We start from the raw sequence: 144,179 nt of genomic DNA on the forward strand, positions 1-144,179 counted from the left end.
AAGCCCAGCGCGCTGTACAATGAGGCACATTCCCCCGTACATTATCAGAAGCCCAGCGCGCTGTATGATGAGGCACGTTCCCCCATAGATTATCAGAAGCCCAGCGCGCTGTACAATGAGGCACGTTTCCCAAGCACATTATCAGAAGCCCAACGCGCTGTAAGACGTGGCACGTTCCCCCCCGTACATTATCAGAAGCCCAGCGCGCTGTACAATGAAGCACGTTCCCCCCGTACATTATCAGAAGCCCAGCACTCTATACGATGAAGCACGTTCCCCCGTACATTATCAGAAGCCCAGCGCGCTGTATGATGAGGCACGTTCCCCCATAGATTATCAGAAGCCCAGCGCGCTGTACGATGAGGCCACTGTTCATTGTCAGATGTGCCATGTTTTAGCGATTCCCATTACATCCGCAGCCCTGGTACTTTATGGACTGTGGCCTGTAACCTCCGGCACTGGGTAATGACTATTATAGTGCAAGTTGTGAATGGTAACCAATTGTTCAATTCCTGGAGGCTTTTCAGATGGTCAACCTGTTTACTGCGAGGTAATAAGATTATAAGGTAGTATAAAGCTCAAGGCATCCACAAATCGTGGGGCGGGATGATGTGCAAGGTATTCATTGGCAAACGAAAATATGAATTAAAAAAATATAATTTATTTGTACAGCAGAGGTGGTGTAATGTCTGGAGCAGTCCAAGGACCGGTGTTCAGCTGTACAGCAGAGGTGGTGTAATGTCTGGAGCAGTCCAAGGACCGGTGTTCAGCTGTACAGCAGAGGTGGTGTAATGTCTGGAGCAGTCCCAGGACCGGCGCTCATCTGTACAGCAGAGGTGGTGTAATGTCTGGAGCAGTCCCAGGACCGGCGCTCATCTGTACAGCAGAGGTGGTGTAATGTCTGGAGCAGTCCCAGGACCGGCGCTCATCTGTACAGCAGAGGTGATGTAATGTCTGCAGCAGTCCCAGGACCGGCGCTCATCTGTACAGCAGAGGTGGTGTAATGTCTGGAGCAGTCCAAGGACCGGTGTTCAGCTGTACAGCAGAGGTGGTGTAATGTCTGGAGCAGTCCAAGGACCAGTGTTCATCTGTACAGCAGAGGTGATGTAATGTCTGCAGCAGTCCCAGGACCGGCGCTCATCTGTACAGCAGAGGTGGTGTAATGTCTGGAGCAGTCCAAGGACCGGTGTTCAGCTGTACAGCAGAGGTGGTGTAATGTCTGGAGCAGTCCAAGGACCGGTGTTCAGCTGTACAGCAGAGGTGGTGTAATGTCTGGAGCAGTCCCAGGACCGGCGCTCATCTGTACAGCAGAGGTGGTGTAATGTCTGGAGCAGTCCCAGCACCGGTGTTCAGCTGTAAAGCAGAGGTGATGTAATGTCTGCAGCAGTCCCAGGACCGGCGCTCATCTGTACAGCAGAGGTGGTGTAATGTCTGGAGCAGTCCAAGGACCGGTGTTCAGCTGTACAGCAGAGGTGGTGTAATGTCTGGAGCAGTCCAAGGACCGGTGTTCAGCTGTACAGCAGAGGTGGTGTAATGTCTGGAGCAGTCCCAGGACCGGCGCTCATCTGTACAGCAGAGGTGGTGTAATGTCTGGAGCAGTCCAAGGACCGGTGTTCAGCTGTACAGCAGAGGAGGTGTAATGTCTGCAGCAGTCCCAGGACCGGTGTTCAGCTGTACAGCAGAGGTGGTGAAATGTCTGGAGCATTCCCAGGACCGGCGCTCAGCTGTACAGCAGAGGAGGTGTAATGTCTGGAGCAGTCCCAGGACCGGTGCTCATCTGTACAGCAGAGGTGGTGTAATGTCTGGAGCAGTCCCAGCACCGGTGTTCAGCTGTAAAGCAGAGGTGGTGTAATGTCTGGAGCAGTCCCAGGACCGGTGCTCATCTGTACAGCAGAGGAGGTGTAATGTCTGGAGCAGTCCCAGGACCGGTGTTCAGCTGTAAAGCAGAGGTGGTGTAATGTCTGGAGCAGTCCCAGGACCGGTGTTCATCTGTACAGCAGAGAAGGTGTAATGTCTGGAGCAGTCCCAGGACCGGTGTTCAGCTTTAAAGCAGAGGTGGTGTGATGTCTGGAGCAGTCCCAGGACCGGTGCTCATCTGTACAGCAGAGGAGGTTTAATGTCTGCAGCAGTCCCAGGACCGGTGTTCATCTGTACAGCAGAGGTGGTGTAATGTCTGGAGCAGTCCCAGGACCGGTGTTCAGCTGTACAGCAGAGGAGGTGTAATGTCTGGAGCAGTCCCAGGACCGGTGTTCATCTGTACAGCATAGGTGATGTAATGTCTGGAGCAGTCCCAGGACCGGTGTTCAGCTGTAAAGCAGAGGTGGTGTGATGTCTGGAGCAGTCCCAGGACCGGTGCTCATCTGTACAGCAGAGGAGGTGTAATGTCTGCAGCAGTCCCAGGACCGGTGTTCATCTGTACAGCAGAGGTGGTGTAATGTCTGGAGCAGTCCCAGGACCGGTGTTCAGCTGTACAGCAGAGGTGGTGTAAAGTCTGCAGCAGTCCCAGGACCGTTGTTCATCTTTACAGCAGAGGTGGTGTGATGTCTGGAGCAGTCCCAGGACCGGTGTTCATCTTTACAGCAGAGGTGGTGTGATGTCTGGAGCAGTCCCAGGACCGGTGCTCATCTGTACAGCAGAGGAGGTGTAATGTCTGGAGCAGTCCCAGGACCGGTGTTCAGCTGTACAGCAGAGGTGGTGTAAAGTCTGCAGCAGTCCCAGGACCGGTGTTCATCTGTACAGCAGAGGTGATGTGATGTCTGGACCAACCCTGGGACAGGCCTTCAGCTGTACAGCAGAGGTGGTGTAAAGTCTGGGCCAACCCTGGGACCGGTGTTCATCTGTACAGCAGAGGTGGTGAAATGTCTCGAGCAGTCCCAGGACCGGTGTTCAGCTGTAGAGCAGAGGTGGTGTAATGTCTGGACCAACCCCAGGACAGGTGTTCAGCTGTAGAGCAGAGGTGGTGTAATGTCTCGAGCAGTCCCAGGACCGGTGTTCAGCTGTACAGCAGAGGTGGTGTAATATCTGGACCAACCCCAGGACAGGTGTTCAGCTGTAGAGCAGAGGTGGTGTGATGTCTGGCGCAGTCCTAGGACCGGCGCTCTTCTGTACAGCAGAGATGGTGTGATGTCTGGCGCAGTCCTAGGACCGGCGCTCTTCTGTACAGCAGAGGTGGTGAAATGTCTCGAGCAGTCCCAGGACCGGTGTTCAGCTGTACAGCAGAGGTGGTGTGATGTCTGGCGCAGTCCTAGGACCGGCGCTCTTCTGTACAGCAGAGGTGGTGTCTGGAGAAACCCTGGGACTGGCGCTCATCTCTTCTTGTATAGACATGGCTTCAGCTGTAGACCTGGATGTTTTGTCGCATCTCGCGCTCGTCCTGTCTTACTGAATTCAAAGAGGTAGAAATGCGAATTCTCTGTGTTCTGGGGACAAGAAATAAATAGCAATTGCCAAATTATTACTCCACCCAAAACGGATACCCGGCCGCCTGCCGGTAATGGGAATCACTATCCCCCAGTAATAAATAGTGCCGCAGTATCTAAGGAACATGCTATTTATTAGCAATTACTGCCCATATGGCGGCACCTTTATAGCAGGCAAAGTAAGTATTCAACACATCTATAATTTTCGAAGTAAATCTATTTGTAAAGCTGCTCATCATGAAATTCTCCCCAGATATCAGCGACATTCCACCCAGGAAAAAAATCCCCATAGATGTCCATAAGTTATGTGTAATAATGAGAGATGCTGCAGGGTAAAGTATTGAACACGTTACTGACATGTAATTAATTCTTCATATTAAAGCCTTTGTGGGTGATGAAGATTCCAGACTCGTTCTGTATGGAGAAACTAGTCACAGGCATTGCTCAGGTGGGATTTTGGCCCATTCTTCCACACATACACTCGTCACATCCTGAAGCTTCCGCGGTTTCTTCTCCGATCTCAGAGCTTTAGTTCCTTCCATACATTTTCTGTAGGATTCTGGTCCGGTGATCGGCTCGGCCATTCTAGCAGATTTATTTACTGTCTCTGACTCCAATTGAGAGTTTCCTCGGCCGTGTGTTTGGGATCATTGTCTGGGAGCAATGTCCACCGTTGTTTCATCTCCATCATCCTGGTAGATGGCAGCAGATTGTTATCAGGAATGTCTGGGTACATTGGTCCATTCAACCTTCCTTCTTATATGAAGTTTGCCAGTGGCGCAGGATGAAAAAAATCCCCACATCATGATGTTCCCACTTCACTGCTGGTATGGTATTTTTGGAGTGATATGAGGTGTCTTTTGGCCTCCAAACATGGTGCGTGGTGAGCGTGAACACAGGCCATGGAGGCTGCGTGGTGAACGTACATAGACCATGGAGGCTGCGTGGTGAGTGTACACACCGACCATGGAGGTTGTGTGGTGAGCGTGCACACAGGCCATGGAGGCTGCATGGTGAGCGTGCACACAGGCCATGGAGGTTGCTTGTATTAATTATAGTTTTCTGTGAAACAAATGTACCTGCTGATTCCAGGTGTTTCTGTAACTCTCCCTCCTCTGTGTGAAATCTTACGGGGAGCAGTTGGTCATGGACAGTTTATGGTAAAATCTTGCGGTGAGCACCTGGTCGGTTTATGGTGACATCTTGTAGGGAGCACCAGGTCGTGGTCAGTTTATGGTGAAATCTTGCAGGGAGCACCAGGTCATGGCCGGTTTATGCTGAAATCTCGAGAGGAGCACCAGGTCGTGGTCAGTTTATGGTGAAATCTTGTGAGGATCCCCAGGTCGTGGCCGGTTTATGGTGAAATCTCGAGGGGAGCACCAGGTCGTGGTCAGTTTATGGTGAAATCTTGTGAGAAGCACCAGGGCGTGGCCGGTTTATGGTGAAATATTGCAGGGAGCACCAGGTCGTGGTCGGTTTATGGTGAACTCTTGTGGGGAGCACCTGGTTGTAGCCGGTTTATGGTGAAATCTTGTGGGGAGCACCTGGTTATAGCCGGTTTATGGTGAAATCTTATGGGGAGCACCTGGTCGTGGCCGGTTTATGGTGAAATTATCATTCCACCTCCAGACTATGACCCCTGCAGCGCTCACTGGAGCCTTTAAGTAGTTTAGAAATTCTCCTGTAACCAATGACATCCGGATGTTTTACAATAATAAGGTTGTGAAGGTCTTGAGACAGAATCTGTTTTTCCCCATCATGAGATGTGTCTTGTGTGGCCACTTGGTAATGAGACGCCTCTTTATAGGCATCAGGTGAACCTGCTGATATTATTGGTTACTAAGTGGCAAGTTTGGTTTCCAACTACTGATAGATCTCAGCCGGTGTCAGGACTTTCCAGGACTTTTTGCTCCTCTCTATCTTCTTGTGTTCAGTACTTTTCCTGGTGTCATTCCTCATTATTACACATAATTTATGGACATCTCTGGTGATTTCTTTCCTATGTGGATTGGACAGGAAGTTACCGACATCGGAGGAGAATTCCATGACAATAGCAGCTTTACCATAGATTTACTGAGAACACTGGTGACGCGTCCAATCCTTATGTCACCGATGTATGGATTCTATATCCTGATACATAATCTCCATCGCCCACCATGTCGAGGATTGCCCAGACATCTGATGATCTGTAGATTGCGGGTTATAAATCACAAAAACTGATCAGACTCCACCGATGTCTCACAGGGGGAGAAAGTTACCTTATTGACACTTCTGAAGCCCAACTGTGCCATCGCACCAAGGAACTGACGGACATCATCGAACCGACTGCTCACCTCCGCAACAAGTAACACCCCACTGTAAAAAGAGAGCAGATGAGAGACTGCGGAAACAACCAACACCCCACTGTAAAAAGAGAGATGAGAGACTGCGGCGACAAGTAACACCCCTACAACTCCTCATCTCTGTCTACCACCGACCCGTCCTCATCAGTGCTGCACTTACAGTATGTAAGTACCTGGATAAGAATACAGTATTTTACCAGAGCCAACATGGGTTTGTAGCAAACAAGTAATCCAGACTCATCTAATTTACTTCTATCATGGAATCACTGACCGGGTGGATCAGGGAAATGCTGTAGATATAGTATATATCAACTTCAGCAAAGCACTTGATAAAGTATCTCAATCTATCCTTAATGAAAAAATGACCAAGTATGGGATTGACAAGGCTACGGTTAGGTGGATTCATCTGGCTCAGTGATCGTACTCACAGTGGTAATAAATGATTGCATATTCAAACGAAAGAGTGTTACAAGTGGGGTCCACAAGGCCCTGCCCTGGCCCCAGTGTTACAAGTGGGGTCCACAAGGCTGTCCTGGCCCCAGTGTTGTTCAACATTTTTATAAATGATCTAGATAAGGGAACTGAAGGTAAACTGACCAAACTTGCAGACTATGCAATGCTAGGAGGGATAGCTAACATTAGAGAAGACAGAGAATGGATTCAGAAGGATCTAGAGAAGCTTGGAAGAATAGGCAGCGACTAAGAGGGAGAAATGCAAGATTCTACATCTGGGTGAGAAAAACAAAAATTTCATCTATAGAATGGGAGGAATACAACTAAACAACAGCACGTGTGAAAAAGACTTGGGTATACTAATAGATCACAGACTGCACGAGTCAGCATCTACCCTACATCTCCTCCTCATCTGTCTACCACCTACCTGTCCTCTCCACAGTGCTGCACCACCCTACATCTCCTCCTCATCTCTGTCCACCACCTACCTGTCCTCTCCACAGTGCTGCACCACCCTACATCTCCTCCTCATCTGTCTACCACCTACCTGTCTTCTCCACAGTGCTGCACCACTCTAGATTTCCTCTGTCTACCTCTGTCACTAGTGCCACATTCTCAACCAAAGAGGATGCGGGGTCAAACAACAAATTTGAGAGACAACAATGGTTGGGGGAATGGACTATGATGAGAATGCGGAATAATATCTCACATGACCAATGTTTTACCAGACAGAAGGAGGCAAGTAACACCCCAAACGCTAGGTGGAAGAAAGTCCTGACACGGGGCTTACCTGTGTAGCCCCCCCTCCTGACAAGGGGCTTACCTGTGTAGCCCCCCCCCCCCTCCTGACACGGGGCTTACCTGTGAAGCCCCCCTCCTGACACAGGGCTTACCTGTGTAGCCCCCCTCCTGACACAGGGCTTACCTGTGTAGTCCCCCCTCCTGACACGGGGCTTACCTGTGTAGCCCCCCTCCTGACACAGGGCTTACCTGTGTAGTCCCCCCTCCTGACACGGGGCTTACCTGTGTAGCCCCCCTCCTGACACAGGGCTTACCTGTGTAGTCCCCCCTCCTGACACGGGGTTTACCTGTGTGTGTAGCCCCCCCCCCTCCTGACACGGGGCTTACCTGTGTAGCCCCCCTCCTGACACGGGGTTTACCTGTGTGTGTAGCCCCCCCCCCTCCTGACACGGGGCTTACCTGTGAAGCCCCCCTCCTGACAAACATGGCAGCAGTGACCCTGCCATATACACAGCCACATGGTGATGACATCACGAGTCTGACATCACAGTTACTCACTCCGGCTTCAAGACGCGATTCGCCTCCTGCAGGAAATCAGAGAGATTCTTCCCCATCAGCGAGAGACAAAAGACAGCGACATCCACCGAACCGTCCTTAAGCGGCACCTAAGGAAAGAGACGGTCAGAGACAGGCAGGCGGCAGAGACAGCCTCACCCCGTGTGCAGAGTCCCATCTCTGGATATTACACTGGACTCTGGAGTCAACACTTAACCGTTTAGTACCCGCTCCCTGAGCCTAACCTGTTCTGTGGCAGTGAGGTATTCTGGGAGGTCCCTTACCTTAGCCATGTTGCACACAGTCACGTGCTCATTCAGGGCCACCAGATCAAAGGAATGTACTCTGTTCTTCACACTGCGAGCCAGGAGGGCGTCTCCACAGCCGAAATCAGCGACCACCAGGGAGGATGGCCTAGAAGAGAGCAGAGCATCAGCAGGACGGCCTGGCGACAGAGGGGGCGGCCTGGCGACAGAGGGGGCGGCCTGGCGACAGAGGGGGCGGCCTGGCGATAGTTGTGACACTTGACAGATGCTAAATTGACCAGAGGTGGACACCTCACATAGAAGTACACTTCTCCTAATACAAAATCCTCAGCTTTAGCGGCAGCTGACTGGCATTGTGCAGCGTCAGTATATGAACAATGGGTGTTGCCGATAGGAAAGACTCACCGCAGATACACCAATCACTATCAGCAGTCCCATCAGATGTTTTAGGCCCATGTCACTAGGTCAGGGAGCCAAGGGACCTCCCGCCACAAAAGCTACATTTAGAGGGGTCAGCATATTGGTGGCACTGACCTGTGCTTGATGTACTTGATGATCTCAGTGATGGGGTTGACCGGCCAGCGCTGGACTTGCTGGGAGAAGCCACTGTGGTAGATGGTGAAGGCCTCGGGGTCCTGCTTGAAGAGGATGACAGCGTCCTGACTGTCCGACTCGTACAGCTGTTGGTTGATGTAGCGGAAGCGAGCAGAATTTAGTCTCTGCTCCATACGAGAGCGCAGCTCTGCTGATCGGTCCCTTATGGCCGCACTATTATCAATTTCTGGCTGCTCGCCTTTACTCTTGGCTCCATGGGGGTCCTCCTCACTGGGGGTCTCTATGTTCTCACGCTGCATTATCTTCTTCAGCTTTTGCAGTCGGGCTCGATCTTGAGGGGTCACTTGCTGCTTGGTGACAGTGGGATGACTTGGTGTCAGAGCATTTCCGGTGGTCCTCCACTCACCAGCTGTCAGAAGTTGTGACTTAGGCACCCGATTCTTCACAGAGCTCCTCCCAGGGCACAAAGTCTCCTCCTCATCTCCTTTCCCAGACATAAGTCCTTGACCCTTCCCGAGGAACTGCTGGGATTTGGGTTTCTTGCTTCCCTGACTTTGGGAACTCTCGTCTTGAGATACTGAGGCCTCTGCTCTCCCATTTCCACCAGAGCTCCCCTCCTGGTCCTCTTCTCCTCCTGTCACTGACACGACCTTGAACTTGTTTCGATTCTTCCTCTTATTCTTTATCTTGTTCCTCCACTGTTGGCGGCTCAGTCGCTCTTCAGATACTGGGGGACGCTCAGACCTGGGGACATCTTCAGAGAGTGACGTGCCTGCAGAGAATTGAAAATTGTCACTTCACCTCCCCTAAAACACGACCGGCGTCTTCACTTCCCCTCCCGCCAAGACAGTACCGGCCGCAGCACCACCCTCCCACTCCAGCCTGGACCTGCTGCCGCACACCCCCCACATGTGAGACAGGATTGGCCATTTCCCCCCCTCAACCTCTTCCGGCCCACAAGAAGGGAGCGGCCGCTTCACCTCCCCCATACAGCAGCATGGTCCCATACAGGCCCCCAGAGCAGTAATACTGGCCCTCCCGGTGACATTGCTTCACCGATCAGACCTGGCGCAGGAGTCTTCCGTTTCTTTGGAGTTGTGGCCTCTGGGGCACTCGGAAGGTCAGGGTGCAGAGAACTGGGGGCGCTGAGGGTGCGGAGAACCTCCAGGAGCCGGTGATTTCTCTTCAGACGCTTCTTTCTGCTGGTATTCACCTGGTGACACGGGAAGGAGAACGATATACCTATTACCCGACAGTCATAGTCCTTACCGACAGCGCAGGGCCACCAAGGACGACTGCTATCACAGTGCAATGCAGCAGAAATTTTTAGGATATTTACGAGATCCCAAACAACTTCCTGCCCACGTGATAGGATTAGAATTCTCCTGGACTTTTCCAAAGAGACTTTAAGTCTAAGAAAATCCTTTACTGACATAACCACAAACCTTAGGAGGAAAAATCTCCCACACAGATGGGGTTTACCAGGGAAACACTTGATCCTCTTCATTGGGAAAACTTATTGAATAATAGCTCCCAAGGAAGGTTGGACCTCTCCGGAGAAGAAGACCAGGAAGGTGACGGGTAAATTTGTGGCATATTCCAGATTTGTGTCTTTAGAATGGGGATTATTCTCGTACTTCCTAGAGACCAGGCTTCTCCTGCAGCTCATTGGCCAGCGTTCTTCCCCCTAATTTGGGTTCGGTCTTTGAGAATTTTACCCCAACCTCAATCAGTGAATGTGAGACGTGTGTGAATGTTTTTCTTGGTTTGTAGAAGTTATTGTGTATAACCTGTATTGGTATAACACGGCGATTCTAAAAAAATACTGCAACAATTTGTGCTGTTAATGTTCTGCTGGTCACCAAAGTCATTGTTTATTATGTCCTTAATTTCCATCCCTAAATGTCAAAGTTCTTCATAGTCCACCATAGTCACCACCTGCGAGGAAGCTATGGGGTCACAGGGAGATGTTATAGCCAAGAAACAAAATTTGTAGAAAAAAACCCGCCAAAGTACAATCAGAAATCTTTCCCATATACTTTTAGATCTTCCTCCTCCACCTAAAAGTTGTAGTATTCACAGCTGAGAGACGACATTTCATAAAAAGTTAATGATCCCAACGGGAGATTCAAAAACTGATCTGTGAACTGGAATCTTCTATATACAAAGAATAAGAATAATTTTATTATCAACAACATCTGCCCCTAATCGGGGACAAATTACCTTTTTAAACAAATTAATGAAAAAAAGTTACCAAATTCCAGAGAGGACCGCTTATTATTTTGGGAAACTTTAATGTTATCCCTAACAGAAGCCGAGACCCTACAGCCTCATCCCAAGGTTATACATTATGATCGCTCAATAACTGGATAATGAGGGAACGACTTTATGAGGTTTCTTGCAGTCTATCGTAAATTCTACCTGTAGGGAATTCACCTTTACTCCAATCTTCATAGATATTCCTCTAGGATCCACTGGATCCTTATGAACAGATCATCCAAACATTTTGAGAAGCAACAATTGGAAACATTACAAGGTATGACCATGACACGATCTATATTATCCTCTTTATAAGCCGTCCTCGGGAATGGAGGGGCAAGTCTCGTAAATGGTCCTCCCTATAAGTCGTCCTCTGGAATGGAGGGGCAAGTGTCGTAAATGGTCCTCCCTATAAGCCGTCCTCGGGAATGGAGGGGCAACTCTCGTGAATGGTCCTCCCTCCTCAGGAATGGAGGGGCAAGTGTCGTAAATTGTCCTCCCTATAAGAAGTTCTCGGGAATGGAGGGGCAAGTGTCGAAAATTGTCCTCCCTATAAGCAGTCCTCGGGAATGGAGGGGCAAGTCTCGTAAATTGTCCTCCCCATAAGCCGTCCTTGGGAATAGAGGGGAAAGTCTTGTAAATGGTCCTCCCTATAAGCGTCCTCGAGAATGGAGGGACAAGTCTTGTAAATGGTCCTCCCTATAAGCCGTGCTCGGGAATGGAGGAGCAAGTGTCGTAAATGGTCCTCCCTATAAGCCGTCCTCGGGAATGGAGGGGCAAGTGTCGTAAATGGTCCTCCCTATAAGCATCCTCATGAATGGAGGGACAAGTCTCAAACTGTCCTCCCTATAAGCCGTCCTCGGGAATGGAGGGGCAAGTGTTGTAAATTGTCCTCCCTATAAGCCGTCCTCAGGAATGGAGGGACAAGTGTCGTAAATTGTCCTCCCTATAAGCTGTCCTTGCTAATTGAGGGGCAAGTGTCAAACTGTCCTCCCTGTAAGCAGTCCTCGGGAATGGAGGGGCAAGTGTCGTAAATTGTCCTCCCTATAAGAAGTCGTCATGAACGGAGGGGTAAGTCTCGAAAATTGTCCTCCCTATAAGACGTCCTCAGGAATGGAGGAGCAAATCTCGTAAATGGTCCTCCCTATAAGCCATCCTCGGGAATGGAGGGGCAAGTCTCGTAAATGGTCCTCCCTATAAGCCATCCTCGGGAATGGAGGGACAAGTGTCGTAAATTGTCCTCCTTATAAGCTGTCCTTGGGAATGGAGGGGTAGGTGTCAAACTGTCCTCCCTGTAAGCAGTCCTCGGGAATGGAGGGGCAAGTGTTGTAAATGGTCCTCCCTATAAGCCGTCCTCGGGAATGGAGGAGCAAGTGTCGTAAATGGTCCTCCCTATAAGCCGTCCTCGGGAATGGAGGGGCAAGTCTCGTAAATGGTCCTCCCTATAAGCCGTCCTCGGGAATGGAGGGGCAAGTCTCGTAAATTGTCCTCCCTATAAGATGTCCTCAGGAAAGGAGGAGCAAATCTCAGAAATTGTCCTCCCTATAAGCCATCCTCGGGAATGGAGGGGCAAGTCTTGTAAATTGTCCTGCCTATTAGCCGTCCTCGGGAATGGAGGGGCAAGTGTCATAAATTGTCCTCCCTAAGAAGCCATCCTCGGGAATGGAGGGACAAGTGTCGTAAATTGTCCTCCCTATAAGCTGTCCTTGCTAATTGAGGGGCAAGTGTCAAACTGTCCTCCCTGTAAGCAGTCCTCGGGAATGGAGGGGCAAGTGTCGTAAATTGTCCTCCCTATAAGAAGTCGTCATGAACGGAGGGGTAAGTCTCGAAAATTGTCCTCCCTATAAGACGTCCTCAGGAATGGAGGAGCAAATCTCGTAAATGGTCCTCCCTATAAGCCATCCTCGGGAATGGAGGGGCAAGTCTCGTAAATGGTCCTCCCTATAAGCCATCCTCGGGAATGGAGGGACAAGTGTCGTAAATTGTCCTCCTTATAAGCTGTCCTTGGGAATGGAGGGGTAGGTGTCAAACTGTCCTCCCTGTAAGCAGTCCTCGGGAATGGAGGGGCAAGTGTTGTAAATGGTCCTCCCTATAAGCCGTCCTCGGGAATGGAGGAGCAAGTGTCGTAAATGGTCCTCCCTATAAGCCGTCCTCGGGAATGGAGGGGCAAGTCTCGTAAATGGTCCTCCCTATAAGCCGTCCTCGGGAATGGAGGGGCAAGTCTCGTAAATTGTCCTCCCTATAAGATGTCCTCAGGAAAGGAGGAGCAAATCTCAGAAATTGTCCTCCCTATAAGCCATCCTCGGGAATGGAGGGGCAAGTCTTGTAAATTGTCCTGCCTATTAGCCGTCCTCGGGAATGGAGGGGCAAATCTCAGAAATTGTACTCCCTATAAAGACTAACAGAAGACACTATTGATCAATACTGTAAATAAAGCTCTATACTTAATATCTGCATCTTCCGCTTGTGCGTTGCCACAAAGTCAGAATCAAGGGGAAACTCATCCATATTAATACTATAAACCAAAAGGAAACATCCTAAAAAATACAATAAAATACAGAAGAAAAAACAACAACGTAACCGTCATCGCAATTGACAAGATCACAATTTAAATCCCTTTTCTTAAGGATCATGATAAAATGATCAAGATTTCAAGAGAAACATTATCCTTATAATAAAAAGTTCACATTAACAGATAATGAATAAAAGACCCCCACTTAAAATCCGGAGCGAAAGCCATAAATTCGGGTAAGTCTTCTATATACCTCCCACAAGATATTACAAACCCATTTAGTACAGATGGGGATCCTAGTTAATGATAAACTTACCTGGAGCAGCCAGTGCCAGGCAGCAGCTGCCAAGGCAAACAGGATCATGGGGTGCATTAAAAGAGGTCTGGATACACATGATGAGAGCATTATACTGCCTCTGTACAAATCCCTAGTTAGACCGCACATGGAGTACTGTGTCCAGTTTTGGGCACCGGTGCTCAGGAAGGATATAATGGAACTAGAGAGAGTACAACGGAGGGCAACAAAATTAATAAAGGGGATGGGGGAACTACAATACCCAGAGAGTTGAGCGAAACTAGGATTATTTACTCTAGAAAAAAGACGACTGAGGGGCGACCTAATAACCATGTATAAGTATATAAGGGGACAATACAAATATCTCGCTGAGGATCTGTTTATACCAAGGAAGGTGACGGGCACAAGGGGGCATTCTTTGTGTCTGGAGGAGAGAAGGTTTTTCCACCAACATAGAAGAGGATTCTTTACTGTTAGGGCAGTGAGAATCTGGAATTGCTTGCCTGAGGAGGTGGTGATGGCGAACTCAGTCGAGGGGTTCAAGAGAGGCCTGGATGTCTTCCTGGAGCAGAACAATATTGTATCATACAATTATTAGGTTCTGTAGAAGGACGTAGATCTGGGGATTTATTATGATGGAATATAGGCTGAACTGGATGGACAAATGTCTTTTTTCGACCTTACTAACTATGTTACTATGTTACAGTGACGCCACCCGACATAACGTGATAGGCGACCCGATCAGTCCGCAACCGAGAATTGAGATGATGACATTTCTTTCTCGGGTTATTCTTCCCCAACTTCATACAAATCAAACGACTTTTTAAATCTTCCTTTCAATAAAGACGAGATATTCACATTCTGAGAATTGAAGGCCGATAATCCCCGGCTGGCGATAACGAGTATCATCACAATTTAATGTCAGCCCTATCGTCATGTGAAACTGCCGCCAATGCTTGTTCTTTCCCAGAGGAATCCCTACGTGCCCACATCATGGCCGTCCCTAAGCCAGACGGTAACCCAGAGTTCACACTATATCATCGCCCTCTCTGCTAAACACAGAGGGTAACATTGAGAGATTTAAAGGCATTGTAGCCACATTTACACCCTCCCATCTAATAGGACTTGTGGACAAACCTCCGTCGGCGTTGAAGCTTCATCAGCCCAATATTGATCACTAACGAAAACAAGCGGCCTCCATTCTTCGTCGTCATTAGTCGCTAAAAAGCTTTTCATAGAATTGAATTTATAGGAAGCAATATAAGTTCCGATTTGAAGGATACATTGTAAATTGTGAACCCACAGCCAAAGTCCTAGGACATGACCATTACTCTTAAACATTTCCATCGGCACCGGCCACCAAGGTCCACGTCTCCAACCCCATCCATGACATCCATGGAGCCTTGTGTAAACCTCCTCAGATCTAACCCGTCATTAGAGGCCTCCCCTGAGACGTCTTAATACCTAGAACAGACCTTCGCTCTGGGAGATTTGTACAATAAATTCTTTTCTTTGGTTTCATATAACAAAATTAACGAGAAGACGTAAAAAATGCAAAGTTTTAATTTAGGCCCTTATTAAAATATTCTATGAAAGGTGAATTCCCTTAGTAATGGGAGGATCCTAAAATCTGAGGGATCTACATTACTAATCCTGTAAGTTGGAGTGTGGAAGAAGATATGTTCGGACTTAAAGAAATGCAAAAAATACTCGACCAACACAAGAAAATCCCACCATCATGGACGGGTAGAAGAGCAGCCGATAACATGAGGACCGTTTGGAGATTCTATGTTTTTACATCTGGGCCCCTCTATCTACACTCATCTCTAGGATTCAGAAACTTCACAACCGACGATCCAGATACAAATAGGAAAAGAAACCTCCGAGAAGTGGAAAACCGATGGAGATAGAGGGCACAGACCCAACGTTCAGGTGTACCCATAGACGTGCGAGGCTGCACCCCCTGGACGCGGCCCTCCACCACAAAGACACAGGAGGCTGCACCCCTAGACGTGGACCTCCACCCCTAGACGTGCGGGCCCTAGATGTGTGCGTCTCCACCCCCTACCCGGGAGGCTGCACCCCTAGACGTGGCTCTCCACCCCCTAGATGTGCGGCCATAGACCGAGCCCTCCACCCCTTAGACGCGGGCTGCCTTCCCACAGAAACCGAATAATTGTCAAATTACTGATTGGAGCCAAATGGAAAAGAGCCCTAACCCCAGTATCCGTGATATCACGATACGTCACAGGTTATTACCAGCATCAGCTCGGACCACTCTGTCCCCCAATATGAGCTGCGTCCTTCACGGAGCGGCCGGCTCCACCGCGTCTGATGTCTTCACTGTCGCCCAGCAGAGAATGGAAACTTCCAACTGGGATGTCACTTTGTATCTTGGCCGCTGACTATTGTCCCCTCCTCCATCCTCTGACCATGGCTGGGCTTCCCTAAAGGTACCGTCACATTTAGCGACGCTGCAGCGATCCAGACAACGATCCCGATCGCTGCAGCGTCGCTGTTTGGTCGCTGGAGAGCTGTCACACAGACAGCTCTCCAGTGACCAACTGTGCGAAGTCCCCTGGTAACCAGGGTAAACATCGGGTTACTAAGCGCAGGGCCGCGCTTAGTAACCCGATGTTTACCCTGGTTACCAGCGTAAACGTAAAAAAACAAACATTACATACTTACATTCCGGTGTCTGTACCCCGGCGCTGTGCTTCTCTGCACTAACTGTGAGCGCCGGCCGGAAAGCAGAGCGGTGACGTCACCGCTGTGCTCTGCTTTACGGCCGGCCAGCGCTGACAGTGCAGAGAAGCAGAGCGCCGGAGGACAGACAGCGGAAGGTAAGTATGTAGTGTTTGTTTTTTTTATGTTTACGCTGGTAACCAGGGTAAACAACGGGTTACTAAGCGCGGCCCTGCGCTTAGTAACCCGATGTTTACCCTGGTTACCAGTGAAGACATCGCTGAATCGGCGTCACACACGCCGATTCAGCGATGTCTGCGGGAGTCCAGCGATGAAATAAAGTTCTGGACTTTCTGCGCCGACCAACGATGTCACAGCAGGATCCTGATCGCTGCTGCGTGTCAAACACAACGATATCGCTAGCCAGGACGCTGCAACGTCACGGATCGCTAGCGATATCGTTCAGTGTGAAGGTACCTTTAGCCTTTACCTATTGCTTCTATAGATAATCCCCGTCACCTTTTCTATCCTATTTCTTTTCCTTTCCTCCTTGCAGACGGTTTGGAGACTTTGTGTAATCTCTTTATTCTACTCTATCCATTATATATATTGTACCAGACATTGGCAGCAGAATAGTGAGAGCAGCTCTGGAGGTGACTGGAGGATACGACATGATGTAACAGCAGAATAGTGAGCGCAGCTCTGGAGGTGACTGAAGGATAAGACATGATGTAACAGCAGAATAGTGAGCGCAGCTCTGGAGGTGACTGAAGGATAAGACACAATGTAACAGCAGAATAGTGAGCGCAGCTCTGGAGGTGGTCTGTAGACGCACTGCGGTCTCTGCAGGTAGGAGTAACCAACCAGACTGTGACCCCCGACTGAGATCGAACCGACCATTACGGTGGACGTCGCACCTTCTCCCGGGAGCTGGAGGATGATTTCCTCTCTGTTATTTCTGGGCTCGGGGTCCGGACATCACCCCCCTCGTTCCACTCACACGTGTCAAACATCGCGGCGTCTCTGGGGTCACCGGAGAAGACAGAAGGACCTGCGGGAGATGAACATCAATCAGTCATAAGCTGCCGGGACCTGGGGGACGGGGAGACAGCACCCAGAACCCTCCAGGGGAGGGTGGACAGCACCCTGAACCCTCCCCCCCAAGAGAGAGGACGGCATCCAAACCCCCCCCCCAGGTGAGGATGGCACCCAGAACCCCCATGGGAGGAGGAAGGCACCTAAGACCCCCCCCGGGGGGGGGAGGGGAGGGTGGAGGAGGACGGCAGCCAGGACCCCCATGGGAGGAGAAAGGCACCTATGACCCCCCTGGGGGGGGAAGGAGGAGGAGGACGGCAGCCAGGATCCCAGCCAGGACCCCGTGGCAGAACTTCAGACCAGTGGGAATGGATCGCTGCTCAACCGCTGAGCCACTCATTGTCTGCAGCGCTCCCAGGATCCCACCCTGCGCCAATCGGCGAGTTATCACTCTCCTATAGATAAAGAGACAAAAATTTTTTTCCACTGGAAAACCCCTTTAAAGGCGGAAAGCGAGGCTCAGATCAGACTAAGGCCAGGTCGCATTTGTGAGTTCAACGTGAGAAACTGGCGAGAGTCTCTCGCCTCAATACCCGACACTCGGAGCGGAACGATCAGCTGTGTGTCTGTCTTTGCTCCGAGTGCCGGGTATTGATGCACGAGTGTGACCCCGGCCTTATGGAGGCTGCAAGAATGAAACCAACCAGAATCCGGGCAAATAACGGAGGACATAGAATCTATGGGGTCAACATCACTGAAGGGGGCTTAACTGTCTCCTCTCCAAATCGCACCTCACCACCTGCGCGCTCGACCCCATCCCATCCCACCTCCTCCCCAACCTCACCACCACCCCCCATCCCTAACCCACCTCTTCAACCTATCACTAACTTCTGGCACCTTCCCTTCTGCTTTCAAACATGCCACAATCCTGCCTATCCTTAAAAGCCAACCCTCGATCCAACTGCTATGTCCAGCTATCGCCCAATATCGCTGCTCCCATTCGCTTCCAAGCTCCTGGAGCAGCACGTCCACTCTGAACTTTCCTCCCACCTCTCATCTAACTTGCTCTTTGACAATCTACAATCCGATTTCCACCCCCATCACTCAACTGAGACTGTCCTGACCAAAATCACTAATGACCCACTTACCACCAAAGCTAACGGACAATACTCTGTACTCCTCCTTCTAGACCTGTCCTCTGCTTTCGACGCGGTTGACCACTGCCTCCTACTACAGATCCTCTCTTCCTTTGGCATCAAAGACCTCGCCCTATCCTGGATCTCCTCGTACCTTTCCAACCGCACATTCAGCATCTCCCACTCCCACACTACCTCCTCATCCCACCCTCTCTGTGTTGGAGTCCCCAAGGCTCTGTTCTAGGACCCCTACTCTTCTCAATCTATACACTTGGCTTGGGACAGCTCATAAACTCCCATGGATTCCAGTACCACCTTTATGCTGATGACACTCAGATCTACCTCTCTGGTCCAGACGTCACCGCTCTGCTCTCCAGAATTCCGGAGTGTCTATCAGCCATATCCTCCTTCTTCTCCTCTCGCTTCCTCAAACTCAATGTGGACAAATCTGAACTCATCATCTTTCCTCCATCCCACAGATCTTCCTTACCTGACATCACTACTAAAGACATCACACTTTCCCCCGTACCGGAAGTCCGCTGCCTCAGAGTAACCGTGGACTCTGCCCTGTCCTTCAAACCGCACATCCAAGCTCTTTCCACCTCCAGCTCAAAAATATCTCCAGGATCCGTCCTTTCCTCAACCCCCAATCTACTAAAATCCTTGTGCATGCTCTCATCATCTCCCGCCTTGACTACTGCAACATCCTCCTCTGTGGCCTCTCTACCAACACCCTTGCACCTCTCCAGTCCATCCTTAACTCTGCTGCCCGACTAATCCATCTCTCTCCTCGCTACTCCTCTTCTTCCCCCCTCTGCAAATCTCTTCACTGGCTCCCATTCCCTCAGCGTATCAAGTTCAAATTGCTAATACTGACCTACAAAGCCATCCACAACCTGTCTGCTCCATATATCTCTGAAGTCATCTCCCGATATCTTCCCTCACGTGATCTCCGGTCCTCCCAAGACCTCTTCTCTCCTCCACACTTATTCGCTCCTCATCCAATCGCCTCCAAGACTTCTCCCGAATATCCCACATCCTCTGGAATTCTCTGCCCCAACACGTCCGACTATCAACCACATTCGGATCCTTCAGATGGAACCTGAAAACCCATCTCTTCACGAAAGCCTACAGCCTGCACTGACCCCGCTGCCTCCTCACCACTACCGGAGCTACCGCCTCACCGACACCGGAGCTACCGCCCTGTACACTGTATATAGTATATATAGAGATATTTCACCGCCCTGTACACTGTATACAGTATATATGGGGTATTACACCGCCCCGTACCCTGTATACAGTATATATAGAGATATTACACCACCCTGTACACTGTATACAGTATATATAGAGATATTACACCGCCCCGTACCCTGTATACAGTATATATGGGGTATTACACCGTCCTGTACCCTGAATACAGTATATATAGAGATATTACACCGCCCTGTACACTGTATACAGTATATATAGAGATATTACACCGCCCCGTACCCTGTATACAGTATATATAGAGGTATTACACCGCCCTGTACACTGTATACAGTATATATAGAGGTATTACACCACCCTGTACACTGTATATAGTATATATAGAGGTATTACACCGTCCCGTACCCTGTATACAGTATATATAGAGATATTACACCGCCCCGTACCCTGTATACAGTATATATAGAGATATTACACCGCCCTGTACCCTGTATACAGTATATATAGAGGTATTACACCGCCCTGTACACTGTATACAGTATATATAGAGGTATTACACCACCCTGTACACTGTATATAGTATATATAGAGGTATTACACCACCCTGTACCCTGTATACAGTATATATAGAGGTATTACACCGCCCTGTACACTGTATACAGTATATATAGAGGTATTACACCACCCTGTACACTGTATATAGTATATATAGAGGTATTACACCGTCCCGTACCCTGTATACAGTATATATAGAGATATTACACCGCCCCGTACCCTGTATACAGTATATATAGAGATATTACACCGCCCTGTACCCTGTATACAGTATATATAGAGGTATTACACCGCCCTGTACACTGTATACAGTATATATAGAGGTATTACACCACCCTGTACACTGTATATAGTATATATAGAGGTATTACACCGCCCTGTACACTGTATACAGTATATATAGAGGTATTACACCACCCTGTACCCTGTATACAGTATATATGGGGTATTACACCGCCCTGTACTCTGTATACAGTATATATAGAGGTATTACACCGCCCCGTACCCTGTATACAGTATATATAGAGATATTACACCGTCCTGTACACTGTATACAGTATATATAGAGGTATTACACCGTCCTGTACCCTGTATACAGTATATATAGAGGTATTACACCGCCCCGTACCCTGTATACAGTATATATAGAGATATTACACCGTCCTGTACCCTGTATACATAGAGGTATTACACCGTCCTGTACCCTGTATATAGTATATATAGAGGTATTACACCGCCCCGTACCCTGTATATAGTATATATAGAGGTATTACACCGTCCTGTACCCTGTATATAGTATATATAGAGGTATTACACCGTCCTGTACCCTGTATACAGTATATATAGAGGTATTACACCACCCTGTACACTGTATATAGTATATATAGAGGTATTACACCGTCCCGTACCCTGTATACAGTATATATAGAGATATTACACCGCCCTGTACACTGTATACAGTATATATAGAGATATTTCACCGCCCTGTACACTGTATACAGTATATATGGGGTATTACACCGCCCTGTACCCTGTATACAGTATATATGGGGTATTACTCTGTCCTGTACCCTGTATACAGTATATATAGAGATATTACACCGCCCTGTACACTGTATATAGTATATATAGAGGTATTACACCGCCCCGTACCCTGTATACAGTATATATAGAGGTATTACACCACCCTGTACACTGTATACAGTATATATAGATATTACACCGCCCTGTACCCTGTATACAGTATATATAGAGATATTACACCGCCCTGTACCCTGTATACAGTATATATAGAGGTATTACACCGTCCTGTACCCTGTATACAGTATATATGGGGTATTACACCGCCCTGTACCCTGTATACAGTATATATAGAGGTATTACACCGCCCTGTACCCTGTATACAGTATATATAGAGGTATTACACCACCCTGTACACTGTATATAGTATATATAGAGGTATTACACCACCCCGTACCCTGTATACTGTATATATGGGGTATTACACCGCCCTGTACCCTGTATACAGTATATATAGAGGTATTACACCGCCCTGTACCCTGTATACAGTATATATAGAGGTATTACACCGTCCTGTACCCTGTATACAGTATATATGGGGTATTACACCGCCCTGTACCCTGTATACAGTATATATAGAGGTATTACACCGCCCTGTACCCTGTATACAGTGTATATATAGAGATATTACACCGTCCTGTACACTGTATACAGTATATATAGAGATATTACACCGCCCCGTACCCTGTATACAGTATATATAGAGGTATTACATCGCCCTGTACACTGTATACAGTATATACGGGGGTATTACACCGCCCTGTACCCTGTATACAGTATATATAGAGGTATTACACCGTCCTGTACCCTGTATACAGTATATATAGAGATATTACACCGCCCTGTACACTGTATACAGTATATATAGAGGTATTACACCGTCCTGTACCCTGTATATAGTATATATAGAGGTATTACACCGCCCCGTACCCTGTATACAGTATATATAGAGGTATTACACCGTCCTGTACCCTGTATACAGTATATATGGGGTATTACACCGCCCCGTACCCTGTATACAGTATATATAGAGATATTACACCGCCCTGTACACTGTATACAGTATATATAGAGGTATTACACCGTCCTGTACCCTGTATATAGTATATATAGAGGTATTACACCGCCCCGTACCCTGTATACAGTATATATAGAGGTATTACACCGTCCTGTACCCTGTATACAGTATATATGGGGTATTACACCGTCCTGTACCCTGTATACAGTATAGAGATATTACACCGCCCTGTACACTGTATACAGTATATATAGAGGTATTACACCGTCCTGTACCCTGTATACAGTATATATAGAGGTATTACACCGTCCTGTACCCTGTATACAGTATATATAGAGGTATTACACCGTCCTGTACACTGTATACAGTATATATAGAGGTATTACACCACCCTGTACCCTGTATACAGTATATATAGAGGTATTACACCACCCTGTACCCTGTATACAGTATATATAGAGGTATTACACCACCCTGTACACTGTATACAGTATATATAGAGATATTACACCACCCTGTACCCTGTATACAGTATATATAGAGATATTACACCACCCTGTACCCTGTATACAGTATATATAGAGATATTACACCGCCCCGTACCCTGTATACAGTATATATAGAGATATTACACCGCCCTGTACCCTGTATACAGTATATATAGAGGTATTACACCACCCTGTACACTGTATACAGTATATATAGAGATATTACACCACCCTGTACCCTGTATACAGTATATATAGAGATATTACACCACCCTGTACCCTGTATACAGTATATATAGAGATATTACACCGCCCCGTACCCTGTATACAGTATATATAGAGGTATTACACCGCCCCGTACCCTGTATACAGTATATATAGAGATATTACACCGTCCTGTACCCTGTATACAGTATATATAGAGATATTACACCGGACCGTACCCTGTATACAGTATATATAGAGGTATTACACCACCCTGTACACTGTATACAGTATATATAGAGATATTACACCACCCTGTACCCTGTATACAGTATATATAGAGATATTACACCACCCTGTACCCTGTATACAGTATATATAGAGATATTACACCGCCCCGTACCCTGTATACAGTATATATAGAGGTATTACACCGTCCTGTACCCTGTATACAGTATATATAGAGGTATTACACCGCCCCGTACCCTGTATACAGTATATATAGAGCTATTACACCGCCCCGTACCCTGTATACAGTATATATAGAGGTATTACACCACCCTGTACCCTGTATATAGTATATATAGAGGTATTACACCGCCCTGTACCCTGTATACAGTATATATGGGGTATTACACCGCCCCGTACCCTGTATACAGTATATATAGAGGTATTACACCGCCCCGTACCCTGTATACCGTATATACACGTGCTCGGCCATCACTCACGGTTCAGCGCTGCTTCCTGCTGCTCTCAGGATCCTCCATGTGTGATGACCATAGAGAGGCCGGGCAGACAGAGCGGCTGCACATTATAATCATAGAGCTCCAGGTATATAGAGCAGCTCTGTGCCGGGCGGCTCCCCCTGCTGGTGGAGGACCGCACTGATTTATTCACAGGAGATGCTGGGATGTTGGCGCTGCAGGGTGGGTGACGTCACTCGGTCACGTGGCTGCTCATAGCGATCTGGTCACTTCTCACTCATTGATAAGAAAAAGAGCAAAGAGATCAAATCCCCCATAACTGAGTCACCACAGATCCCCCATAACTGAGTCACCACAGATCCCCCATAACGGAGTCACCACAGATCCCCCATAACAGAGTCACCACAGATCCCCATAACAGAGTCACCACAGATCCCCATAACAGAGTCACCACAGATCCCCCATAACAGAGTCACCACAGATCCCCCATAACAGAGTCACCACAGATCCCCATAACAGAGTCACCACAGATCCCCCATAACAGAGTCACCACAGATCCCCCATAACAGAGTCACCACAGATCCCCCATAACAGTGTCACCACAGATCCCCATAACAGAGTCACCACAGATCCCCCATAACAGAGTCACCACAGATCCCCCATAACAGAGTCACCACAGATCCCCCATAACAGAGTCACCACAGATCCCCCATAACAGTGTCACCACAGATCCCCATAACAGAGTCACCACAGATCCCCCATAACAGTGTCACCACAGATCCCCCATAACAGTGTCACCACAGATCCCCATAACAGAGTCACCACAGATCCCCCATAACAGAGTCACCACAGATCCCCCATAACAGAGTCACCACAGATCCCCCATAACAGTGTCACCACAGATCCCCCATAACAGAGTCACCACAGATCCCCATAACTGAGTCACCACAGATCCCCCATAACGGAGTCACCACAGATCCCCCATAACAGAGTCACCACAGATCCCCCATAACAGAGTCACCACAGATCCCCCATAACAGTGTCACCACAGATCCCCCATAACAGTGTCACCACAGATCCCCCATAACTGAGTCACCACAGATCCCCCATAACGGAGTCACCACAGATCCCCATAACAGTGTCACCACAGATCCCCATAACAGTGTCACCACAGATCCCCCATAACAGTGTCACCACAGATCCCCATAACAGAGTCACCACAGATCCCCCATAACAGAGTCACCACAGATCCCCCATAACAGAGTCACCACAGATCCCCCATAACAGTGTCACCACAGATCCCCCATAACAGAGTCACCACAGATCCCCATAACTGAGTCACCACAGATCCCCCATAACGGAGTCACCACAGATCCCCCATAACAGAGTCACCACAGATCCCCCATAACAGAGTCACCACAGATCCCCCATAACAGTGTCACCACAGATCCCCCATAACAGTGTCACCACAGATCCCCCATAACTGAGTCACCACAGATCCCCCATAACAGAGTCACCACAGATCCCCATAACAGAGTCACCACAGATCCCCCATAACAGTGTCACCACAGATCCCCATAACAGAGTCACCACAGATCCCCATAACAGAGTCACCACAGATCCCCATAACGGAGTCACCACAGATCCCCCATAACAGTGTCACCACAGATCCCCCATAACAGTGTCACCACAGATCCCCATAACAGTGTCACCACAGATCCCCATAACAGAGTCACCACAGATCCCCCATAACAGTGTCACCACAGATCCCCATAACAGAGTCACCACAGATCCCCATAACAGAGTCACCACAGATCCCCATAACGGAGTCACCACAGATCCCCCATAACAGTGTCACCACAGATCCCCCATAACAGAGTCACCACAGATCCCCCATAACAGTGTCACCACAGATCCCCATAACAGAGTCACCACAGATCCCCATAACAGAGTCACCACAGATCCCCATAACGGAGTCACCACAGATCCCCCATAACAGTGTCACCACAGATCCCCATAACAGAGTCACCACAGATCCCCCATAACAGAGTCACCACAGATCCCCCATAACAGAGTCACCACAGATCCCCCATAACAGTGTCACCACAGATCCCCCATAACAGAGTCACCACAGATCCCCATAACTGAGTCACCACAGATCCCCCATAACGGAGTCACCACAGATCCCCCATAACAGAGTCACCACAGATCCCCCATAACAGAGTCACCACAGATCCCCCATAACAGTGTCACCACAGATCCCCCATAACAGTGTCACCACAGATCCCCCATAACTGAGTCACCACAGATCCCCCATAACGGAGTCACCACAGATCCCCATAACAGAGTCACCACAGATCCCCATAACGGAGTCACCACAGATCCCCATAACAGAGTCACCACAGATCCCCATAACAGAGTCACCACAGATCCCCATAACAGAGTCACCACAGATCCCCCATAACAGTGTCACCACAGATCCCCATAACGGAGTCACCACAGATCCCCCATAACAGTGTCACCACAGATCCCCATAACAGAGTCACCACAGATCCCCATAACAGAGTCACCACAGATCCCCATAACAGTGTCACCACAGATCCCCCATAACAGTGTCACCACAGATCCCCATAACAGAGTCACCACAGATCCCCATAACAGTGTCACCACAGATCCCCATAACAGTGTCACCACAGATCCCCATAACAGTGTCACCACAGATCCCCATAACAGAGTCACCACAGATCCCCCATAACAGTGTCACCACAGATCCCCATAACGGAGTCACCACAGATCCCCATAACAGTGTCACCACAGATCCCCATAACAGAGTCACCACAGATCCCCATAACAGAGTCACCACAGATCCCCCATAACAGAGTTACCACAGATCCCCATAACAGAGTCACCACAGATCCCCATAACAATCTCACCACAGATCCCCCATAACAGAGTCACCACAGATCCCCCATAACAGTGTCACCACAGATCCCCATAACAGTGTCACCACAGATCCCCATAACAGTGTCACCACAGATCCCCATAACAGTGTCACCACAGATCCCCCATAACGGAGTCACCACAGATCCCCATAACAGTGTCACCACAGATCCCCATAACAGTGTCACCACAGATCCCCCATAACGGAGTCACCACAGATCCCCATAACAGTGTCACCACAGATCCCCATAACAGTGTCACCACAGATCCCCCATAACAGAGTCACCACAGATCCCCATAACTGAGTCACCACAGATCCCCCATAACGGAGTCACCACAGATCCCCATAACAGTGTCACCACAGATCCCCCATAACAGAGTCACCACAGATCCCCCATAACTGAGTCACCACAGATCCCCCATAACGGAGTCACCACAGATCCCCATAACAGTGTCACCACAGATCCCCATAACAGTGTCACCACAGATCCCCATAACAGAGTCACCACAGATCCCCCATAACAGTGTCACCACAGATCCCCATAACAGAGTCACCACAGATCCCCATAACAGTGTCACCACAGATCCCCATAACAGAGTCACCACAGATCACCATAACAGAGTCACCACAGATCCCCATAACAGAGTCACCACAGATCCCCCATAACAGTGTCACCACAGATCCCCATAACGGAGTCACCACAGATCCCCCATAACAGTGTCACCACAGACCCCATAACAGAGTCACCACAGATCCCCCATAACAGTGTCACCACAGATCCCCATAACAGAGTCACCACAGATCCCCATAACAGTGTCACCACAGATCCCCATAACAGTGTCACCACAGATCCCCATAACAGTGTCACCACAGATCCCCATAACAGAGTCACCACAGATCCCCCATAACAGTGTCACCACAGATCCCCATAACGGAGTCACCACAGATCCCCATAACAGTGTCACCACAGATCCCCATAACAGAGTCACCACAGATCCCCATAACAGAGTCACCACAGATCCCCCATAACAGAGTCACCACAGATCCCCCATAACAGTGTCACCACAGATCCCCCATAACAGAGTCACCACAGATCCCCCATAACGGAGTCACCACAGATCCCCATAACAGTGTCACCACAGATCCCCCATAACAGTGTCACCACAGATCCCCCATAACAGTGTCACCACAGATCCCCCATAACAGAGTCACCACAGATCCCCCATAACAGAGTCACCACAGATCCCCCATAACAGTGTCACCACAGATCCCCCATAACAGAGTCACCACAGATCCCCCATAACAGAGTCACCACAGATCCCCATAACAGTGTCACCACAGATCCCCCATAACAGAGTCACCACAGATCCCCCATAACAGAGTCACCACAGATCCCCATAACAGTGTCACCACAGATCCCCCATAACAGAGTCACCACAGATCCCCCATAACGGAGTCACCACAGATCCCCATAACAGTGTCACCACAGATCCCCCATAACAGAGTCACCACAGATCCCCCATAACAGAGTCACCACAGATCCCCATAACAGAGTCACCACAGATCCCCATAACAGTGTCACCACAGATCCCCCATAACAGTGTCACCACAGATCCCCCATAACAGAGTCACCACAGATCCCCCATAACAGAGTCACCACAGATCCCCCATAACTGAGTCACCACAGATCCCCCATAACAGTGTCACCACAGATCCCCATAACAGAGTCACCACAGATCCCCATAACAGAGTCACCACAGATCCCCCATAACAGAGTCACCACAGATCCCCCATAACAGTGTCACCACAGATCCCCCATAACAGAGTCACCACAGATCCCCCATAACAGAGTCACCACAGATCCCCATAACAGTGTCACCACAGATCCCCCATAACAGAGTCACCACAGATCCCCCATAACGGAGTCACCACAGATCCCCATAACAGTGTCACCACAGATCCCCCATAACAGAGTCACCACAGATCCCCCATAACAGAGTCACCACAGATCCCCATAACAGTGTCACCACAGATCCCCATAACAATCTCACCACAGATCCCCCATAACAGAGTCACCACAGATCCCCCATAACAGTGTCACCACAGATCCCCCATAACAGAGTCACCACAGATCCCCCATAACAGAGTCACCACAGATCCCCCATAACAGAGTCACCACAGATCCCCATAACAGTGTCACCACAGATCCCCCATAACAGAGTCACCACAGATCCCCCATAACAGTGTCACCACAGATCCCCATAACAGAGTCACCACAGATCCCCATAACAGTGTCACCACAGATCCCCCATAACAGAGTCACCACAGATCCCCCATAACAGTGTCACCACAGATCCCCCATAACAGTGTCACCACAGATCCCCATAACAGAGTCACCACAGATCCCCCATAACAGAGTCACCACAGATCCCCCATAACTGAGTCACCACAGATCCCCCATAACAGTGTCACCACAGATCCCCATAACAGAGTCACCACAGATCCCCATAACAGAGTCACCACAGATCCCCCATAACAGAGTCACCACAGATCCCCATAACAGTGTCACCACAGATCCCCATAACAGAGTCACCACAGATCCCCCATAACAGTGTCACCACAGATCCCCCATAACAGAGTCACCACAGATCCCCCATAACAGAGTCACCACAGATCCCCCATAACGGAGTCACCACAGATCCCCACAGATCCCCCATAACAGAGTCACCACAGATCCCCCATAACAGAGTCACCACAGATCCCCCATAACGGAGTCACCACAGATCCCCATAACAGAGTCACCACAGATCCCCATAACAGTGTCACCACAGATCCCCATAACAGTGTCACCACAGATCCCCCATAACAGAGTCACCACAGATCCCCATAACAGAGTCACCACAGATCCCCCATAACGGAGTCACCACAGATCCCCATAACAGTGTCACCACAGATCCCCATAACAGTGTCACCACAGATCCCCCATAACAGTGTCACCACAGATCCCCCATAACAGTGTCACCACAGATCCCCCATAACAGAGTCACCACAGATCCCCCATAACAGAGTCACCACAGATCCCCATAACAGTGTCACCACAGATCCCCCATAACAGTGTCACCACAGATCCCCCATAACAGTGTCACCACAGATCCCCATAACAGTGTCACCACAGATCCCCCATAACAGTGTCACCACAGATCCCCCATAACAGTGTCACCACAGATCCCGATAACAGAGTCACCACAGATCCCCCATAACAGTGTCACCACAGATCCCCCATAACAGTGTCACCACAGATCCCCATAACAGTGTCACCACAGATCCCCCATAACAGTGTCACCACAGATCCCCCATAACAGTGTCACCACAGATCCCCCATAACAGAGTCACCACAGATCCCCCATAACAGTGTCACCACAGATCCCGATAACAGAGTCACCACAGATCCCCCATAACAGAGTCACCACAGATCCCCCATAACAGTGTCACCACAGATCCCCCATAACAGTGTCACCACAGATCCCCATAACAGTGTCACCACAGATCCCCCATAACAGTGTCACCACAGATCCCCCATAACAGTGTCACCACAGATCCCCATAACAGTGTCACCACAGATCCCCCATAACAGTGTCACCACAGATCCCCCATAACAGTGTCACCACAGATCCCCATAACAGTGTCACCACAGATCCCCCATAACAGTGTCACCACAGATCCCCCATAACAGTGTCACCACAGATCCCCATAACAGTGTCACCACAGATCCCCCATAAAAGTGTCACCACAGATCCCCATAACAGTGTCACCACAGATCCCCCATAACAGTGTCACCACAGATCCCCCATAACAGTGTCACCACAGATCCCCTATAACAGTGTCACCACAGATCCCCCATAACAGAGTCACCACAGATCCCCCATAACAGAGTCACCACAGATCCCCCATAACAGAGTCACCACAGATCCCCCATAACAGTGTCACCACAGATCCCGATAACAGAGTCACCACAGATCCCCATAACAGTGTCACCACAGATCCCCCATAACAGAGTCACCACAGATCCCCCATAACAGTGTCACCACAGATCCCCCATAACAGAGTCACCACAGATCCCCATAACAGTGTCACCACAGATCCCCCATAACAGTGTCACCACAGATCCCCCATAACAGTGTCACCACAGATCCCCATAACAGTGTCACCACAGATCCCCCATAACAGTGTCACCACAGATCCCCCATAACAGTGTCACCACAGATCCCCCATAACAGAGTCACCACAGATCCCCCATAACAGAGTCACCACAGATCCCCATAACAGTGTCACCACAGATCCCCCATAACAGTGTCACCACAGATCCCCCATAACAGAGTCACCACAGATCCCCATAACAGTGTCACCACAGATCCCCATAACAGAGTCACCACAGATCCCCATAACAGAGTCACCACAGATCCCCAATAACAGTGTCACCACAGATCCCCCATAACAGAGTCACCACAGATCCCCCATAACAGTGTCACCACAGATCCCCATAACAGAGTCACCACAGATCCCCATAACAGTGTCACCACAGATCCCCCATAACAGTGTCACCACAGATCCCCCATAACAGAGTCACCACAGATCCCCCATAAGAGTCACCACAGATCCCCCATAACAGAGTCACCACAGATTCCCCATAACAGTGTCACCACAGATCCCCCATAACAGTGTCACCACAGATCCCCCATAACAGAGCCACCACAGATCCCCATAACAGTGTCACCACAGATCCCCCATAACAGTGTCACCACAGATCCCCCATAACAGTGTCACCACAGATCCCCATAACAGTGTCACCACAGATCCCCCATAACAGTGTCACCACAGATCCCCCATAACAGTGTCACCACAGATCCCCCATAACAGTGTCACCACAGATCCCCCATAACAGAGTCACCACAGATCCCCCATAACAGTGTCACCACAGATCCCCCATAACAGTGTCACCACAGATCCCCCATAACAGAGTCACCACAGATCCCCCATAACAGAGTCACCACAGATCCCCCATAACAGAGTCACCACAGATCCCCCATAACAGTGTCACCACAGATCCCCCATAAGTGTCACCACAGATCCCCCATAACAGAGTCACCACAGATCCCCATAACAGTGTCACCACAGATCCCCCATAACAGTGTCACCACAGATCCCCCATAACAGTGTCACCACAGATCCCCATAACAGTGTCACCACAGATCCCCCATAACAGTGTCACCACAGATCCCCCATAACAGTGTCACCACAGATCCCCCATAACAGTGTCACCACAGATCCCCCATAACAGAGTCACCACAGATCCCCCATAACAGAGTCACCACAGATCCCCATAACAGTGTCACCACAGATCCCCCATAACAGTGTCACCACAGATCCCCCATAACAGAGTCACCACAGATCCCCATAACAGTGTCACCACAGATCCCCATAACAGAGTCACCACAGATCCCCATAACAGAGTCACCACAGATCCCCAATAACAGTGTCACCACAGATCCCCCATAACAGTGTCACCACAGATCCCCCATAACAGTGTCACCACAGATCCCCCATAACAGTGTCACCACAGATCCCCCATAACAGAGTCACCACAGATCCCCCATAAGTGTCACCACAGATCCCCCATAACAGTGTCACCACAGATCCCCCATAACAGAGTCACCACAGATCCCCCATAACAGTGTCACCACAGATCCCCATAACAGTGTCACCACAGATCCCCATAACAGTCACCACAGATCCCCCATAACAGTGTCACCACAGATCCCCCATAACAGAGTCACCACAGATCCCCATAACAGTGTCACCACAGATCCCCATAACAGTGTCACCACAGATCCCCCATAACAGAGTCACCACAGATCCCCCATAACAGAGTCACCACAGATCCCCCATAACAGTCACCACAGATCCCCCATAACAGTGTCACCACAGATCCCCCATAACAGAGTCACCACAGATCCCCATAACAGTGTCACCACAGATCCCCATAACAGTGTCACCACAGATCCCCCATAACAGAGTCACCACAGATCCCCCATAACAGAGTCACCACAGATCCCCCATAACAGAGTCACCACAGATCCCCCATAATAGAGTCACCACAGATCCCCATAACAGTGTCACCACAGATCCCCCATAACAGAGTCACCACAGATCCCCATAACAGAGTCACCACAGATCCCCATAACAGAGTCACCACAGATCCCCCATAACAGAGTCACCACAGATCCCCCATAACAGTGTCACCACAGATCCCCCATAACAGAGTCACCACAGATCCCCATAACAATCTCACCACAGATCCCCCATAACAGAGTCACCACAGATCCCCATAACAGAGTCACCACAGATCCCCCATAACAATCTCACCACAGATCCCCCATAACAGTGTCACCACAGACCCCATAATAGAGTCACCACAGATCCCCATAACAGTGTCACCACAGATCCCCCATAACAATCTCACCACAGATCCCCCATAACAGAGTCACCACAGATCCCCCATAACAGAGTCACCACAGATCCCCCATAACAGAGTCACCACAGATCCCCCATAACAGAGTCACCACAGATCCCCCATAACAGAGTCACCACAGATCCCCCATAATAGAGTCACCACAGATCCCCATAACAGTGTCACCACAGATCCCCATAACAGTGTCACCACAGATCCCCCATAACAGTGTCACCACAGATCCCCATAACAGTGTCACCACAGATCCCCCATAACAGAGTCACCACAGATCCCCCATAACAGAGTCACCACAGATCCCCCATAACAGTGTCACCACAGATCCCCCATAACAGTGTCACCACAGATCCCCCATAACAGTGTCACCACAGATCCCCCATAACAGAGTCACCACAGATCCCCATAACAGTGTCACCACAGATCCCCCATAACAGTGTCACCACAGATCCCCCATAACAGAGTCACCACAGATCCCCCATAACAGTGTCACCACAGATCCCCCATAACAGAGTCACCACAGATCCCCCATAATAGAGTAACCACAGATCCCCATAACAGTGTCACCACAGATCCCCATAACAGTCACCACAGATCCCCATAACAGTGTCACCACAGATCCCCCATAACAGTCACCACAGATCCCCATAACAGTGTCACCACAGATCCCCCATAACAGAGTCACCACAGATCCACCATAACAGTGTCACCACAGATCCCCATAACAGTGTCACCACAGATCCCCCATAACAGAGTCACCACAGATCCCACATAACAGAGTCACCACAGATCCCCCATAACAGAGTCACCACAGATCCCCATAACAGTGTCACCACAGATCCCCCATAACAGAGTCACCACAGATCCCCATAACAGAGTCACCACAGATCCCCATAACAGAGTCACCACAGATCCCCCATAACAGAGTCACCACAGATCCCCCATAACAGTGTCACCACAGATCCCCCATAACAGAGTCACCACAGATCCCCATAACAATCTCACCACAGATCCCCCATAACAGAGTCACCACAGATCCCCATAACAGAGTCACCACAGATCCCCCATAACAATCTCACCACAGATCCCCCATAACAGTGTCACCACAGACCCCATAATAGAGTCACCACAGATCCCCATAACAGTGTCACCACAGATCCCCCATAACAATCTCACCACAGATCCCCCATAACAGAGTCACCACAGATCCCCCATAACAGAGTCACCACAGATCCCCCATAACAGAGTCACCACAGATCCCCCATAACAGAGTCACCACAGATCCCCCATAACAGAGTCACCACAGATCCCCCATAATAGAGTCACCACAGATCCCCATAACAGTGTCACCACAGATCCCCCATAACAATCTCACCACAGATCCCCCATAACAGAGTCACCACAGATCCCCTATAACAGTGTCACCACAGATCCCCCATAACAGAGTCACCACAGATCCCCATAACAGAGTCACCACAGATCCCCCATAACAGTGTCACCACAGACCCCATAATAGTGTCACCACAGATCCCCATAACAGAGTCACCACAGATCCCCATAACAGTGTCACCACAGATCCCCATAACAGTGTCACCAGAGATCCCCCATAACAATCTCACCACAGATCCCCATAACAATCTCACCACAGATCCCCCATAACAGTGTCACCACAGATCCCCCATAACAATCTCACCACAGATCCCCATAACAATCTCACCACAGATCCCCCATAAAAGAGTCACCACAGATCCCCCATAACAGTGTCACCACAGATCCCCATAACAATCTCACCACAGATCCCCATAACAGAGTCACCACAGATCCCCCATAACAGAGTTACCACAGCTCCCCATAACAGTGTCACCACAGATCCCCCATAACAGTGTCACCACAGATCCCCCATAACTATCTCACCACAGATCCCCCATAACAGAGTCACCACAGATCCCCCATAACAGTGTCACCACAGATCCCCCATTACAGTGTCACCACAGATCCCCCATAACAGTGTCACCACAGATCCCCCATAACAATCTCACCACAGATCCCCATAACAGTGTCACCACAGATCCCCCATAACAGTGTCACCACAGATCCCCCATAACAGTGTCACCACAGATCCCCCATAACAATCTCACCACAGATCCCCCATAACAGAGTCACCACAGATCCCCCATAACAGAGTCACCACAGATCCCCCATAACAGTGTCACCACAGATCCCCCATAACAATCTCACCACAGATCCCCCATAACAGAGTCACAACAGATCCCACATAACAGTGTCACCACAGATCCCCCATAACAATCTCACCACAGATCCCCCATAACAGAGTCACCACAGATCCCCCATAACAGTGTCACCACAGATCCCCCATAACAATCTCACCACAGATCCCCATAACAGTGTCACCACAGATCCCCCATAACAGTGTCACCACAGATCCCCCTTAAAAGTGTCACCACAGATCCCCCATAACAATCTCACCACAGATCCCCCATAACAGAGTCACCACAGATCCCCCATAACAGTGTCACCACAGATCCCCCATAACAGAGTCACCACAGATCCCCATAACAGAGTCACCACAGATCCCCATAACAGAGTCACCACAGATCCCCCATAACAGAGTCACCACAGATCCCCATAACAGAGTCACCACAGATCCCCATAACAGAGTCACCACAGATCCCCCATAACAGAGTCACCACAGATCCCCCATAACAGAGTCACCACAGATCCCCATAACAGAGTCACCACAGATCCCCCATAACAGAGTCACCACAGATCCCCATAACAGAGTCACCACAGATCCCCATAACAGAGTCACCACAGATACACATAACAGAGTCACCACAGATCCCCATAACAGTGTCACCACAGATCCCCCATAACAATCTCACCACAGATCCCCCATAACAGTGTCACCACAGACCCCATAATAGTGTCACCACAGATCCCCATAACAGTGTCACCCCAGATCCCCCATAACAATCTCACCACAGATCCCCATAACAATCTCACCACAGATCCCCCATAACAGTGTCACCACAGATCCCCCATAACAATCTCACCACAGATCCCCCATAACAGAGTCACCACAGATCCCCTATAACAGTGTCACCACAGATCCCCCATAACAGAGTCACCACAGATCCCCATAACAGAGTCACCACAGATCTCCCATAACAGTGTCACCACAGACCCCATAATAGTGTCATCACAGATCCCCATAACAGTGTCACCACAGATCCCCCATAACAATCTCACCACAGATCCCCCATAACAGTGTCACCACAGATCCCCATAACAGTGTCACCACAGATCCCCCATAACAATCTCACCACAGATCCCCATAACAATCTCACCACAGATCCCCCATAACAGTGTCACCACAGATCCCCCATAACAATCTCACCACAGATCCCCATAACAATCTCACCACAGATCCCCCATAACAGAGTCACCACAGATCCCCCATAACAGTGTCACCACAGATCCCCATAACAATCTCACCACAGATCCCCCATAACAGAGTCACCACAGATCCCCCATAACAGAGTTACCACAGATCCCCATAACAGTGTCACCACAGATCCCCCATAACAGTGTCACCACAGATCCCCCATAACAATCTCACCACAGATCCCCCATAACAGAGTCACCACAGATCCCCCATAACAGTGTCACCACAGATCCCCCATAACAGTGTCACCACAGATCCCCCATAACAGTGTCACCACAGATCCCCCATAACAATCTCACCACAGATCCCCATAACAGTGTCACCACAGATCCCCCATAACAGTGTCACCACAGATCCCCCATAACAGTGTCACCACAGATCCCCCATAACAATCTCACCACAGATCCCCCATAACAGAGTCACCACAGATCCCCCATAACAGAGTCACCACAGATCCCCCATAACAGTGTCACCACAGATCCCCCATAACAATCTCACCACAGATCCCCCATAACAGAGTCACCACAGATCCCCCATAACAGTGTCACCACAGATCCCCCATAACAATCTCACCACAGATCCCCCATAACAGAGTCACCACAGATCCCCCATAACAGTGTCACCACAGATCCCCCATAACAGTGTCACCACAGATCCCCCATAACAATCTCACCACAGATCCCCATAACAGTGTCACCACAGATCCCCCATAACAGTGTCACCACAGATCCCACATAACAGTGTCACCACAGATCCCCCATAACAATCTCACCACAGATCCCCCATAACAGAGTCACCACAGATCCCCCATAACAGTGTCACCACAGATCCCCCATAACAGAGTCACCACAGATCCCCATAACAGAGTCACCACAGATCCCCCATAACAGAGACACCACAGATCCCCATAACAGAGTCACCACAGATCCCCATAACAGAGTCACCACAGATCCCCCATAACAGAGTCACCACAGATCCCCCATAACAGAGTCACCACAGATCCCCATAACAGAGTCACCACAAATCCCCCATAACAGAGTCACCACAGATCCCCATAACAGAGTCACCACAGATCCCCATAACAGAGTCACCACAGATCCCCATAACAGAGTCACCACAGATCCCCATAACAGTGTCACCACAGATCCCCATAACAGAGTCACCACAGATCCCCATAACAGAGTCACCACAGATCTCCCATAACAGTGTCACCACAGACCCCATAATAGTGTCATCACAGATCCCCATAACAGTGTCACCACAGATCCCCCATAACAATCTCACCACAGATCCCCCATAACAGTGTCACCACAGATCCCCATAACAGTGTCACCACAGATCCCCCATAACAATCTCACCACAGATCCCCATAACAATCTCACCACAGATCCCCCATAACAGTGTCACCACAGATCCCCCATAACAATCTCACCACAGATCCCCATAACAATCTCACCACAGATCCCCCATAACAGAGTCACCACAGATCCCCCATAACAGTGTCACCACAGATCCCCATAACAATCTCACCACAGATCCCCCATAACAGAGTCACCACAGATCCCCCATAACAGAGTTACCACAGATCCCCATAACAGTGTCACCACAGATCCCCCATAACAGTGTCACCACAGATCCCCCATAACAATCTCACCACAGATCCCCCATAACAGAGTCACCACAGATCCCCCATAACAGTGTCACCACAGATCCCCCATAACAGTGTCACCACAGATCCCCCATAACAGTGTCACCACAGATCCCCCATAACAATCTCACCACAGATCCCCATAACAGTGTCACCACAGATCCCCCATAACAGTGTCACCACAGATCCCCCATAACAGTGTCACCACAGATCCCCCATAACAATCTCACCACAGATCCCCCATAACAGAGTCACCACAGATTCCCCATAACAGAGTCACCACAGATCCCCCATAACAGTGTCACCACAGATCCCCCATAACAATCTCACCACAGATCCCCCATAACAGAGTCACCACAGATCCCCCATAACAGTGTCACCACAGATCCCCCATAACAATCTCACCACAGATCCCCCATAACAGAGTCACCACAGATCCCCCATAACAGTGTCACCACAGATCCCCCATAACAGTGTCACCACAGATCCCCCATAACAATCTCACCACAGATCCCCATAACAGTGTCACCACAGATCCCCCATAACAGTGTCACCACAGATCCCCCATAACAGTGTCACCACAGATCCCCCATAACAATCTCACCACAGATCCCCCATAACAGAGTCACCACAGATCCCCCATAACAGTGTCACCACAGATCCCCCATAACAGAGTCACCACAGATCCCCATAACAGAGTCACCACAGATCCCCCATAACAGAGACACCACAGATCCCCATAACAGAGTCACCACAGATCCCCATAACAGAGTCACCACAGATCCCCCATAACAGAGTCACCACAGATCCCCCATAACAGAGTCACCACAGATCCCCATAACAGAGTCACCACAAATCCCCCATAACAGAGTCACCACAGATCCCCATAACAGAGTCACCACAGATCCCCATAACAGAGTCACCACAGATCCCCATAACAGAGTCACCACAGATCCCCATAACAGTGTCACCACAGATCCCCATAACAGAGTCACCACAGATCCCCATAACAGAGTCACCACAGATCCCCATAACAGAGTCACCACAGATCCCCCATAACAGAGTCACCACAGATCCCCCATAACAGTGTCACCACAGATCCCCCATAACAGTGTCACCACAGATCCCCATAATAGTGTCACCACAGATCCCCCATAACAATCTCACCACAGATCCCCCATAACAGTGTCACCACAGATCCCCATAACAGTGTCACCACAGATCCCCCATAACAATCTCACCACAGATCCCCATAACAATCTCACCACAGATCCCCCATAACAGTGTCACCACAGATCCCCCATAACAATCTCACCACAGATCCCCATAACAATCTCACCACAGATCCCCCATAACAGAGTCACCACAGATCCCCCATAACAGTGTCACCACAGATCCCCATAACAATCTCACCACAGATCCCCCATAACAGCGTCACCACAGATCCCCCATAACAGAGTTACCACAGATCCCCATAACAGTGTCACCACAGATCCCCCATAACAGAGTCACCACAGATCCCCCATAACAGAGTCACCACAGATCCCCATAACAGTGTCACCACAGATCCCCCATAACAGTGTCACCACAGATCCCCCATAACAGAGTCACCACAGATCCCCCATAACAGTGTCACCACAGATCCCCATAACAGTGTCACCACAGATCCCCCATAACAGTCACCACAGATCCCCCATAACAGTTTCACCACAGATCCCCCATAACAGAGTCACCACAGATCCCCATAACAGTGTCACCACAGATCCCCCATAACAGAGTCACCACAGATCCCCCATAACAATCTCACCACAGATCCCCCATAACAGTGTCACCACAGACCCCATAATAGTGTCACCACAGATCCCCATAACAGTGTCACCACAGATCCCCCATAACAGTCTCACCACAGATCCCCATAACAATCTCACCACAGATCCCCCATAACAGTGTCACCACAGATCCCCCATAACAATCTCACCACAGATCCCCCATAACAGAGTCACCACAGATCCCCTATAACAGTGTCACCACAGATCCCCCATAACAGAGTCACCACAGATCCCCATAACAGAGTCACCACAGATCCCCCATAACAGTGTCACCACAGACCCCATAATAGTGTCACCACAGATCCCCATAACAGTGTCACCACAGATCCCCCATAACAATCTCACCACAGATCCCCCATAACAGTGTCACCACAGATCCCCATAACAGTGTCACCACAGATCCCCCATAAAAATCTCACCACAGATCCCCATAACAATCTCACCACAGATCCCCCATAACAGTGTCACCACAGATCCCCCATAACAATCTCACCACAGATCCCCATAACAATCTCACCACAGATCCCCCATAACAGAGTCACCACAGATCCCCCATAACAGTGTCACCACAGATCCCCATAACAATCTCACCACAGATCCCCCATAACAGAGTCACCACAGATCCCCCATAACAGAGTTACCACAGATCCCCATAACAGTGTCACCACAGATCCCCCATAACAGTGTCACCACAGATCCCCCATAACAATCTCACCACAGATCCCCCATAACAGAGTCACCACAGATCCCCCATAACAGTGTCACCACAGATCCCCCATAACAGTGTCACCACAGATCCCCCATAACAGTGTCACCACAGATCCCCCATAACAGTGTCACCACAGATCCCCCATAACAGAGTCACCACAGATCCCCCATAACAGTGTCACCACAGATCCCCCATAACAATCTCACCACAGATCCCCCATAACAGAGTCACCACAGATCCCCCATAACAGTGTCACCACAGATCCCCCATAACAATCTCACCACAGATCCCCCATAACAGAGTCACCACAGATCCCCCATAACAGTGTCACCACAGATCCCCCATAACAGTGTCACCACAGATCCCCCATAACAATCTCACCACAGATCCCCATAACAGTGTCACCACAGATCCCCCATAACAGTGTCACCACAGATCCCCCATAACAGTGTCACCACAGATCCCCCATAACAATCTCACCACAGATCCCCCATAACAGAGTCACCACAGATCCCCCATAACAGTGTCACCACAGATCCCCCATAACAGAGTCACCACAGATCCCCATAACAGAGTCACCACAGATCCCCCATAACAGAGTCACCACAGATCCCCATAACAGAGTCACCACAGATCCCCATAACAGAGTCACCACAGATCCCCCATAACAGAGTCACCACAGATCCCCCATAACAGAGTCACCACATATCCCCATAACAGAGTCACCACAAATCCCCCATAACAGAGTCACCACAGATCCCCATAACAGAGTCACCACAGATCCCCATAACAGAGTCACCACAGATCCCCATAACAGAGTCACCACAGATCCCCATAACAGTGTCACCACAGATCCCCATAACAGAGTCACCACAGATCCCCATAACAGAGTCACCACAGATCCCCATAACAGAGTCACCACAGATCCCCCATAACAGAGTCACCACAGATCCCCCATAACAATCTCACCACAGATCCCCCATAACAGTGTCACCACAGACCCCATAATAGTGTCACCACAGATCCCCATAACAGTGTCACCACAGATCCCCCATAACAATCTCACCACAGATCCCCATAACAATCTCACCACAGATCCCCCATAACAGAGTCACCACAGATCGCCCATAACAGTGTCACCACAGATCCCCCATAACAGTGTCACCACAGATCCCCATAATAGTGTCACCACAGATCCCCCATAACAATCTCACCACAGATCCCCATAACAGTGTCACCACAGATCCCCATAACAGTGTCACCACAGATCCCCCATAACAATCTCACCACAGATCCCCATAACAATCTCACCACAGATCCCCCATAACAGTGTCACCACAGATCCCCCATAACAATCTCACCACAGATCCCCATAACAATCTCACCACAGATCCCCCATAACAGAGTCACCACAGATCCCCCATAACAGTGTCACCACAGATCCCCATAACAATCTCACCACAGATCCCCCATAACAGAGTCACCACAGATCCCCCATAACAGAGTTACCACAGATCCCCATAACAGTGTCACCACAGATCCCCCATAACAGTGTCACCACAGATCCCCCATAACAATCTCACCACAGATCCCCCATAACAGAGTCACCACAGATCCCCCATAACAGTGTCACCACAGATCCCCCATAACAGTGTCACCACAGATCCCCCATAACAGTGTCACCACAGATCCCCCATAACAATCTCACCACAGATCCCCATAACAGTGTCACCACAGATCCCCCATAACAGTGTCACCACAGATCCCCCATAACAGTGTCACCACAGATCCCCCATAACAATCTCACCACAGATCCCCCATAACAGAGTCACCACAGATTCCCCATAACAGAGTCACCACAGATCCCCCATAACAGTGTCACCACAGATCCCCCATAACAATCTCACCACAGATCCCCCATAACAGAGTCACCACAGATCCCCCATAACAGTGTCACCACAGATCCCCCATAACAATCTCACCACAGATCCCCCATAACAGAGTCACCACAGATCCCCCATAACAGTGTCACCACAGATCCCCCATAACAGTGTCACCACAGATCCCCCATAACAATCTCACCACAGATCCCCATAACAGTGTCACCACAGATCCCCCATAACAGTGTCACCACAGATCCCCCATAACAGTGTCACCACAGATCCCCCATAACAATCTCACCACAGATCCCCCATAACAGAGTCACCACAGATCCCCCATAACAGTGTCACCACAGATCCCCCATAACAGAGTCACCACAGATCCCCATTACAGTGTCACCACAGATCCCCATAACAGAGTCACCACAGATCCCCATAACAGAGTCACCACAGATCCCCATAACAGTGTCACCACAGATCCCCATAACAGAGTCACCACAGATCCCCATAACAGTGTCACCACAGATCCCCCATAACAGTGTCACCACAGATCCCCCATAACAGTGTCACCACAGATCCCCCATAACAGTGTCACCACAGATCCCCATAACAGAGACACCACAGATCCCCCATAACAGAGTCACCACAGATCCCCCATAACAGAGTCACCACAGATCCCCCATAACAGAGTCACCACAGATCCCCCATAACAGAGTCACCACAGATCCCCATAACAGTGTCACCACAGATCCCCATAACAATCTCACCACAGATCCCCCATAACAGAGTCACCACAGATCCCCCATAACAGTGTCACCACAGATCCCCCATAACAGTGTCACCACAGATCCCCATAACAGAGTCACCACAGATCCCCCATAACAGAGTCACCACAGATCCCCCATAACAGAGTCACCACAGATCCCCCATAACAATCTCACAACAGATCCCCCATAACAGTGTCACCACAGATCTCACAACAGATCCCCCATAACAGTGTCACCACAGATCCCCATAACAGAGTCACCACAGATCACCCATAACAGTGTCACCACAGATCCCCCATAATAGTGTCACCACAGATCCCCATAACAATCTCACCACAGATCCCCCATAACAGTGTCACCACAGATCCCCATAACAATCTCACCACAGATCCCCCATAACAGAGTCACCACAGATCCCCCATAACAGTGTCACCACAGATCCCCCATAACAGAGTCACCACAGATCCCCCATAACAGAGTTACCACAGATCCCCATAACAGTGTCACCACAGATCCCCCATAACAGTGTCACCACAGATCCCCCATAACAATCTCACCACAGATCCCCCATAACAGAGTCACCACAGATCACCCATAACAGTGTCACCACAGATCCCCCATAATAGTGTCACCACAGATCCCCATAACAATCTCACCACAGATCCCCCATAACAGTGTCACCACAGATCCCCATAACAATCTCACCACAGATCCCCCATAACAATCTCACCACAGATCCCCCATAACAGAGTCACCACAGATCCCCATAACAGTGTCACCACAGATCCCCATAACAGAGTCACCACAGATCCCCATAACAGTGTCACCACAGATCCCCCATAACAGTGTCACCACAGATCCCCCATAACAGTGTAACCACAGATCCCCCATAACAGTGTCACCAGAGATCCCCATAAGAGTCACCACAGATCCCCCATAACAGAGTCACCACAGATCCCCCATAACAGAGTTACCACAGATCCCCATAACAGAGTCACCACAGATCCCCATAACAATCTCACCACAGATCCCCCATAACAGAGTCACCACAGATCCCCCATAACAGTGTCACCACAGATCCCCCATAACAGTGTCACCACAGATCCCCATAACAGAGTCACCACAGATCCCCCATAACAGAGTCACCACAGATCCCCCATAACAATCTCACCACAGATCCCCATAACAGTGTCACCACAGATCCCCATAACAGTGTCACCACAGATCCCCCATAACAGAGTCACCACAGATCCCCATAACAGAGTCACCACAGATCCCCAATAACAGTGTCACCACAGATCCCCATAACAGTGTCACCACAGATCCCCCATAACAATCTCACCACAGATCCCCCATAACAATCTCACCACAGATCCCCCATAACAGTGTCACCACAGATCCCCCATAACAGTCACCACAGATCCCCCATAACAGTGTCACCACAGATCCCCCATAACAGAGTCACCACAGATCCCCCATAACAGTGTCACCACAGATCCCCATAACAGTGTCACCACAGATCCCCCATAACAGAGTCACCACAGATCCCCCATAACAGAGTCACCACAGATCCCCATAACAGTGTCACCACAGATCCCCCATAACAGAGTCACCACAGATCCCCATAACAGTGTCACCACAGATCCCCCATAACAGAGTCACCACAGATCCCCATAACAATCTCACCACAGATCCCCCATAACAGAGTCACCACAGATCCCCATAACAGAGTCACCACAGATCCCCCATAACAATCTCACCACAGATCCCCCATAACAGTGTCACCACAGACCCCATAATAGAGTCACCACAGATCCCCATAACAGTGTCACCACAGATCCCCCATAACAATCTCACCACAGATCCCCCATAACAGAGTCACCACAGATCCCCCATAACAGAGTCACCACAGATCCCCCATAACAGAGTCACCACAGATCCCCCATAACAGAGTCACCACAGATCCCCCATAATAGAGTCACCACAGATCCCCATAACAGTGTCACCACAGATCCCCCATAACAATCTCACCACAGATCCCCCATAACAATCTCACCACAGATCCCCCATAACAGTGTCACCACAGACCCCATAATAGTGTCACCACAGATCCCCATAACAGTGTCAACACAGATCCCCATAACAATCTCACCACAGATCCCCCATAACAGAGTCACCACAGATCCCCTATAACAGTGTCACCACAGATCCCCCATAACAGAGTCACCACAGATCCCCATAACAGAGTCACCACAGATCCCCCATAACAGTGTCACCACAGACCCCATAATAGTGTCACCACAGATCCCCATAACAGAGTCACCACAGATCCCCAAAACAGTGTCACCACAGATCCCCATAACAGTGTCACCAGAGATCCCCCATAACAATCTCACCACATATCCCCATAACAATCTCACCACAGATCCCCCATAACAGTGTCACCACAGATCCCCCATAACAATCTCACCACAGATCCCCATAACAATCTCACCAGAGATCCCCCATAACAGAGTCACCACAGATCCCCCATAACAGTGTCACCACAGATCCCCATAACAATCTCACCACAGATCCCCATAACAGAGTCACCACAGATCCCCCATAACAGAGTTACCACAGATCCCCATAACAGTGTCACCACAGATCCCCCATAACAGTGTCACCACAGATCCCCCATAACAATCTCACCACAGATCCCCCATAACAGAGTCACCACAGATCCCCCATAACAGTGTCACCACAGATCCCCCATAACAGTGTCACCACAGATCCCCCATAACAGTGTCACCACAGATCCCCCATAACAATCTCACCACAGATCCCCATAACAGTGTCACCACAGATCCCCCATAACAGTGTCACCACAGATCCCCCATAACAGTGTCACCACAGATCCCCCATAACAATCTCACCACAGATCCCCCATAACAGAGTCACCACAGATCCCCCATAACAGAGTCACCACAGATCCCCCATAACAGTGTCACCACAGATCCCCCATAACAATCTCACCACAGATCCCCCATAACAGAGTCACAACAGATCCCACATAACAGTGTCACCACAGATCCCCCATAACAATCTCACCACAGATCCCCCATAACAGAGTCACCACAGATCCCCCATAACAGTGTCACCACAGATCCCCCATAACAATCTCACCACAGATCCACATAACAGTGTCACCACAGATCCCCCATAACAGTGTCACCACAGATCCCCCTTAAAAGTGTCACCACAGATCCCCCATAACAATCTCACCACAGATCCCCCATAACAGAGTCACCACAGATCCCCCATAACAGTGTCACCACAGATCCCCCATAACAGAGTCACCACAGATCCCCATAACAGAGTCACCACAGATCCCCATAACAGAGTCACCACAGATCCCCCATAACAGAGTCACCACAGATCCCCATAACAGAGTCACCACAGATCCCCATAACAGAGTCACCACAGATCCCCCATAACAGAGTCACCACAGATCCCCCATAACAGAGTCACCACAGATCCCCATAACAGAGTCACCACAGATCCCCCATAACAGAGTCACCACAGATCCCCATAACAGAGTCACCACAGATCCCCATAACAGAGTCACCACAGATCCACATAACAGAGTCACCACAGATCCCCATAACAGTGTCACCACAGATCCCCATAACAGAGTCACCACAGATCCCCATAATAGAGTCACCACAGATCCCCATAACAGAGTCACCACAGATCCCCCATAACAGAGTCACCACAGATCCCCCATAACAATCTCACCACAGATCCCCCATAACAGTGTCACCACAGACCCCATAATAGTGTCACCACAGATCCCCATAACAGTGTCACCACAGATCCCCCATAACAATCTCACCACAGATCCCCATAACAATCTCACCACAGATCCCCCATAACAGTGTCACCACAGATCCCCCATAACAATCTCACCACAGATCCCCCATAACAGAGTCACCACAGATCCCCTATAACAGTGTCACCACAGATCCCCCATAACAGAGTCACCACAGATCCCCATAACAGAGTCACCACAGATCCCCCATAACAGTGTCACCACAGACCCCATAATAGTGTCACCACAGATCCCCATAACAGTGTCACCACAGATCCCCCATAACAATCTCACCACAGATCCCCCATAACAGTGTCACCACAGATCCCCATAACAGTGTCACCACAGATCCCCCATAACAATCTCACCACAGATCCCCCATAACAGTGTCACCACAGATCCCCCATAACAATCTCACCACAGATCCCCATAACAATCTCACCACAGATCCCCCATAACAGAGTCACCACAGATCCCCCATAACAGTGTCACCACAGATCCCCATAACAATCTCACCACAGATCCCCCATAACAGAGTCACCACAGATCCCCCATAACAGAGTTACCACAGATCCCCATAACAGTGTCACCACAGATCCCCCATAACAGTGTCACCACAGATCCCCCATAACAATCTCACCACAGATCCCCCATAACAGAGTCACCACAGATCCCCCATAACAGTGTCACCACAGATCCCCCATAACAGTGTCACCACAGATCCCCCATAACAGTGTCACCACAGATCCCCCATAACAATCTCACCACAGATCCCCATAACAGTGTCACCACAGATCCCCCATAACAGTGTCACCACAGATCCCCCATAACAGTGTCACCACAGATCCCCATAACAATCTCACCACAGATCCCCCATAACAGAGTCACCACAGATCCCCCATAACAGAGTCACCACAGATCCCCCATAACAGTGTCACCACAGATCCCCCATAACAATCTCACCACAGATCCCCCATAACAGAGTCACCACAGATCCCCCTTAACAGTGTCACCACAGGTCCCCCATAACAATCTCACCACAGATCCCCCATAACAGAGTCACCACAGATCCCCCATAACAGTGTCACCACAGATCCCCCATAACAGTGTCACCACAGATCCCCCATAACAATCTCACCACAGATCCCCATAACAGTGTCACCACAGATCCCCCATAACAGTGTCACCACAGATCCCCCATAACAGTGTCACCACAGATCCCCCATAACAATCTCACCACAGATCCCCCATAACAGAGTCAGCACAGATCCCCCATAACAGTGTCACCACAGATCCCCCATAACAGAGTCACCACAGATCCCCATAACAGAGTCACCACAGATCCCCCATAACAGTGTCACCACAGATCCCCCATAACAGAGTCACCACAGATCCCCTATAACAGTGTCACCACAGATCCCCCATAACAGAGTCACCACAGATCCCCATAACAGAGTCACCACAGATCCCCCATAACAGTGTCACCACAGACCCCATAATAGTGTCACCACAGATCCCCATAACAGTGTCACCACAGATCCCCCATAACAATCTCACCACAGATCCCCCATAACAGTGTCACCACAGATCCCCATAACAGTGTCACCACAGATCCCCCATAACAATCTCACCACAGATCCCCCATAACAGTGTCACCACAGATCCCCCATAACAATCTCACCACAGATCCCCATAACAATCTCACCACAGATCCCCCATAACAGAGTCACCACAGATCCCCCATAACAGTGTCACCACAGATCCCCATAACAATCTCACCACAGATCCCCCATAACAGAGTCACCACAGATCCCCCATAACAGAGTTACCACAGATCCCCATAACAGTGTCACCACAGATCCCCCATAACAGTGTCACCACAGATCCCCCATAACAATCTCACCACAGATCCCCCATAACAGAGTCACCACAGATCCCCCATAACAGTGTCACCACAGATCCCCCATAACAGTGTCACCACAGATCCCCCATAACAGTGTCACCACAGATCCCCCATAACAATCTCACCACAGATCCCCATAACAGTGTCACCACAGATCCCCCATAACAGTGTCACCACAGATCCCCCATAACAGTGTCACCACAGATCCCCATAACAATCTCACCACAGATCCCCCATAACAGAGTCACCACAGATCCCCCATAACAGAGTCACCACAGATCCCCCATAACAGTGTCACCACAGATCCCCCATAACAATCTCACCACAGATCCCCCATAACAGAGTCACCACAGATCCCCCATAACAGTGTCACCACAGGTCCCCCATAACAATCTCACCACAGATCCCCCATAACAGAGTCACCACAGATCCCCCATAACAGTGTCACCACAGATCCCCCATAACAGTGTCACCACAGATCCCCCATAACAATCTCACCACAGATCCCCATAACAGTGTCACCACAGATCCCCCATAACAGTGTCACCACAGATCCCCCATAACAGTGTCACCACAGATCCCCCATAACAATCTCACCACAGATCCCCCATAACAGAGTCACCACAGATCCCCCATAACAGTGTCACCACAGATCCCCCATAACAGAGTCACCACAGATCCCCATAACAGAGTCACCACAGATCCCCCATAACAGAGTCACCACAGATCCCCATAACAGAGTCACCACAGATCCCCATAACAGAGTCACCACAGATCCCCCATAACAGAGTCACCACAGATCCCCCATAACAGAGTCACCACAGATCCCCATAACAGAGTCACCACAAATCCCCCATAACAGAGTCACCACAGATCCCCATAACAGAGTCACCACAGATCCCCATAACAGAGTCACCACAGATCCCCATAACAGAGTCACCACAGATCCCCATAACAGTGTCACCACAAATCCCCATAACAGAGTCACCACAGATCCCCATAACAGAGTCACCACAGATCCCCCATAACAGAGTCACCACAGATCCCCCATAACAATCTCACCACAGATCCCCCATAACAGTGTCACCACAGACCCCATAATAGTGTCACCACAGATCCCCATAACAGTGTCACCACAGATCCCCCATAACAATCTCACCACAGATCCCCATAACAATCTCACCACAGATCCCCCATAACAGAGTCACCACAGATCCCCCATAACAGTGTCACCACAGATCCCCCATAACAGTGTCACCACAGATCCCCATAATAGTGTCACCACAGATCCCCCATAACAATCTCACCACAGATCCCCCATAACAGTGTCACCACAGATCCCCATAACAGTGTCACCACAGATCCCCCATAACAATCTCACCACAGATCCCCATAACAATCTCACCACAGATCCCCCATAACAGTGTCACCACAGATCCCCCATAACAATCTCACCACAGATCCCCATAACAATCTCACCACAGATCCCCCATAACAGAGTCACCACAGATCCCCCATAACAGTGTCACCACAGATCCCCATAACAATCTCACCACAGATCCCCCATAACAGAGTCACCACAGATCCCCCATAACAGAGTTACCACAGATCCCCATAACAGTGTCACCACAGATCCCCCATAACAGTGTCACCACAGATCCCCCATAACAATCTCACCACAGATCCCCCATAACAGAGTCACCACAGATCCCCCATAACAGTGTCACCACAGATCCCCCATAACAGTGTCACCACAGATCCCCATAACAGAGTCACCACAGATCCCCCATAACAGAGTCACCACAGATCCCCCATAACAGAGTCACCACAGATCCCCCATAACAATCTCACAACAGATCCCCCATAACAGTGTCACCACAGATCTCACAACAGATCCCCCATAACAGTGTCACCACAGATCCCCATAACAGAGTCACCACAGATCCCCCATAACAGTGTCACCACAGATCCCCCATAATAGTGTCACCACAGATCCCCATAACAATCTCACCACAGATCCCCCATAACAGTGTCACCACAGATCCCCATAACAATCTCACCACAGATCCCCCATAACAGAGTCACCACAGATCCCCGATAACAGTGTCACCACAGATCCCCCATAACAGAGTCACCACAGATCCCCCATAACAGAGTTACCACAGATCCCCATAACAGTGTCACCACAGATCCCCCATAACAGTGTCACCACAGATCCCCCATAACAATCTCACCACAGATCCCCCATAACAGAGTCACCACAGATCCCCCATAACAGTGTCACCACAGATCCCCATAACAGTGTCACCACAGATCCCCATAACAGAGTCACCACAGATCCCCATAACAGTGTCACCACAGATCCCCCATAACAGTGTCACCACAGATCCCCCATAACAGTGTAACCACAGATCCCCCATAACAGTGTCACCACAGATCCCCATAAGAGTCACCACAGATCCCCCATAACAGAGTCACCACAGATCCCCCATAACAGAGTCACCACAGATCCCCATAACAGAGTCACCACAGATCCCCATAACAATCTCACCACAGATCCCCCATATCAGAGTCACCACAGATCCCCCATAACAGTGTCACCACAGATCCCCCATAACAGTGTCACCACAGATCCCCATAACAGAGTCACCACAGATCCCCCATAACAGAGTCACCACAGATCCCCCATAACAATCTCACCACAGATCCCCCATAACAGTGTCACCACAGATCCCCATAACAGTGTCACCACAGATCCCCCATAACAGAGTCACCACAGATCCCCATAACAGAGTCACCACAGATCCCCAATAACAGTGTCACCACAGATCCCCATAACAGTGTCACCACAGATCCCCCATAACAATCTCACCACAGATCCCCCATAACAATCTCACCACAGATCCCCCATAACAGTGTCACCACAGATCCCCATAACAGTGTCACCACAGATCCCCATAACAGAGTCACCACAGATCCCCATAACAGTGTCACCACAGATCCCCCATAACAGTGTCACCACAGATCCCCCATAACAGTGTCACCACAGATCCCCCATAACAGTGTCACCACAGATCCCCATAACAGAGTCACCACAGATCCCCCATAACAGAGTCACCACAGATCCCCCATAACAGAGTCACCACAGATCCCCCATAACAGAGTTACCACAGATCCCCATAACAGTGTAACCACAGATCCCCCATAACAGTGTCACCACAGATCCCCATAACAATCTCACCACAGATCCCCCATAACAGTGTCACCACAGATCCCCCATAACAGTGTCACCACAGATCCCCATAACAGAGTCACCACAGATCCCCCATAACAGAGTCACCACAGATGCCCCATAACAGAGTCACCACAGATCCCCCATAACAATCTCACCACAGATCCCCCATAACAGTGTCACCACAGATCCCCATAACAGTGTCACCACAGATCCCCCATAACAATCTCACCACAGATCCCCATAACAGAGTCACCACAGATCCCCAATAACAGTGTCACCACAGATCCCCATAACAGTGTCACCACAGATCCCCCATAACAGAGTCACCACAGATCCCCCATAACAATCTCACCACAGATCCCCCATAACAATCTCACCACAGATCCCCCATAACAGAGTCACCACAGATCCCCATAACAGAGTCACCACAGATCCCCCATAACAGAGTCACCACAGATCCCCTATAACAATCTCACCACAGATCCCCCATAACAGTGTCACCACAGATCCCCATAACAGTGTCACCACAGATCCCCCATAACAGAGTCACCACAGATCCCAATAACAGAGTCACCACAGATCCCCAATAACAGTATCACCACAGATCCCCATAACAGTGTCACCACAGATCCCCCATAACAATCTCACCACAGATCCCCCAAAACAATCTCACCACAGATCCCCCATAACAGTGTCACCACAGATCCCCCATAACAATCTCACCACAGATCCCCATAACAATCTCCCCACAGATCCCCATAACAGTGTCACCACAGATCCCCCATAACAGTGTCACCACAGATCCCCCATAACAATCTCACCACAGATCCCCATAACAGAGTCACCACAGATCCCCATAACAGTGTCACCAGAGATCCCCTTAACAGAGTCACCACAGATCCCCATAACAGTGTCACCACAGATCCACAATAACAGAGTCACCACAGATCCCCATAACAGAGTCACCACAGATCCCCATAACAGAGTCACCACAGATCCCCATAACAGAGTCACCACAGATCCCCCATAACAGTGTCACCACAGATCCCCATAACAGTGTCACCACAGATCCTCATAACAGTGTCACCACAGATCCCCATAACAGTGTCACCACAGATCCCTATAACAGTGTCACCACAGATCCCCATAAGAGTGTCACCACAGATCCCCCATAACAGTGTCACCACAGATCCCCATTACAGTCACCACAGATCCCCCATAACAGTGTCACCACAGATCCCCCATAACAGTGTCACCACAGATCCCCATAACAGAGTCACCACAGATCCCCCATAACAGTGTCACCACAGATCCCCCATAACAGAGTCACCACAGATCCCCATAACAGTGTCACCACAGATCCCCATAACAGTGTCACCACAGATCCCTATAACAGTGTCACCACAGATCCCCATAAGAGTGTCACCACAGATCCCCCATAACAGTGTCACCACAGATCACCATAACAGAGTCACCACAGATCCCCCATAACAGTGTCACCACAGATCCCCCATAACAGTGTCACCACAGACCCCATAACAGTGTCACCACCGATCCCCCATAACAGTGTCAGCACAGATCCCCCATAACAGTGTCACCACAGATCCCCCATAACAGTGTCACCAAAGATCCCCATAACAGAGTCACCACAGATCCCCATAATAGAGTCACCACAGATCCCCCATAACAGAGTCACCACAGATCCCCATAACAGTGTCACCACAGATCCCCATAACAGTGTCACCACAGATCCCCATAACAGAGTTACAACAGATCCCCCATAACAGAGTCACCACAGATCCCCCATAACAGAGTCACCACAGATCACCCATAACAGTGTCACCACAGATCCCCCATAACAGTGTCACCACAGACCCCATAACAGTGTCACCACAGATCCCCCATAACAGTGTCACCACAGATCCCCCATAACAGTGTCACCACAGATCCCCCATAACAGTGTCACCACAGATCCCACATAACAGTGTCACCACACACCCCATAACAGTGTCACCACAGATCCCCCATAACAGTGTCACCACAGATCCCCCATAACAGTGTCACCACAGATCCCCATAACAGTGTCACCACAGATCCCCCATAACAGTGTCACCAAAGATCCCCATAACAGAGTCACCACAGATCCCCATAACAGAGTCACCACAGATCCCCCATAACAGAGTCACCACAGATCCCCATAACAGTGTCACCACAGATCCCCATAACAGTGTCACCACAGATCCCCATAACAGAGTTACAACAGATCCCCCATAACAGAGTCACCACAGATCCCCATAACAGTGTTACCACAGATCCCCATAACAGTGTCACCACAGATCCCCATAACAGAGTCACCACAGATCCCCCATAACAGAGTCACCACAGATCCCCATAACAGAGTCACCACAGATCCCCATAACAGAGTCACCACAGATCCCCCATAACAGTGTCACCACAGATCCCGATAACAGAGTCACCACAGATCCCCATAACAGTGTCACCACAGATCCCCCATAACAGAGTCACCACAATATCCCCCATAACAGTGTCACCACAGATCCCCCATAACAGAGTCACCACAGATCCCCATAACAGTGTCACCACAGATCCCCCATAACAGAGTCACCACAGATCCCCATAACAGTGTCACCACAGATCCCCCATAACAGAGTCACCACAGATCCCCATAACAATCTCACCACAGATCCCCCATAACAGAGTCACCACAGATCCCCATAACAGAGTCACCACAGATCCCCCATAACAATCTCACCACAGATCCCCCATAACAGTGTCACCACAGACCCCATAATAGAGTCACCACAGATCCCCATAACATGGTCACCACAGATCCCCCATAACAATCTCACCACAGATCCCCCATAACAGAGTCACCACAGATCCCCCATAACAGAGTCACCACAGATCCCCCATAACAGAGTCACCACAGATCCCCCATAACAGAGTCACCCCAGATCCCCCATAACAGAGTCACCACAGATCCCCCATAATAGAGTCACCACAGATCCCCATAACAGTGTCACCACAGATCCCCCATAACAATCTCACCACAGATCCCCCATAACAGAGTCACCACAGATTCCCCATAACAGAGTCACCACAGAATCCCCATAACAGAGTCACCACAGATCCCCCATAACAATCTCACCACAGATCCCCCATAACAGTGTCACCACAGACCCCATAATAGTGTCACCACAGATCCCCATAACAGTGTCACCACAGATCCCCATAACAATCTCACCACAGATCCCCCATAACAGAGTCACCACAGATCCCCTATAACAGTGTCACCACAGATCCCCCATAACAGAGTCACCACAGATCCCCATAACAGAGTCACCACAGATCCCCCATAACAGTGTCACCACAGATCCCCCATAACAGTGTCACCACAGATCCCCCATAACAGTGTCACCACAGATCCCCCATAACAGTGTCACCACAGATCCCCCATAACAATCTCACCACAGATCCCCCATAACAGAGTCACCACAGATCCCCCATAACAGAGTCACCACAGATCCCCCATAACAGTGTCACCACAGATCCCCCATAACAATCTCACCACAGATCCCCATAACAGAGTCACCACAGATCCCCCATAACAGTGTCACCACAGATCCCCCATAACAGTGTCACCACAGATCCCCCATAACAGTGTCACCACAGATCCCCATAACAATCTCACCACAGATCCCCCATAACAGAGTCACCACAGATCCCCCATAACAGAGTTACCACAGATCCCCATAACAGTGTCACCACAGATCCCCCATAACAGTGTCACCACAGATCCCCCATAACAATCTCACCACAGATCCCCCATAACAGAGTCACCACAGATCCCCCATAACAGTGTCACCACAGATCCCCCATAACAGTGTCACCACAGATCCCCATAACAGAGTCACCACAGATCCCCCATAACAGAGTCACCACAGATCCCCCATAACAGAGTCACCACAGATCCCCCATAACAATCTCACAACAGATCCCCCATAACAGTGTCACCACAGATCTCACAACAGATCCCCCATAACAGTGTCACCACAGATCCCCCATAACAGTGTCACCACAGATCCCCCATAATAGTGTCACCACAGATCCCCATAACAATCTCACCACAGATCCCCCATAACAGTGTCACCACAGATCCCCATAACAATCTCACCACAGATCCCCCATAACAGAGTCACCACAGATCCCCGATAACAGTGTCACCACAGATCCCCCATAACAGAGTCACCACAGATCCCCCATAACAGAGTTACCACAGATCCCCATAACAGTGTCACCACAGATCCCCCATAACAGTGTCACCACAGATCCCCCATAACAATCTCACCACAGATCCCCCATAACAGAGTCACCACAGATCCCCCATAACAGTGTCACCACAGATCCCCATAACAGTGTCACCACAGATCCCCATAACAGAGTCACCACAGATCCCCATAACAGTGTCACCACAGATCCCCCATAACAGTGTCACCACAGATCCCCCATAACAGTGTAACCACAGATCCCCCATAACAGTGTCACCACAGATCCCCATAAGAGTCACCACAGATCCCCCATAACAGAGTCACCACAGATCCCCCATAACAGAGTCACCACAGATCCCCATAACAGAGTCACCACAGATCCCCATAACAATCTCACCACAGATCCCCCATAACAGAGTCACCACAGATCCCCCATAACAGTGTCACCACAGATCCCCCATAACAGTGTCACCACAGATCCCCATAACAGAGTCACCACAGATCCCCCATAACAGAGTCACCACAGATCCCCCATAACAATCTCACCACAGATCCCCCATAACAGTGTCACCACAGATCCCCATAACAGTGTCACCACAGATCCCCCATAACAGAGTCACCACAGATCCCCATAACAGAGTCACCACAGATCCCCAATAACAGTGTCACCACAGATCCCCATAACAGTGTCACCACAGATCCCCCATAACAATCTCACCACAGATCCCCCATAACAATCTCACCACAGATCCCCCATAACAGTGTCACCACAGATCCCCATAACAGTGTCACCACAGATCCCCATAACAGAGTCACCACAGATCCCCATAACAGTGTCACCACAGATCCCCCATAACAGTGTCACCACAGATCCCCCATAACAGTGTCACCACAGATCCCCCATAACAGTGTCACCACAGATCCCCATAACAGAGTCACCACAGATCCCCCATAACAGAGTCACCACAGATCCCCCATAACAGAGTCACCACAGATCCCCCATAACAGAGTTACCACAGATCCCCATAACAGTGTAACCACAGATCCCCCATAACAGTGTCACCACAGATCCCCATAACAATCTCACCACAGATCCCCCATAACAGTGTCACCACAGATCCCCCATAACAGTGTCACCACAGATCCCCATAACAGAGTCACCACAGATCCCCCATAACAGAGTCACCACAGATGCCCCATAACAGAGTCACCACAGATCCCCCATAACAATCTCACCACAGATCCCCCATAACAGTGTCACCACAGATCCCCATAACAGTGTCACCACAGATCCCCCATAACAATCTCACCACAGATCCCCATAACAGAGTCACCACAGATCCCCAATAACAGTGTCACCACAGATCCCCATAACAGTGTCACCACAGATCCCCCATAACAGAGTCACCACAGATCCCCCATAACAATCTCACCACAGATCCCCCATAACAATCTCACCACAGATCCCCCATAACAGAGTCACCACAGATCCCCATAACAGAGTCACCACAGATCCCCCATAACAGAGTCACCACAGATCCCCTATAACAATCTCACCACAGATCCCCCATAACAGTGTCACCACAGATCCCCATAACAGTGTCACCACAGATCCCCCATAACAGAGTCACCACAGATCCCAATAACAGAGTCACCACAGATCCCCAATAACAGTATCACCACAGATCCCCATAACAGTGTCACCACAGATCCCCCATAACAATCTCACCACAGATCCCCCAAAACAATCTCACCACAGATCCCCCATAACAGTGTCACCACAGATCCCCCATAACAATCTCACCACAGATCCCCATAACAATCTCCCCACAGATCCCCATAACAGTGTCACCACAGATCCCCCATAACAGTGTCACCACAGATCCCCCATAACAATCTCACCACAGATCCCCATAACAGAGTCACCACAGATCCCCATAACAGTGTCACCACAGATCCCCTTAACAGAGTCACCACAGATCCCCATAACAGTGTCACCACAGATCCACAATAACAGAGTCACCACAGATCCCCATAACAGAGTCACCACAGATCCCCATAACAGAGTCACCACAGATCCCCATAACAGAGTCACCACAGATCCCCCATAACAGTGTCACCACAGATCCCCATAACAGTGTCACCACAGATCCTCATAACAGTGTCACCACAGATCCCCATAACAGTGTCACCACAGATCCCTATAACAGTGTCACCACAGATCCCCATAAGAGTGTCACCACAGATCCCCCATAACAGTGTCACCACAGATCCCCATTACAGTCACCACAGATCCCCCATAACAGTGTCACCACAGATCCCCCATAACAGTGTCACCACAGATCCCCATAACAGAGTCACCACAGATCCCCCATAACATTGTCACCACAGATCCCCCATAACAGAGTCACCACAGATCCCCATAACAGTGTCACCACAGATCCCCATAACAGTGTCACCACAGATCCCTATAACAGTGTCACCACAGATCCCCATAAGAGTGTCACCACAGATCCCCCATAACAGTGTCACCACAGATCACCATAAAAGAGTCACCACAGATCCCCCATAACAGTGTCACCACAGATCCCCCATAACAGTGTCACCACAGACCCCATAACAGTGTCACCACCGATCCCCCATAACAGTGTCACCACAGATCCCCCATAACAGTGTCACCACAGATCCCCCATAACAGTGTCACCAAAGATCCCCATAACAGAGTCACCACAGATCCCCATAATAGAGTCACCACAGATCCCCCATAACAGAGTCACCACAGATCCCCATAACAGTGTCACCACAGATCCCCATAACAGTGTCACCACAGATCCCCATAACAGAGTTACAACAGATCCCCCATAACAGAGTCACCACAGATCCCCCATAACAGAGTCACCACAGATCACCCATAACAGTGTCACCACAGATCCCCCATAACAGTGTCACCACAGACCCCATAACAGTGTCACCACAGATCCCCCATAACAGTGTCACCACAGATCCCCCATAACAGTGTCACCACAGATCCCCCATAACAGTGTCACCACAGATCCCACATAACAGTGTCACCACACACCCCATAACAGTGTCACCACAGATCCCCCATAACAGTGTCACCACAGATCCCCCATAACAGTGTCACCACAGATCCCCATAACAGTGTCACCACAGATCCCCCATAACAGTGTCACCAAAGATCCCCATAACAGAGTCACCACAGATCCCCATAACAGAGTCACCACAGATCCCCCATAACAGAGTCACCACAGATCCCCATAACAGTGTCACCACAGATCCCCATAACAGTGTCACCACAGATCCCCATAACAGAGTTACAACAGATCCCCCATAACAGAGTCACCACAGATCCCCATAACAGTGTTACCACAGATCCCCATAACAGTGTCACCACAGATCCCCATAACAGAGTCACCACAGATCCCCCATAACAGAGTCACCACAGATCCCCATAACAGAGTCACCACAGATCCCCATAACAGAGTCACCACAGATCCCCCATAACAGTGTCACCACAGATCCCGATAACAGAGTCACCACAGATCCCCATAACAGTGTCACCACAGATCCCCCATAACAGAGTCACCACAATATCCCCCATAACAGTGTCACCACAGATCCCCCATAACAGAGTCACCACAGATCCCCATAACAGTGTCACCACAGATCCCCCATAACAGAGTCACCACAGATCCCCATAACAGTGTCACCACAGATCCCCCATAACAGAGTCACCACAGATCCCCATAACAATCTCACCACAGATCCCCCATAACAGAGTCACCACAGATCCCCATAACAGAGTCACCACAGATCCCCCATAACAATCTCACCACAGATCCCCCATAACAGTGTCACCACAGACCCCATAATAGAGTCACCACAGATCCCCATAACATGGTCACCACAGATCCCCCATAACAATCTCACCACAGATCCCCCATAACAGAGTCACCACAGATCCCCCATAACAGAGTCACCACAGATCCCCCATAACAGAGTCACCCCAGATCCCCCATAACAGAGTCACCACAGATCCCCCATAATAGAGTCACCACAGATCCCCATAACAGTGTCACCACAGATCCCCCATAACAATCTCACCACAGATCCCCCATAACAGAGTCACCACAGATTCCCCATAACAGAGTCACCACAGAATCCCCATAACAGAGTCACCACAGATCCCCCATAACAATCTCACCACAGATCCCCCATAACAGTGTCACCACAGACCCCATAATAGTGTCACCACAGATCCCCATAACAGTGTCACCACAGATCCCCATAACAATCTCACCACAGATCCCCCATAACAGAGTCACCACAGATCCCCTATAACAGTGTCACCACAGATCCCCCATAACAGAGTCACCACAGATCCCCATAACAGAGTCACCACAGATCCCCCATAACAGTGTCACCACAGATCCCCCATAACAGTGTCACCACAGATCCCCCATAACAGTGTCACCACAGATCCCCCATAACAGTGTCACCACAGATCCCCCATAACAATCTCACCACAGATCCCCCATAACAGAGTCACCACAGATCCCCCATAACAGAGTCACCACAGATCCCCCATAACAGTGTCACCACAGATCCCCCATAACAATCTCACCACAGATCCCCCATAACAGAGTCACAACAGATCCCACATAACAGTGTCACCACAGATCCCCCATAACAATCTCACCACAGATCCCCCATAACAGAGTCACCACAGATCCCCCATAACAGTGTCACCACAGATCCCCCATAACAATCTCACCACAGATCCACATAACAGTGTCACCACAGATCCCCCATAACAGTGTCACCACAGATCCCCCTTAAAAGTGTCACCACAGATCCCCCATAACAATCTCACCACAGATCCCCCATAACAGAGTCACCACAGATCCCCCATAACAGTGTCACCACAGATCCCCCATAACAGAGTCACCACAGATCCCCATAACAGAGTCACCACAGATCCCCATAACAGAGTCACCACAGATCCCCCATAACAGAGTCACCACAGATCCCCATAACAGAGTCACCACAGATCCCCATAACAGAGTCACCACAGATCCCCCATAACAGAGTCACCACAGATCCCCCATAACAGAGTCACCACAGATCCCCATAACAGAGTCACCACAGATCCCCCATAACAGAGTCACCACAGATCCCCATAACAGAGTCACCACAGATCCCCATAACAGAGTCACCACAGATCCACATAACAGAGTCACCACAGATCCCCATAACAGTGTCACCACAGATCCCCATAACAGAGTCACCACAGATCCCCATAATAGAGTCACCACAGATCCCCATAACAGAGTCACCACAGATCCCCATAACAGAGTCACCACAGATCCCCCATAACAATCTCACCACAGATCCCCCATAACAGTGTCACCACAGACCCCATAATAGTGTCACCACAGATCCCCATAACAGTGTCACCACAGATCCCCCATAACAATCTCACCACAGATCCCCATAACAATCTCACCACAGATCCCCCATAACAGTGTCACCACAGATCCCCCATAACAATCTCACCACAGATCCCCCATAACAGAGTCACCACAGATCCCCTATAACAGTGTCACCACAGATCCCCCATAACAGAGTCACCACAGATCCCCATAACAGAGTCACCACAGATCCCCCATAACAGTGTCACCACAGACCCCATAATAGTGTCACCACAGATCCCCATAACAGTGTCACCACAGATCCCCCATAACAATCTCACCACAGATCCCCCATAACAGTGTCACCACAGATCCCCATAACAGTGTCACCACAGATCCCCCATAACAATCTCACCACAGATCCCCCATAACAGTGTCACCACAGGTCCCTCATAACAATCTCACCACAGATCCCCATAACAATCTCACCACAGATCCCCCATAACAGAGTCACCACAGATCCCCCATAACAGTGTCACCACAGATCCCCATAACAATCTCACCACAGATCCCCCATAACAGAGTCACCACAGATCCCCCATAACAGAGTTACCACAGATCCCCATAACAGTGTCACCACAGATCCCCCATAACAGTGTCACCACAGATCCCCCATAACAATCTCACCACAGATCCCCCATAACAGAGTCACCACAGATCCCCCATAACAGTGTCACCACAGATCCCCCATAACAGTGTCACCACAGATCCCCCATAACAGTGTCACCACAGATCCCCCATAACAATCTCACCACAGATCCCCATAACAGTGTCACCACAGATCCCCCATAACAGTGTCACCACAGATCCCCCATAACAGTGTCACCACAGATCCCCATAACAATCTCACCACAGATCCCCCATAACAGAGTCACCACAGATCCCCCATAACAGAGTCACCACAGATCCCCCATAACAGTGTCACCACAGATCCCCCATAACAATCTCACCACAGATCCCCCATAACAGAGTCACCACAGATCCCCCATAACAGTGTCACCACAGATCCCCATAACAATCTCACCACAGATCCCCCATAACAGAGTCACCACAGATCCCCCATAACAGTGTCACCACAGATCCCCCATAACAGTGTCACCACAGATCCCCCATAACAATCTCACCACAGATCCCCATAACAGTGTCACCACAGATCCCCCATAACAGTGTCACCACAGAACCCCCATAACAGTGTCAGCACAGATCCCCCATAACAATCTCACCACAGATCCCCCATAACAGAGTCACCACAGATCCCCCATAACAGTGTCACCACAGATCCCCCATAACAGAGTCACCACAGATCCCCATAACAGAGTCACCACAGATCCCCCATAACAGAGTCACCACAGATCCCCATAACAGAGTCACCACAGATCCCCATAACAGAGTCACCACAGATCCCCCATAACAGAGTCACCACAGATCCCCCATAACAGAGTCACCACAGATCCCCATAACAGAGTCACCACAAATCCCCCATAACAGAGTCACCACAGATCCCCATAACAGAGTCACCACAGATCCCCATAACAGAGTCACCACAGATCCCCATAACAGAGTCACCACAGATCCCCATAACAGTGTCACCACAGATCCCCATAACAGAGTCACCACAGATCCCCATAACAGAGTCACCACAGATCCCCATAACAGAGTCACCACAGATCCCCCATAACAGAGTCACCACAGATCCCCCATAACAATCTCACCACAGATCCCCCATAACAGTGTCACCACAGACCCCATAATAGTGTCACCACAGATCCCCATAACAGTGTAACCACAGATCCCCCATAACAATCTCACCACAGATCCCCATAACAATCTCACCACAGATCTCCCATAACAGAGTCACCACAGATCCCCCATAACAGTGTCACCACAGATCCCCCATAACAGTGTCACCACAGATCCCCATAATAGTGTCACCACAGATCCCCCATAACAATCTCACCACAGATCCCCCATAACAGTGTCACCACAGATCCCCATAACAGTGTCACCACAGATCCCCCATAACAATCTCACCACAGATCCCCATAACAATCTCACCACAGATCCCCCATAACAGTGTCACCACAGATCCCCCATAACAATCTCACCACAGATCCCCATAACAATCTCACCACAGATCCCCCATAACAGAGTCACCACAGATCCCCCATAACAGTGTCACCACAGATCCCCATAACAATCTCACCACAGATCCCCCATAACAGAGTCACCACAGATCCCCCATAACAGAGTTACCACAGATCCCCATAACAGTGTCACCACAGATCCCCCATAACAGTGTCACCACAGATCCCCCATAACAATCTCACCACAGATCCCCCATAACAGAGTCACCACAGATCCCCCATAACAGTGTCACCACAGATCCCCCATAACAGTGTCACCACAGATCCCCCATAACAGTGTCACCACAGATCCCCCATAACAATCTCACCACAGATCCCCATAACAGTGTCACCACAGATCCCCCATAACAGTGTCACCACAGATCCCCCATAACAGTGTCACCACAGATCCCCCATAACAATCTCACCACAGATCCCCCATAACAGAGTCACCACAGATCCCCCATAACAGAGTCACCACAGATCCCCCATAACAGTGTCACCACAGATCCCCATAACAGAGTCACCACAGATCCCCCATAACAGAGTCACCACAGATCCCCATAACAGAGTCACCACAGATCCCCAAAACAGAGTCACCACAGATCCCCCATAACAGTGTCACCACAGATCCCCATAACAGAGTCACCACAGATCCCCCATAACAGAGTCACCACAGATCCCCATAACAGAGTCACCACAGATCCCCATAACAGAGTCACCACAGATCCCCATAACAGAGTCACCACAGATCCCCATAACAGTGTCACCACAGATCCCCATAACAGAGTCACCACAGATCCCCATAACAGAGTCACCACAGATCCCCATAACAGAGTCACCACAGATCCCCATAACAGAGTCACCACAGATCCCCATAACAGTGTCACCACAGATCCCCATAACAGAGTCACCACAGATCCCCATAACAGAGTCACCACAGATCCCCATAACAGTGTCACCACAGATCCCCATAACAGAGTCACCACAGATCCCCATAACAGTGTCACCACAGATCCCCCATAACAGTGTCACCACAGATCCCCCATAACAGTGTCACCACAGATCCCCCATAACAGTGTCACCACAGATCCCCATAACAGAGTCACCACAGATCCCCCATAACAGAGTCACCACAGATCCCCCATAACAGAGTCACCACAGATCCCCCATAACAGAGTCACCACAGATCCCCCATAACAGAGTCAACACAGATCCCCATAACAGTGTCACCACAGATCCCCATAACAATCTCACCACAGATCCCCCATAACAGAGTCACCACAGATCCCCCATAACAGTGACACCACAGATCCCCCATAACAGTGTCACCACAGATCCCCATAACAGAGTCACCACAGATCCCCCATAACAGAGTCACCACAGATCCCCCATAACAGAGTCACCACAGATCCCCCATAACAATCTCACAACAGATCCCCCATAACAGTGTCACCACAGATCTCACAACAGATCCCCCATAACAGTGTCACCACAGATCCCCATAACAGAGTCACCACAGATCCCCCATAACAGTGTCACCACAGATCCCCCATAATAGTGTCACCACAGATCCCCATAACAATCTCACCACAGATCCCCCATAACAGTGTCACCACAGATCCCCATAATCTCACCACAGATCCCCCATAACAGAGTCACCACAGATCCCCCATAACAGTGTCACCACAGATCCCCCATAACAGAGTCACCACAGATCCCCCATAACAGAGTTACCACAGATCCCCATAACAGTGTCACCACAGATCCCCCATAACAGTGTCACCACAGATCCCCCATAACAATCTCACCACAGATCCCCCATAACAGAGTCACCACAGATCCCCCATAACAGTGTCACCACAGATCCCCATAACAGTGTCACCACAGATCCCCATAACAGAGTCACCACAGATCCCCATAACAGTGTCACCACAGATCCCCCATAACAGTGTCACCACAGATCCCCCATAACAGTGTCACCACAGATCCCCGTAAGAGTCACCACAGATCCCCCATAACAGAGTCACCACAGATCCCCCATAACAGAGTTACCACAGATCCCCATAACAGAGTCACCACAGATCCCCATAACAATCTCACCACAGATCCCCCATAACAGAGTCACCACAGATCCCCCATAACAGTGTCACCACAGATCCCCCATAACAGTGTCACCACAGATCCCCATAACAGAGTCACCACAGATCCCCCATAACAGAGTCACCACAGATCCCCCATAACAATCTCACCACAGATCCCCCATAACAGTGTCACCACAGATCCCCATAACAGTGTCACCACAGATCCCCCATAACAGAGTCACCACAGATCCCCATAACAGAGTCACCACAGATCCCCAATAACAGTGTCACCACAGATCCCCATAACAGTGTCACCACAGATCCCCCATAACAATCTCACCACAGATCCCCCATAACAATCTCACCACAGATCCCCATAACAGAGTCACCACAGATCCCCCATAACAGTGTCACCACAGATCCCCCATAACAGTGTCACCACAGATCCCCCATAACAGTGTCACCACAGATCCCCCATAACAATCTCACCACAGATCCCCCATAACAGAGTCACCACAGATCCCCCATAACAGTGTCACCACAGATCCCCCATAACAGAGTCACCACAGATCCCCATAACAGAGTCACCACAGATCCCCCATAACAGAGTCACCACAGATCCCCATAACAGAGTCACCACAGATCCCCATAACAGAGTCACCACAGATCCCCCATAACAGAGTCACCACAGATCCCCCATAACAGAGTCACCAAGATCCCCATAACAGAGTCACCACAAATCCCCCATAACAGAGTCACCACAGATCCCCATAACAGAGTCACCACAGATCCCCATAACAGAGTCACCACAGATCCCCATAACAGAGTCACCACAGATCCCCATAACAGTGTCACCACAGATCCCCATAACAGAGTCACCACAGATCCCCATAACAGAGTCACCACAGATCCCCATAACAGAGTCACCACAGATCCCCCATAACAGAGTCACCACAGATCCCCCATAACAATCTCACCACAGATCCCCCATAACAGTGTCACCACAGACCCCATAATAGTGTCACCACAGATCCCCATAACAGTGTAACCACAGATCCCCCATAACAATCTCACCACAGATCCCCATAACAATCTCACCACAGATCCCCCATAACAGAGTCACCACAGATCCCCCATAACAGTGTCACCACAGATCCCCCATAACAGTGTCACCACAGATCCCCATAATAGTGTCACCACAGATCCCCCATAACAATCTCACCACAGATCCCCCATAACAGTGTCACCACAGATCCCCATAACAGTGTCACCACAGATCCCCCATAACAATCTCACCACAGATCCCCATAACAATCTCACCACAGATCCCCCATAACAGTGTCACCACAGATCCCCCATAACAATCTCACCACAGATCCCCATAACAATCTCACCACAGATCCCCCATAACAGAGTCACCACAGATCCCCCATAACAGTGTCACCACAGATCCCCATAACAATCTCACCACAGATCCCCCATAACAGATTCACCACAGATCCCCCATAACAGAGTTACCACAGATCCCCATAACAGTGTCACCACAGATCCCCCATAACAGTGTCACCACAGATCCCCCATAACAATCTCACCACAGATCCCCCATAACAGAGTCACCACAGATCCCCCATAACAGTGTCACCACAGATCCCCCATAACAGTGTCACCACAGATCCCCCATAACAGTGTCACCACAGATCCCCCATAACAATCTCACCACAGATCCCCATAACAGTGTCACCACAGATCCCCCATAACAGTGTCACCACAGATCCCCCATAACAGTGTCACCACAGATCCCCCATAACAATCTCACCACAGATCCCCCATAACAGAGTCACCACAGATCCCCCATAACAGAGTCACCACAGATCCCCCATAACAGTGTCACCACAGATCCCCATAACAGAGTCACCACAGATCCCCCATAACAGAGTCACCACAGATCCCCATAACAGAGTCACCACAGATCCCCAAAACAGAGTCACCACAGATCCCCCATAACAGTGTCACCACAGATCCCCATAACAGAGTCACCACAGATCCCCCATAACAGAGTCACCACAGATCCCCATAACAGAGTCACCACAGATCCCCATAACAGAGTCACCACAGATCCCCATAACAGAGTCACCACAGATCCCCATAACAGTGTCACCACAGGTCCCCATAACAGAGTCACCACAGATCCCCATAACAGAGTCACCACAGATCCCCATAACAGAGTCACCACAGATCCCCATAACAGAGTCACCACAGATCCCCATAACAGTGTCACCACAGATCCCCATAACAGAGTCACCACAGATCCCCATAACAGAGTCACCACAGATCCCCATAACAGTGTCACCACAGATCCCCATAACAGAGTCACCACAGATCCCCATGACAGTGTCACCACAGATCCCCCATAACAGTGTCACCACAGATCCCCCATAACAGTGTCACCACAGATCCCCCATAACAGAGTCACCACAGATCCCCCATAACAGAGTCACCACAGATCCCCCATAACAGAGTCAACACAGATCCCCATAACAGTGTCACCACAGATCCCCATAACAATCTCACCACAGATCCCCCATAACAGAGTCACCACAGATCCCCCATAACAGTGTCACCACAGATCCCCCATAACAGTGTCACCACAGATCCCCATAACAGAGTCACCACAGATCCCCCATAACAGAGTCACCACAGATCCCCATAACAGAGTCACCACAGATCCCCCATAACAGAGTCACCACAGATCCCCATAACAGAGTCACCACAGATCCCCATAACAGAGTCACCACAGATCCCCCATAACAGAGTCACCACAGATCCCCCATAACAGAGTCACCACAGATCCCCATAACAGAGTCACCACAGATCCCCCATAACAGAGTCACCACAGATCCCCATAACAGAGTCACCACAGATCCCCATAACAGAGTCACCACAGATCCACATAACAGAGTCACCACAGATCCCCATAACAGTGTCACCACAGATCCCCATAACAGAGTCACCACAGATCCCCCATAACAGTGTCACCACAGATCCCCATAACAGAGTCACCACAGATCCCCCATAACAGAGTCACCACAGATCCCCCATAACAGAGTCACCACAGATCCCCCATAACAGAGTCACCACAGATCCCCCATAACAGAGTCAACACAGATCCCCATAACAGTGTCACCACAGATCCCCATAACAATCTCACCACAGATCCCCCATAACAGAGTCACCACAGATCCCCCATAACAGTGTCACCACAGATCCCCCATAACAGTGTCACCACAGATCCCCATAACAGAGTCACCACAGATCCCCCATAACAGAGTCACCACAGATCCCCATAACAGAGTCACCACAGATCCCCCATAACAGAGTCACCACAGATCCCCATAACAGAGTCACCACAGATCCCCATAACAGAGTCACCACAGATCCCCCATAACAGAGTCACCACAGATCCCCCATAACAGAGTCACCACAGATCCCCATAACAGAGTCACCACAGATCCCCCATAACAGAGTCACCACAGATCCCCATAACAGAGTCACCACAGATCCCCATAACAGAGTCACCACAGATCCACATAACAGAGTCACCACAGATCCCCATAACAGTGTCACCACAGATCCCCATAACAGAGTCACCACAGATCCCCATAATAGAGTCACCACAGATCCCCATAACAGAGTCACCACAGATCCCCATAACAGAGTCACCACAGATCCCCCATAACAATCTCACCACAGATCCCCCATAACAGTGTCACCACAGACCCCATAATAGTGTCACCACAGATCCCCATAACAGTGTCACCACAGATCCCCCATAACAATCTCACCACAGATCCCCATAACAATCTCACCACAGATCCCCCATAACAGTGTCACCACAGATCCCCCATAACAATCTCACCACAGATCCCCCATAACAGAGTCACCACAGATCCCCTATAACAGTGTCACCACAGATCCCCCATAACAGAGTCACCACAGATCCCCATAACAGAGTCACCACAGATCCCCCATAACAGTGTCACCACAGACCCCATAATAGTGTCACCACAGATCCCCATAACAGTGTCACCACAGATCCCCCATAACAATCTCACCACAGATCCCCCATAACAGTGTCACCACAGATCCCCATAACAGTGTCACCACAGATCCCCCATAACAATCTCACCACAGATCCCCCATAACAGTGTCACCACAGATCCCCCATAACAATCTCACCACAGATCCCCATAACAATCTCACCACAGATCCCCCATAACAGAGTCACCACAGATCCCCCATAACAGTGTCACCACAGATCCCCATAACAATCTCACCACAGATCCCCCATAACAGAGTCACCACAGATCCCCCATAACAGAGTTACCACAGATCCCCATAACAGTGTCACCACAGATCCCCCATAACAGTGTCACCACAGATCCCCCATAACAATCTCACCACAGATCCCCCATAACAGAGTCACCACAGATCCCCCATAACAGTGTCACCACAGATCCCCCATAACAGTGTCACCACAGATCCCCCATAACAGTGTCACCACAGATCCCCCATAACAATCTCACCACAGATCCCCATAACAGTGTCACCACAGATCCCCCATAACAGTGTCACCACAGATCCCCCATAACAGTGTCACCACAGATCCCCATAACAATCTCACCACAGATCCCCCATAACAGAGTCACCACAGATCCCCCATAACAGAGTCACCACAGATCCCCCATAACAGTGTCACCACAGATCCCCCATAACAATCTCACCACAGATCCCCCATAACAGAGTCACCACAGATCCCCCATAACAGTGTCACCACAGATCCCCCATAACAATCTCACCACAGATCCCCCATAACAGAGTCACCACAGATCCCCCATAACAGTGTCACCACAGATCCCCCATAACAGTGTCACCACAGATCCCCCATAACAATCTCACCACAGATCCCCATAACAGTGTCACCACAGATCCCCCATAACAGTGTCACCACAGAACCCCCATAACAGTGTCACCACAGATCCCCCATAACAATCTCACCACAGATCCCCCATAACAGAGTCACCACAGATCCCCCATAACAGTGTCACCACAGATCCCCCATAACAGAGTCACCACAGATCCCCATAACAGAGTCACCACAGATCCCCCATAACAGAGTCACCACAGATCCCCATAACAGAGTCACCACAGATCCCCATAACAGAGTCACCACAGATCCCCCATAACAGAGTCACCACAGATCCCCCATAACAGAGTCACCACAGATCCCCATAACAGAGTCACCACAAATCCCCCATAACAGAGTCACCACAGATCCCCATAACAGAGTCACCACAGATCCCCATAACAGAGTCACCACAGATCCCCATAACAGAGTCACCACAGATCCCCATAACAGTGTCACCACAGATCCCCATAACAGAGTCACCACAGATCCCCATAACAGAGTCACCACAGATCCCCATAACAGAGTCACCACAGATCCCCCATAACAGAGTCACCACAGATCCCCCATAACAATCTCACCACAGATCCCCCATAACAGTGTCACCACAGACCCCATAATAGTGTCACCACAGATCCCCATAACAGTGTAACCACAGATCCCCCATAACAATCTCACCACAGATCCCCATAACAATCTCACCACAGATCTCCCATAACAGAGTCACCACAGATCCCCCATAACAGTGTCACCACAGATCCCCCATAACAGTGTCACCACAGATCCCCATAATAGTGTCACCACAGATCCCCCATAACAATCTCACCACAGATCCCCCATAACAGTGTCACCACAGATCCCCATAACAGTGTCACCACAGATCCCCCATAACAATCTCACCACAGATCCCCATAACAATCTCACCACAGATCCCCCATAACAGTGTCACCACAGATCCCCCATAACAATCTCACCACAGATCCCCATAACAATCTCACCACAGATCCCCCATAACAGAGTCACCACAGATCCCCCATAACAGTGTCACCACAGATCCCCATAACAATCTCACCACAGATCCCCCATAACAGAGTCACCACAGATCCCCCATAACAGAGTTACCACAGATCCCCATAACAGTGTCACCACAGATCCCCCATAACAGTGTCACCACAGATCCCCCATAACAATCTCACCACAGATCCCCCATAACAGAGTCACCACAGATCCCCCATAACAGTGTCACCACAGATCCCCCATAACAGTGTCACCACAGATCCCCCATAACAGTGTCACCACAGATCCCCCATAACAATCTCACCACAGATCCCCATAACAGTGTCACCACAGATCCCCCATAACAGTGTCACCACAGATCCCCCATAACAGTGTCACCACAGATCCCCCATAACAATCTCACCACAGATCCCCCATAACAGAGTCACCACAGATCCCCCATAACAGAGTCACCACAGATCCCCCATAACAGTGTCACCACAGATCCCCATAACAGAGTCACCACAGATCCCCCATAACAGAGTCACCACAGATCCCCATAACAGAGTCACCACAGATCCCCAAAACAGAGTCACCACAGATCCCCCATAACAGTGTCACCACAGATCCCCATAACAGAGTCACCACAGATCCCCCATAACAGAGTCACCACAGATCCCCATAACAGAGTCACCACAGATCCCCATAACAGAGTCACCACAGATCCCCATAACAGAGTCACCACAGATCCCCATAACAGTGTCACCACAGATCCCCATAACAGAGTCACCACAGATCCCCATAACAGAGTCACCACAGATCCCCATAACAGAGTCACCACAGATCCCCATAACAGAGTCACCACAGATCCCCATAACAGTGTCACCACAGATCCCCATAACAGAGTCACCACAGATCCCCATAACAGAGTCACCACAGATCCCCCATAACAGTGTCACCACAGATCCCCATAACAGAGTCACCACAGATCCCCATAACAGTGTCACCACAGATCCCCCATAACAGTGTCACCACAGATCCCCCATAACAGTGTCACCACAGATCCCCCATAACAGTGTCACCACAGATCCCCATAACAGAGTCACCACAGATCCCCCATAACAGAGTCACCACAGATCCCCCATAACAGAGTCACCACAGATCCCCCATAACAGAGTCACCACAGATCCCCCATAACAGAGTCAACACAGATCCCCATAACAGTGTCACCACAGATCCCCATAACAATCTCACCACAGATCCCCCATAACAGAGTCACCACAGATCCCCCATAACAGTGTCACCACAGATCCCCCATAACAGTGTCACCACAGATCCCCATAACAGAGTCACCACAGATCCCCCATAACAGAGTCACCACAGATCCCCCATAACAGAGTCACCACAGATCCCCCATAACAATCTCACAACAGATCCCCCATAACAGTGTCACCACAGATCTCACAACAGATCCCCCATAACAGTGTCACCACAGATCCCCATAACAGAGTCACCACAGATCCCCCATAACAGTGTCACCACAGATCCCCCATAATAGTGTCACCACAGATCCCCATAACAATCTCACCACAGATCCCCCATAACAGTGTCACCACAGATCCCCATAATCTCACCACAGATCCCCCATAACAGAGTCACCACAGATCCCCCATAACAGAGTCACCACAGATCCCCCATAACAGAGTCACCCCAGATCCCCCATAACAGAGTCACCACAGATCCCCCATAATAGAGTCACCACAGATCCCCATAACAGTGTCACCACAGATCCCCCATAACAATCTCACCACAGATCCCCCATAACAGAGTCACCACAGATTCCCCATAACAGAGTCACCACAGAATCCCCATAACAGAGTCACCACAGATCCCCCATAACAATCTCACCACAGATCCCCCATAACAGTGTCACCACAGACCCCATAATAGTGTCACCACAGATCCCCATAACAGTGTCACCACAGATCCCCATAACAATCTCACCACAGATCCCCCATAACAGAGTCACCACAGATCCCCTATAACAGTGTCACCACAGATCCCCCATAACAGAGTCACCACAGATCCCCATAACAGAGTCACCACAGATCCCCCATAACAGTGTCACCACAGATCCCCCATAACAGTGTCACCACAGATCCCCCATAACAGTGTCACCACAGATCCCCCATAACAGTGTCACCACAGATCCCCCATAACAATCTCACCACAGATCCCCCATAACAGAGTCACCACAGATCCCCCATAACAGAGTCACCACAGATCCCCCATAACAGTGTCACCACAGATCCCCCATAACAATCTCACCACAGATCCCCCATAACAGAGTCACAACAGATCCCACATAACAGTGTCACCACAGATCCCCCATAACAATCTCACCACAGATCCCCCATAACAGAGTCACCACAGATCCCCCATAACAGTGTCACCACAGATCCCCCATAACAATCTCACCACAGATCCACATAACAGTGTCACCACAGATCCCCCATAACAGTGTCACCACAGATCCCCCTTAAAAGTGTCACCACAGATCCCCCATAACAATCTCACCACAGATCCCCCATAACAGAGTCACCACAGATCCCCCATAACAGTGTCACCACAGATCCCCCATAACAGAGTCACCACAGATCCCCATAACAGAGTCACCACAGATCCCCATAACAGAGTCACCACAGATCCCCCATAACAGAGTCACCACAGATCTTCATAACAGAGTCACCACAGATCCCCATAACAGAGTCACCACAGATCCCCCATAACAGAGTCACCACAGATCCCCCATAACAGAGTCACCACAGATCCCCATAACAGAGTCACCACAGATCCCCCATAACAGAGTCACCACAGATCCCCATAACAGAGTCACCACAGATCCCCATAACAGAGTCACCACAGATCCACATAACAGAGTCACCACAGATCCCCATAACAGTGTCACCACAGATCCCCATAACAGAGTCACCACAGATCCCCATAATAGAGTCACCACAGATCCCCATAACAGAGTCACCACAGATCCCCATAACAGAGTCACCACAGATCCCCCATAACAATCTCACCACAGATCCCCCATAACAGTGTCACCACAGACCCCATAATAGTGTCACCACAGATCCCCATAACAGTGTCACCACAGATCCCCCATAACAATCTCACCACAGATCCCCATAACAATCTCACCACAGATCCCCCATAACAGTGTCACCACAGATCCCCCATAACAATCTCACCACAGATCCCCCATAACAGAGTCACCACAGATCCCCTATAACAGTGTCACCACAGATCCCCCATAACAGAGTCACCACAGATCCCCATAACAGAGTCACCACAGATCCCCCATAACAGTGTCACCACAGACCCCATAATAGTGTCACCACAGATCCCCATAACAGTGTCACCACAGATCCCCCATAACAATCTCACCACAGATCCCCCATAACAGTGTCACCACAGATCCCCATAACAGTGTCACCACAGATCCCCCATAACAATCTCACCACAGATCCCCCATAACAGTGTCACCACAGGTCCCCCATAACAATCTCACCACAGATCCCCATAACAATCTCACCACAGATCCCCCATAACAGAGTCACCACAGATCCCCCATAACAGTGTCACCACAGATCCCCATAACAATCTCACCACAGATCCCCCATAACAGAGTCACCACAGATCCCCCATAACAGAGTTACCACAGATCCCCATAACAGTGTCACCACAGATCCCCCATAACAGTGTCACCACAGATCCCCCATAACAATCTCACCACAGATCCCCCATAACAGAGTCACCACAGATCCCCCATAACAGTGTCACCACAGATCCCCCATAACAGTGTCACCACAGATCCCCCATAACAGTGTCACCACAGATCCCCCATAACAATCTCACCACAGATCCCCATAACAGTGTCACCACAGATCCCCCATAACAGTGTCACCACAGATCCCCCATAACAGTGTCACCACAGATCCCCATAACAATCTCACCACAGATCCCCCATAACAGAGTCACCACAGATCCCCCATAACAGAGTCACCACAGATCCCCCATAACAGTGTCACCACAGATCCCCCATAACAATCTCACCACAGATCCCCCATAACAGAGTCACCACAGATCCCCCATAACAGTGTCACCACAGATCCCCCATAACAATCTCACCACAGATCCCCCATAACAGAGTCACCACAGATCCCCCATAACAGTGTCACCACAGATCCCCCATAACAGTGTCACCACAGATCCCCCATAACAATCTCACCACAGATCCCCATAACAGTGTCACCACAGATCCCCCATAACAGTGTCACCACAGAACCCCCATAACAGTGTCAGCACAGATCCCCCATAACAATCTCACCACAGATCCCCCATAACAGAGTCACCACAGATCCCCCATAACAGTGTCACCACAGATCCCCCATAACAGAGTCACCACAGATCCCCATAACAGAGTCACCACAGATCCCCCATAACAGAGTCACCACAGATCCCCATAACAGAGTCACCACAGCTCCCCATAACAGAGTCACCACAGATCCCCCATAACAGAGTCACCACAGATCCCCCATAACAGATTCACCACAGATCCCCATAACAGAGTCACCACAAATCCCCCATAACAGAGTCACCACAGATCCCCATAACAGAGTCACCACAGATCCCCATAACAGAGTCACCACAGATCCCCATAACAGAGTCACCACAGATCCCCATAGCAGTGTCACCACAGATCCCCATAACAGAGTCACCACAGATCCCCATAACAGAGTCACCACAGATCCCCATAACAGAGTCACCACAGATCCCCCATAACAGAGTCACCACAGATCCCCCATAACAATCTCACCACAGATCCCCCATAACAGTGTCACCACAGACCCCATAATAGTGTCACCACAGATCCCCATAACAGTGTAACCACAGATCCCCCATAACAATCTCACCACAGATCCCCATAACAATCTCACCACAGATCTCCCATAACAGAGTCACCACAGATCCCCCATAACAGTGTCACCACAGATCCCCATAATAGTGTCACCACAGATCCCCCATAACAATCTCACCACAGATCCCCCATAACAGTGTCACCACAGATCCCCATAACAGTGTCACCACAGATCCCCCATAACAATCTCACCACAGATCCCCATAACAATCTCACCACAGATCCCCCATAACAGTGTCACCACAGATCCCCCATAACAATCTCACCACAGATCCCCATAACAATCTCACCACAGATCCCCCATAACAGAGTCACCACAGATCCCCCATAACAGTGTCACCACAGATCCCCATAACAATCACACCACAGATCCCCCATAACAGAGTCACCACAGATCCCCCATAACAGAGTTACCACAGATCCCCATAACAGTGTCACCACAGATCCCCCATAACAGTGTCACCACAGATCCCCCATAACAATCTCACCACAGATCCCCCATAACAGAGTCACCACAGATCCCCCATAACAGTGTCACCACAGATCCCCCATAACAGTGTCACCACAGATCCCCCATAACAGTGTCACCACAGATCCCCCATAACAATCTCACCACAGATCCCCATAACAGTGTCACCACAGATCCCCCATAACAGTGTCACCACAGATCCCCCATAACAGTGTCACCACAGATCCCCCATAACAATCTCACCACAGATCCCCCATAACAGAGTCACCACAGATCCCCCATAACAGAGTCACCACAGATCCCCCATAACAGTGTCACCACAGATCCCCATAACAGAGTCACCACAGATCCCCCATAACAGAGTCACCACAGATCCCCATAACAGAGTCACCACAGATCCCCAAAACAGAGTCACCACAGATCCCCCATAACAGTGTCACCACAGATCCCCATAACAGAGTCACCACAGATCCCCCATAACAGAGTCACCACAGATCCCCATAACAGTGTCACCACAGATCCCCATAACAGAGTCACCACAGATCCCCATAACAGAGTCACCACAGATCCCCATAACAGAGTCACCACAGATCCCCATAACAGAGTCACCACAGATCCCCATAACAGTGTCACCACAGATCCCCATAACAGAGTCACCACAGATCCCCATAACAGAGTCACCACAGATCCCCATAACAGTGTCACCACAGATCCCCATAACAGAGTCACCACAGATCCCCATAACAGTGTCACCACAGATCCCCCATAACAGTGTCACCACAGATCCCCCATAACAGTGTCACCACAGATCCCCCATAACAGTGTCACCACAGATCCCCATAACAGAGTCACCACAGATCCCCCATAACAGAGTCACCACAGATCCCCCATAACAGAGTCACCACAGATCCCCCATAACAGAGTCACCACAGATCCCCCATAACAGAGTCAACACAGATCCCCATAACAGTGTCACCACAGATCCCCATAACAATCTCACCACAGATCCCCCATAACAGAGTCACCACAGATCCCCCATAACAGTGTCACCACAGATCCCCCATAACAGTGTCACCACAGATCCCCATAACAGAGTCACCACAGATCCCCCATAACAGAGTCACCACAGATCCCCCATAACAGAGTCACCACAGATCCCCCATAACAATCTCACAACAGATCCCCCATAACAGTGTCACCACAGATCTCACAACAGATCCCCCATAACAGTGTCACCACAGATCCCCATAACAGAGTCACCACAGATCCCCCATAACAGTGTCACCACAGATCCCCCATAATAGTGTCACCACAGATCCCCATAACAATCTCACCACAGATCCCCCATAACAGTGTCACCACAGATCCCCATAATCTCACCACAGATCCCCCATAACAGAGTCACCACAGATCCCCCATAACAGTGTCACCACAGATCCCCCATAACAGAGTCACCACAGATCCCCCATAACAGAGTTACCACAGATCCCCATAACAGTGTCACCACAGATCCCCCATAACAGTGTCACCACAGATCCCCCATAACAATCTCACCACAGATCCCCCATAACAGAGTCACCACAGATCCCCCATAACAGTGTCACCACAGATCCCCATAACAGTGTCACCACAGATCCCCATAACAGAGTCACCACAGATCCCCATAACAGTGTCACCACAGATCCCCCATAACAGTGTCACCACAGATCCCCCATAACAGTGTAACCACAGATCCCCCATAACAGTGTCACCACAGATCCCCGTAAGAGTCACCACAGATCCCCCATAACAGAGTTACCACAGATCCCCCATAACAGAGTTACCACAGATCCCCATAACAGAGTCACCACAGATCCCCATAACAATCTCACCACAGATCCCCCATAACAGAGTCACCACAGATCCCCCATAACAGTGTCACCACAGATCCCCCATAACAGTGTCACCACAGATCCCCATAACAGAGTCACCACAGATCCCCCATAACAGAGTCACCACAGATCCCCCATAACAATCTCACCACAGATCCCCCATAACAGTGTCACCACAGATCCCCATAACAGTGTCACCACAGATCCCCCATAACAGAGTCACCACAGATCCCCATAACAGAGTCACCACAGATCCCCAATAACAGTGTCACCACAGATCCCCATAACAGTGTCACCACAGATCCCCCATAACAATCTCACCACAGATCCCCCATAACAATCTCACCACAGATCCCCATAACAGAGTCACCACAGATCCCCCATAACAGTGTCACCACAGATCCCCCATAACAGTGTCACCACAGATCCCCCATAACAGTGTCACCACAGATCCCCCATAACAATCTCACCACAGATCCCCCATAACAGAGTCACCACAGATCCCCCATAACAGTGTCACCACAGATCCCCCATAACAGAGTCACCACAGATCCCCATAACAGAGTCACCACAGATCCCCCATAACAGAGTCACCACAGATCCCCATAACAGAGTCACCACAGATCCCCATAACAGAGTCACCACAGATCCCCCATAACAGAGTCACCACAGATCCCCCATAACAGAGTCACCACAGATCCCCATAACAGAGTCACCACAAATCCCCCATAACAGAGTCACCACAGATCCCCATAACAGAGTCACCACAGATCCCCATAACAGAGTCACCACAGATCCCCATAACAGAGTCACCACAGATCCCCATAACAGTGTCACCACAGATCCCCATAACAGAGTCACCACAGATCCCCATAACAGAGTCACCACAGATCCCCATAACAGAGTCACCACAGATCCCCCATAACAGAGTCACCACAGATCCCCCATAACAATCTCACCACAGATCCCCCATAACAGTGTCACCACAGACCCCATAATAGTGTCACCACAGATCCCCATAACAGTGTAACCACAGATCCCCCATAACAATCTCACCACAGATCCCCATAACAATCTCACCACAGATCCCCCATAACAGAGTCACCACAGATCCCCCATAACAGTGTCACCACAGATCCCCCATAACAGTGTCACCACAGATCCCCATAATAGTGTCACCACAGATCCCCCATAACAATCTCACCACAGATCCCCCATAACAGTGTCACCACAGATCCCCATAACAGTGTCACCACAGATCCCCCATAACAATCTCACCACAGATCCCCATAACAATCTCACCACAGATCCCCCATAACAGTGTCACCACAGATCCCCCATAACAATCTCACCACAGATCCCCATAACAATCTCACCACAGATCCCCCATAACAGAGTCACCACAGATCCCCCATAACAGTGTCACCACAGATCCCCATAACAATCTCACCACAGATCCCCCATAACAGATTCACCACAGATCCCCCATAACAGAGTTACCACAGATCCCCATAACAGTGTCACCACAGATCCCCCATAACAGTGTCACCACAGATCCCCCATAACAATCTCACCACAGATCCCCCATAACAGAGTCACCACAGATCCCCCATAACAGTGTCACCACAGATCCCCCATAACAGTGTCACCACAGATCCCCCATAACAGTGTCACCACAGATCCCCCATAACAATCTCACCACAGATCCCCATAACAGTGTCACCACAGATCCCCCATAACAGTGTCACCACAGATCCCCCATAACAGTGTCACCACAGATCCCCCATAACAATCTCACCACAGATCCCCCATAACAGAGTCACCACAGATCCCCCATAACAGAGTCACCACAGATCCCCCATAACAGTGTCACCACAGATCCCCATAACAGAGTGACCACAGATCCCCCATAACAGAGTCACCACAGATCCCCATAACAGAGTCACCACAGATCCCCAAAACAGAGTCACCACAGATCCCCCATAACAGTGTCACCACAGATCCCCATAACAGAGTCACCACAGATCCCCCATAACAGAGTCACCACAGATCCCCATAACAGAGTCACCACAGATCCCCATAACAGAGTCACCACAGATCCCCATAACAGAGTCACCACAGATCCCCATAACAGTGTCACCACAGGTCCCCATAACAGAGTCACCACAGATCCCCATAACAGAGTCACCACAGATCCGCATAACAGAGTCACCACAGATCCCCATAACAGAGTCACCACAGATCCCCATAACAGTGTCACCACAGATCCCCATAACAGAGTCACCACAGATCCCCATAACAGAGTCACCACAGATCCCCATAACAGTGTCACCACAGATCCCCATAACAGAGTCACCACAGATCCCCATGACAGTGTCACCACAGATCCCCCATAACAGTGTCACCACAGATCCCCCATAACAGTGTCACCACAGATCCCCCATAACAGTGTCACCACAGATCCCCATAACAGAGTAACCACAGATCCCCCATAACAGAGTCACCACAGATCCCCCATAACAGAGTCACCACAGATCCCCCATAACAGAGTCACCACAGATCCCCCATAACAGAGTCAACACAGATCCCCATAACAGTGTCACCACAGATCCCCATAACAATCTCACCACAGATCCCCCATAACAGAGTCACCACAGATCCCCCATAACAGTGTCACCACAGATCCCCCATAACAGTGTCACCACAGATCCCCATAACAGAGTCACCACAGATCCCCCATAACAGAGTCAACACAGATCCCCATAACAGAGTCACCACAGATCCCCCATAACAGAGTCACCACAGATCCCCCATAACAGTGTCACCACAGATCCCCCATAACAGTGTCACCACAGATCCCCATAACAGAGTCACCACAGATCCCCCATAACAGAGTCACCACAGATCCCCATAACAGAGTCACCACAGATCCCCCATAACAGAGTCACCACAGATCCCCATAACAGAGTCACCACAGATCCCCATAACAGAGTCACCACAGATCCCCCATAACAGAGTCACCACAGATCCCCATAACAGAGTCACCACAGATCCACATAACAGAGTCACCACAGATCCCCATAACAGTGTCACCACAGATCCCCATAACAGAGTCACCACAGATCCCCCATAACAGTGTCACCACAGATCCCCATAACAGAGTCACCACAGATCCCCCATAACAGAGTCACCACAGATCCCCCATAACAGAGTCACCACAGATCCCCCATAACAGAGTCACCACAGATCCCCCATAACAGAGTCAACACAGATCCCCATAACAGTGTCACCACAGATCCCCATAACAATCTCACCACAGATCCCCCATAACAGAGTCACCACAGATCCCCCATAACAGTGTCACCACAGATCCCCCATAACAGTGTCACCACAGATCCCCATAACAGAGTCACCACAGATCCCCCATAACAGAGTCACCACAGATCCCCATAACAGAGTCACCACAGATCCCCCATAACAGAGTCACCACAGATCCCCATAACAGAGTCACCACAGATCCCCATAACAGAGTCACCACAGATCCCCCATAACAGAGTCACCACAGATCCCCCATAACAGAGTCACCACAGATCCCCATAACAGAGTCACCACAGATCCCCCATAACAGAGTCACCACAGATCCCCATAACAGAGTCACCACAGATCCCCATAACAGAGTCACCACAGATCCACATAACAGAGTCACCACAGATCCCCATAACAGTGTCACCACAGATCCCCATAACAGAGTCACCACAGATCCCCATAATAGAGTCACCACAGATCCCCATAACAGAGTCACCACAGATCCCCATAACAGAGTCACCACAGATCCCCCATAACAATCTCACCACAGATCCCCCATAACAGTGTCACCACAGACCCCATAATAGTGTCACCACAGATCCCCATAACAGTGTCACCACAGATCCCCCATAACAATCTCACCACAGATCCCCATAACAATCTCACCACAGATCCCCCATAACAGTGTCACCACAGATCCCCCATAACAATCTCACCACAGATCCCCCATAACAGAGTCACCACAGATCCCCTATAACAGTGTCACCACAGATCCCCCATAACAGAGTCACCACAGATCCCCATAACAGAGTCACCACAGATCCCCCATAACAGTGTCACCACAGACCCCATAATAGTGTCACCACAGATCCCCATAACAGTGTCACCACAGATCCCCCATAACAATCTCACCACAGATCCCCCATAACAGTGTCACCACAGATCCCCATAACAGTGTCACCACAGATCCCCCATAACAATCTCACCACAGATCCCCCATAACAGTGTCACCACAGATCCCCCATAACAATCTCACCACAGATCCCCATAACAATCTCACCACAGATCCCCCATAACAGAGTCACCACAGATCCCCCATAACAGAGTCACCACAGATCCCCATAACAGAGTCACCACAGCTCCCCATAACAGAGTCACCACAGATCCCCCATAACAGAGTCACCACAGATCCCCCATAACAGATTCACCACAGATCCCCATAACAGAGTCACCACAAATCCCCCATAACAGAGTCACCACAGATCCCCATAACAGAGTCACCACAGATCCCCATAACAGAGTCACCACAGATCCCCATAACAGAGTCACCACAGATCCCCATAGCAGTGTCACCACAGATCCCCATAACAGAGTCACCACAGATCCCCATAACAGAGTCACCACAGATCCCCATAACAGAGTCACCACAGATCCCCCATAACAGAGTCACCACAGATCCCCCATAACAATCTCACCACAGATCCCCCATAACAGTGTCACCACAGACCCCATAATAGTGTCACCACAGATCCCCATAACAGTGTAACCACAGATCCCCCATAACAATCTCACCACAGATCCCCATAACAATCTCACCACAGATCTCCCATAACAGAGTCACCACAGATCCCCCATAACAGTGTCACCACAGATCCCCATAATAGTGTCACCACAGATCCCCCATAACAATCTCACCACAGATCCCCCATAACAGTGTCACCACAGATCCCCATAACAGTGTCACCACAGATCCCCCATAACAATCTCACCACAGATCCCCATAACAATCTCACCACAGATCCCCCATAACAGTGTCACCACAGATCCCCCATAACAATCTCACCACAGATCCCCATAACAATCTCACCACAGATCCCCCATAACAGAGTCACCACAGATCCCCCATAACAGTGTCACCACAGATCCCCATAACAATCTCACCACAGATCCCCCATAACAGAGTCACCACAGATCCCCCATAACAGAGTTACCACAGATCCCCATAACAGTGTCACCACAGATCCCCCATAACAGTGTCACCACAGATCCCCCATAACAATCTCACCACAGATCCCCCATAACAGAGTCACCACAGATCCCCCATAACAGTGTCACCACAGATCCCCCATAACAGTGTCACCACAGATCCCCCATAACAGTGTCACCACAGATCCCCCATAACAATCTCACCACAGATCCCCATAACAGTGTCACCACAGATCCCCCATAACAGTGTCACCACAGATCCCCCATAACAGTGTCACCACAGATCCCCCATAACAATCTCACCACAGATCCCCCATAACAGAGTCACCACAGATCCCCCATAACAGAGTCACCACAGATCCCCCATAACAGTGTCACCACAGATCCCCATAACAGAGTCACCACAGATCCCCCATAACAGAGTCACCACAGATCCCCATAACAGAGTCACCACAGATCCCCAAAACAGAGTCACCACAGATCCCCCATAACAGTGTCACCACAGATCCCCATAACAGAGTCACCACAGATCCCCCATAACAGAGTCACCACAGATCCCCATAACAGTGTCACCACAGATCCCCATAACAGAGTCACCACAGATCCCCATAACAGAGTCACCACAGATCCCCATAACAGAGTCACCACAGATCCCCATAACAGAGTCACCACAGATCCCCATAACAGTGTCACCACAGATCCCCATAACAGAGTCACCACAGATCCCCATAACAGAGTCACCACAGATCCCCATAACAGTGTCACCACAGATCCCCATAACAGAGTCACCACAGATCCCCATAACAGTGTCACCACAGATCCCCCATAACAGTGTCACCACAGATCCCCCATAACAGTGTCACCACAGATCCCCCATAACAGTGTCACCACAGATCCCCATAACAGAGTCACCACAGATCCCCCATAACAGAGTCACCACAGATCCCCCATAACAGAGTCACCACAGATCCCCCATAACAGAGTCAACACAGATCCCCATAACAGTGTCACCACAGATCCCCATAACAATCTCACCACAGATCCCCCATAACAGAGTCACCACAGATCCCCCATAACAGTGTCACCACAGATCCCCCATAACAGTGTCACCACAGATCCCCATAACAGAGTCACCACAGATCCCCCATAACAGAGTCACCACAGATCCCCCATAACAGAGTCACCACAGATCCCCCATAACAATCTCACAACAGATCCCCCATAACAGTGTCACCACAGATCTCACAACAGATCCCCCATAACAGTGTCACCACAGATCCCCATAACAGAGTCACCACAGATCCCCCATAACAGTGTCACCACAGATCCCCCATAATAGTGTCACCACAGATCCCCATAACAATCTCACCACAGATCCCCCATAACAGTGTCACCACAGATCCCCATAATCTCACCACAGATCCCCCATAACAGAGTCACCACAGATCCCCCATAACAGTGTCACCACAGATCCCCCATAACAGAGTCACCACAGATCCCCCATAACAGAGTTACCACAGATCCCCATAACAGTGTCACCACAGATCCCCCATAACAGTGTCACCACAGATCCCCCATAACAATCTCACCACAGATCCCCCATAACAGAGTCACCACAGATCCCCCATAACAGTGTCACCACAGATCCCCATAACAGTGTCACCACAGATCCCCATAACAGAGTCACCACAGATCCCCATAACAGTGTCACCACAGATCCCCCATAACAGTGTCACCACAGATCCACCCATAACAGTGTAACCACAGATCCCCCATAACAGTGTCACCACAGATCCCCGTAAGAGTCACCACAGATCCCCCATAACAGAGTTACCACAGATCCCCCATAACAGAGTTACCACAGATCCCCATAACAGAGTCACCACAGATCCCCATAACAATCTCACCACAGATCCCCCATAACAGAGTCACCACAGATCCCCCATAACAGTGTCACCACAGATCCCCCATAACAGTGTCACCACAGATCCCCATAACAGAGTCACCACAGATCCCCCATAACAGAGTCACCACAGATCCCCCATAACAATCTCACCACAGATCCCCCATAACAGTGTCACCACAGATCCCCATAACAGTGTCACCACAGATCCCCCATAACAGAGTCACCACAGATCCCCATAACAGAGTCACCACAGATCCCCAATAACAGTGTCACCACAGATCCCCATAACAGTGTCACCACAGATCCCCCATAACAATCTCACCACAGATCCCCCATAACAATCTCACCACAGATCCCCATAACAGAGTCACCACAGATCCCCCATAACAGTGTCACCACAGATCCCCCATAACAGTGTCACCACAGATCCCCCATAACAGTGTCACCACAGATCCCCCATAACAATCTCACCACAGATCCCCCATAACAGAGTCACCACAGATCCCCCATAACAGTGTCACCACAGATCCCCCATAACAGAGTCACCACAGATCCCCATAACAGAGTCACCACAGATCCCCCATAACAGAGTCACCACAGATCCCCATAACAGAGTCACCACAGATCCCCATAACAGAGTCACCACAGATCCCCCATAACAGAGTCACCACAGATCCCCCATAACAGAGTCACCACAGATCCCCATAACAGAGTCACCACAAATCCCCCATAACAGAGTCACCACAGATCCCCATAACAGAGTCACCACAGATCCCCATAACAGAGTCACCACAGATCCCCATAACAGAGTCACCACAGATCCCCATAACAGTGTCACCACAGATCCCCATAACAGAGTCACCACAGATCCCCATAACAGAGTCACCACAGATCCCCATAACAGAGTCACCACAGATCCCCCATAACAGAGTCACCACAGATCCCCCATAACAATCTCACCACAGATCCCCCATAACAGTGTCACCACAGACCCCATAATAGTGTCACCACAGATCCCCATAACAGTGTAACCACAGATCCCCCATAACAATCTCACCACAGATCCCCATAACAATCTCACCACAGATCCCCCATAACAGAGTCACCACAGATCCCCCATAACAGTGTCACCACAGATCCCCCATAACAGTGTCACCACAGATCCCCATAATAGTGTCACCACAGATCCCCCATAACAATCTCACCACAGATCCCCCATAACAGTGTCACCACAGATCCCCATAACAGTGTCACCACAGATCCCCCATAACAATCTCACCACAGATCCCCATAACAATCTCACCACAGATCCCCCATAACAGTGTCACCACAGATCCCCCATAACAATCTCACCACAGATCCCCATAACAATCTCACCACAGATCCCCCATAACAGAGTCACCACAGATCCCCCATAACAGTGTCACCACAGATCCCCATAACAATCTCACCACAGATCCCCCATAACAGATTCACCACAGATCCCCCATAACAGAGTTACCACAGATCCCCATAACAGTGTCACCACAGATCCCCCATAACAGTGTCACCACAGATCCCCCATAACAATCTCACCACAGATCCCCCATAACAGAGTCACCACAGATCCCCCATAACAGTGTCACCACAGATCCCCCATAACAGTGTCACCACAGATCCCCCATAACAGTGTCACCACAGATCCCCCATAACAATCTCACCACAGATCCCCATAACAGTGTCACCACAGATCCCCCATAACAGTGTCACCACAGATCCCCCATAACAGTGTCACCACAGATCCCCCATAACAATCTCACCACAGATCCCCCATAACAGAGTCACCACAGATCCCCCATAACAGAGTCACCACAGATCCCCCATAACAGTGTCACCACAGATCCCCATAACAGAGTCACCACAGATCCCCCATAACAGAGTCACCACAGATCCCCATAACAGAGTCACCACAGATCCCCAAAACAGAGTCACCACAGATCCCCCATAACAGTGTCACCACAGATCCCCATAACAGAGTCACCACAGATCCCCCATAACAGAGTCACCACAGATCCCCATAACAGAGTCACCACAGATCCCCATAACAGAGTCACCACAGATCCCCATAACAGAGTCACCACAGATCCCCATAACAGTGTCACCACAGGTCCCCATAACAGAGTCACCACAGATCCCCATAACAGAGTCACCACAGATCCGCATAACAGAGTCACCACAGATCCCCATAACAGAGTCACCACAGATCCCCATAACAGTGTCACCACAGATCCCCATAACAGAGTCACCACAGATCCCCATAACAGAGTCACCACAGATCCCCATAACAGTGTCACCACAGATCCCCATAACAGAGTCACCACAGATCCCCATGACAGTGTCACCACAGATCCCCCATAACAGTGTCACCACAGATCCCCCATAACAGTGTCACCACAGATCCCCCATAACAGTGTCACCACAGATCCCCATAACAGAGTAACCACAGATCCCCCATAACAGAGTCACCACAGATCCCCCATAACAGAGTCACCACAGATCCCCCATAACAGAGTCACCACAGATCCCCCATAACAGAGTCAACACAGATCCCCATAACAGTGTCACCACAGATCCCCATAACAATCTCACCACAGATCCCCCATAACAGAGTCACCACAGATCCCCCATAACAGTGTCACCACAGATCCCCCATAACAGTGTCACCACAGATCCCCATAACAGAGTCACCACAGATCCCCCATAACAGAGTCACCACAGATCCCCATAACAGAGTCACCACAGATCCCCCATAACAGAGTCACCACAGATCCCCCATAACAGTGTCACCACAGATCCCCCATAACAGTGTCACCACAGATCCCCATAACAGAGTCACCACAGATCCCCCATAACAGAGTCACCACAGATCCCCATAACAGAGTCACCACAGATCCCCCATAACAGAGTCACCACAGATCCCCATAACAGAGTCACCACAGATCCCCATAACAGAGTCACCACAGATCCCCCATAACAGAGTCACCACAGATCCCCATAACAGAGTCACCACAGATCCACATAACAGAGTCACCACAGATCCCCATAACAGTGTCACCACAGATCCCCATAACAGAGTCACCACAGATCCCCCATAACAGTGTCACCACAGATCCCCATAACAGAGTCACCACAGATCCCCCATAACAGAGTCACCACAGATCCCCCATAACAGAGTCACCACAGATCCCCCATAACAGAGTCACCACAGATCCCCCATAACAGAGTCAACACAGATCCCCATAACAGTGTCACCACAGATCCCCATAACAATCTCACCACAGATCCCCCATAACAGAGTCACCACAGATCCCCCATAACAGTGTCACCACAGATCCCCCATAACAGTGTCACCACAGATCCCCATAACAGAGTCACCACAGATCCCCCATAACAGAGTCACCACAGATCCCCATAACAGAGTCACCACAGATCCCCCATAACAGAGTCACCACAGATCCCCATAACAGAGTCACCACAGATCCCCATAACAGAGTCACCACAGATCCCCCATAACAGAGTCACCACAGATCCCCCATAACAGAGTCACCACAGATCCCCATAACAGAGTCACCACAGATCCCCCATAACAGAGTCACCACAGATCCCCATAACAGAGTCACCACAGATCCCCATAACAGAGTCACCACAGATCCACATAACAGAGTCACCACAGATCCCCATAACAGTGTCACCACAGATCCCCATAACAGAGTCACCACAGATCCCCATAATAGAGTCACCACAGATCCCCATAACAGAGTCACCACAGATCCCCATAACAGAGTCACCACAGATCCCCCATAACAATCTCACCACAGATCCCCCATAACAGTGTCACCACAGACCCCATAATAGTGTCACCACAGATCCCCATAACAGTGTCACCACAGATCCCCCATAACAATCTCACCACAGATCCCCATAACAATCTCACCACAGATCCCCCATAACAGTGTCACCACAGATCCCCCATAACAATCTCACCACAGATCCCCCATAACAGAGTCACCACAGATCCCCTATAACAGTGTCACCACAGATCCCCCATAACAGAGTCACCACAGATCCCCATAACAGAGTCACCACAGATCCCCCATAACAGTGTCACCACAGACCCCATAATAGTGTCACCACAGATCCCCATAACAGTGTCACCACAGATCCCCCATAACAATCTCACCACAGATCCCCCATAACAGTGTCACCACAGATCCCCATAACAGTGTCACCACAGATCCCCCATAACAATCTCACCACAGATCCCCCATAACAGTGTCACCACAGATCCCCCATAACAATCTCACCACAGATCCCCATAACAATCTCACCACAGATCCCCCATAACAGAGTCACCACAGATCCCCCATAACAGTGTCACCACAGATCCCCATAACAATCTCACCACAGATCCCCCATAACAGAGTCACCACAGATCCCCCATAACAGAGTTACCACAGATCCCCATAACAGTGTCACCACAGATCCCCCATAACAGTGTCACCACAGATCCCCCATAACAATCTCACCACAGATCCCCCATAACAGAGTCACCACAGATCCCCCATAACAGTGTCACCACAGATCCCCCATAACAGTGTCACCACAGATCCCCCATAACAGTGTCACCACAGATCCCCCATAACAATCTCACCACAGATCCCCATAACAGTGTCACCACAGATCCCCCATAACAGTGTCACCACAGATCCCCCATAACAGTGTCACCACAGATCCCCATAACAATCTCACCACAGATCCCCCATAACAGAGTCACCACAGATCCCCCATAACAGAGTCACCACAGATCCCCCATAACAGTGTCACCACAGATCCCCCATAACAATCTCACCACAGATCCCCCATAACAGAGTCACCACAGATCCCCCATAACAGTGTCACCACAGATCCCCCATAACAATCTCACCACAGATCCCCCATAACAGAGTCACCACAGATCCCCCATAACAGTGTCACCACAGATCCCCCATAACAGTGTCACCACAGATCCCCCATAACAATCTCACCACAGATCCCCATAACAGTGTCACCACAGATCCCCCATAACAGTGTCACCACAGAACCCCCATAACAGTGTCACCACAGATCCCCCATAACAATCTCACCACAGATCCCCCATAACAGAGTCACCACAGATCCCCCATAACAGTGTCACCACAGATCCCCCATAACAGAGTCACCACAGATCCCCATAACAGAGTCACCACAGATCCCCCATAACAGAGTCACCACAGATCCCCATAACAGAGTCACCACAGATCCCCATAACAGAGTCACCACAGATCCCCCATAACAGAGTCACCACAGATCCCCCATAACAGAGTCACCACAGATCCCCATAACAGAGTCACCACAAATCCCCCATAACAGAGTCACCACAGATCCCCATAACAGAGTCACCACAGATCCCCATAACAGAGTCACCACAGATCCCCATAACAGAGTCACCACAGATCCCCATAACAGTGTCACCACAGATCCCCATAACAGAGTCACCACAGATCCCCATAACAGAGTCACCACAGATCCCCATAACAGAGTCACCACAGATCCCCCATAACAGAGTCACCACAGATCCCCCATAACAATCTCACCACAGATCCCCCATAACAGTGTCACCACAGACCCCATAATAGTGTCACCACAGATCCCCATAACAGTGTAACCACAGATCCCCCATAACAATCTCACCACAGATCCCCATAACAATCTCACCACAGATCTCCCATAACAGAGTCACCACAGATCCCCCATAACAGTGTCACCACAGATCCCCCATAACAGTGTCACCACAGATCCCCATAATAGTGTCACCACAGATCCCCCATAACAATCTCACCACAGATCCCCCATAACAGTGTCACCACAGATCCCCATAACAGTGTCACCACAGATCCCCCATAACAATCTCACCACAGATCCCCATAACAATCTCACCACAGATCCCCCATAACAGTGTCACCACAGATCCCCCATAACAATCTCACCACAGATCCCCATAACAATCTCACCACAGATCCCCCATAACAGAGTCACCACAGATCCCCCATAACAGTGTCACCACAGATCCCCATAACAATCTCACCACAGATCCCCCATAACAGAGTCACCACAGATCCCCCATAACAGAGTTACCACAGATCCCCATAACAGTGTCACCACAGATCCCCCATAACAGTGTCACCACAGATCCCCCATAACAATCTCACCACAGATCCCCCATAACAGAGTCACCACAGATCCCCCATAACAGTGTCACCACAGATCCCCCATAACAGTGTCACCACAGATCCCCCATAACAGTGTCACCACAGATCCCCCATAACAATCTCACCACAGATCCCCATAACAGTGTCACCACAGATCCCCCATAACAGTGTCACCACAGATCCCCCATAACAGTGTCACCACAGATCCCCCATAACAATCTCACCACAGATCCCCCATAACAGAGTCACCACAGATCCCCCATAACAGAGTCACCACAGATCCCCCATAACAGTGTCACCACAGATCCCCATAACAGAGTCACCACAGATCCCCCATAACAGAGTCACCACAGATCCCCATAACAGAGTCACCACAGATCCCCAAAACAGAGTCACCACAGATCCCCCATAACAGTGTCACCACAGATCCCCATAACAGAGTCACCACAGATCCCCCATAACAGAGTCACCACAGATCCCCATAACAGAGTCACCACAGATCCCCATAACAGAGTCACCACAGATCCCCATAACAGAGTCACCACAGATCCCCATAACAGTGTCACCACAGATCCCCATAACAGAGTCACCACAGATCCCCATAACAGAGTCACCACAGATCCCCATAACAGAGTCACCACAGATCCCCATAACAGAGTCACCACAGATCCCCATAACAGTGTCACCACAGATCCCCATAACAGAGTCACCACAGATCCCCATAACAGAGTCACCACAGATCCCCCATAACAGTGTCACCACAGATCCCCATAACAGAGTCACCACAGATCCCCATAACAGTGTCACCACAGATCCCCCATAACAGTGTCACCACAGATCCCCCATAACAGTGTCACCACAGATCCCCCATAACAGTGTCACCACAGATCCCCATAACAGAGTCACCACAGATCCCCCATAACAGAGTCACCACAGATCCCCCATAACAGAGTCACCACAGATCCCCCATAACAGAGTCACCACAGATCCCCCATAACAGAGTCAACACAGATCCCCATAACAGTGTCACCACAGATCCCCATAACAATCTCACCACAGATCCCCCATAACAGAGTCACCACAGATCCCCCATAACAGTGTCACCACAGATCCCCATAACAGTGTCACCACAGATCCCCATAACAGAGTCACCACAGATCCCCCATAACAGAGTCACCACAGATCCCCCATAACAGAGTCACCACAGATCCCCCATAACAATCTCACAACAGATCCCCCATAACAGTGTCACCACAGATCTCACAACAGATCCCCCATAACAGTGTCACCACAGATCCCCATAACAGAGTCACCACAGATCCCCCATAACAGTGTCACCACAGATCCCCCATAATAGTGTCACCACAGATCCCCATAACAATCTCACCACAGATCCCCCATAACAGTGTCACCACAGATCCCCATAATCTCACCACAGATCCCCCATAACAGAGTCACCACAGATCCCCCATAACAGTGTCACCACAGATCCCCCATAACAGAGTCACCACAGATCCCCCATAACAGAGTCACCACAGATCCCCATAACAGAGTCACCACAGATCCCCATAACAATCTCACCACAGATCCCCCATAACAGAGTCACCACAGATCCCCCATAACAGAGTCACCACAGATCCCCCATAACAGTGTCACCACAGATCCCCCATAACAGTGTCACCACAGATCCCCATAATAGTGTCACCACAGATCCCCCATAACAATCTCACCACAGATCCCCCATAACAGTGTCACCACAGATCCCCATAACAGTGTCACCACAGATCCCCCATAACAATCTCACCACAGATCCCCATAACAATCTCACCACAGATCCCCCATAACAGTGTCACCACAGATCCCCCATAACAATCTCACCACAGATCCCCATAACAATCTCACCACAGATCCCCCATAACAGAGTCACCACAGATCCCCCATAACAGTGTCACCACAGATCCCCATAACAATCTCACCACAGATCCCCCATAACAGAGTCACCACAGATCCCCCATAACAGAGTTACCACAGATCCCCATAACAGTGTCACCACAGATCCCCCATAACAGTGTCACCACAGATCCCCCATAACAATCTCACCACAGATCCCCCATAACAGAGTCACCACAGATCCCCCATAACAGTGTCACCACAGATCCCCCATAACAGTGTCACCACAGATCCCCCATAACAGTGTCACCACAGATCCCCCATAACAATCTCACCACAGATCCCCATAACAGTGTCACCACAGATCCCCCATAACAGTGTCACCACAGATCCCCCATAACAGTGTCACCACAGATCCCCCATAACAATCTCACCACAGATCCCCCATAACAGAGTCACCACAGATCCCCCATAACAGAGTCACCACAGATCCCCCATAACAGTGTCACCACAGATCCCCATAACAGAGTCACCACAGATCCCCCATAACAGAGTCACCACAGATCCCCATAACAGAGTCACCACAGATCCCCAAAACAGAGTCACCACAGATCCCCCATAACAGTGTCACCACAGATCCCCATAACAGAGTCACCACAGATCCCCCATAACAGAGTCACCACAGATCCCCATAACAGAGTCACCACAGATCCCCATAACAGAGTCACCACAGATCCCCATAACAGAGTCACCACAGATCCCCATAACAGTGTCACCACAGATCCCCATAACAGAGTCACCACAGATCCCCATAACAGAGTCACCACAGATTCCCATAACAGAGTCACCACAGATCCCCATAACAGAGTCACCACAGATCCCCATAACAGTGTCACCACAGATCCCCATAACAGAGTCACCACAGATCCCCATAACAGAGTCACCACAGATCCCCATAACAGTGTCACCACAGATCCCCATAACAGAGTCACCACAGATCCCCATAACAGTGTCACCACAGATCCCCCATAACAGTGTCACCACAGATCCCCCATAACAGTGTCACCACAGATCCCCCATAACAGTGTCACCACAGATCCCCATAACAGAGTCACCACAGATCCCCCATAACAGAGTCACCACAGATCCCCCATAACAGAGTCACCACAGATCCCCCATAACAGAGTCACCACAGATCCCCCATAACAGAGTCAACACAGATCCCCATAACAGTGTCACCACAGATCCCCATAACAATCTCACCACAGATCCCCCATAACAGAGTCACCACAGATCCCCCATAACAGTGTCACCACAGATCCCCCATAACAGTGTCACCACAGATCCCCATAACAGAGTCACCACAGATCCCCCATAACAGAGTCACCACAGATCCCCCATAACAGAGTCACCACAGATCCCCCATAACAATCTCACAACAGATCCCCCATAACAGTGTCACCACAGATCTCACAACAGATCCCCCATAACAGTGTCACCACAGATCCCCATAACAGAGTCACCACAGATCCCCCATAACAGTGTCACCACAGATCCCCCATAATAGTGTCACCACAGATCCCCATAACAATCTCACCACAGATCCCCCATAACAGTGTCACCACAGATCCCCATAATCTCACCACAGATCCCCCATAACAGAGTCACCACAGATCCCCCATAACAGTGTCACCACAGATCCCCCATAACAGAGTCACCACAGATCCCCCATAACAGAGTTACCACAGATCCCCATAACAGTGTCACCACAGATCCCCCATAACAGAGTCACCACAGATCCCCCATAACAGTGTCACCACAGATCCCCATAACAGTGTCACCACAGATCCCCATAACAGTGTCACCACAGATCCCCCATAACAGTGTCACCACAGATCCCCCATAACAGTGTAACCACAGATCCCCCATAACAGTGTCACCACAGATCCCCATAAGAGTCACCACAGATCCCCCATAACAGAGTCACCACAGATCCCCCATAACAGAGTTACCACAGATCCCCATAACAGAGTCACCACAGATCCCCATAACAGAGTCACCACAGATCCCCATAACAGAGTCAACACAGATCCCCATAACAATCTCACCACAGATCCCCCATAACAGAGTCACCACAGATCCCCCATAACAGTGTCACCACAGATCCCCCATAACAGTGTCACCACAGATCCCCATAACAGAGTCACCACAGATCCCCCATAACAGAGTCACCACAGATCCCCCATAACAATCTCACCACAGATCCCCCATAACAGTGTCACCACAGATCCCCATAACAGTGTCACCACAGATCCCCCATAACAGAGTCACCACAGATCCCCATAACAGAGTCACCACAGATCCCCAATAACAGTGTCACCACAGATCCCCATAACAGTGTCACCACAGATCCCCCATAACAATCTCACCACAGATCCCCCATAACAATCTCACCACAGATCCCCCATAACAGTGTCACCACAGATCCCCATAACAGTGTCACCACAGATCCCCATAACAGTGTCACCACAGATCCCCATAACAGAGTCACCACAGATCCCCATAACAGTGTCACCACAGATCCCCCATAACAGTGTGACCACAGATCCCCCATAACAGTGTCACCACAGATCCCCCATAACAGTGTCACCACAGATCCCCATAACAGAGTCACCACAGATCCCCCATAACAGAGTCACCACAGATCCCCCATAACAGAGTCACCACAGATCCCCCATAACAGAGTTACCACAGATCCCCATAACAGTGTCACCACAGATCCCCCATAACAGTGTCACCACAGATCCCCATAACAATCTCACCACAGATCCCCCATAACAGTGTCACCACAGATCCCCCATAACAGTGTCACCACAGATCCCCATAACAGAGTCACCACAGATCCCCCATAACAGAGTCACCACAGATGCCCCATAACAGAGTCACCACAGATCCCCCATAACAATCTCACCACAGATCCCCCATAACAGTGTCACCACAGATCCCCATAACAGTGTCACAACAGATCCCCCATAACAATCTCACCACAGATCCCCATAACAGAGTCACCACAGATCCCCAATAACAGTGTCACCACAGATCCCCATAACAGTGTCACCACAGATCCCCCATAACAGAGTCACCACAGATCCCCCATAACAATCTCACCACAGATCCCCCATAACAATCTCACCACAGATCCCCCATAACAGAGTCACCACAGATCCCCATAACAGAGTCACCACAGATCCCCCATAACAGAGTCACCACAGATCCCCTATAACAATCTCACCACAGATCCCCCATAACAGTATCACCACAGATCCCCATAACAGTGTCACCACAGATCCCCCATAACAATCTCACCACAGATCCCCCATAACAATCTCACCACAGATCCCCCATAACAGTGTCACCACAGATCCCCCATAACAATCTCACCACAGATCCCCATAACAATCTCACCACAGATCCCCATAACAGTGTCACCACAGATCCCCCATAACAGTGTCACCACAGATCCCCCATAACAATCTCACCACAGATCCCCATAACAGAGTCACCACAGATCCCCATAACAGTGTCACCACAGATCCCCTTAACAGAGTCACCACAGATCCCCATAACAGTGTCACCACAGATCCACAATAACAGAGTCACCACAGATCCCCATAACAGTGTCACCACAGATCCCCCATAACAGTGTCACCACAGATCCCCATAACAGAGTCACCACAGATCCCCCATAACAGTGTCACCACAGATCCCCATAACAGAGTCACCACAGATCCCCCATAACAGAGTCACCACAGATCCCCCATAACAGAGTCACCACAGATCCCCCATAACAGAGTTACCACAGATCCCCATAACAGTGTCACCACAGATCCCCCATAACAGTGTCACCACAGATCCCCATAACAATCTCACCACAGATCCCCCATAACAGTGTCACCACAGATCCCCCATAACAGTGTCACCACAGATCCCCATAACAGAGTCACCACAGATCCCCCATAACAGAGTCACCACAGATGCCCCATAACAGAGTCACCACAGATCCCCCATAACAATCTCACCACAGATCCCCCATAACAGTGTCACCACAGATCCCCATAACAGTGTCACAACAGATCCCCCATAACAATCTCACCACAGATCCCCATAACAGAGTCACCACAGATCCCCAATAACAGTGTCACCACAGATCCCCATAACAGTGTCACCACAGATCCCCCATAACAGAGTCACCACAGATCCCCCATAACAATCTCACCACAGATCCCCCATAACAATCTCACCACAGATCCCCCATAACAGAGTCACCACAGATCCCCATAACAGAGTCACCACAGATCCCCCATAACAGAGTCACCACAGATCCCCTATAACAATCTCACCACAGATCCCCCATAACAGTATCACCACAGATCCCCATAACAGTGTCACCACAGATCCCCCATAACAATCTCACCACAGATCCCCCATAACAATCTCACCACAGATCCCCCATAACAGTGTCACCACAGATCCCCCATAACAATCTCACCACAGATCCCCATAACAATCTCACCACAGATCCCCATAACAGTGTCACCACAGATCCCCCATAACAGTGTCACCACAGATCCCCCATAACAATCTCACCACAGATCCCCATAACAGAGTCACCACAGATCCCCATAACAGTGTCACCACAGATCCCCTTAACAGAGTCACCACAGATCCCCATAACAGTGTCACCACAGATCCACAATAACAGAGTCACCACAGATCCCCATAACAGAGTCACCACAGATCCCCATAACAGAGTCACCACAGATCCCCATAACAGAGTCACCACAGATCCCCCATAACAGTGTCACCACAGATCCCCATAACAGTGTCACCACAGATCCTCATAACAGTGTCACCACAGATCCCCATAACAGTGTCACCACAGATCCCTATAACAGTGTCACCACAGATCCCCATAAGAGTGTCACCACAGATCCCCCATAACAGTGTCACCACAGATCCCCATTACAGTCACCACAGATCCCCCATAACAGTGTCACCACAGATCCCCCATAACAGTGTCACCACAGATCCCCATAACAGAGTCACCACAGATCCCCCATAACAGTGTCACCACAGATCCCCCATAACAGAGTCACCACAGATCCCCATAACAGTTTCACCACAGATCCCCATAACAGTGTCACCACAGATCCCTATAACAGTGTCACCACAGATCCCCATAAGAGTGTCACCACAGATCCCCCATAACAGTGTCACCACAGATCACCATAACAGAGTCACCACAGATCCCCCATAACAGTGTCACCACAGGTCCCCCATAACAGTGTCACCACAGACCCCATAACAGTGTCACCACAGATCCCCCATAACAGTGTCACCACAGATCCCCCATAACAGTGTCACCACAGATCCCCCATAACAGTGTCACCAAAGATCCCCATAACAGAGTCACCACAGATCCCCATAATAGAGTCACCACAGATCCCCCATAACAGAGTCACCACAGATCCCCATAACAGTGTCACCACAGATCCCCATAACAGTGTCACCACAGATCCCCATAACAGAGTTACAACAGATCCCCCATAACAGAGTCACCACAGATCCCCCATAACAGAGTCACCACAGATCACCCATAACAGTGTCACCACAGATCCCCCATAACAGTGTCACCACAGACCCCATAACAGTGTCACCACAGATCCCCCATAACAATCTCACCACAGATCCCCATAATAGTGTCACCACAGATCCCCCATAACAGAGTCACCACAGATCACCCATAACAGTGTCACCACAGATCCCCCATAACAGTGTCACCACAGACCCCATAACAGTGTCACCACAGATCCCCCATAACAGTGTCACCACAGATCCCCCATAACAGTGTCACCACAGATCCCCATAACAGTGTCACCACAGATCCCCCATAACAGTGTCACCCAAGATCCCCATAACAGAGTCACCACAGATCCCCATAACAGAGTCACCACAGATCCCCCATAACAGAGTCACCACAGATCCCCATAACAGTGTCACCACAGATCCCCATAACAGTGTCACCACAGATCCCCATAACAGAGTTACAACAGATCCCCCATAACAGTGTCACCACAGACCCCATAACAGTGTCACCACAGATCCCCCATAACAGTGTCACCACAGACCCCATAACAGTGTCACCACAGATCCCCCATAACAGTGTCACCACAGATCCCCCATAACAGTGTCACCACAGACCCCATAACAGTGTCACCACAGATCCCCCATAACAGTGTCACCACAGATCCCCCATAACAGTGTCACCACAGATCCCCATAACAGTGTCACCACAGATCCCCCATAACAGTGTCACCCAAGATCCCCATAACAGAGTCACCACAGATCCCCATAACAGAGTCACCACAGATCCCCATAACAGAGTTACAACAGATCCCCCATAACAGTGTCACCACAGACCCCATAACAGTGTCACCACAGATCCCCCATAACAGTGTCACCACAGACCCCATAACAGTGTCACCACAGATCCCCCATAACAGTGTCACCACAGATCCCCCATAACAGTGTCACCACAGACCCCATAACAGTGTCACCACAGATCCCCCATAACAGTGTCACCACAGATCCCCCATAACAGTGTCACCACAGATCCCCATAACAGTGTCACCACAGATCCCCCATAACAGTGTCACCCAAGATCCCCATAACAGAGTCACCACAGATCCCCATAACAGAGTCACCACAGATCCCCCATAACAGAGTCACCACAGATCCCCATAACAGTGTCACCACAGATCCCCATAACAGTGTCACCACAGATCCCCATAACAGAGTTACAACAGATCCCCCATAACAGAGTCACCACAGATCCCCATAACAGTGTCACCACAGATCCCCATAACAGTGTCACCACAGATCCCCATAACAGAGTCACCACAGATCCCCCATAACAGTGTCACCACAGATCCCCCATAACAGTGTCACCACAGATCCCCCATAACAGTGTCACCACAGATCCCCCATAACAGAGTCACCACAGATCCCCATAACAGAGTCACCACAGATCCCCATAACAGAGTCACCACAGATCCCCATAACAGAGTCACCACAGATCCCCCATAACAGTGTCACCACAGATCCCGATAACAGAGTCACCACAGATCCCCATAACAGTGTCACCACAGATCCCCCATAACAGAGTCACCACAATATCCCCCATAACAGTGTCACCACAGATCCCCCATAACAGAGTCACCACAGATCCCCATAACAGTGTCACCACAGATCCCCCATAACAGAGTCACCACAGATCCCCCATAACAGAGTTACAACAGATCCCCCATAACAGTATCACCACAGATCCCCCATAACAGAGTTACAACAGATCCCCCATAACAGTGTCACCACAGATCCCCCATAACAGAGTCACACCCCTCCTCTCCTCACACTCCTCTCTCCCGCCCTGACTCCCAGCTATATATTTGTGGTCTCCCCCTGATGACACACATGGTATCGCCCACACCCCTCCTCCCCTCACACTCCTCTCTCCCACCCTGACTCCCAGCTATATAGTTGTGGTCTCCCCTCCTGATGACACACATGGTACCGCCCACACCACTCCTCTCCTCACACTCCTCTCTCCCACCCTGACTCCCAGCTATATATTTGTGGTCTCCCCCTGATGACACACATGGTACCGCCCACACCCCTCCTCTCCTCACACTCCTCTCTCCCGCCCTGACTCCCAGCTATATATTTGTGGTCTCCCCCCTTTTGACACACATGGTATCGCCCACACCCCTCCTCCCCTCACACTCCTCTCTCCCACCCTGACTCCCAGCTATATAGTTGTGGTCTCCCCTCCTGATGACACACATGGTACCGCCCACACCTCTCCTCTCCTCACACTCCTCTCTCCCGCCCTGACTCCCAGCTCTATATTTGTGGTCTCCCCCTGATGACACACATGGTACCGCCCACACCCCTCCTCTCCTCACACTCCTCTCTCCCACCCTGACTCCCAGCTATATATTTGTGGTCTCCCCCTGATGACACACATGGTATCGCCCACACCCCTCCTCTCCTCACACTCCTCTCTCCCGCCCTGACTCCCAGCTATATATTTGTGGTCTCCCCCCTGATGACACACATGGTATCGCCCACACCCCTCCTCTCCTCACACTCCTCTCTCCCGCCCTGACTCCCAGCTATATATTTGTGGTCTCCCCCTGATGACACACATGGTATCGCCCACACCCCTCCTCTCCTCACACTCCTCTCTCCCGCCCTGACTCCCAGCTATATATTTGTGGTCTCCCCCTGATGACACACATGGTATCGCCCACACCCCTCCTCCCCTCACACTCCTCTCTCCCTCCCTGACTCCCAGCTATATATTTGTGGTCTCCCCCTGATGACACACATGGTACCGCCCACACCCCTCCTCTCCTCACACTCCTCTCTCCCGCCCTGACTCCCAGCTATATATTTGTGGTCTCCCCCTGATGACACACATGGTATCGCCCACACCCCTCCTCTCCTCACACTCCTCTCTCCCGCCCTGACTCCCAGCTATATATTTGTGGTCTCCCCCCTGATGACACACATGGTATCGCCCACACCCCTCCTCTCCTCACACTCCTCTCTCCCGCCCTGACTCCCAGCTATATATTTGTGGTCTCCCCCCTGATGACACACATGGTACCGCCCACACTCCTCCTCCCCTCACACTCCTCTCTCCCACCCTAACTCCCAGCTATATATTTGTGGTCTCCCCCTGATGACACACATGGTACCGCCCACACCCCTCCTCTCCTCATACTCCTCTCTCCCACCCTGACTCCCAGCTGTATATTTGTGGTCTCCTCCTGATGACACACATGGTACGGCCCACACCCCTCCTCTCCTCACACTCCTCTCTCCCGCCCTGCCTCCCAGCTATATATTTGTGGTCTCCCCCCTGATGACACACATGGTACCGCCCACACCCCTCCTCTCCTCACACTCCTCTCTCCCGCCCTGACTCCCAGCTATATATTTGTGGTCTCCCCCTGATGACACACATGGTACCGCCCACACCCCTCCTCTCCTCACACTCCTTTCTCCCGCCCTGACTCCCAGCTATATATTTGTGGTCCCCTCCTGATAACACACATGGTACCGCCCACACCCCTCCTCTCCTCACACTCCTCTCTCCCGCCCTGACTCCCAGCTATATATTTGTGGTCTCCTCCTGATGACACACATGGTACGGCCCACACCCCTCCTCTCCTCACACTCCTCTCTCCCGCCCTGCCTCCCAGCTATATATTTGTGGTCTCCCCCATGATGACACACATGGTATTGCCCACACCCCTCCTCTCCTCACACTCCTCTCTCCCGCCCTGACTCCCAGCTAGATATTTGTGGTCTCCCCCTGATGACACACATGGTACCGCCCACACCCCTCCTCTCCTCACACTCCTCTCTCCTCCTCTGACTCCCAGCTATATATTTGTGGTCTCCCCCTGATGACACACATGGTATCGCCCACACCCCTCCTCTCCTCATACTCCTCTCTCCCACCCTGACTCCCAGCTATATATTTGTGGTCTCCCCCTGATGACACACATGGTACCGCCCACACCCCTCCTCTCCTCACACTCCTCTCTCCCGCCCTGACTCCCAGCTATATATTTGTAGTCTCCCCCCTGATGACACACATGGTATCGCCCACACCCCTCCTCCCCTCACACTCCTCTCTCCCGCCCTGACTCCCAGCTATATATTTGTGGTCTCCCCTGATGACACACATGGTATCGCCCACTCCCCTCCTCCCCTCACACTCCTCTCTCCCGCCCTGACTCCCAGCTATATATTTGTGGTCTCCCCTCCTGATGACACACATGGTACCGCCCACACCCCTCCTCTCCTCACACTCCTCTCTCCCGCCCTGACTCCCAGCTATATATTTGTGGTCTACCCCCTGATGACACACATGGTACCGCCCACACCCCTCCTCTCCTCACACTCCTCTCTTCCGCCCTGACTCCCAGCTATATATTTGTGGTCTCCCCCTGATGACACACATGGTACCGCCCACACCCCTCCTCTCCTCACACTCCTCTCTCCTGCCCTGACTCCCAGCTATATATTTGTGGTCTCCCCCTGATGACACACATGGTACCGCCCACACCCCTCCTCCCCTCACACTCCTCTCTCCCGCCCTGACTCCCAGCTATATATTTGTGGTCTCCCCCTGATGACACACATGGTACCGCCCACACCCCTCCTCTCCTCACACTCCTCTCTCCCACCCTGACTCCCAGCTATATATTTGTGGTCTCCCCCTGATGACACACATGGTTCCGCCCACACCCCTCCTCCCCTCACACTCCTCTCTCCCGCCCTGACTCCCAGCTAAATATTTGTGGTCTCCCCCATGATGACACACATGGTACCGCCCACACCCCTCCTCCCCTCACACTCCTCTCTCCCGCCCTGACTCCCAGCTATATATTTGTGGTCTCCCCCTGATGACACACATGGTACCGCCCACACCCCTCCTTTCCTCACACTCCTCTCTCCCGCCCTGACTCCCAGCTATATATTTGTGGTCTCCCCCTGATGGCACACATGGTACCGCCCACACCCCTCCTCTCCTCACACTCCTCTCTCCCACCCTGACTCCCAGCTATATATTTGTGGTCCCCCCTGATGACACACATGGTACCGCCCACACCCCTCCTCTCCTCACACTCCTCTCTCCCGCCCTGACTCCCAGCTATATATTTGTGGTCTCCCCCTGATGACACACATGGTATCGCCCACACCCCTCCTCTCCTCACACTCCTCTCTCCCACCCTGACTCCCAGCTATATATTTGTGGTCTCCCCTCCTGATGACACACATGGTACCTCCCACACCCCTCCTCCCCTCACACTCCTCTCTCCCGCCCTGACTCCCAGCTATATATTTGTGGTCTCCCCCTGATGACACACATGGTACCGCCCACACCCCTCCTCTCCTCACACTCCTCTCTCCCACCCTGACTCCCAGCTATATATTTGTGGTCTCCCCCTGATGACACACATGGTACCGCCCACACCCCTCCTCTCCTCACACTCCTCTCTCCCACCCTGACTCCCAGCTATATATTTGTGGTCTCCCCCTGATGACACACATGGTACCGCTCACACCCCTCCTCTCCTCACACTCCTCTCTCCCGCCCTGACTCCCAGCTATATATTTGTGGTCTCCCCTCCTGATGACACACATGGTACCTCCCACACCCCTCCTCCCCTCACACTCCTCTCTCCCGCCCTGACTCCCAGCTATGTATTTGTGGTCTCCCCTCTGATGACACACATGGTACCGCCCACACCCCTCCTCTCCTCACACGCCTCTCTCCCACCCTGACTCCCAGCTATATATTTGTGGTCTCCCCCTGATGACACACATGGTACCGCTCACACCCCTCCTCTCCTCACACTCCTCTCTCCCACCCTGACTCCCAGCTATATATTTGTGGTGTCCCCCTGATGACACACATGGTACCGCCCACTCCCCTCCTCTGCTCACACTCCTCTCTCCCACCCTGACTACCTGCTATATATTTGTGGTCTCCCCCCTGATGACACACATGGTATCGCCCACACCCCTCCTCTGCTCACACTCCTCTCTCCCACCCTGACTACCAGCTATATATTTGTGGTCTCCCCCTGATGACACACATGGTACCGCCCACACCCCTCATCTCCTCACACTCCTCTCTCCCGCCCTGACTCCCAGCTATATATTTGTGATCTCCCCCCTGATGACACACATGGTACCGCCCACACCCCTCCTCTCCTCACACTCCTCTCTCCCGCCCTGACTCCCAGCTATATATTTGTGGTCTCCCCCTGATGACACACATGGTACCGCCCACACCCCTCCTCTCCTCACACTCCTCTCTCCCGCCCTGACTCCCAGCTATATATTTGTGGTCTCCCCCTGATGACACAGATGGTACCGCCCACACCCCTCCTCTCCTCACACTCCTCTCTTCCGCCCTGACTCCCAGCTATATATTTGTGGTCTCCCCCCTGATGACACACATGGTACCGCCCACACCCCTCCTCTCCTCACACACCTCTCTCCCACCCTGACTCCCAGCTATATATTTGTGGTCTCCCCCTGATGACACACATGGTACCGCCCACACCCCTCCTCTCCTCACACTCCTCTCTTCCGCCCTGACTCCCAGCTATATATTTGTGGTCTCCCCCCTGATGACACACATGGTACCGCCCACACCCCTCCTCTCCTCACACACCTCTCTCCCACCCTGACTCCCAGCTATATATTTGTGGTCTCCCCCTGATGACACACATGGTACCGCCCACACCCCTCCTCTCCTCACACTCCTCTCTCCCACCCTGACTCCCAGCTATATATTTGTGGTCTCCCCCTGATGACACACATGGTTCCGCCCACACCCCTCCTACCCTCACACTCCTCTCTCCTGCACTGACTCCCAGCTATATATTTGTGGTCTCCCCCATGATGACACACATGGTACCGCCCACACCCCTCCTCCCCTCACACTCCTCTCTCCCGCCCTGACTCCCAGCTATATATTTGTGGTCTCCCCCTGATGACACACATGGTACCGCCCACACCCCTCCTTTCCTCACACTCCTCTCTCCCGCCCTGACTCCCAGCTGTATATTTGTGGTCTCCCCCTGATGGCACACATGGTACCGCCCACACCCCTCCTTTCCTCACACTCCTCTCTCCCGCCCTGACTCCCAGCTGTATATTTGTGGTCTCCCCCTGATGACACACATGGTACCGCCCACACCCCTCCTCTCCTCACACTCCTCTCTCCCACCCTGACTCCCAGCTATATATTTGTGGTCTCCCCCTGATGACACACATGGTTCCGCCCACACCCCTCCTACCCTCACACTCCTCTCTCCTGCACTGACTCCCAGCTATATATTTGTGGTCTCCCCCATGATGACACACATGGTACCGCCCACACCCCTCCTCCCCTCACACTCCTCTCTCCCGCCCTGACTCCCAGCTATATATTTGTGGTCTCCCCCTGATGACACACATGGTACCGCCCACACCCCTCCTTTCCTCACACTCCTCTCTCCCGCCCTGACTCCCAGCTATATATTTGTGGTCTCCCCCATGATGACACACATGGTACCGCCCACACCCCTCCTCTCCTCACACTCCTCTCTCCCACCCTGACTCCCAGCTATATATTTGTGGTCTCCCCCTGATGACACACATGGTACCTCCCACACCCCTCCTCCCCTCACACTCCTCTCTCCCGCCCTGACTCCCAGCTATATATTTGTGGTCCCCCCTGATGACACACATGGTACCGCCCACACCCCTCCTCTCCTCACACTCCTCTCTCCCACCCTGACTCCCAGCTATATATTTGTGGTCCCCCCTGATGACACACATGGTACCGCCCACACCCCTCCTCTCCTCACACTCCTCTCTCCCACCCTGACTCCCAGCTATATATTTGTGGTCTCCCCTGATGACACACATGGTACCGCCCACACCCCTCCTCCCCTCACACTCCTCTCTCCCGCCCTGACTCCCAGCTATATATTTGTGGTCTCCCCCCCTGATGACACACATGGTACCGCCCACACCTCTCCTCTCCTCACACTCCTCTCTCCCACCCTGACTCCCAGCTATATATTTGTGGTCTCCCCTCCTGATGACACACATGGTACCTCCCACACCCCTCCTCTCCTCACACTCCTCTCTCCCGCCCTGACTCCCAGCTATATATTTGTGGTCTCCCCCCCTGATGACACACATGGTACCGCCCACACCCCTCCTCTCCTCACACTCCTCTCTCCCACCCTGACTCCCAGCTATATATTTGTGGTCTCCCCCCTGATGACACACATGGTACCGCCCACACCCCTCCTCTCCTCACACTCCTCTCTCCCGCCCTGACTCCCTGCTATATATTTGTGGTCTCCCCCTGATGACACACATGGTACCGCCCACACCCCTCCTCCCCTCACACTCCTCTCTCCCACCCTGACTCCCAGCTCTATATTTGTGGTCTCCCCTCCTGATGACACACATGGTACCGCCCACACCCCTCCTCTCCTCACACTCCTCTCTCCCGCCCTGTTTCCCAGCTATATATTTGTGGTCTCCCCCTGATGACACACATGGTACCGCCCACACCCCTCCTCTCCTCACACTCCTCTCTCCCACCCTGACTCCCAGCTATATATTTGTGGTCTCCCCTCTGATGACACACATGGTACCGCCCACACCCCTCCTCTCCTCACACTCCTCTCTCCCGCCCTGTTTCCCAGCTATATATTTGTGGTCTCCCCCTGATGACACACATGGTACCGCCCACACCCCTCCTCTCCTCACACTCCTCTCTCCCGCCCTGACTCCCAGCTATATATTTGTGGTCTCCCCTCCTGATGACACACATGGTACCTCCCACACCCCTCCTCCCCTCACACTCCTCTCTCCCGCCCTGACTCCCAGCTATATATTTGTGGTCTCCCCTCCTGATGACACACATGGTACCTCCCACACCCCTCCTCCCCTCACACTCCTCTCTCCCGCCCTGACTCCCAGCTATATATTTGTGGTCTCCCCCTGATGACACACATGGTACCGCCCACACCCCTCCTCTCCTCACACTCCTCTCTCCCACCCTGACTCCCAGCTATATATTTGTGGTCTCCTCTCCTGATGACACACATGGTACCTGTCACGCCCGCACATACTTACTCGGCTTCTCCCAACCCTCGGCGCGCTCACGATCCTGTCCCGCGCCGCTCTGCCTCCTCCTTCGCCGGCTCTCAGCGTCTGGTCTCTTCGCGCATGCGCGGTCGCGTCTCCCCCGTCGCTGAGCCTTCTGGGAGGTCGCGACCCGGTGGCTCCGCCCCAACATGGCGGCGCCCATCGGGTATTTCTTCCCGGCGTCTTCCTAGGTAAGACGCCTTTGCTTTGTAGGTGCACTGTCTGCCGTCAGTGCCCCTATGCCCTAGGCTCCCCTGTACCAGTGTCTTTTCTCAGCCCAGTCCTTGCTTTGTCTCTGTATCCTGCCAGTCCGTGTTCCTGCTGTATCCTGCCAGTCCGTGTTCCTGTTGTATCCTGCCAGTCCGTGTTCCTGTTGTATCCTGCCAGTCCGTGTTCCTGCTGTGTCCTGCCTGTCCGTGTTCCTGCTGTATTCTGCCAGTCCGTGTTCCTGCTGTATCCTCCCAGTCCGTGTTCCTGCTGTATTCTGCCAGTCCGTGTTCCTGCTGTATCCTGCCTGTCCGTGTTCCTGCTGTATCCTGCCTGTCCGTGTTCCTGCTGTATCCTGCCAGTCCGTGTTCCTGCTGTGTCCTGCCAGCCCGTGTTCCTGCTGTATTCTGCCTGTCCGTGTTCCTGCTGTATCCTGCCAGTCCGTGTTCCTGCTGTATTCTGCCAGTCCGTGTTCCTGCTGTATCCTGCCTGTCCGTGTTCCTGCTGTATCCTGCCTGTCCGTGTTCCTGCTGTATCCTGCCAGTCCGTGTTCCTGCTGTATCCTGCCTGTCCGTGTTCCTGCTGTATCCTGCCAGTCCGTGTTCCTGCTGTATCCTCCCAGTCCGTGTTCCTGCTGTATTCTGCCAGTCCGTGTTCCTGCTGTATCCTGCCTGTCCGTGTTCCTGCTGTATCCTGCCTGTCCGTGTTCCTGCTGTATCCTGCCAGTCCGTGTTCCTGCTGTGTCCTGCCAGCCCGTGTTCCTGCTGTATTCTGCCTGTCCGTGTTCCTGCTGTATCCCGCCAGTCCGTGTTCCTGTTGTATCCTGCCGGTCCGTGTTCCTGCTGAGTCCTGCCGTTCCGTGTTCCAGACATTCTTTCAGTTAAGTCTTGTTTTCCTATTATTCCCTGCCATCCTTATAGCCTGTGGTTTCCTTCTTTATTTTGGGTCGTCCCTTTGGCTCTAGCTGTTGTGTCTCCATTCCCCCGAGGTCCTGCTCCTAACACTCCCTGTATAGGGGGTGATTCCATCTGGTCCGCTCGACCCCAGGGGCTCTAGAGTCACGACCCAGAGGGTCCACTCTCGGATTTCTGTCTGAATACTTACAGGAAGCAAAGGCCATGGACCCCGCTGGGGCCTCTGCTACGCAAAAAGAGCTACTCTTTTTGCGGGAGAATCAGTCCCGTATGATGTCCTTTATGAAGGCTATGGATTCTCGTTTGTCCACGCTCCAGTCCTCCGATCCTGGCAATGCCGCTCTACTCGTTGGCTTACAGCAAGAGTTGGCTCAGCAGCGTGACACCCAGGCCCATATACTTAGTTATATGTCTTCTATTGACGATCGGCTGCTTTCCATCCAGACAGCCGCTTCTACGTTTGCTCCTGCTTCCCACCCTCCACCCCGCTTGGCTAAACCGCCTCGGTACAATGGGGATCCTAAGTCCTGCCGAGGATTTCTAAACCAATGCCGTCTTCACTTTGAGCTTCTGCCCCAGCATTACCCGACGGATCGGTCCAAAGTTGCGTTTTTGATTTCCCATCTAGAGGGTGACGCCTTGGCATGGGTTAATCCACTCTGGGAGCGAGACGATCCCCTAGTCTCCCGGTTGTCTGAATTTTTGGAGACTTTCCGTCTTGTCTTTGACGAACCTGGACGACTGGCCTCTACAACTGAAGCCCTATTCTCTCTCCATCAGGGATCGTTATCCGTAGGCCAGTACGCTATTCAGTTCCCCACCCTCTCCTCTGACTTGGGCTGGAACAATGAGGCGTTGGTGGGTGCTTTCTGGCGGGGTCTCTCTGGGCGCATAAAGGATGAGTTAGCTGGTCGGGACACCCCTACGGTTTTGGAGGAATTAATTTCCTTAGCGACCCGTATTGACCTTCGGTTCCAAGAACGCGCTCGCGAGCGGAGGTCTCTTCGTCCTTCTTCTGCCACCCGTAAGCCACTCAGTCCACAGCCTAGAACCTCCTCTAAGGTGTCCGCACCGGAACCTATGCAAGTGGACCGTCTTAAAATGTCCGAACAACGTCGTAAAGAGAGGCGCACTCAGGGGTTATGTTTTTACTGCGGAAGTGCTGCTCATTTATTGCGCTCTTGCCCTGAACGGCCGGAAAACTCCTCCGCCTAGGTCAGGTAAGAGAGGCCTCCCTAGGTGTGTGTGATTCCTCTCAACCCCTTACTTTGTCCGTTCTTTTGCATATTGCGGGCAAGGGCGTTTCTCTGGATGCGTATGTGGATTCGGGCGCTGCAGGGAATTTTATTAGGTTGGAAGAGGTTTTGAAATTCTCCGTTCCAGTCAGAACCTTAGAGGCTCCTGTGATTCTAGCATCTGTGGATGGTAAACCTTTACAGGAGACCATTACTCAAGTGACACTTGAGGTGGAACTTCAGGTTGGGGCTCTGCACAAGGAGAGAATTGCATTTTATGTTTTAGCGGGTCTGTCTCATCCTATGCTCTTAGGTCTTCCTTGGTTACGGAGCCACGAGCCCATTTTAGATTGGCGCAATGGTAATATCTTGCGCTGGGGTGAGCTTTGTCGGGAACGTTGTCTGCTGCCGGTGCGTCCTGTGGGATATTCCTCTAATTCTTCTCCTTCTTCTTCCTTTCCCGCCTTACCCTCTGTCTACAGCGCTTTTTCTGATGTCTTCAACAAGAAGGAGGCTGAGGAGCTTCCGCCTCACCGTCTCTATGATTGTCCCATAGATCTCGTGCCTGGAACTAACCCGCCCAGGGGCAGAATCTATCCTCTCTCTCCTGCTGAGACTCAAGCTATGTCTGAGTACATTCAAGAAAATCTTGCTAAAGGTTTCATCCCCAAGTCTTCTTCTCCGGCCGGAGCAGGGTTTTTTTTCGTGAAGAAGAAAGACGGTTCCCTCCGTCCCTGCATTGATTATCGAGGCCTAAACAACATCACGGTGAAGAACAAATATCCTCTGCCACTCATTCCGGAACTCTTCGACCGTCTTCGGGGTGCGCAAATCTTTACCAAATTAGATCTACGTGGCGCATACAATCTGGTTCGTATTCGTGCAGGCGATGAGTGGAAGACCGCCTTCAATACTCGTGACGGTCACTACGAATACTTGGTTATGCCGTTTGGTCTCTGCAACGCCCCCGCGGTTTTCCAGGAATTTGTGAACGATGTATTTCGGGATCTTCTCTACTCCTCAGTCGTGGTTTACCTTGACGACATCCTCATCTTCTCTCCGGATCTCTCCACTCACAGGCGAGATGTCCGCCGAGTCCTGCAAAGGCTAAGAGAGAATCATCTGTTCGCTAAGATTGAAAAGTGCGTCTTTGAACAGTCCTCTCTTCCCTTCCTTGGGTATATTGTCTCAAGATCTGGCTTAGAGATGGATCCAGAGAAGGTTTCTGCTGTCCTGAATTGGCCTCGTCCTCTTGGAACAAAAGCAATCCAACGTTTTCTTGGCTTTGCCAACTACTATAGACAATTTATTCCTCATTTTTCTTCCATGACCAAGCCTATCTCTGCCCTAGTTCGCAAGGGAGTCAATTCCAGCCTTTGGACCCCTGAGGCTGAAGAGTCTTTTTTGTCCCTTAAACAAAGTTTCGCTACGGCCCCTGTGCTTCATCGTCCTGATGCTAATAGACCGTTTGTCCTTGAGGTCGACGCATCTTCTATTGGAGCTGGAGCAGTACTTTTGCAAAGATCTTCGTCCGGACGTTTGGTGACCTGTGGTTTCTTTTCTAAAACTTTTTCCGCTCCTGAGCGTAACTACTCTATAGGGGATAAGGAGCTATTGGCTATCAAGCTAGCCTTGGAAGAATGGTGTTATCTTCTTGAAGGGTCTCTTCATCCATTCACCATTTACACAGACCACAAGAATCTGGCCTATATTCAGACTGCCCAAAGACTAAATCCACGACAAGCCAGATGGTCTTTATTCTTCGGACGATTTGAGTTTGAACTTCATTTCCGACCTGGAAATAAGAATGTCAAAGCAGATGCTCTTTCGAGATCCTTTCAACCTCAGGACATGGAGGATTCTCCGGCTCACATCATTGATCCTGCGAGGATCGTCACTCTTGCTCCTCTAAGAGTGATTCTTACTCCTCCTGGCAAGACTCTTGTGGCTAATCAAGACAAGGAGAGAGTTTTACGTTGGGGTCACTCCTCCAAAATTGCAGGACATGTAGGAGTCAAGAAGACACTGTCTCTTATCTCTCGGCACTACTGGTGGCCATCTCTCCGTCAAGACGTCACCAAATTCATCGCTTCTTGTCCTTCTTGTGCTAAAAATAAAGTCCCTAGGCAGCTTCCCTCCGGTCTCCTGCATCCTCTGCCTGTGCCTTCCGTTCCATGGAGTCATATCGCTATGGACTTCATCACTGATCTACCTTCTTCCTTGAATTGCTCTGTCATCTTGGTTGTTGTAGATCGGTTCTCTAAAATGGCTCACTTCATCGCTTTGCCTGGTCTGCCTTCCACTCCTGAGTTGGCAAAGATCTTTTTACACCAAGTCTTCCGTCTTCATGGTTTTCCACATCATATTGTCTCAGACCGTGGAGTACAATTTACCTCACGTTTTTGGAGAGCTCTCTGCAGTCTATTAAAGGTTAACTTGGATTTCTCTTCCGCCTATCACCCTCAGACCAACGGACAAGTGGAGCGAGTTAATCAAGTTCTGACTACATATCTGCGACACTTCACCAATGCTCACCAAGATGACTGGGTCTCTCTTCTCCCTTGGGCTGAATTCTCTTACAACAATCTTCCCAGCGAGTCTTCCTCCAAATCTCCCTTTTTCGTAGTCTATGGTCAACATCCGAACATTCCTCTTCCTGTTTCTCTTTCCTCGGGGGTACCGGCAGCGGATTTCTTGTCCCGGGAATTCTCTACGATTTGGAATGAGACCAAAGTGGCTCTTGAGAAAGCTAGCCTTAATATGAAAAGGTTTGCTGACAAGAAGCGTTTGGATGCTCCGCCATATTCTCCGGGTGATAAAGTTTGGCTCTCCTCTCGCTATATCAAGCTTAAAATTCCCTCTTACAAACTGGGTCCTCGCTACATTGGTCCTTTTCCTATCTTGAGTCGCATTAATGATGTCTCTTATAAGTTGAAGCTACCTGCCTCTTTGCGCATCCCCAGTTAGGGGTAAAACTTATTTTTTGATTGATTGGGAGGGATTTGGTCCTGAGGAGAGGTCCTGGGAGCCCCGAGAGAACATCAATGCTCCCCTTATCATGAAAAGATTCCTTTCTAGCCTTAACAGGAGGGGGACTAAGGAGGGGGGTACTGTCACGCCCGCACATACTTACCCGGCTTCTCCCATCCCTCGGCGCGCTCACGATCCTGTCCCGCGCCGCTCTGCCTCCTCCTTCGCCGGCTCTCGGCGTCTGGTCTCTTCGCGCATGCGCGGTCGCGTCTCCCCCGTCGCTGAGCCTTCTGGGAGGTCGCGACCCGGTGGCTCCGCCCCAACATGGCGGCGCCCATCGGGTATTTCTTCCCGGCGTCTTCCTAGGTAAGACGCCTTTGCTTTGTAGGTGCACTGTCTGCCGTCAGTGTCCCTATGCCCTAGGCTCCCCTGTACCAGTGTCTTTTCTCAGCCCAGTCCTTGCTTTGTCTCTGTATCCTGCCAGTCCGTGTTCCTGTTGTATCCTGCCAGTCCGTGTTCCTGCTGTATCCTGCCAGTCCGTGTTCCTGTTGTATCCTGCCTGTCCGTGTTCCTGCTGTATCCTGCCAGTCCGTGTTCGTGCTGTATCCTGCCTGTCCGTGTTCCTGCTGTGTCCTGCCAGCCCGTGTTCCTGCTGTGTCCTGCCAGCCCGTGTTCCTGCTGTATCCTCCCAGTCCGTGTTCCTGCTGTATCCTGCCAGTCCGTGTTCCTGCTGTATCCTGCCTGTCCGTGTTCCTGCTGTATCCTGCCTGTCCGTGTTCCTGCTGTATCCTGCCAGTCCGTGTTCCTGTTGTATCCTGCCTGTCCGTGTTCCTGCTGTGTCCTGCCAGCCCGTGTTCCTACTGTATCCCGCCAGTCCGTGTTCCTGTTGTATCCTGCCGGTCCGTGTTCCTGCTGAGTCCTGCCGTTCCGTGTTCCAGACATTCTTTCAGTTAAGTCTTGTTTTCCTATTATTCCCTGCCATCCTTATAGCCTGTGGTTTCCTTCTTTATTTTGGGTCGTCCCTTTGGCTCTAGCTGTTGTGTCTCCATTCCCCCGAGGTCCTGCTCCTAACACTCCCTGTATAGGGGGTGATTCCATCTGGTCCACTCGACCCCGGGGGCTCTAGAGTCACGACCCAGAGGGTCCACTCTCGGATTTCTGTCCGAATACTTACAGTACCGCCCACACCCCTCCTCTCCTCACACTCCTCTCTCCCGCCCTGTTTCCCAGCTATATATTTGTGGTCTCCCCCTGATGACACACATGGTACCGCCCACACCCCTCCTCTCCTCACACTCCTCTCTCCCACCCTGACTCCCAGCTATATATTTGTGGTCTCCCCCTGATGACACACATGGTACCGCCCACACCCCTCCTCTCCTCACACTCCTTTCTCCTGCCCTGACTCCCAGCTATATATTTGTGGTCCCCTCCTGATAACACACATGGTATTGCCCACACCCCTCCTCTTCTCACACTCCTCTCTCCCGCCCTGACTCCCAGCTATATATTTGTGGTCTCCTCCTGATGACACACATGGTACCGCCCACACCCCTCCTCTCCTCACACTCCTCTCTCCCACCCTGACTCCCAGCTATGTTATGTTTGCTAATGACAGGTGTTATGAAGGCAATCCAGAAACACAGTGTGCTTAGCGATCAGAGCGCACACAGTGATCTGACAAATACCCAAAAATACAAGAACGAGCTCTGAGACGTGGAAACTCTGTAGACTGCACACCTGATCCTATCCTAAACACAACTAAAAGCGGCTGTGGATTGCGCCTAACAACTACCTAGGCAACTCGGCACAGCCTAAGAAACTAGCTAGCCTGAAGATAGAAAAATAGGCCTGACTTGCCCCAGAGAAATTCCCCAAAGGAAAAGGCAGCCCCCCACATATAATGACTGTGAGTAAGATGAAAAGACAAAACGTAGGGATGAAATAGATTCAGCAAAGTGGGGCCCGATATTCTAGGACAGAGCGAGGACAGTAAAGCGAACTTTGCAGTCTACAAAAAACCCTAAAGCAAAACCACGCAAAGGGGGCAAAAAAAAACCACTGTGCCGAACTAACGGCACGGCGGTACACCCTTTGCGTCTCAGAGCTTCCAGCAAAACAAAAGACAAGCTGGACAGAAAAAAAGCAACAAAAAAGCAAAAAGCACTTAGCTATACAGAGCAGCAGGTCACAGGAACAATCAGGAGAAGCTCAGATCCAACACTGAAACATTGACAAGGAGCAAGGATAGCAGCATCAGGCGGAGTTAAGTAATGAAGCAGTCAACGAGCTCACCAGAACACCTGAGGGAGGAAGCTCAGAAGCTGCAGTACCACTTGTGACCACAGGAGTGAATTCAGCCACAGAATTCACAACAGTACCCCCCCTTGAGGAGGGGTCACCGAACCCTCACCAGAGCCCCCAGGCCGACCAGGATGAGCCGCATGAAAGGCACGAACAAGATCGGAAGCATGAACATCAGAGGCAAAAACCCAGGAATTATCTTCCTGAGCATAACCCTTCCATTTAACCAGATACTGGAGTTTCCGTCTAGAAACACGAGAATCCAAAATCTTCTCCACAATATACTCCAATTCCCCCTCCACCAAAACCGGGGCAGGAGGCTCAACAGATGGAACCATAGGTGCCACGTATCTCCGCAACAACGACCTATGGAATACGTTATGTATGGAAAAGGAGTCTGGGAGGGTCAAACGAAAAGACACAGGATTGAGAACCTCAGAAATCCTATACGGACCAATAAAACGAGGTTTAAATTTAGGAGAGGAAACCTTCATAGGAATATGACGAGAAGATAACCAAACCAGATCCCCAACACGAAGTCGGGGACCCACACGGCGTCTGCGATTAGCGAAAAGTTGAGCTTTCTCCTGGGACAAGATCAAATTGTCCACTACCTGAGTCCAGATCTGCTGCAACCTATCCACCACAGAATCCACACCAGGACAGTCCGAAGACTCAACCTGTCCTGAAGAGAAACGAGGATGGAACCCAGAATTGCAAAAAAATGGAGAAACCAAGGTAGCCGAGCTGGCCCGATTATTAAGGGCGAACTCAGCCAACGGCAAAAAGGACACCCAATCATCCTGGTCTGCAGAAACAAAACATCTCAGATATGTTTCCAAGGTCTGATTGGTTCGTTCGGTCTGGCCATTAGTCTGAGGATGGAAAGCCGAGGAAAAGGATAGGTCAATGCCCATCCTACCACAAAAGGCTCGCCAAAACCTTGAAACAAACTGGGAACCTCTGTCAGAAACAATATTCTCAGGAATGCCATGCAACCGAACCACATGCTGAAAGAACAAAGGTACCAAATCAGAGGAGGAAGGCAATTTAGCCAAGGGCACCAGATGGACCATTTTAGAAAAGCGATCACAGACCACCCAAATGACTGACATCTTTTGAGAAACGGGAAGGTCAGAAATGAAATCCATCGAAATATGTGTCCAAGGCCTCTTTGGGACCGGCAAGGGCAAAAGCAACCCACTGGCACGAGAACAGCAGGGCTTAGCCCTAGCACAAATCCCACAGGACTGCACAAAAGTACGTACATCCCGTGACAGAGATGGCCACCAGAAGGATCTAGCTACTAACTCTCTGGTACCAAAGATTCCAGGATGACCAGCCAACACCGAACAATGAAGTTCAGAGATAAGTTTATTAGTCCACCTATCAGGGACGAACAGTTTCTCTGCTGGACAACGATCAGGTTTATTCGCCTGAAATTTTTGCAGCACCCGCCGCAAATCAGGGGAGATGGCAGACACAATGACTCCTTCCTTGAGGATACCCGCTGGCTCAGATAAACCCGGAGAGTCGGGCACAAAACTCCTAGACAGAGCATCCGCCTTCACATTTTTAGAGCCCGGAAGGTACGAAATCACAAAGTCGAAGCGGGCAAAAAATAACGACCAACGGGCCTGTCTAGGATTCAAGCGCTTGGCAGACTCGAGATAAGTCAAGTTCTTATGATCAGTCAATACCACCACGCGATGCTTAGCTCCTTCAAGCCAATGACGCCACTCCTCGAATGCCCACTTCATGGCCAGCAACTCTCGATTGCCCACATCATAATTACGCTCAGCGGGCGAAAACTTCCTGGAAAAGAAAGCACACGGTTTCATCACTGAGCAATCAGAACCTCTCTGTGACAAAACCGCCCCTGCTCCAATCTCAGAAGCATCAACCTCGACCTGGAACGGAAGAGAAACATCTGGCTGACACAACACAGGGGCAGAACAAAAACGACGCTTCAACTCCTGAAAAGCTTCCACAGCAGCAGAAGACCAATTAACCAAATCAGCACCCTTCTTGGTCAAATTGGTCAATGGTTTGGCAATACTAGAAAAATTACAGATGAAGCGACGATAAAAGTTAGCAAAGCCCAGGAACTTTTGCAGACTTTTCAGAGATGTCGGCTGAATCCAATCCTGGATGGCTTGGACCTTAACTGGATCCATCTCGATAGTAGAAGGGGTAAAGATGAACCCCAAAAATGAAACTTTCTGCACACCGAAGAGACACTTTGATCCCTTCACAAACAAAGAGTTAGCACGCAGGACCTGAAAAACCATTCTGACCTGCTTCACATGAGACTCCCAATCATCTGAGAAGATCAAAATGTCATCCAAGTAAACAATCAGGAATTTATCCAGATACTCACGGAAGATGTCATGCATAAAAGACTGAAACACAGATGGAGCATTGGCAAGTCCGAACGGCATCACTAGATACTCAAAATGACCCTCGGGCGTATTGAATGCAGTTTTCCATTCATCTCCTTGCCTGATTCTCACCAGATTATACGCACCACGAAGATCTATCTTAGTGAACCAACTAGCCCCCTTAATCCGAGCAAACAAGTCAGATAACAATGGCAAGGGATACTGAAATTTAACAGTGATCTTATTAAGAAGGCGGTAATCAATACACGGTCTCAGCGAACCATCCTTCTTGGCTACAAAGAAGAACCCTGCTCCCTGTGGTGATGACGATGGGCAAATATGTCCCTTCTCCAGGGATTCCTTCACATAACTGCGCATAGCGGCGTGTTCGGGCACGGATAAATTAAATAATCGACCTTTAGGGAATTTACTACCAGGAATCAAATTGATAGCACAATCACAATCCCTATGCGGAGGTAGGGCATCGGACTTGGGCTCATCAAATACATCCTGATAATCAGACAAGAACTCTGGGACCTCAGAAGGAGTGGATGACGAAATAGACAAAAATGGAACATCACCATGTACCCCCTGACAACCCCAGCTGGATACCGACATGGAATTCCAATCCAATACTGGATTATGGGTTTGTAGCCATGGCAACCCCAACACGACCACATCATGCAGATTATGCAACACCAGAAAGCGAATAACTTCCTGATGTGCAGGAGCCATGCACATGGTCAGCTGGGCCCAGTACTGAGGTTTATTCTTGGCCAAAGGTGTAGCATCAATTCCTCTCAATGGAATAGGACACCGCAAAGGCTCCAAGAAAAACCCACAACGTTTAGCATAATCCAAATCCATCAGATTCAGGGCAGCGCCCGAATCCACAAACGCCATGACAGAAAACGACGACAAAGAGCATATCAAGGTAATGGACAGAAGGAATTTGGACTGTACCGTACCAATGACGGCAGACCTAGCGGACCGCTTAGTGCGCTTAGGACAATCAGAAATAGCATGAGTGGAAATACCACAGTAGAAACACAGACCATTCAGACGTCTGTATTCCTGCCGTTCAACTCTAGTCATAGTCCTATTGCACTGCATAGGCTCAGGTTTAACCTCAGGCAGTACCGCCAAATGGTGCACAGATTTACGCTGGCGCAAGCGTCCACCGATCTGAATGGCCAAAGACAAAGACTCATTCAAACCAGCAGGCATAGGAAATCCCACCATGACATCCTTAAGAGCCTCAGAGAGACCCTTTCTGAACAAAGCTGCCAGCGCAGATTCATTCCACAGAGTGAGTACTGACCATTTCCTAAATTTCTGACAATATACTTCTATATCATCCTGACCCTGGCACAAAGCCAGCAAATTTTTCTCAGCCTGATCCACTGAATTAGGCTCATCGTACAGCAATCCGAGCGCCAGAAAAAACGCATTGACACTACTCAATGCAGGGTCTCCTGGCGCAAGAGAAAATGCCCAGTCTTGAGGGTCGCCGCGCAAAAAAGAAATAATAATCAAAACCTGTTGAATAGGATTACCAGAAGAATGAGGTTTCAAGGCCAGAAATAGCTTACAATTATTTTTGAAACTTAGAAACTTAGTTCTATCTCCAAAAAACAAATCAGGAATAGGAATTCTTGGTTCTAACATAGATTTCTGATCAATAGTATCTTGAATTTTTTGTACATTTATAACGAGATTATCCATTGAAGAGCACAGACCCTGAATATCCATGTCCACACCTGTGTCCAGAATCACCCAAATGTCTAGGGGAAAAAAAAAAGTGAACACAGAGCAGAAAAAAAAAAAAAAAATGATGTCAGAACTTTTTCTTTCCCTCTATTGAGAATCATTAGTTTGGCTCCTTGTACTGTTATGTTTGCTAATGACAGGTGTTATGAAGGCAATCCAGAAACACAGTGTGCTTAGCGATCAGAGCGCACACAGTGATCTGACAAATACCCAAAAATACAAGAACGAGCTCTGAGACGTGGAAACTCTGTAGACTGCACACCTGATCCTATCCTAAACACAACTAAAAGCGGCTGTGGATTGCGCCTAACAACTACCTAGGCAACTCGGCACAGCCTAAGAAACTAGCTAGCCTGAAGATAGAAAAATAGGCCTGACTTGCCCCAGAGAAATTCCCCAAAGGAAAAGGCAGCCCCCCACATATAATGACTGTGAGTAAGATGAAAAGACAAAACGTAGGGATGAAATAGATTCAGCAAAGTGGGGCCCGATATTCTAGGACAGAGCGAGGACAGTAAAGCGAACTTTGCAGTCTACAAAAAACCCTAAAGCAAAACCACGCAAAGGGGGCAAAAAAAACCCACCGTGCCGAACTAACGGCACGGCGGTACACCCTTTGCGTCTCAGAGCTTCCAGCAAAACAAAAGACAAGCTGGACAGAAAAAAGCAACAAAAAAGCAAAAAGCACTTAGCTATACAGAGCAGCAGGTCACAGGAACAATCAGGAGAAGCTCAGATCCAACACTGAAACATTGACAAGGAGCAAGGATAGCAGCATCAGGCGGAGTTAAGTAATGAAGCAGTCAACGAGCTCACCAGAACACCTGAGGGAGGAAGCTCAGAAGCTGCAGTACCACTTGTGACCACAGGAGTGAATTCAGCCACAGAATTCACAACACAGCTATATATTTGTGGTCTCCCCCTGATGACACACATGGTACCGCCCACACCCCTCCTCTCCTCACACTCCTCTCTCCCGCCCTGACTCCCAGCTATATATTTGTGGTCTCCCCCCTGATGACACACATGGTACCGCCCACACCCCTCCTCTCACTCCTCTCTCCCGCCCTGACTCCCAGCTATATATTTGTGGTCTCCCCCTGATGACACACATGGTACCGCCCACACCCCTCCTCTCCTCACACTCCTCTCTCCCACCCTGACTCCCAGCTATATATTTGTGGTCTCCCCCTGATGACACACATGGTACCGCCCACACCCCTCCTTTCCTCACACTCCTCTCTCCCTCCCTAACTCCCAGCTATATATTTGCTGTCCCCCCCCTGATGACACACATGGTACCGCCCACACCCCTCCTCTGCTCACACTCCTCTCTCCCACCCTGACTCCCAGCTATATATTTGTGGTCTCCCCCTGATGACACACATGGTACCGCCCACACCCCTCCTCTCCTCACACTCCTCTCTCCCACCCTGACTCCCAGCTATATATTTGTGGTCTCCCCCTGATGACACACATGGTACCGCCCACACCCCTCCTCTCCTCACACTCCTCTTTCCCACCCTGACTCCCAGCTATATATTTGTGGTCTCCCCCCGATGACACACATGGTACCGCCCACACCCCTCCTCTCCTCACACTCCTCTCTCCCGCCCTGACTCCCAGCTATATATTTGTGGTCTCCCCCTGATGACACACATGGTACCGCCCACACCCCTCCTCCCCTCACACTCCTCTCTCCCACCCTGACTCCCAGCTATATATTTGTGGTCCCCCCTGATGACACACATGGTACCGCCCACACCCCTCCTCCCCTCACACTCCTCTCTCCCGCCCTGACTCCCAGCTATATATTTGTGGTCTCCCCCTGATGACACACATGGTACCGCCCACACCCCTCCTCTCCTCACACTCCTCTCTCCCACCCTGACTCCCAGCTATATATTTGTGGTCTCCCCCTGATGACACACATGGTACCGCCCACACCCCTCCTCTCCTCACACTCCTCTCTCCCTCCCTAACTCCCAGCTATATATTTGCTGTCCCCCCCCTGATGACACACATGGTACCGCCCACACCCCTCCTCTGCTCACACTCCTCTCTCCCACCCTGACTCCCAGCTATATATTTGTGGTCTCCCCCCTGATGACACACATGGTACCGCCCACACCCCTCCTCTCCTCACACTCCTCTTTCCCACCCTGACTCCAAGCTATATATTTGTGGTCTCCCCCTGATGACACACATGGTACCGCCCACACCCCTCCTCTCCTCACACTCCTCTCTCCCACCCTGACTCCCAGCTATATATTTGTGGTCTCCCCCTGATGACACACATGGTACCGCCCACACCCCTCCTCTCCTCACACTCCTCTCTCCCGCCCTGACTCCCAGCTATATATTTGTGGTCTCCCCCTGATGACACACATGGTATCGCCCACACCCTCCTTTCCTCACACTCCTCTCTCCCGCCCTGACTCCCAGCTCTATATTTGTGGTCTCCCCTGATGACACACATGGTACCGCCCACACTTCTCCTCCCCTCACACTCCTCTCTCCCGCCCTGACTCCCAGCTATATATTTGTGGTCTCCCCTGATGACACACATGGTACCGCCCACACCCCTCCTCCCCTCACACTCCTCTCTCCCACCCTGACTCCCAGCTCTATATTTGTGGTCTCCCCTGATGACACACATGGTACCGCCCACACCTCTCCTCTCCTCACACTCCTCTCTCCCGCCCTGACTCCCAGCTATATATTTGTGGTCTCCCCTGATGACACACATGGTACCGCCCACACCCCTCCTCCCCTCACACTCCTCTCTCCCGCCCTGACTCCCAGCTATATATTTGTGGTCTCCCCCCCTGATGACACACATGGTATCGCCCACACCCCTCCTCTCCTCACACTCCTCTCTCCCACCCTGACTCCCAGCTATATATTTGTGGTCTCCCCCCTGATGACACACATGGTACCGCCCACACCCCTCCTCTCCTCACACTCCTCTCTCCCGCCCTGACTCCCAGCTATATATTTGTGGTCTCCCCCTGATGACACACATGGTACCGCCCACACCCCTCCTCCCCTCACACTCCTCTCTCCCACCCTGACTCCCAGCTCTATATTTGTGGTCTCCCCTGATGACACACATGGTACCACCCACACCCCTCCTCCCCTCACACTCCTCTCTCCCACCCTGACTCCCAGCTCTATATTTGTGGTCTCCCCTGATGACACACATGGTACCGCCCACACCTCTCCTCTCCTCACACTCCTCTCTCCCGCCCTGACTCCCAGCTATATATTTGTGGTCTCCCCTGATGACACACATGGTACCGCCCACACCCCTCCTCTCCTCACACTCCTCTCTCCCGCCCTGACTCCCAGCTATATATTTGTGGTCTCCCCCCTGATGACACACATGGTATCGCCCACACCCCTCCTCTCCTCACACTCCTCTCTCCCACCCTGACTCCCAGCTATATATTTGTGGTCTCCCCCCTGATGACACACATGGTACCGCCCACACCCCTCCTCTCCTCACACTCCTCTCTCCCGCCCTGACTCCCAGCTATATATTTGTGGTCTCCCCCTGATGACACACATGGTACCGCCCACACCCCTCCTCCCCTCACACTCCTCTCTCCCACCCTGACTCCCAGCTCTATATTTGTGGTCTCCCCTCCTGATGACACACATGGTACCGCCCACACCCCTCCTCTCCTCACACTCCTCTCTCCCGCCCTGTTTCCCAGCTATATATTTGTGGTCTCCCCCTGATGACACACATGGTACCGCCCACACCCCTCCTCTCCTCACACTCCTCTCTCCCACCCTGACTCCCAGCTATATATTTGTGGTCTCCCCTCCTGATGACACACATGGTACCGCCCACACCCCTCCTCCCCTCACACTCCTCTCTCCCGCCCTGACTCCCAGCTATATATTTGTGGTCTCCCCCCTGATGACACACATGGTACCGCCCACACCCCTCCTCTCCTCACACTCCTCTCTCCCACCCTGACTCCCAGCTATATATTTGTGGTCTCCCCTCCTGATGACACACATGGTACCGCCCACACCCCTCCTCCCCTCACACTCCTCTCTCCCGCCCTGACTCCCAGCTATATATTTGTGGTCTCCCCCCTGATGACACACATGGTACCGCCCACACCCCTCCTCTCCTCACACTCCTCTCTTCCGCCCTGACTCCCAGCTATATATTTGTGGTCTCCCCCCTGATGACACACATGGTACCGCCCACACCCCTCCTCTCCTCACACTCCTCTCTCCCACCCTGACTCCCAGCTCTATATTTGTGGTCTCCCCTCCTGATGACACACATGGTACCGCCCACACCCCTCCTCTCCTCACACTCCTCTCTCCCGCCCTGACTCCCAGCTATATATTTGTGGTCTCCTGTTGTGAATTCTGTGGCTGAATTCACTCCTGTGGTCACAAGTGGTACTGCAGCTTCTGAGCTTCCTCCCTCAGGTGTTCTGGTGAGTTCGTTGGCTGCTTTGTTATTTAACTCCACCTGATTCTGTCTTCCTTGCTCCTTGTCAATGTTCCAGTGTTGGATCTGAGCTTCTGGATCTTTCCTGTGGCCTGCTGCTCTGCTTTGATAAGTGCTTTTTGCTTTTGTTGCTACTTTTTCTGTCCAGCTTGTCATTTCGTTTTGCTGGAAGCTCTGAGACGCAAAGGGTGTACCGCCGTGCCGTTAGTTCGGCACGGTGGGTCTTTTTGCCCCCTTTGCGTGGTTTTTTGCTTTAGGGTTTTTTGTAGACTGCAAAGTTCTATTTGCTATCCTCGCTCTATCTAGAATATCGGGCCTTACTTTGCTGAATCTATTTCATCCCTACGTTTGTCTTTTCATCTTGCTAACAGTCATTATATGTGGGGGGCTGCCTTTTCCTTTGGGGTATTTCTCTGAGGCAAGTCAGGCTTGTTTTTCTATCTTCAGGCTAGTCAGTTCCTCAGGCTGTGCCGAGTTGCACAGGTAGTGTCAGGCGCAATCCACAGCTGCCTTTAGTTGTGTTTTGGATAGGTTCAGGTATTGCGGTCTACAGAGATTCCACGTCTCAGAGCTCGTTCTATTGTTTTTGGGTTATTGTCAGATCACTGTATGTGCTCTGATTGCTGGCACACTGTGTCACTGGATTGCCTACATAACAGTACAAGGAGCCAACCTAATGATTCTCAATAGAGGGAAAAAAGAAGTTCTGACATCATTTTTTTTTTCTCAGCTCTGTGTTCAGTCTTTTTTTTCCCCTAGACATTAGGGTGCTTCAGGACACAGCTGTGGACATGGATATTCAGGGTCTGTGCTCTTCAATGGATAATCTCGTTACAAATGTACAAAGGATTCAAGATACAATTGATCAGAAATCTATGTTAGAACCAAGAATTACTATTGCTGATTTGTTTTTTGGTGATAGAACTAAGTTTCTTAATTTCAAAAATAATTGTAAGCTATTTCTGGCCTTGAAACCTCATTCTTCTGGTAATCCTATTCAACAGGTTTTGATTATTATTTCTTTTTTGCGCGGCGACCCTCAGGACTGGGGATTTTCTCTTGCGCCAGGAGATCCTGCGTTGAGTAATGTCAATGCGTTTTTCCTGGCGCTCGGATTACTTTACGATGAGCCTAATTCAGTGGATCAGGCTGAGAAAAATTTGCTGGCTTTGTGCCAGGGTCAGGATGATATAGAAGTATATTGTCAGAAATTTAGGAAGTGGTCAGTACTCACTCCTGTCAAACCAATCTAATCAGTTTTTATGAAGAGGTAAGCTATAGGCTGGACCACGGTGAGTCATTGGACGTGGTATATCTCGATTTTTCCAAAGCGTTTGATACCGTGCCGCACAAGAGGTTGGTACACAAAATGAGAATGCTTGGTCTGGGGGAAAATGTGTGTAAATGGGTTAGTAACTGGCTTAGTGATAGAAAGCAGAGGGTGGTTATAAATGGTATAGTCTCTAACTGGGTCGCTGTGACCAGTGGGGTACCGCAGGGGTCAGTATTGGGACCTGTTCTCTTCAACATATTCATTAATGATCTGGTAGAAGGTTTACACAGTAAAATATCGATATTTGCAGATGATACAAAACTATGTAAAGCAGTTAATACAAGAGAAGATAGTATTCTGCTACAGATGGATCTGGATAAGTTGGAAACTTGGGCTGAAAGGTGGCAGATGAGGTTTAACAATGATAAATGTAAGGTTATACACATGGGAAGAGGGAATCAATATCACCATTACACACTGAACGGGAAACCACTGGGTAAATCTGACAGGGAGAAGGACTTGGGGATCCTAGTTAATGATAAACTTACCTGGAGCAGCCAGTGCCAGGCAGCAGCTGCCAAGGCAAACAGGATCATGGGGTGCATTAAAAGAGGTCTGGATACACATGATGAGAGCATTATACTGCCTCTGTACAAATCCCTAGTTAGACCGCACATGGAGTACTGTGTCCAGTTTTGGGCACCGGTGCTCAGGAAGGATATAATGGAACTAGAGAGAGTACAAAGGAGGGCAACAAAATTAATAAAGGGGATGGGAGAACTACAATACCCAGATAGATTAGCGAAATTAGGATTATTTAGTCTAGAAAAAAGACGACTGAGGGGCGATCTAATAACCATGTATAAGTATATAAGGGGACAATACAAATATCTCGCTGAGGATCTGTTTATACCAAGGAAGGTGACGGGCACAAGGGGGCATTCTTTGCGTCTGGAGGAGAGAAGGTTTTTCCACCAACATAGAAGAGGATTCTTTACTGTTAGGGCAGTGAGAATCTGGAATTGCTTGCCTGAGGAGGTGGTGATGGCGAACTCAGTCGAGGGGTTCAAGAGAGGCCTGGATGTCTTCCTGGAGCAGAACAATATTGTATTATACAATTATTAGGTTCTGTAGAAGGACGTAGATCTGGGTATTTATTATGATGGAATATAGGCTGAACTGGATGGACAAATGTCTTTTTTCGGCCTTACTAACTATGTTACTATGTTACTATGTTACTATGTCACTCTGTGGAATGAATCTGCGCTGGCAGCTTTGTTCAGAAAGGGTCTCTCTGAGGCTCTTAAGGATGTCATGGTGGGTTTTCCTATGCCTACTGGTTTGAATGAGTCTATGTCTTTGGCCATTCAGATCGGTCGACGCTTGCGCGAGCGTAAATCTGTGCACCATTTGGCGGTATTGTCTAAGATTTAACCTGAGCCTATGCAGTGCGATAGGACTATGACCAGAGTTGAACGGCAAGAACACAGACGTCTGAATGGTCTGTGTTTCTACTGTGGTGATTCCACTCATGCTATTTCTGATTGTCCTAAGCGCACTAAGCGGTTCGATAGGTCTGCCGTCATTGGTACGGTACAATCCAAATTCCTTCTGTCCATTACCTTGATATGCTCTTTGTCGTCGTTTTCTGTCATGGCGTTTGTGGATTCGGGCGCTGCCCTGAATCTGATGGATTTGGATTATGCTAAACGTTGTGGGTTTTTCTTGGAGCCTTTGCGGTGTCCTATTCCGTTGAGAGGAATTGATGCTACACCTTTGGCCAAGAATAAACCTCAGTACTGGACCCAGCTGACCATGTGCATGGCTCCTGCACATCAGGAAGTTATTCGCTTTCTGGTGTTGCATAATCTGCATGATGTGGTCGTGTTGGGGTTGCCATGGCTACAAACCCATAATCCAGTATTGGATTGGAATTCCATGTCGGTATCCAGCTGGGGTTGTCAGGGGGTACATGGTGATGTTCCATTTTTGTCTATTTCGTCATCCACTCCTTCTGAGGTCCCAGAGTTCTTGTCTGATTATCAGGATGTATTTGAAGAGCCCAAGTCCGATGCTCTACCTCCGCATAGGGATTGTGATTGTGCTATCAATTTGATTCCTGGTAGTAAATTCCCTAAAGGTCGATTATTTAATTTATCCGTGCCCGAACACGCCGCTATGCGCAGTTATGTGAAGGAATCCCTGGAGAAGGGACATATTCGCCCATCGTCATCACCACTGGGAGCAGGGTTCTTCTTTGTAGCCAAGAAGGATGGTTCGCTGAGACCGTGTATTGATTACCGCCTTCTTAATAAGATCACTGTTAAATTTCAGTATCCCTTGCCATTGTTATCTGACTTGTTTGCTCGGATTAAGGGGGCTAGTTGGTTCACTAAGATAGATCTTCGTGGTGCGTATAATCTGGTGAGAATCAGGCAAGGAGATGAATGGAAAACTGCATTCAATACGCCCGAGGGTCATTTTGAGTATCTAGTGATGCCGTTCGGACTTGCCAATGCTCCATCTGTTTTTCAGTCTTTTATGCATGACATTTTCCGTGAGTATCTGGATAAATTCCTGATTGTTTACTTGGATGAAATTTTGATCTTCTCAGATGATTGGGAGTCTCATGTGAAGCAGGTCAGAATGGTTTTCCAGGTCCTGCGTGCTAACTCTTTGTTTGTGAAGGGATCAAAGTGTCTCTTCGGTGTGCAGAAAGTTTCATTTTTGGGGTTCATCTTTTCCCCTTCTACTATCGAGATGGATCCGGTTAAGGTCCAAGCCATCCAGGATTGGACTCAGCCGACATCTCTGAAAAGTCTGCAAAAATTCCTGGGCTTTGCTAATTTTTATCGTCGCTTCATCTGTAATTTTTCTAGCATTGCCAAACCATTGACCGATTTGACCAAGAAGGGTGCTGATTTGGTTAATTGGTCTTCTGCTGCTGTGGAAGCTTTTCAGGAGTTGAAGCGTCGTTTTTCTTCTGCCCCTGTGTTGTGTCAGCCAGATGTTTCTCTTCCGTTCCAGGTCGAGGTTGATGCTTGTGAGATTGGAGCAGGGGCGGTTTTGTCACAGAGAAGTTCTGGTTGCTCAGTGCTGAAACCATGTGCTTTCTTTTCCAGGAAGTTTTCGGCTGCTGAGCGTAATTATGATGTGGGCAACCGAGAGTTGCTGGCCATGAAGTGGGCATTCGAGGAATGGCGTCATTGGCTTGAAGGAGCTAAGCATCGCGTGGTGGTATTGACTGATCATAAGAACCTTACTTATCTCGAGTCTGCCAAGCGCTTGAATCCTAGACAGGCCCGTTGGTCGTTATTTTTTGCCCGCTTCGATTTTGTGATTTCGTACCTTCCGGGCTCTAAAAATGTGAAGGCGGATGCTCTGTCTAGGAGTTTTGTGCCCGACTCTCCGGGTTCATCTGAGCCGGCGAGTATCCTCAAGGAAGGAGTCATTGTGTCTGCCATCTCCCCTGATTTGCGGCGAGTGTTGCAAAAATTTCAGGCGAATAAACCTGATCGTTGTCCGGCCGAGAAACTGTTCGTCCCTGATAGGTGGACTAGTAAAGTTATCTCTGAACTTCATTGTTCGGTGTTGGCTGGTCATCCTGGAATCTTTGGTACCAGAGAGTTAGTGGCTAGATCCTTCTGGTGGCCATCTCTGTCACGGGATGTACGTACTTTTGTGCAGTCTTGTGGGATTTGTGCTAGGGCTAAGCCCTGCTCGTGCCAGTGGGTTGCTTTTGCCCTTGCCGGTCCCAAAGAGGCCTTGGACACATATTTCGATGGATTTCATTTCTGACCTTCCTGTTTCTCAAAAGATGTCAGTCATTTGGGTGGTCTGTGATCGCTTTTCTAAAATGGTTCATCTGGTGCCCTTGGTTAAATTGCCTTCCTCCTCTGATTTGGTGCTTCTGTTCTTCCAGCATGTGGTTCGTTTGCATGGCATTCCTGAGAATATTGTTTCTGACAGAGGTTCCCAGTTTGTTTCAAGGTTTTGGCGAGCCTTTTGTGGTAGGATGGGCATTGACCTATCTTTTTCCTCGGCTTTCCATCCTCAGACTAATGGCCAGACCGAACGAACCAATCAGACCTTGGAAACATATCTGAGATGTTTTGTTTCTGCAGACCAGGATGATTGGGTGTCCTTTTTGCCGTTGGCTGAGTTCGCCCTTAATAATCGGGCCAGCTCGGCTACCTTGGTCTCTCCATTTTTCTGCAATTCTGGGTTCCATCCTCGTTTCTCTTCAGGACAGGTTGAGTCTTCGGACTGTCCTGGTGTGGATTCTGTGGTGGACAGGTTGCAGCAGATCTGGACTCAGGTAGTGGACAATTTGACCTTGTCCCAGGAGAAGGCTCAACTTTTCGCTAATCGCAGACGCCGTGTGGGTCCCCGACTTCGTGTTGGGGATCTGGTTTGGTTATCTTCTCGTCATATTCCTATGAAGGTTTCCTCTCCTAAATTTAAACCTCATTTTATTGGTCCGTATAGGATTTCTGAGATTCTCAATCCTGTGTCTTTTCGTCTGACCCTCCCAGACTCCTTTTCCATACATAATGTATTACATAGGTCGTTGTTGCGGAGATACGTGGCACCTATGGTTCCATCTGTTGAGCCTCCTGCCCCGGTTTTGGTGGAGGGGGAATTGGAGTATATTGTGGAGAAAATTTTGGATTCTCGTGTTTCTAGACGGAAACTCCAGTATCTGGTTAAATGGAAGGGTTATGCTCAGGAAGATAATACCTGGGTTTTTGCCTCTGATGTCCATGCTCCAGATCTTGTTTGTGCCTTTCATGTGGCTTATCCTGGTCGGCCTGGGGGCTCTGGTGAGGGTTCGGTGACCCCTCCTCAAGGGGGGGGGGGGTACTGTTGTGAATTCTGTGGCTGAATTCACTCCTGTGGTCACAAGTGGTACTGCAGCTTCTGAGCTTCCTCCCTCAGGTGTTCTGGTGAGCTCGTTGGCTGCTTTGTTATTTAACTCCACCTGATTCTGTCTTCCTTGCTCCTTGTCAATGTTCCAGTGTTGGACCTGAGCTTCTGGATCTTTCCTGTGGCCTGCTGCTCTGCTTAGATAAGTGCTTCTTTGTTTTTGTTGCTACTTTTTCTGTCCAGCTTGTCATTTCGTTTTGCTGGAAGCTCTGAGACGCAAAGGGTGTACCGCCGTGCCGTTAGTTCGGCACGGTGGGTCTTTTTGCCCCCTTTGCGTGGTTTTTTGCTTTAGGGTTTTTTGTAGACTGCAAAGTTCTCTTTGCTCTCCTCGCTCTATCTAGAATATCGGGCCTCACTTTGCTGAATCTATTTCATCCCTACGTTTGTCTTTTCATCTTGCTAACAGTCATTATATGTGGGGGGCTGCCTTTTCCTTTGGGGTATTTCTCTGAGGCAAGTCAGGCTTGTTTTTCTATCTTCAGGCTAGTCAGCTCCTCAGGCTATGCCGAGTTGCATAGGTAGTGTCAGGCGCAATCCACAGCTGCCTTTAGTTGTGTTTAGGATAGGTTCAGGTATTGCGGTCTACAGAGATTCCACGTCTCAGAGCTCGTTCTATTGTTTTTGGGTTATTGTCAGATCACTTTATGTGCTCTGATTGCTGGCACACTGTGTCACTGGATTGCCTACATAACAGTCTCCCCCCTGATGACACACATGGTACCGCCCACACCCCTCCTCTCCTCACACTCCTCTCTCCCGCCCTGACTCCCAGCTATATATTTGTGGTCTCCCCCCTGATGACACACATGGTACCGCCCACACCCCTCCTCTCCTCACACTCCTCTCTCCCGCCCTGACTCCCAGCTATATATTTGTGGTCTCCCCCTGATGACACACATGGTATCGCCCACACCCCTCCTCTCCTGACACTCCTCTCTCCCGCCCTGACTCCCAGCTATATATTTGTGGTCTCCCCCCTGATGACACACATGGTACCGCCCACACCCCTCCTCCCCTCACACTCCTCTCTCCCGCCCTGACTCCCAGCTATATATTTGTGGTGTCCCCCCTGATGACACACATGGTACCGCCCACACCCCTCCTCTCCTCACACTCCTCTCTCCCGCCCTGACTCCCAGCTATATATCTGTGGTCTCCCCCTTGATGACACACATGGTACCGCCCACACCCCTCCTCTCACTCCTCTCTCCCGCCCTGACTCCCAGCTATATATTTGTGGTCTCCCCCTGATGACACACATGGTACCGCCCACACCCCTCCTCTCCTCACACTCCTCTCTCCCACCCTGAATCCCAGCTATATATTTGTGGTCTCCCCCCGATGACACACATGGTACCGCCCACACCCCTCCTCCCCTCACACTCCTCTCTCCCACCCTGACTCCCAGCTATATATTTGTGGTCTCCCCCCTGATGACACACATGGTACCGCCCACACCCCTCCTCCCCTCACACTCCTCTCTCCTGCACTGACTCCCAGCTATATATTTGTGGTCTCCCCCCTGATGACACACATGGTATCGCCCACACCCCTCCTCTCCTCACACTCCTCTCTCCCGCCCTGACTCCCAGCTATATATTTGTGGTCTCCCCCCTGATGACACACATGGTACCGCCCACACCCCTCCTCTCCTCACACTCCTCTCTCCCGCCCTGACTCCCAGCTATATATTTGTGGTCTCCCCCCTGATGACACACATGGTATCGCCCACACCCCTCCTCTCCTCACACTCCTCTCTCCACCCTGACTCCCAGCTATATATTTGTGGTCCCCTCCTGATGACACACATGGTACCGCCCACACCCCTCCTCTCCTCACACTCCTCTCTCCCACCCTGACTCCCAGCTATATATTTGTGGTCTCCTCCTGATGACACACATGGTACCGCCCACACCCCTCCTCCCCTCACACTCCTCTCTCCCACCCTGACTCCCAGCTATATATTTGTGGTCTCCCCCCTGATGACACACATGGTACCGCCCACACCCCTCCTCTCCTCACACTCCTCTCTCCCGCCCTGACTCCCAGCTATATATTTGTGGTCCCCTCCTGATGACACACATGGTACCGCCCACACCCCTCCTCCCCTCACACTCCTCTCTCCCACCCTGACTCCCAGCTATATATTTGTGGTCTCCCCCCTGATGACACACATGGTATCGCCCACACCCCTCCTCCCCTCACACTCCTCTCTCCCACCCTGACTCCCAGCTATATATTTGTGGTCCCCTCCTGATGACACACATGGTACCGCCCACACCCCTCCTCCCCTCACACTCCTCTCTCCCACCCTGACTCCCAGCTATATATTTGTGGTCTCCCCCCTGATGACACACATGGTATCGCCCACACCCCTCCTCTCCTCATACTCCTCTCTCCTGCCCTGACTCCCAGCTATATATTTGTGGTCTCCCCCTGATGACACACATGGTACCGCCCACACCCCTCCTCTCCTCACACTCCTCTCTCCCGCCCTGACTCCCAGCTATATATTTGTGGTCTCCCCCTGATCACACACATGGTACCGCCCACACCCCTCCTCTCCTCACACTCCTCTCTCCCACCCTGACTACCAGCTATATATTTGTGGTCCCCTCCTGATGACACACATGGTACCTCCCACACCCCTCCTCTCCTCACACTCCTCTCTCTCACCCTGACTCCCAGCTATATATTTGTGGTCTCCCCTCCTGATGACACACATGGTATCGCCCACACCCCTCCTCTCCTCACACTCCTCTCTCCCGCCCTGACTCCCAGCTATATATTTGTGGTCTCCCCCTGATGACACACATGGTATCGCCCACACCCCTCCTCTCCTCACACTCCTCTCTCCCACCCTGACTCCCAGCTATATATTTGTGGTCCCCTCCTGATGACACACATGGTACCTCCCACACCCCTCCTCTCCTCACACTTCTCTCTCCCGCCCTGACTCCCAGCTATATATTTGTGGTCTCCCCCTGATGACACACATGGTACCTCCCACACCCCTCCTCTCCTCACACTCCTCTCTCCCACCCTGACTCCCAGCTATATATTTGTGGTCTCCCCCTGATGACACACATGGTACCGCCCACACCCCTCCTCCCCTCACACTCCTCTCTCCCGCCCTGACTCCCAGCTATATATTTGTGGTCTCCCCCTGATGACACACATGGTACCTCCCACACCCCTCCTCTCCTCACACTCCTCTCTCCCACCCTGACTCCCAGCTACATATTTGTGGTCTCCCCCTGATGACACACATGGTACCGCCCACACCCCTCCTCCCCTCACACTCCTCTCTCCCGCCCTGACTCCCAGCTATATATTTGTGGTCTCCCCCTGATGACACACATGGTACCTCCCACACCCCTCCTCTCCTCACACTCCTCTCTCCCACCCTGACTCCCAGCTATATATTTGTGGTCTCCCCCTGATGACACACATGGTGCCGCCCACACCCCTCCTCTCCTCACACTCCTCTCTCCCGCCCTGACTCCCAGCTATATATTTGTGGTCTCCCCTGATGACACACATGGTACCGCCCACACCCCTCCTCTCCTCACACTTCTCTCTCCCACCCTGACTCCCAGCTATATATTTGTGGTCTCCCCCTGATGACACACATGGTGCCGCCCACACCCCTCCTCTCCTCACACTCCTCTCTCCCGCCCTGACTCCCAGCTATATATTTGTGGTCTCCCCTGATGACACACATGGTACCGCCCACACCCCTCCTCTCCTCATACTCCTCTCTCCCGCCCTGACTCCCAGCTATATATTTGTGGTCTCCCCCTGATGACACACATGGTACCGCCCACACCCCTCCTCTCCTCACACTCCTCTCTCCCGCCCTGACTCCCAGCTACATATTTGTGGTCTCCCCCTGATGACACACATGGTACCGCACACACCCCTCCTCTCCTCACACTCCTCTCTCCCGCCCTGACTCCCAGCTATATATTTGTGGTCTCCCCCTGATGACACACATGGTACCGCCCACTCCCCTCCTCCCCTCACACTCCTCTCTCCCGCCCTGACTCCCAGCTATATATTTGTGGTCTCCCCTGATGACACACATGGTACCGCCCACACCCCTCCTCTCCTCACACTTCTCTCTCCCACCCTGACTCCCAGCTATATAGTTGTGGTCTCCCCCTGATGACACACATGGTACCGCCCACACCCCTCCTCTCCTCACACTCCTCTCTCCCGCCCTGACTCCCAGCTACATATTTGTGGTCTCCCCCTGATGACACACATGGTACCGCCCACACCCCTCCTCTCCTCACACTCCTCTCTCCCACCCTGACTCCCAGCTATATATTTGTGGTCTCCCCCTGATGACACACATGGTACCGCTCACACCCCTCCTCTCCTCACACTCCTCTCTCCCACCCTGACTCCCAGCTATATATTTGTGGTGTCCCCCTGATGACACACATGGTACCGCCCACACCCCTCCTCTCCTCACACTCCTCTCTCCTGCCCTGACTCCCAGCTAGATATTTGTGGTCTCCCCCTGATGACACACATGGTACCGCCCACACCTCTCCTCTCCTCACACTCCTCTCTTCTGCCCTGACTCCCAGCTATATATTTGTGGTCTCCCCCTGATGACACACATGGTACCGCACACACCCCTCCTCCCCTCACACTCCTCTCTCCCGCCCTGACTCCCAGCTATATATTTGTGGTCTCCTCCTGATGACACACATGGTACCGCCCACACCCCTCCTCTCCTCACACTTCTCTCTCCCACCCTGACTCCCAGCTATATATTTGTGGTCTCCCCCTGATGACACACATGGTACCGCCCACACCTCTCCTCTCCTCACACTCCTCTCTTCCGCCCTGACTCCCAGCTACATATTTGTGGTCTCCCCCTGATGACACACATGGTACCGCCCACACCCCTCCTCTCCTCACACTTCTCTCTCCCACCCTGACTCCCAGCTATATATTTGTGGTCTCCCCCTGATGACACACATGGTACCGCCCACACCCCTCCTCCCCTCACACTCCTCTCTGCCACCCTGACTCCCAGCTATATATTTGTGGTCTCCCCCTGATGACACACATGGTACTGCCCACACCTCTCCTCCCCTCACACTCCTCTCTCCCACCCTGACTCCCAGCTATATATTTGTGGTCCCCCCTGATGACACACATGGTACCGCCCACACCCCTCCTCCCCTCACACTCCTCTCTCCCACCCTGACTCCCAGCTATATATTTGTGGTCTCCCCCTGATGACACACATGGTACCGCCCACACCCCTCCTCCCCTCACACTCCTCTCTCCCACCCTGACTCCCAGCTATATATTTGTGGTCCCCCCTGATGACACACATGGTACCGCCCACACCCCTCCTCCCCTCACACTCCTCTCTCCCACCCTGACTCCCAGCTATATATTTGTGGTCCCCCCTGATGACACACATGGTACCGCCCACACCCCTCCTCCCCTCACACTCCTCTCTCCCGCCCTGACTCCCAGCTATATATTTGTGGTCTCCCCCTGATGACACACATGGTACCGCCCACACCCCTCCTCTCCTCACACTCCTTTCTCCCACCCTGACTCCCAGCTATATATTTGTGGTCTCCCCTGATGACACACATGGTACCGCCCACACCCCTCCTCCCCTCACACTCCTCTCTCCCACCCTGACTCCCAGCTCTATATTTGTGGTCTCCCCCTGATGACACACATGGTATCGCCCACACCCCTCCTCTCCTCACACTCCTCTCTCCCGCCCTGACTCCCAGCTATATATTTGTGGTCTCCCCCTGATGACACACATGGTACCGCCCACACCCCTCCTCCCCTCACACTCCTCTCTCCCGCCCTGACTCCCAGCTCTATATTTGTGGTCTCCCCCTGATGACACACATGGTACCGCCCACACCCCTCCTCTCCTCACACTCCTCTCTCCCGCCCTGACTCTCAGCTAGATATTTGTGGTCCCCCCTGATGACACACATGGTACCGCCCACACCCCTCCTCTCCTCACACTCCTCTCTCCCGCCCTGACTCCCAGCTCTATATTTGTGGTCTCCCCCTGATGACACACATGGTACCGCCCACACCCCTCCTCCCCTCACACTCCTCTCTCCCGCCCTGACTCCCAGCTATATATTTGTGGTCCCCCCTGATGACACACATGGTACCCCCCACACCCCTCCTCCCCTCACACAACTCTCTCCCGCCCTGACTCCCAGCTATATATTTGTGGTCTCCCCCCTGATGACACACATGGTACCGCCCACACCCCTCCTCTCCTCACACTCCTCTCTCCCACCCTGACTCCCAGCTATATATTTGTGGTCTCCCCCTGATGACACACATGGTACCGCCCACACCCCTCCTCTCCTCACACTCCTCTCTCCCGCCCTGACTCCCAGCTATATATTTGTGGTCTACCCCCTGATGACACACATGGTACCGCCCACACCCCTCCTCTCCTCACACTCCTCTCTCCCGCCCTGACTCCCAGCTATATATTTGTGGTCTACCCCCTGATGACACACATGGTACCGCCCACACCTCTCCTCTCCTCACACTCCTCTCTCCCGCCCTGACTCCCAGCTATATATTTGTGGTCTCCCCCTGATGACACACATGGTACCGCCCACACCCCTCCTCCCCTCACACTCCTCTCTCCCGCCCTGACTCCCAGCTATATATTTGTGGTCTCCCCCTGATGACACACATGGTGCCGCCCACACTCCTCCTCTCCTCACACTCCTCTCTCCCGCCCTGACTCCCAGCTATATATTTGTGGTCTCCCCCTGATGACACACATGGTACCGCCCACACCCCTCCTCTCCTCACACTCCTCTCTCCCGCCCTGACTCCCAGCTCTATATTTGTGGTCTCCCCCTGATGACACACATGGTACCGCCCACACCCCTCCTCCCCTCACACTCCTCTCTCCCGCCCTGACTCCCAGCTATATATTTGTGGTCCCCCCTGATGACACACATGGTACCGCCCACACCCCTCCTCCCCTCACACAACTCTCTCCCGCCCTGACTCCCAGCTATATATTTGTGGTCTCCCCCCTGATGACACACATGGTACCGCCCACACCCCTCCTCTCCTCACACTCCTCTCTCCCACCCTGACTCCCAGCTATATATTTGTGGTCTCCCCCTGATGACACACATGGTACCGCCCACACCCCTCCTCTCCTCACACTCCTCTCTCCCGCCCTGACTCCCAGCTATATATTTGTGGTCTACCCCCTGATGACACACATGGTACCGCCCACACCCCTCCTCTCCTCACACTCCTCTCTCCCACCCTGACTCCCAGCTGTATATTTGTGGTCTACCCCCTGATGACACACATGGTACCGCCCACACCTCTCCTCTCCTCACACTCCTCTCTCCCGCCCTGACTCCCAGCTATATATTTGTGGTCTCCCCCTGATGACACACATGGTACCGCCCACACCCCTCCTCCCCTCACACTCCTCTCTCCCGCCCTGACTCCCAGCTATATATTTGTGGTCTCCCCCTGATGACACACATGGTGCCGCCCACACTCCTCCTCTCCTCACACTCCTCTCTCCCGCCCTGACTCCCAGCTATATATTTGTGGTCTCCCCCTGATGACACACATGGTACCGCCCACACCCCTCCTCTCCTCACACTCCTCTCTCCCACCCTGACTTCCAGCTATATATTTGTGGTCTCCCCCTGATGACACACATGGTACCGCCCATACCCCTCCTCTCCTCACACTCCTCTCTCCCGCCCTGACTCCCAGCTATATATTTGTGGTCTCCCCCTGATGACACACATGGTACCGCCCACACCCCTCCTCTCCTCACACTCCTCTCTCCCGCCCTGACTCCCAGCTATATATTTGTGGTCTCCCCCTGATGACACACATGGTACCGCCCACACCCCTCCTCTCCTCACACTCATCTCTCCTGCCCTGACTCCCAGCTATATATTTGTGGTCTCCCCTCCTGATGACACACATGGTACCGCCCACACCTCTCCTCTCCTCACACTCCTCTCTCCCGCCCTGACTCCCAGCTCTATATTTGTGGTCTCCCCCTGATGACACACATGGTACCGCCCACACCCCTCCTCCCCTCACACTCCTCTCCCGCCCTGACTCCCAGCTATATATTTGTGGTCCCCTCCTGATGACACACATGGTACCGCCCACACCCCTCCTCTCCTCACACTCCTCTCTCCCACCCTGACTCCCAGCTATATATTTGTGGTCTCCCCTCCTGATGACACACATGGTACCGCCCACTCCCCTCCTCCCCTCACACTCCTCTCTCCCACCCTGACTCCCAGCTATATATTTGTGGTCTCCCCCTGATGACACACATGGTACCGCCCACTCCCCTCCTCCCCTCACACTCCTCTCTCCCACCCTGACTCCCAGCTATATATTTGTGGTCTCCCCCTGATGACACACATGGTACCGCCCACACCCCTCCTCCCCTCACACTCCTCTCTCCCTCCCTGACTCCCAGCTATATATTTGTGGTCTCCCCTCCTGATGACACACATGGTACAGCCCACACCCCTCCTCTCCTCACACTCCTCTCTCCCGCCCTGACTCCCAGCTATATATTTGTGGTCTCCCCCTGATGACACACATGGTACCGCCCACACCCCTCCTCCCCTCACACTCCTCTCTCCCTCCCTGACTCCCAGCTATATATTTGTGGTCTCCCCTCCTGATGACACACATGGTACCGCCCACACCCCTCCTCCCCTCACACTCCTCTCTCCCGCCCTGACTCCCAGCTATATATTTGTGGTCTCCCCCTGATGACACACATGGTATCGCCCACACCCCTCCTCTCCTCACACTCCTCTCTCCTGCCCTGACTCCCAGCTATATATTTGTGGTCTCCCCCCTGATGACACACATGGTACCGCCCACACCCCTCCTCCCCTCACACTCCTCTCTCCCGCCCTGACTCCCAGCTATATATTTGTGGTCTCCCCCTGATGACACACATGGTACCGCCCACACCCCTCCTCTCCTCACACTCCTCTCTCCCGCCCTGACTCCCAGCTATATATTTGTGGTCTCCCCCCTGATGACACACATGGTACCGCCCACACCCCTCCTCCCCTCACACTCCTCTCTTCCGCCCTGACTCCCAGCTATATATTTGTGGTCTCCCCCTGATGACACACATGGTATCGCCCACACCCCTCCTCTCCTCACACTCCTCTCTCCCACCCTGACTCCCAGCTATATATTTGTGGTCTCCCCTCCTGATGACACACATGGTACCGCCCACACCCTCCTCTCCTCACACTCCTCTCTCCCACCCTGACTCCCAGCTATATATTTGTGGTCTCCCCTCCTGATGACACACATGGTACCGCCCACACCCCTCCTCTCCTCACACTCCTCTCTCCCGCCCTGACTCCCAGCTATATATTTGTGGTCCCCCCTGATGACACACATGGTACCGCCCACACCCCTCCTCCCCTCACACTCCTCTCTCCCGCCCTGACTCCCAGCTATATATTTGTGGTCCCCCCTGATGACACACATGGTACCGCCCCCACCCCTCCTCTCCTCACACTCCTCTCTCCCGCCCTGACTCCCAGCTATATATTTGTGGTCCCCCCTGATGACACACATGGTACCGCCCACACCCCTCCTCCCCTCACACTCCTCTCTCCCGCCCTGACTCCCAGCTATATATTTGTGGTCTCCCCTCCTGATGACACACATGGTACCGCCCACACCACTCCTCTCCTCACACTCCTCTCTCCCACCCTGACTCCCAGCTATATATTTGTGGTCTCCCCTCCTGATGACACACATGGTACCGCCCACACCCTCCTCTCCTCACACTCCTCTCTCCCGCCCTGACTCCCAGCTATACATTTGTGGTCTCCCCCTGATGACACACATGGTACCGCCCACACCTCTCCTCTCCTCACACTCCTCTCTCCCGCCCTGACTCCCAGCTATGTATTTGTGGTCTCCCCTCTGATGACACACATGGTACCGCCCACACCCCTCCTCTCCTCACACGCCTCTCTCCCGCCCTGACTCCCAGCTATATATTTGTGGTCTCCCCCCTGATGACACACATGGTACCGCCCACACCTCTCCTCTCCTCACACTCCTCTCTCCCGCCCTGACTCCCAGCTATATATTTGTGGTCTCCCCCCTGATGACACACATGGTACCGCCCACACCTCTCCTCTCCTCACACTCCTCTCTCCCGCCCTGACTCCCAGCTATATATTTGTGGTCTCCCCCTGATGACACACATGGTACCGCCCACACCCCTCCTCCCCTCACACTCCTCTCTCCCGCCCTGACTCCCAGCTATATATTTGTGGTCCCCCCTGATGACACACATGGTACCGCCCACACCCCTCCTCCCCTCACACTCCTCTCTCCCGCCCTGACTCCCAGCTATATATTTGTGGTCTCCCCTCCTGATGACACACATGGTACCGCCCACACCACTCCTCTCCTCACACTCCTCTCTCCCACCCTGACTCCCAGCTATATATTTGTGGTCTCCCCTCCTGATGACACACATGGTACCGCCCACACCCTCCTCTCCTCACACTCCTCTCTCCCGCCCTGACTCCCAGCTATACATTTGTGGTCTCCCCCTGATGACACACATGGTACCGCCCACACCTCTCCTCTCCTCACACTCCTCTCTCCCGCCCTGACTCCCAGCTATATATTTGTGGTCTCCCCCCTGATGACACACATGGTACCGCCCACACCTCTCCTCTCCTCACACTCCTCTCTCCCGCCCTGACTCCCAGCTATATATTTGTGGTCTCCCCCTGATGACACACATGGTACCGCCCACACCCCTCCTCTCCTCACACTCCTCTCTCCCGCCCTGACTCCCAGCTATATATTTGTGGTCTCCCCCCTGATGACACACATGGTACCGCCCACACCCCTCCTCCCCTCACACTCCTCTCTCCCTCCCTGACTCCCAGCTATATATTTGTGGTCTCCCCCTGATGACACACATGGTACCGCCCACACCCCTCCTCTCCTCACACTCCTCTCTCCCACCCTGACTCCCAGCTATATATTTGTGGTCTCCCCCCTGATGACACACATGGTACCGCCCACACCCCTCCTCCCCTCACACTCCTCTCTCCCTCCCTGACTCCCAGCTATATATTTGTGGTCTCCCCCTGATGACACACATGGTACCGCCCACACCCCTCCTCTCCTCACACTCCTCTCTCCCACCCTGACTCCCAGCTATATATTTGTGGTCTCCCCCTGATGACACACATGGTATCGCCCACACCCCTCCTCTCCTCACACTCCTCTCCCGCCCTGACTCCCAGCTATATATTTGTGGTCTCCCCCTGATGACACACATGGTACCGCCCACACCCCTCCTCTCCTCACACTCCTCTCTCTCACCCTGACTCCCAGCTATATATTTGTGGTCTCCCCCCCTGATGACACACATGGTACCGCCCACACCCCTCCTCTCCTCACACTCCTCTCTCTCACCCTGACTCCCAGCTATATATTTGTGGTCTCCCCCCTGATGACACACATGGTACCGCCCACACCCCTCCTCTCCTCACACTCCTCTCTCTCACCCTGACTCCCAGCTATATATTTGTGGTCTCCCCTGATGACACACATGGTATCGCCCACACCCCTCCTCTCCTCACACTCCTCTCTCCCACCCTGACTCCCAGCTATATATTTGTGGTCTCCCCTCCTGATGACACACATGGTATCGCCCACACCCCTCCTCCCCTCACACTCCTCTCTCCCGCCCTGACTCCCAGCTATATATTTGTGGTCTCCCCCTGATGACACACATGGTATCGCCCACACCCCTCCTCCCCTCACACTCCTCTCTCCCACCCTGACTCCCAGCTATATATTTGTGGTCTCCCCCTGATGACACACATGGTACCGCCCACACCCCTCCTCTCCTCACACTCCTCTCTCCCGCCCTGACTCCCAGCTATATATTTGTGGTCTCCCCTCCTGATGACACAC

At 50.8% G+C, this 144,179-nt stretch overlaps 1 protein-coding gene across 2 annotated transcripts; it reads right to left on the bottom strand.

Moving 5' to 3' along the window:
* Window positions 1-641: 641 nt before the first annotated feature.
* On the bottom strand, window positions 642-115,220 carry RRP8 (ribosomal RNA processing 8). Of its 2 annotated transcripts, none has more exons than XM_069759620.1 (8): window positions 115,185-115,220; window positions 17,000-17,133; window positions 9,397-9,544; window positions 8,311-9,103; window positions 7,795-7,924; window positions 7,514-7,620; window positions 5,678-5,774; window positions 642-3,419 (listed from the first exon to the last, which is right to left on the bottom strand). In XM_069759620.1, the coding sequence occupies exons 2-8, from the start codon at window positions 17,093-17,095 to the stop codon at window positions 3,306-3,308; spliced, it is 1,485 nt and encodes a 494-aa protein (XP_069615721.1). In that variant the 5' UTR covers window positions 17,096-17,133; window positions 115,185-115,220; the 3' UTR covers window positions 642-3,305. The 2 variants fall into 2 exon arrangements, with proteins under 2 accessions (XP_069615721.1, XP_069615719.1); XM_069759618.1 differs by lacking the exon at window positions 115,185-115,220 and adding an exon at window positions 23,539-23,651.
* Between the last annotated feature and the right edge of the window lie 28,959 nt (window positions 115,221-144,179).

This window comes from Ranitomeya imitator, chromosome 3 (genome assembly GCF_032444005.1).
Source record: "Ranitomeya imitator isolate aRanImi1 chromosome 3, aRanImi1.pri, whole genome shotgun sequence".
NCBI classification, from domain to species: Eukaryota; Metazoa; Chordata; class Amphibia; order Anura; family Dendrobatidae; genus Ranitomeya; species Ranitomeya imitator.

Coding starts and splice junctions, on each gene's coding strand:
- RRP8 (XM_069759620.1), bottom strand. CDS start 17,095: ATGTTTGACACGTGTGAGTGGAACGAGGGGGGTGATGTCCGGACCCCG. Junction 7,925..8,310: donor ATCAAGTACATCAAGCACAG/GTCAGTGCCACC, acceptor GCTCTCTTCTAG/GCCATCCTCCCTGGTGGTCG. Junction 7,621..7,794: donor CTGTGTGCAACATGGCTAAG/GTAAGGGACCTC, acceptor CTCTTTCCTTAG/GTGCCGCTTAAGGACGGTTC.